This window comes from Populus alba, chromosome 2 (assembly GCF_005239225.2).
Source record: "Populus alba chromosome 2, ASM523922v2, whole genome shotgun sequence".
NCBI lineage: Eukaryota > Viridiplantae > Streptophyta > Magnoliopsida > Malpighiales > Salicaceae > Populus > Populus alba.
The window spans coordinates 10,045,920-10,163,692 of NC_133285.1; the positions used below are offsets into that span (position 1 = coordinate 10,045,920).

General features: G+C 31.2%; 7 protein-coding genes across 9 annotated transcripts in view; 2 read left to right on the plus strand and 5 right to left on the minus strand.

Moving 5' to 3' along the window:
• LOC118063512 (CBL-interacting serine/threonine-protein kinase 9) overlaps positions 1-1,294 on the plus strand; it is a 6,349-nt gene extending 5,055 nt beyond the window's left edge. The window contains exons 10-14 of one of the 2 annotated variants that reach the window (XM_035077570.2): positions 159-269; positions 562-678; positions 805-861; positions 993-1,067; positions 1,220-1,294. In XM_035077570.2, the coding sequence (XP_034933461.1) occupies positions 159-269; positions 562-678; positions 805-861; positions 993-1,067; positions 1,220-1,294 (435 nt within the window). Of the gene's footprint in view, positions 1-158; positions 270-561; positions 679-804; positions 862-992; positions 1,068-1,219 lie in introns of those variants that run through there. The other variant, XR_004689915.2, reaches the window with a different exon arrangement.
• Positions 1,295-18,878: 17,584 nt separating this feature from the next.
• LOC118063451 (3-ketoacyl-CoA synthase 1) lies at positions 18,879-20,842 on the plus strand. The gene has a single exon (XM_035077490.2). It carries the CDS (start codon positions 19,063-19,065, stop codon positions 20,644-20,646), a length of 1,584 nt encoding a protein of 527 aa, XP_034933381.1. The 5' UTR covers positions 18,879-19,062; the 3' UTR covers positions 20,647-20,842.
• A 10,681-nt stretch (positions 20,843-31,523) lies between these two features.
• LOC118063438 (heterogeneous nuclear ribonucleoprotein Q) lies at positions 31,524-38,912 on the minus strand. 2 transcript variants are annotated; one of them, XM_035077469.2, is made up of 9 exons: positions 38,754-38,912; positions 37,264-37,700; positions 37,062-37,178; positions 36,818-36,958; positions 36,547-36,732; positions 35,312-35,513; positions 32,174-32,352; positions 32,009-32,094; positions 31,524-31,919 (listed from the first exon to the last, which is right to left on the minus strand). In XM_035077469.2, the coding sequence occupies exons 2-9, from the start codon at positions 37,663-37,665 to the stop codon at positions 31,787-31,789; spliced, it is 1,446 nt and encodes a 481-aa protein (XP_034933360.1). In that variant the 5' UTR covers positions 37,666-37,700; positions 38,754-38,912; the 3' UTR covers positions 31,524-31,786. The 2 variants fall into 2 exon arrangements, with proteins under 2 accessions (XP_034933360.1, XP_034933357.1); XM_035077466.1 differs by having other exon boundaries at positions 37,264-38,174; positions 38,754-38,910.
• A 2,428-nt stretch (positions 38,913-41,340) lies between these two features.
• LOC118063447 (probable L-gulonolactone oxidase 6) lies at positions 41,341-46,050 on the minus strand. Its single transcript, XM_035077487.2, has 4 exons — positions 45,217-46,050; positions 42,692-42,947; positions 42,458-42,559; positions 41,341-42,374 (listed from the first exon to the last, which is right to left on the minus strand). Exons 1-4 carry the CDS (start codon positions 45,889-45,891, stop codon positions 41,653-41,655), a joined length of 1,755 nt encoding a protein of 584 aa, XP_034933378.1. The 5' UTR covers positions 45,892-46,050; the 3' UTR covers positions 41,341-41,652.
• A 13,766-nt stretch (positions 46,051-59,816) lies between these two features.
• LOC118063448 (probable L-gulonolactone oxidase 6) lies at positions 59,817-68,764 on the minus strand. Its single transcript, XM_035077488.2, has 4 exons — positions 68,028-68,764; positions 61,046-61,301; positions 60,823-60,924; positions 59,817-60,739 (listed from the first exon to the last, which is right to left on the minus strand). Exons 1-4 carry the CDS (start codon positions 68,700-68,702, stop codon positions 60,018-60,020), a joined length of 1,755 nt encoding a protein of 584 aa, XP_034933379.1. The 5' UTR covers positions 68,703-68,764; the 3' UTR covers positions 59,817-60,017.
• Positions 68,765-86,478: 17,714 nt separating this feature from the next.
• On the minus strand, positions 86,479-89,225 carry LOC118063452 (protein IQ-DOMAIN 17). Its single transcript, XM_035077491.2, has 5 exons — positions 88,885-89,225; positions 88,451-88,768; positions 88,061-88,306; positions 87,749-87,886; positions 86,479-87,652 (listed from the first exon to the last, which is right to left on the minus strand). Exons 1-5 carry the CDS (start codon positions 89,005-89,007, stop codon positions 86,807-86,809), a joined length of 1,671 nt encoding a protein of 556 aa, XP_034933382.1. The 5' UTR covers positions 89,008-89,225; the 3' UTR covers positions 86,479-86,806.
• An 18,651-nt stretch (positions 89,226-107,876) lies between these two features.
• Positions 107,877-109,479, minus strand: LOC118063453 (NAC domain-containing protein 43). The gene is made up of 3 exons (XM_035077493.2): positions 109,226-109,479; positions 108,838-109,106; positions 107,877-108,755 (listed from the first exon to the last, which is right to left on the minus strand). Exons 1-3 carry the CDS (start codon positions 109,407-109,409, stop codon positions 108,063-108,065), a joined length of 1,146 nt encoding a protein of 381 aa, XP_034933384.1. The 5' UTR covers positions 109,410-109,479; the 3' UTR covers positions 107,877-108,062.
• Between the last annotated feature and the right edge of the window lie 8,294 nt (positions 109,480-117,773).

The following is a 117,773-nucleotide window of genomic DNA, read 5'->3' on the forward strand; positions in this document are numbered from 1 at the left end:
TTTTATTATTTTATTTTTATTTTTGAAGAAATAAATAAATTTAAGAAATAATTCAAAAATAGGTTATGATAGATGAGATTGCAAATCAACAATGAATTCAACCTGAAATGGCAATACATTACCAGAACGAGTTCTAATTTTAGTTATTTACTTTGCAGGAACATCTTGTGACAGAAACGAAGGTGAAACCAGTGTCAATGAATGCTTTCGAGCTTATTTCTAAAACACAGGGATTTAGCCTTGATAATTTTTCGGGAAGCAGGCAGTACGTATAATTAGATTTCTTTCATCACTTTGGTCATTGCATTTAAAATTTGCAATTCGCTGTGCCACTAATGTGAAAGTGATGTATTATGGCAGCAAAATTTTGTAAAATGGAAAAGCAATGGTTTGCCTTTTGGCCATTAGTTTGAACTGGTCTTGACCCAACCCTTCTCCATTATCATGTTAATAATTACTGTTTAGTCTATTCTGTTCGCCTTGTGATCCTTCTTTGTAACGAAGTCAAAACTCACAATGGCTACCTAAATGCTTCTCTTTGCCTCTCTATGTTTGTTCTAGGGTGTTGTGAAACGAGAAACCCATATTGCTTCTCATAGCTCTGCAAATGAAATCATGTCTAGAATTGAGGAAGCTGCAAAGCCTCTGGGCTTTAATGTCGATAAACGAAACTACAAGGTAATGGTTTCTTCCTTTTGCCATGCCCCCCCGTTTTTAAACCAACACATGTACCTAAACTTCGAGGTTTTATATTTATGATTCTGTTTTTGAAATTGAATGGTTTTATTTCCAAACTAATTCCAGATGAAGTTGAAAGGTGACAAAAGTGGGAGAAAGGGCCAACTCTCCGTAGCTACTGAGGTAACATTGAAGTTTTTCCTTGCTCTGACGTCCCTCTCAGAACCATATAGGGACGCTAATGGTAGTGCATTATTTCAAATACTTGATGCAGCATATGGAAGTAGACAACTTGTTTCTTTTTGGACTTTCAGGTGTTTGAGGTAGCTCCTTCTTTGCACATGGTGGAGCTGCGGAAAATTGGTGGCGATACGCTTGAGTTTCACAAGGTACGTCGGCATTCTAACTTTGATATCTCAAAAAAAGAAAAGAAAAAAATCCTTCTGTTATGGATGCATTCGTTTTGGAAGGATGGAAGAGTTTTAATGCGCTAAGTTTGTGGTTGGCTAATATCGTATGCATTTCTCTCATCATGTGGCAGTTCTACAAGAGCTTCTCGTCAGGTTTAAGGGATGTAGTCTGGAAATCTGATCAAACTATAGAAGGATTAAGGTAAACTCTCTGTGCCTCTACTCTGCACGTATGCTTGAGTCTCTTATGAAGTGCACATAATTAACTCACGATTCTCTTGTGCAGGCCATAGCAGAACTTTTCCTACTGGGTCCATTCCTTTATTCTTGATATTTGTTTTACAAGTTTGAGAGTATATATGTGCAACGTGAAAGCTTTGAACGGTTGGCGTGGTGGTTCCAACTAATATGGAATTAGATTGTGTTTGTTATGTTGGGAGAGAATGCCCTCACTTGTAATCTAAGACACATTTATTTTTATATCTAGATACATTTTAAAAATATATTTGACTTAAAAAACATATCAAATTGCAGAACATCTAAAACAGAAGGCAGAAATATTGTATCCCTTCTCGTATTTTCTATTCATCATTATTGTGTAATAACTTTTTTGTCATTCTCAAGATAAAAGCAGTAATTTTGAGCTTTTGAACCAGCAGTAATTTTGATTTTTCATACGGTGCACTAGTCAATATGAATTATTCTGGGAGTACTTTTATCTATTTAATATATTTATGAACAATAAAAAAAATCAAAATAACCTTGGGATATATATATATATAACTAACACTATAAGATAGGGCTATTGTTGTTTTTTCTTCTTTTTTAGAATACAAAAATATTAAGTATATGACCTTAAGGACAAAAAATTTAAGCCATTGAAGTAGGGGTATTGACATATTTTTTTCCATGGTTTTGTTTTGTAATTATTAGTTTGGTTGAGAGTAGTAATGTAATTTACCATTTAATTTTTTATTTTTAAATGTAAAAGGTTGTTGGCATTTGTCTAGCACACGTTAGCACGTGCGAGATGTTGTGCACTTTGGGCGGTGCATGCAACATCTCCTGATGGTATAAAAAGAGCTTTTGTCGTCTCATTTGATTCTCTTCCGTGTTCTTTTCCTTTATTTTATGGCACATGACATCTAAAGGTAATCGGTTTGTCGCTGGTGACCCTTCCTTTACCCCCTTCATTTCTCTCTCCTACCCTATAAAATCAACATTGGTCCTTATTGTTGTTGATGTTTCAGATTCAGTCCTTTTAGTTTTGATTTTTTTTTTGTTAAAGTTTTATTTGTTTTTGATTTAATCATTTAATTCTAATTTGTAAATGTAATGTTTTTCAATTCGATCCTTCTACTTTTAATTCCATATATTTTTTTCCTTTACTCTTTTATCAAAGTTTTTATGGTTTTTAATTTTATTTCTCATCAGGTTTTTTTTATTTGGTCTTTAGTTTTATCCTTCAAATTGAGTTTATGTTTTTTTTTCAATAATAATAATAATAATAATAATAAATAGTAAATCATTCTAAATTATAATTTAGAATAATAAATTCAAAGAAATTCTAAATTACATTTTTAAATAAATTCTAAATGAATATAAATTTGAATTCTATTCAAGTAAAATGGAATAAAAATCAAATATATAAAAATATTATATAAATTAAATGTATTATATAAATCTAAATATATTAGATGTAGTCTATTAATTAAATATAATAGGATATAGTAGATAGGTCCTTAACTCAAGGCTACAACTTAGCAAAAGGTCCCAAGAATAAGTAAGATATATTTTTCAATTATGATATATGAAATAACGATTATCTTTACTTAACAAAAGACCACAAACTACGAAGTGAAGATTGTCCAAGACTCCACTTATTAAACATCAATAAAAAAATATTTCTTAAGGCTCCGTTTGTTTGCTGGAAAGTAGTTTCCTTTTGGAAAATGAATTCCAGGGAAAGTGAATTCCGGAAAAATAAATTTTGAAAAAGTATTTTTCGATGTTTGGTAGTGTAATGAAAAATGAGTTGGAAAACACTTTCCAGTGTTTGGTTATGTCATGGAAAATGATCTGAAAAAATAACTTATTAATATTTTATTTTTCTCAAATTTATTAAAATAATGAGGAGTAAATCTTACAAATTAAAAAGTTGAATGAGAATGAAATTGAAAAAAAAAATATAATTTCATAAATTATCTCAAATAAAATAAATAATAATCAAAATAATAGAGATCAAATCTAAAATATTAAAAAAAAATGAAAGATGAAGAAATTAAAATAATAATAATCAATATTTTTCTGAAAACAGACACAGCTAAAGGGAAAACACTTTTTTGAAAACCAAGTCAAATTTTTCTTTGACTAAAATTGACTGGAAAGTGTTTTCCGTTGACCGGAAAGTATTTTCTGTTGACTAGAAAGTGTTTTCCGTTAACCAACTTTCCTAATGACAAACAAACACAGGAAAGTTTGGAAAATGGTTTCCCGAAAACTACTTTCCGGAAAACAAACATGGCCTAAATATTTTAAAAGATTCTAATTTGCCTAAGGCCTCTCATTTACCTTAAGCTGGTTCTAGGTAGTAGTAGTAATGGTAATGATACTAATAGTAATGGTAATAATAATAATAATAATAATAATAATGAAGCTAATAAAAAAATAACTAAAAAGGAAGGGGTTTTCTTGTAGCCACATAGACAATTCACTATTCATTACAATAGTCGTCTATTACCTTCCCAAAAATAAAAGACATGCCTTAAAGCCAAGGATATTTATGTATTTTCACACAACTTATTAGTCATTGTAGATTTGGTTGGGGATATTTTTGTCTATTCAATATTTTTTATAACAGTGAAATAAAAAAATACCATCGGGAATAAAAGAATCAATATAATGAGAGCATAGGCATTTTGGTATTTTCATTTTTTTTCATATAAATAGTCAAATTACACATGCGTCCTTGAATCCAATAAATGTAAGTAATTGGGGTCATGGGTATTAGGATCTTTTAGCCTCAATTTTTTATGTTAATTGTAGGTTTGATTGAGAGTGATAATATAATTTAACATTTTTAAATTTAAAAAACTACTAGTGTGTTGGGGCTACTAAGCACTTTGGATGGCACGTGCAGAGGCTCTTAATGGTAAAAAATAGGCTTCCGTTGTATAATTTTATTCCTCGGTGTCTTCTCTTTTATCGAAGAATAAGCAATGCTGTTTTAGCCTTAATATGTTTATATTTAAAAACTATTGGCGCATTGGGGCAATCAAGCACTTTGTATGGCGCGTGTTGTATCTCCTGATGGTAAAAAATAGGCTTGCGTCGTATAATTTTATTCCTCGCTATCTCCTTTTCCATTATGGCTAGTGCATGTTGTCAAAAAAATAATCGATGTTGGTGTTATAACCCAATTCTGACCCATTTGTCTTTTAATCTAATTTTAAGGGGGTTAAGATTTGAAATTAAAAGATCAAGGGCTTGAATGCAAAATTTGAAAACTTCAAGGACCAAATTGAGAATGAGTCATCCTAGGCCAAAATGACACCGTGTCAAACATGCATTATTCTTCGTCTTCTTCTTCAAGTGTTGCAAATCCGCCTGAAAAGAAGGGAAAGAAATTGTGGAATACCGGCATCTCAATCCAACCAACACACAAATTGCAAATCTTATCTTCATGAATATTACTGCCCCGGGGAGATAAGGCTCGAACTTCAGGTATCCAAGTCCCAGCAAAAAAACCAACACCTCCTTCCCAGCCATGCTTATCAAGAAAAGAGCCGTACGCGGAGGGAGAACCAAGGACATTCCTTATAAATACAAAGCTCTCCAGAGGAAAGAGAAGAGCGGGGAAAGCCAGAAAAACCAAACACTCAAAAACAGGAGGAAAATCCAAAAAAACAAAAAATCCCAAAAATAGAGGGGGGGATCAATAATACAAAGGCAAAAAAAGCAAAGAGACATTAGAGGAAAGAAAAAACCAAAAAAAAAAAAACAAGAAACATAGAGAGGAGAGACTGAAAGAAGGGGGAAAAGAAGGACATTCTCCGACTAGTGCTAGGACCATTACCCTATCTTTGTTTTTGTCTTTGCCCGGGTAAGGTTTCTTCCTCCTGCCCACTTAATCTATTTCTAAAGTTTGCAAAACAATGCAAATGTTATTATAATTACCTTCGCACTGTGCAGAGCAAGTGTGACTTTGTTAACGCGTGCCTGCTGTCTAGGTGTGATAGTTATCCAAAAAACAAGATATTAGATATTTGTTTATTTTCTAATGAAGATTATTTTTAACTAGGTCATCGCGATGTCTGGGTGTAACAATTGTCTTATCCTTAATTTACGTTATTATACACTTATTATGACCGATTTTTATTTTATTTTTTACTCCATTTTAATACCTAAACATCATTTTTTATATAAAAAAATAGTTTGGTCATGGGTGAAGCGTGAACACCGAGACTAGTTGAATATAAAGCATTATTCAGAATAGAATAAGTTGTGATATATTTTCATAATTTATACATGGAAAGGATTGATCTTTGTCCGGTCAACAAAGTTCTTTTTTCCAACATCGTGGAACAAGCTTGCGTAATAGGAGGGTCAACATCATTATTTCTCTTTGTTTTATAATATATATTAGTTTATTAATCAACTCATTTATTTATTATTATTTTAATTTGATAGACTAAAATGCGATCAATTTTATTAAAATTAATATTTACACGTAGGGTTTTATATGCAATACTTTTAGTTTAGGGACTAAATTGTTCTTACCATAAAATCAGAGGATCCAAAAAATTCTAATAAGTACTAAACTGTTACAAAATAAAATTAGGGGGCTAAAATAAATTATTGAAAAAAAAATCAAGAATCAAAATGAAATCTTATAAAATCTTCGTGATGTCAGTCGAGTTCATTTTTACTATCCAAGCAAGTCTATTGCCATTTACTGGACACCATTTTTTATTTGTATAATGCAATATCGTGCATTCCAGACATCTGAAACTCTGCCGTCCCCATTGGCAGCTCATCCCCCTTTTCCCTGTTTCTTTCTGCATTAATTTCTCGAACTGAACATGTTTAAGTTTTTCAACTTGATGATGGTTCGTGTAATTGGAGGGACCCTCCACCAAGGGAAGAATTTAATTGCTATATGATACGGGAATCTCCCAAAAGATTAGAATTAGTGTAATTTACGGCAGTCCCTCATTGGATCTCTTTAAAGAGTGATTGCAACAACAATCTAACAACTGCTCTCTGACTCTCCCAATTGAACAATCCGTGTTATCCTTTTTTCTTCTTCTTCTTTTTTAAGTTCTTTCAAGTTTTTTCCTTTTTTCTAAAACTCTGGCTATAGCATTGATTAATCAAGCAATTTTAAAATAATAGTTAAGACAAAACACAATTTTAACCGCACATTGAGAAAGAAACTCCTTTTGATTTCAACACGTTATCGGCATGCACGTAGAGTGTAGCCTTGTATTAAGTCAAATTCAAGCATTCAACTACTTCCACCATAGGATCTCCTCCTGCTTTGAGAAAGAGATCGAAAATTCAAAGCATTTAGTCCATATGGTTGCAACTCAATATATATTTAGCCTATACCTTTCAGCTTTTAAGGTACCCTAGAACTCCCTTCTTTACGAATATAATTCCCATTTATTAGATTCAACTCCTAACAAATGGGTCTTTACTCCGGCAACCTCCCCGTCCCCACCTGCAGTTCATCCCTCTTTTCTCTGGTTCCTTCTGCATTAATTTCTTGAACGTAACAAATTGAGGTTCTCCAACCTTAAGATATGGTTCGCGTAATTGGAGGAGCCATCCATTCGAAAGGGAAGGATTTAATAGCATTGGTGTAATTTTTGGGAGTCTCTCATGGGATCTCTTTAAAGAGTGATGTCAACGCCCAATCTACCAACTGCTTTCTAAATCTCCCCATTGAACAATCCAATTAAATCTTCATAGTAATTTTAATTATATTTGTGGAGACTAATGCTAAGTTTACCCTGTTAAGATCTTGAAAAAATCCTTATGGAATCTCATGTATTAAATCTCATTTCCTCAATGAATCTCTTATATTCAGGGATTTTTATTTTGTTTATAACCAGTAACAATTTGAAGATAGCTGAGAGAAAGCTTTATTTCGTGGGAACATTCAGTTAAAAAATCTTCAATCCGTTGATTCATAAGTATCATTATAATATTAGGGCGAATAACCAGAAACCAGTCGAATAATAAATTATTAATAATGATCAAGCGACCTATCCCGAGCCTAACGATTATCCCCTCTCTCAATTGAATTGACAGATTTCTGTCTGCTCGCCCATAACAAGAAGGTACTCTAAATCTGTGATGTACATCATTAAAAAAAATAAAAATATAAGTCAATATAGTTAGCTCAATTAACCCAGGATCCAAAATATTAAGATAATTTTTATAAAGAAAAGGGAAAAAAATGAAGTTCAAAACTCAATAATCTAATGTTAAGAGATAAAATTAAAAATAAAAAATATTATAAAAAAAAGATCTAAAAAAGGTTCAAAATTAAATCAGGTTAATTTTCAAAATTATAAATTGGGTCATGAGACAAGAATTACCCTATAGAAGACAAACATTTAATTTTTGAAAGGGCTGACATGAAATCCAAGACTAAGAGAGAGAGAAAATAGAGGAAAAGTAAAAACTTAATAATTGCCCAACTACTACTCCATTGTGCATATTCGTCTAGGACGACATGATTCTTCCAACACCGTTGTGGAAGGCTATGTTTGACCATAAAGAGAGGTCGCAGATACCACTCAAAGCCCTTGGGTGCCTCCCATTAGTTGGCATGTGCGAAGTACGCGCCAACCATTCTTTTAATTATATTTATATTTGTTAAAAGATTAAATTGTTCTCATTCAAATTGATTATAACTAAAAAAACTATGATAAAAATAAAAAGAATCCCTTGGATGTTAGTTTTACTTTTTTCTTTTTTAAAAAATGTAGTCATTCCACTATGCAATCAAACATTAAAATGAGAAAAATACCCTAGAATCACTTTTTTTTTCCCTTTAAGTGTATTTAAGTCATTTCACTGTATATTTAAAATTTTAAAGGACTTATATGTCCCTAATCAATATGATAATTAAAAAATGAGCCTAAGAGACACATCAAAGCTCCATTGATAACATCACTGGTACCATAAATGTTTTTGAGAAAATGAATCCAACAACACTAATGAAGATAACAAATGGTAAACAGGGTGGGTCATACCACACCAAAACACTTAAGAAATTCAAGAGTTAAAACTAGGATGAAGAGAAGATGATTGCTTAAACACATTCACCATGATAATTAAAGGAGAATCAAGAGAGAGACGAGAAACTAGAGAGAGAAGTGGCAACAAAATAGGGGAAAAAAAGGAAGAGCAGAAAAATTTTGATTGGTTAGCATTTGAAGTTCACTTTATTGCATGGTAAGGGGTTCCAAACCTACCTCAATAAGCTTAGGTGAAACATAATAGAATTGATGCCAAATTTATGAATTTTATATTAGGGTTCGTAATAGAAATTTTAGGGAAATGCAAATTGATTGTTGTTTTGGCCAATTGGGTTAGATTAAATGTTGATTGTTGAAAAATATTATTAGAAATTGAAGAAAAACTTAGCATCAAAGAGACGATAAGGGGCGATAAAAAATTAGGAGAATTGGCAAAATTGAAATTTTCATGTATGTTTGCTTAGTTGTGTTTGATTAATATATAGGAATGCATTACTATATGGATGATATTTGGGAATAAGTTGTTCATTTTAATGAGTAGCAATTGAACAGTTATATTAGTGTGACTTAGAGGTCTTAAGGAAAATTCTTAAATTAAAGATAAAATTATGGTGTTTGTGTCCAATTGTTTAAAGTAAGGAAGGAATAAAAAAAAAGATGATTTTGGGTTGAGAATAAATGAATGACTTTGAATTGGTGTTTGATGTTTCTTAATATGTATTGATTGTGCTTGCCTGCTAATAAGACAATAACAAATTGAAAATCATGTCGATATAAGAGAAATTGTTGGAGTAAAACAGTGAGCAGGGGGGCAGACATAACTAGATTGCAAGTAGGTGTTTGACACCTTAATCTAAGTTAATTATTGAAAAATTTCTATATGGATAGTTGATTGTGATATTATGACTATTGGATGTGAAAATTAAAAAGAACTAAATTAAAGAATTTCTAGAGTTTTTGGCATCTGTAGTATTCCTGGAGTTATAGGCATCCGTGTGCAATTGCAAAAGTTATTGGCATCTGTGTGGGATTGATGGAGCTATTTGGCACTCATATAGGGTGACTAGATTTATTAGCAATCATGAAGTTTAGTTGGATGATTAGGCGACCGTGAGGTTAGCCAGAGTTCTGACAACCAAGAGAGTAGTCATGATAATATATAATTACCAGATTGATCGAAGTTAGATAAATATTCAAGAGAGTTAAATGAATTAATATACTTGATTAATACATTTATTTTTAATATCCATATATGTAGAATTATCTTTAAAATGTTATTAATTGATTTTAGGATCTTCACAATCCTGATAGGAGTAGTAAAACTAAAGTATTATCTTTGCTATCTTAAACAATGAATGTGTGTAATAATATAATGTTGTATGTATTTTGAGATTTACCTAGACTAAAGATGTAAAACTTGATGTTATGTGATAACATATTCTATTTTGAGATGCTTCCTAATATATATGTTTGACTTAGCTATTTAAGTATTAGTTAAGTTATGTCTTGTTAATTAATTGTTTAGATATGTTATTAAGAATTTAATAAGTAATGGAAGTATTTATCGATGATGAGAATGAATGAGAAATGTCTTGTTGTAGTGGGGTTATGATCTAGGACGATTGAATTGAATTTGTGTTTGATGCAAATGATAGAATTATGGATTGATCTTTTTTTTTTTTTTAAGGGAAAACACTATCAAAAATTTGGTAGGAATTAATATAAATATAAAAATATTTTAGAAATGACTACGACATATGAAATTTGAAAGATATGGATGTCTTATTAAGGATTATAAAAAAATCTAGTAATTTCCTAAACCATGAAAATTTGTACATTCATTGAGTGTGGAAAATTAGAGATATTACAATCTGGTATCAAAGCTAAGGAATTTATGATTGAGGAATGATGATTGTTTTAAGATGCTTCATACATGACATGAAGCTATAACGAACCTATCTCCTATTAGGAAAGAGGGTTTGGATATGGAAATGAGTGAGAATCAGGAAAGAGATCCTCTAACAAACACTGCATCATATATGCCTATGATGTCTATACCATCTGAGAGAGCAAAATTGTAGGACTGAAGGAAGAATCTCCCTCCTGAAGAGCCATAAATGTACGACTAGAAGTAGCAAGCAATGATGAATAGGTAGATATGCATGTATCTATTGTACACAGATTGTTCGAACAGTGATGAAAGGGGTGCCAAGGACAACCGATACATCTTTAAAAACAATGTAGTTACCCTGATATATTGGGTAAAAAATATGAGAGAGATGGGTTGTGAACCCTTTTGTATGAGAGGAAGTTGCCAAAATAGTTGGGTGTAGATTGAGAAAGGTAGAAAAGACTCTAACCAGATTTATGTACTAGAAGATCTTTGAGTAGACTATGCTACCAAGTTACTCTATGATAATGCATACATATTGTGGGAAATGATAGGGGAGAGAAGAATTATTGAAGTGTTGGAGATTATGGAGCAGAGTTTGCAAATAAATATTACTCTCATCAATATTAAAAGAACAAAGAACAAGAGTTTCTAACACTAAAACAAGGAGATATTACAATTTTAGAGTACAAGAGATAATTTTAGAATCTCTCTATGTTTATTTTTGTCTATCTGCCCATTGAAAAACACAAAATAAAGAGATTACGAGATGATTTTAAACAAGACTTAAAGATGGGATTGGTTGCTTTTACGAGATGATTTTAAACAAGACTTAAAGATGATTTTACAATTTAGAACTATAAGGGACCTTGTTGATGCTTCACAATCCTTAGAGATAGTTATGAATGAGGGGCGATAAAAAATTGTTGAACAAGAACTAATAGGGATTAAAAAAAAAAAAAGAACATGTGTTTCCTTTAATAAGATCCCTTTTCAAAAGAAAAGTAAAGGGGTCGGTTTAGATTGTTCAATAAAAAAGGAGGAAATTTAGGTCATGAGGCACATTAAAACAACCTCTGCAAGGTACTAAAAAAGGACAGAGACATCTCAATTTTAAGTTGTTTCTCTCACTTTGTTTCAACCCCAATTACTTTCTTTTGAAAACACCAACATTTGTTTCAAGTCCAATTGTTTTTTTTACAAGGCTTGCATTTTTAAAGCCTATTTCATTTATTTTTTTTAATACATTTATTTTTAAAAGAAAACACCCATTCGACTTTCTTGGACAAAGCCTATGTTTGCTTTGAGCAAATGAGCTATCACTCTGATTTTTAAACAAGCTTGGGTTTTCAGCTATGTTTAGACTTGGGTATTTATTGTAGGTTCATGAATGTCTTATATGGGTTTGAGTTTTGGCATTAGTCAATTGGTTGATTTATCTCATTTATTTGGTTTGATTTTTAACTTGATGGTAGGTTAATTATGGTTTGCATGTCTTTATAAAATGAAATGAATGATATGATATTTGGTTAAATTCCATGACATATTATATTATTATTCCTTTTAAATTATTAATATTAATATGTTTTACTAAATATGCATATTTCGAAATTCAAAGATAGTTTTCATGTATATTTTTGTTAGAATAAAAAAAAATCAATTAATTGATTTTACAATTAGTTTGTAAATATCCATTAAAATTTGGCCGAAATTTAAAAACACAAAAAAAAAAAAACACTAATTTGTTTATTTTTAATATTAAAATGATTTATAAACTTATACATGAGACATATTTGTAGTGTCAAGGGAAACAAAATATATATACTATGGTTTTATAATGTCTAGGTTTTACTCTTAAAACCATGATTTATTTTACTAAGATAAATTTGCTTTAACCAATAAATATATCAATGACTAGAAAAACACTACAAAGCCTTAGTAATAATCAGATACATAAACAATAGAGCTTATCATAGGTAAAGTGTATTAGGATAGTATTGTCTTTCTTATACATAACTAGTTCCCTTATCTAGACTCTTTAGACCAGTTAGGGTTTCTAGTGACCAAAATACTAAGTGAAAACCCCAAACCCTTAAATCATTAAAGAACAAGAATTTCTTGATATTTCCACACCCAAATTTGATCTAGAACAATGATCATTGTGATATCATACATGTACAACAAATCTTATATTATCATTTCATTCACCAATATCAATGACTAACTAGGTTACATGTAACTAAATTTCAAATTCATTAAATGATACAATGACTTCTTTTTATTTATTTATTTAAAAGGCATAAGCACGTCGTGCCACTCATGTCTGCCACGTGTTTAACCTCTCTTTTTTTCTTTGATGTTTTTTCAATTTCATAATTTAACGTTGAGATTTTTCATTGATTTTTTTTTTGTCATATAATTAAATAAAAAAATAGTTTAAAAAAATGTTCAACCAAACCAATTTTATGTATATACATTTCATCCTTCAACTTTGAGTTTTGGTTATTTTTGTTTTTTATTAATTTTTTTCCAATATCATTTTTCAGCATTTAGTTTTATTAAATTGGTATTCATGATATGTTTCGGCTTGGAATCTATAAGATCATCATAGTCTTGGATTTAATTTTATAAGTATATATTTTTATCGTACATATATAGGAGTTTATGAAAAATTTTGTTTGCCTCTCATGATTCAATAATTGTACTATTTAGTATTGATGCATTTAACACAAGTCTAAGCAATTTATTTTTTTTAGAAAAAAAAAACACCAAGAGGAAAGTAGAGGAAAATAATTAAAAAATAATACCCATTTTTGTTGATTTTAAATAAATCAACAAAAACCTCCATATACAAGCCTCGAAAGAGAAGATGGATTTTTACTTTTTGAACGTGGAACAAATGTTATAGCCTTGGAAGAGGAAAGAAACAATTTCTTATTAACGTGGGACAATGTTTGATGGTTGTATTTTGTTTTTTTGTTAACTTTCAAAGGTTATTTTTAGATTAATTTATTGTTCACTCATGATCAGATTTTGCTATAATATTAATGGTGGAAAATATTTTTCAATAAAATTTGAATCCAAAAAATAAATAGATTTTATTTTTAATTATATCTTAAATGTGTCCAATTCCTATGTCTAATAATTTTCAACTGGAAATTTCCGACTCTCCCTTGATGTGGCATTATTACATGATTTTCTATGTTTATTTTTATTACACCAAAATTTATAGTGATAGAATTTAATTCAAACATGATGTATATTATCTCAATCTAATTTGAAAGGATAGGTTTTTCTTTAAATAATTACCGTATCCAATATATAATAGATATGATATAAATATTACTAAACTTAACCGAAGCTTAATTTAAATTATATACACCCAGAACATTTATATTTTTTTTAGATATATATATATATATATCAATATTGATATAATATAAAAACATATATATATATATATATATAATTTTTTTGTTGAATAATAATAATAAAATAATAAATATATAAAACTTGATGAATAAAATATAAATATTTAAATATTTTACCTAACGAGTAATAAATATAATATAAATATAAAGGAACCTCTCCATAAATACGATTGTCATCCTATCAAAATCAGAGATTATCAACTCTCATGCTAAGCTTTTCACATGAATAGCTCTCTCTCTCTCTCTCTCTCTCCCCTCTATTTTTTCCAGCAGTGAGAATAAATAATTGTAAAATCCTCCTTTTCCATTCAAAGAAATTGGAAAGATCGAAAACAATGGGTTCAACATGACTTGGGGTTGGGACCGGTTTTTAATTTGTATGGACACTAACATGTGGCTAAGAAACAGCAGCCGAAAATTAGTGTCCGAATTATTACTATTTACTTCGTTAATCAAATGTTTTACTTTCATGGGAATGTACTGTTGTTACATGTGGCTAAGAAACAGCTGTCGACTGGGGATTTAACAGGTTAGCGGCCAAGTTGTTTGGCACCGCCTCATTTATTGTTCCCGGACGGGGCCAGTCACCTAGACCCACCGATCATTTATTTATACGGGTTTCGATCCCTTCACTGAATAGCTTTTTTTTTTTTTTTTTTTACCTTGAATTCCCTTTATAGCCCCCTTCTTTTTCTTTCTCATTTCTAATTTGGCCTCACTATTTCCGACTAGTATTGTTTTGCATGTATAAAACATTAGTGATTATAATGGATACTCATTTATCATGTTTTTACTGTATTTATATTATTCATCGAATATAAAATTTAAATATATAATTTATTCATGGATGTCAATATTCATGGACCAAGTACTATATACAATAAATGTTATACATGTGTATTGTATCAATTGGAGCTTGTATATATTATATTGGATTCACATACACACTAATGTTTAAATCTTGAAACAGGTTTTGGTTTGGATTTAATATCCATATTAATAAAAAAATTTATAAAACTCAAGTTTTCATTGTAGACAAAGACAAAAAAATATATATGGATTGAAACAATGTTTGGATTTTTTTTCCTTTCTATCACAAATAATTAAGCCTTGCATGAGGGTAGAATGATCTTTTTACTAATGATAAAAAAGTTATTTATGAATTGAGTCTTTGCATATTTTTTAACACAGTAAAATTATTTAATCGCCTTTGAAAATAAAAAATCCTAAGCATAGATCTAAAGGTTTTATTATCTTTTTCTTGTTCTTTTTTAAAAAAAAGTAAAATGACTCATTTAGCTTTAAAAAATATTTTTTCACATTAGTTTGTTTGTTTGTTTTTTTTAACAATTAAGTTGGTTGAGGAGTTGTTTGGTAATTGACTTAATATAGCTATTATTAAAAAAAAAAACATTGGTTGGTACATGCAAGACACGTACTAGAATGTGGGTTGTCTCTGTACCCTTTGGTTGGCGGGTGAGACACTCATGCAGTGGTTAAAAGATGGCTTTAATGGTAGTGTTTGAATCCTCTTATTTTTATCTTCATCCTAGTATGACGTGTGTTCCAAACAATACTCTAATTTAGCACATGCAACTCTTTTTTGTTTTCTACTCTTCATTTCTATGTTCACAATTTAAAAATAGCCTTTTAATTTGTTATTCCTTCACATTTGTTTTATTTTTTTATATATTTGTTTTATTTGAGATGATTTATGAAATTGATTGTTTTTTTAATTATACCCTTTTAATTTTTTTTATCTTTTAAATTTGATAATCATTATTTTAATTGATTTTTTTTTATTTAAGATGTTTTTTTATAAAATTTTTATTTTTAATTTCATTATTTTTAAGTTGTTTTTCCTACCAATTTGATCTTTATTCTTGTGATTGTTATTTGATTATTTTTTTTTATTATTTTTTCTTAGATTTAGTCTCTCGTCATTTGGTTTGAGTTAATTTTTGTATCAAATTTGGTTCTAAATCCTTTAATTGCTATTTATTATTCTTTTTCTAATTGAATTTTATTTTCAATTTCATCTCTTAAAATTTGATTTTAAATTATTTTTATTTCAAATTTGATCCTCAATTCTTTTAATTTCTATTTATTTTATTTTAGATCCCTTTTTATTGTATTGGTTTTCAATTTCACCCCTCAACATTTTATAATCCAGAATTTACCTAAATTATTTTTTAGGGTTTGCCTTCTATAATGTTAGTCCTGAGCTCATGACAAGGGTCACAAGTTTTATATATTAACAAAGGTTGACTTTGGTCTTTCTTAAAGTTTTTTTTTAATTTGATATTTTTTCAATTTCATCCTTCAATGTTTGGTTTTCGCACATTTTCTTCACTTTACTATTTACGGCGTTATCTCAATCATATGTTCATGGTTGTGAGCTTAACAATCTGGATTGACTAAAATCTTTTTTTCATTGTTTTTTTTTTAAATTAATTTTTTCAGTTTTACCCTTTGATATTGGATTATTTGATAAATAAACTTCATTCTTTTATTCAACTTTGTTTCAATGAGGTTACCTAGTATCATGATCGGGTCATAGATTTGATATGCTAATTAGGATGGACTCGGGTCGGTTATTTTTACTTTTTTTTTCATTGCCAATTTTTTTATCAATTATTGTCATTGGGTTTTTTTATGTTATCAAGATTATATGAGCTTATTGAACCCAATCAAGTAAATATGACTTGTATCATTTTTTTTTTAAAGTTTCGCGCCACCTTAGTATCTTTCTCTTACGATAGAAACATTTTGGGCTGGTCAACAATATAATGTGAGTCACCTATCTAGTCTTGGCTATTTTTCATTATATAAGGTAACTATTTAAAAAAAAAAAAAAAAACTCACCTGTTAAAATTAGTATCAACCATATTCAAGTTAAATTGTAATCTCTAATTCAAGAAATTAAGATGTTTTGCATTATAAGTTGATTTGTTGATGTTAACATTTTAAATATTTTTGTTAAATAGATTGATTGATATATTCATCCATTTATTTCTTTAATCTTTAATAATTATAATTAATTAAATTCTAATTGACAGATATTATTTACCACATATTAAAACTAAAATAATATGATTACATAATATTTTTATATTATTTAATCTAAATCAATAATTCAATACCAAATTAATGAATGATGATGATACTTATTTTTTTTCTTGTAAATGAAAATTGATATTTAAAACGTAACTAATCTTATTTGTTTTGAGTATGAAAGGTTTGAGTGTAATTAAATCTAATCTCAAATAAAAATTTGGATATTTAGTTGTTGTGAATTAATTTTAGTTAGAAATTAACTTATAATGAGGTGAGAACTATTTCTATCAAATAAAAAGTGGGAATATAAATTTGAAAACATAAGAAAGTAATGTTTGTTATGGGAAAAACCATCATGTAGAAAAGAATACAAGTCTACGAAGAGAGATTGCAGAAATTTAAAATGTGCTTGAAAAATAAAAAAAAATTATAAATAAAATGAAGAAATAAATAAAAACTCATTCGAAGGTGCAAAATAAATTAATAGTCTTATATTAATACTTAAATCTAATCATATACATATTTATTTACATCATACGAGAAGATTATATGATAAATTCTAATACAAACTGAATTATATTTTATTTTATTGTTAATAACCACATGAATCCTAACTAATTTACAATATTGATCTTAATTCCACTTTGAATAAAATTAAATTTTTTGGTCAATTAAATGAATTTTTATTATTATGATAGATCATTTTTTCTCGGCCAAATACTTTTTTTTTTTATGAATCATTTTTTTTTTGGCAATTGTGATTCTAGGTCAATCATCATTCTTGATCAATTTCATTGGTCATGGATGATTTTAGCCTTTCCTTTCATAAACTATGGTGAACAATAAATGTTCTTATTTGGTTAGCAAATGAATACTTGTTTTTTTTTATATAAAAAATAGCACTCAAATTATTTAATATGTATTTCTAGATGGAGTGAAAGAATATCTCCTTATCATAATTTGTCATAATTAGTACTGAAATTAATCAATTAAAATTTCAAACAAAGTGTTTTCTAGCTTTTCCTCGAACAACTTTCTTGATTGTTTGTACTTAAACAAACAACTAATTTTTTTTATATATTATTTAGAATCAACTATGAAAAAGAATGAAGTTATAAATCAATAATAGCCTAATTACTAGGCTTGAAATACATACATTACAATTCTAAAGTAATCTCACACCAGTGAACTCCAGGTTGATTTGTTAGTTTTCTTAGAATATGGAGAACGGAGAATGTATTGAAAGATCTTGAAACTATTTATGAAGGGAATTTAGATATGCTTGAAAAATAAATAAATAAAAATAAAAATAAGAAAAAAACCAAAAAAAAACCTCTAAGTAAAAACATAAATGAATTACATAAATTAAATATATGTGACTGACTATATTTTCTAGTAACTGATATGATTTATTTATATTGTTATAATGTTAGAGTTTCATATAAATACTTAATTATAATTCTATATAGACTTATTTATGTCATACAAGGTGATTATATGATAAATTATAATATAAATCGAATAATATTTTATTTATCTAACTAATTTAAAAATTAATAAATTTAATGTACTGTGAATTTCCACTCAGAATTGAACTAAACTTGATGATCGTTACGCGAACTCATATTGTCGTTGTCAATCACATTTCCTTGATCAATTTTTACTCTACTTCAGCCTTTCCTTCCTTTTAGGGCAATAAAGAACAATAACTATTCTTATTTTATTTTATTGACATATAAATATTTAATTTCGTTCACGTAAACATTAGCTTAACATTTCGATTAGCACTGTACTCGGATCCAATGGATTTGCCCACATAAGAACAAATGAGAGGCTCGGAGACCTTTAAAAGTTATTACTTGGAAGAAACCTCCCATTCCCATCTCACATGTGCAATTGACAATTAGTCAAATGTCCCCACCTCCGTCAACAAAACAGTAACCAACATCTCCTAATCCAGGTATGGATATCTTGGACCCAATTGGCGGTCCTCTATTTTTATTTACATTTTCACTGGTTTTCTATGTTCCCATCAATGGTGGTTGAGCTGTCCATCCTTTATTGGTAACCACTTCAAGAATATCATTTCAGCTTTCTTGTAGTTAATATACATAGCATCCCTCCCTAGCTAGTTCGTACCACCCAGCCATTCCTAGACGTGTAGCGCTTGCTTTCTTTCAATTTAGATTAGTTTTTAGTTGGAGGGTGATTTAGGTCAGCTTCTTATAGACTTTTGTTTATAAATAAACAATATCTCTCGTCCATTTTTCTTGAAAAACCTAACAAGCAAAACAGAGAAAGAGAGAAGCATTTGTACACACAGAATGGGTAGTATAGAGATGGATAAGGAGAGGCTCACGGCTGAGATGGCCTTTAAGGACTCCTCCTCCGCCGTTATCAAGATTCGTCAGCATTTGCCGGACTTTCTACAGTCCGTTAAGCTCAAATACGTGAGGTTAGGTTATGGCTATTCGTGTAACCCTGCTACCATTCTCATGTTTCTCGTAATTGTACCTTTATTTATAGCCACACTTGTTCAGTTCACTGGTCTAGAACTAGACCGGGTTTATGAATTTTGGAGGACTCAGTCCCTTCATGAATTCGACGTGGCCACAAGACTTGCCGGTTCGGCCATTTTGCTCTTTCTTCTTGCTGTCGTTTGGGCTAAACGGTCCAAGCCAGTCTATCTAGTCGACTTTGCATGTTACAAACCGGAAGACGAGCGTAAAATATCGGTGGATTCATTTTTAAAGATGACTGAAGATCTCGGGGTTTTTGAGGACGAGACTCTTCGGTTCCAGACACGTATATCAACCCGGTCTGGTCTTGGCGATGAAACATATCTTCCGAGAGGAATAACATCTAGACCACCGAATTTGTCCCTGGAAGAAGCCCGGGTCGAGGCTGAATCGGTCATGTTTGGTGCACTAGACGATCTTTTTAGCAAAACCGGAGTTAAACCAAGAGATATTGGTATCCTTATTGTGAATTGCAGCTTATTTAATCCCACACCCTCTCTGTCTTCCATGATAGTGAATCACTACAAGCTTAGAACGGATATCAAGAGTTACAATCTTGGCGGCATGGGTTGCAGCGCCGGGCTTATCTCTATTGACCTCGCAAAAGACCTCCTCAGAGCAAACCCCAATACATATGCAGTTGTGGTAAGCACTGAAAACATCACTCTTAATTGGTATTTCGGTAATGATAGGTCAATGTTATTATGCAACTGCATTTTCCGCATGGGTGGTGCTGCTGTTCTTCTCTCAAACAAAGCACGAGATCGTGTCCGGTCCAAGTATCAGCTGGTCCACACTGTTCGGACCCACAAAGGAGCAGATGATAAAAACTACCGATGTGTTTATCAGAGAGAGGATGATAAAGGAGATGTCGGGGTGTCCTTAGCTCGTGAATTAATGGCAGTAGCTGGTGATGCATTAAAAACGAATATCACCACACTGGGTCCTTTAGTTCTGCCTTTAAGCGAGCAGTTTATGTTTTTTGTCGCCCTTCTTAGAAGAAAGCTGTTGAAAGCCAGAATCAAGCCTTATATACCTGATTTCAAGCTTGCATTCGAACATTTTTGCATCCATGCTGGAGGTAGAGCTGTTTTGGACGAGTTACAAAAGAATCTGCAACTCAGTGACTGGCACATGGAGCCATCAAGAATGAGTTTGTACAGGTTTGGTAACACGTCAAGTAGTTCATTGTGGTATGAACTGGCTTACACTGAGGCAAAGGGTCGGGTTGTAGCCGGGGACCGGGTATGGCAGATTGCATTCGGGTCGGGTTTCAAGTGCAACAGTGCTGTTTGGAAAGCGCTGAGGGAGATTCCAGCGGGTGAGTCAAAGGGTAACCCGTGGAATGACTCGATTGACTGGTACCCGGTCAAGGTTCCCTCGGCCTGATTGCTTATGTGGCATTGTATTAGTGGATGTGACAGTCATTTGGATGTTGATGTGGCATTGGGAGTCTTAGATTTTACTCTCTTGTTTTTTAACCTTTTTTGTCTTCTTTGTATCAGAACAAAGCGACATCGCTGTCATTTGTCGTGTTATATGCAAATAATAGTAATATAATAAACGCCAAGATAATTTGATCGTAGTGTTCGAAAATTATTAGAAACTATAATTAGCCGGAACCTTTTCCAGTACATATAATGATTGTTCTACTTCGGCATGTTTTCATCTGGAATATAGATAATGTATGATTCTAGCTGCTCCCTCCTTAGATTTAAATTAGCTGTGGCAAAAAAAAAAAAAAAACAAAATTAAACTAATTTTTAGTCTTATGAAATTACTTAATTGGTTTCAATGAATTAAATAGTATAGAAGACTATACACACAAAATTTTGTGTATTAAAAATATACTAAAAATAGTACCAAAATTACAATAATAAATTTATAATAAGAAAAGGTGGAAACTATCTTAAAGTGCTCTTCAATTTTCTGATTAACGGTTAGATCTAAATCTTGTTTTGAAAAGATATTCACACAAGTCTGAAAACTTTAACCATTTGAAATCTTAACTTGATTTTATAAAAACAAAAATTATTTATATCAACCTTAAAGCTTTAATCGTGTGAGGTCTTTAACTTGATTTGATTTGATAAAAATAAATAGTATTCACATGAGCTTGAAAACTTTAACCGTATAAGGTCTTTAACTTGATTTGATTTGATGAAAATAAATAGTATTTACATGAGCTTAAAGCTTTAACTATGTGAGGTCTTTTAACTTGACTTGGTTTAATAAAAGAAAAGACTTTGACCTTTGTTTTCTTGATGATTTGATGAAGAAAAAGATTTATTTCCTTGATTTTAAAAAGAAAAGGACTTTGATTCTTTGCTTTCTTTATGGACTTGAATTTCTTTAATCAAACTTCTAAATATTTATGCCTGGTCTTTGGTCTTTGGTCTTTGCTCGTTGTCCTTATATTTGATTTGATGGCTTAGTTGTCTATTTATAAACATGTTAGACGTAATTTATCTCAAATATCTTTTATCTAAACAATATTTTAGAAAAATTGATATGAAAATTATTTAAAATACTCGTAATTAGAAGGGTATTAAAGTAAGGACAATAAAACGTATTTGGATTAGGTTTTTAATTTAGTCATCATTTTTTTGATTGTTGATTATTTTGGTTTGGGTCTTTTTTTATTGATTTTTTATTCAATTTCATCCCTCGTATTATGTTGATTGAGAGTTTGACTTAGTGATTTTTTTCTGGTTTGTCTTCTATGGGGTAATCTCGAACTCATGACTTGGGCCACGAGTTTGAAAGACTAGCTCTAGTTGACTTTGATATTTTTATGTTATTTTTTACTATTTTTTTTAAATTTTATCTTTTAATATTAAGGTTGGCTTAGGATTGAGCTTTCATTGTTTTTCACTTTCCTTCTAATATGATTATTCAATCTCGTGTCTCAAGTCACGTGCTTGATAGGTTGACTTAAGGTTTTTTTTCAATGCTTTTTTTTTCAAATTGAATTTCTTTTTCAATTTTGCCCTTCGATATTGGGTTGGTTTAAGAATTGAGTTTCGTAACTTAATTTATTTTATTTTTTATAAGGTTATCCTTTTTTCTCGACTAAGTTGCAAATTTGATAGGCTAACTCGAGTAGACTTGGGGTATTTTATTTTGTTATTTTCTGGATTTTTTTTTTAAAATCATCCTTCAATATTTGATTTGCTAAGAATTGAGCTTTAGATTTATTTATTTTTTTCTATAAGGTTTTCCAGTTCTCATTTATTTTTTACTTTGTTACCAAATAAGATCATAAAGACCTTTCAAGTATATTGGAAGAATATATTTCTACGATATTGGCAAACACTTCTTTTTTAAAAATTAATCATTATCAATTTTTTTTGTTTAGTTCGGTTTATTTACTGTCACTTGTTTTTTTAAAACATATTATTAAATTAACCGAATTTATTGAACTCAATCAAGTTATTGACTCAAGTCTTGGATTTTTCTTGATTTTTTAAAAATGTCCAGCATCATCCAAGCATCTTTTTTTTTTTTTTTTTTTACGTTAGAAAAAGTTTTGGCCCTACCCCTTCATCGGTTTTTTAGTTTTTTTTTATTAATTTTTTTTTTAATTTTATCGTTCAACATTTGAGTTGCTGATAATTGAACTTTAGATTTTTCTTTTTTATTTTGATTTCTATGGATTTATCATGTTCTCATTTAATTTTATTTATTTATTATTAAATAGAATAATGAAGATCTTTTAAGAATATCAAAAGGATATTTTTCCATTATATTAGCAAGCGTTCATTTTTTACTAGTTAATCATTGTCAAAAAGTTTTATTTGATTTGGTTTATTTATTGTCATTTTCTTTTTTTAATAATATTATTAAATTAACCAAATTTATTGAACTCAATTAAATGAATGACCCAATCCTTGAGTTTATTTTGCTTCTTTAAAAATGGTTGCATCATCTAACCATCGTTTTTTTAAGTTAGTAAATACTTGGCTTGACCCTCATGATCGTTTATTTATCTTGTTTTAAATTGATTTTTTTTTTCAATTATGTCCTTCAATATTTGATTTGCTATGAATTAAACTTTTAATTTTTTTTTTAATTTTTTTTGCTTTATATGAGATTATCATATTCTCATTTAATTTTTATTTTGATATCTAAAAAGAAAATGAAGACCTTTTAAGAATATTGAGAGAATAAACTTTCATAATTTGGCAAGTATTCGATTTCTATAGTTAATCATTGTCAAAAAAATTTGTTTCTTTTGGTTTATTTATTGTCGCTGCTTCTTTTAATCATATTATTAAATTAACCAAACTTATTAAACACAATTAAGTCAGTGGCTCGAAAATCATATTTTTCTTACTTTTTTAAAAAATGCTAGCATTGCTTAAGAATCGTTTTTTTTTTATTTTTATGTTAAGCGACATTTGGCTTGGCCTGCTTTGTTGGTTAATTTGCCCTTTTTTAAATTTAGTTTTTTTCAATTTTGTCCTTCAAAATTTGATTTGATAAGAATTGAACTTTAAATTTTATTTTATTTTTTTATTTTGCTTTCTATGGGTTATCTCGTTCTCATTTAATTTTAAATTTGTTATCAAATAATATCATGATGACCTTCAAGAATATTGGGAAAGAATCCTTTTATAGTATTTGCAAACATTAATATTTTTTTTGTTAATCATTGTCATTTTTCTTTATTTGGTTTGGTTTGTATATTGTTGTTGCCTCTTGTTAATCATATTATTAAATTAATTGAATTTATTGAACCTAATCGAGACAATATACCGAGTCTCAAACTTTTATTACTTCTTAAAAAATGCTAGCATTACTTGAACATCCTTTATTTATGTTAGAAAAAATTTGGCCTAGCCTACTTCATTGATTTTTTTGTCATTTTTTAAAGTTAATTTTCTTTTTTAATTTTATTCCTTAAACATTTGATTTGCTGAAGAATTGAGAATTTGAATTTTTTTTCTTTCTTTCATTGTACTTTCTATGAGGTTATCGCATTCTCATTTAATTGTTGCTTTGATATCAAATAAGTTTATGAAAAACTTTTAAGAATATTGGGATGATAACTTTTCATAATATTTGCAAGCATTTATTTTTTGCAATTAATCATTGTCATTTTTTTGTTTGTTTTAGTATATTTATTGTCTTTATCTTTTTAATTATATTATTAAATTAACCAAGCTTATTGAGCCCAGTTGAATAAATGACCCGAATATCATATTTTCTTACTTCTTTTAAAAATACTAGCGTTGCCTAAGCATTCCTTTTCACTTTAGGAAAAAATTTGTCCTGTTATGTAACACGGGCCACCAATTTAGTTTAATGAACTATATATGATGTATCGTACAATGCAAAGAAATAAGTTAAGGATTCTTGAAATCTAACCTAAAAATTAAGAACCTAAATTATAGATAAAGAAACTAGGGTTTTTCAAGCCCTAAACTGTAAAGAAAACTTTGAAACTAAATATACTTTGAATACTAAGTTTTTTAATCTCTTTTAAAAAAATAAACTAGAGAATCATATTTATACTAATTCCAAACCTAAATCTTAATAGAAAAGAATTTTTTATTGAAAGTTACATGCCTAAATAATCAACTAGCATTGAGATATCTAAACCCAATAAGAAAATAAAACAATTAAGAAAAATAAAGAAAACCTAGAAAACTTGTTGGACTTAATTTGGCATGAAAATAACCATATATGGTTATAGCTAACTAATGTTCTATAGAATTGGGCCAATAAAATATGCTGAAAAAAATTTTCAGCTTGATCGAATAGTAAAATTAAAAGTTATATTCTTTTTTATTTTGGAAAGCTTATTTGATGTGTCTGAACCTCTTCTTGAACTTAGACTTTGATAATTCATGAACTTATTCTCGAATTAACAATTAAAATTGAACTCTTATGTTGCATATGAATAGATACTTTGAATATATCATTGTAATTAACCTATTTATATACAAATATTTTTTTCACTAACACTTCAAACAAATCAATCATTTTAACCTCTTTCTTTTTTTTTTTTTTTTTTTTTTGCACCAGCCTTTCCTAATATTTCAAGAAAAGAAGATTTTTTTTCCTCTTTTGAAATCAACTTCATCCTTCAAAGTAATTTCAACAACTTATTCCAATTCTTTAATGGAAAGAACTTCTGATAGATCAACTAGTTTTATTAATATTGGAAGATCAACTCTCTTTTAATTTTTCATATGACAATCCTTTCAATGATGGTGATAATTTTTTCTCTTCCACTTATTTGGAAAAAGACAGCAACTAATTTAACATTAGCCACGTTAGTCATTAAAGCCAAAACATTAGGTGTATTTGCATAAAAAATGAAATATTTTTCCAATTCATCATCAAATAGAACATCGAAAACAAAAACATCATCAATCATCTTAACCTTGGTTACCTTTTTATCTTTTGTTTCTCCTTTTTGTTTAGCAAATGGGGTTAATTGACTTGCTATTTGAAAAAGTTAAGTAGAATGCAACTAATAATAATTTAATTCCTTATATACTCGAGTATAAAATTTCTTTCTTGGCATCTTATACAAACTCCAAAGTTAATAATTTTGTTGGCCATGATAGAAACACATGCTTGCAAACACAAACTCTATCTTCTAGAACATCATACCATTAATCTTCAACGCCATAATTAAGTTTATGTTTTGTATATCCTACCTTTTGATATTAAGGGATTTTCTTTAATTGAAATTATGTTTCCACCTCTTATAACCATCTAATAATATTTTTTTTTCTTTAAGAAAATCCTCATCAAAGAAAGGAATTTTATAAAAACTAAGAACACATCAACAAAAAGGTTGGTTACAAGTTAAGTCTCCAGTTCTTAACTTGTTTTAAACACCACCCTTTGTATACTCATGGTGCCTATATGGGTTTGTAGGAATAGATCAGGAGTTTGGTTTGCCCCGAGGTAAGTCTAGGTGGTTGACTTAACCGATCAAATTCTTATCATAGAATTTTTTGTGCTAACTCTTCTACCCTCATAATGCTCCATATGACCTTCAGTCCTTCATCACTAGATGAGAAGATGTTGTTAATGTTTTCATCCATCAAACATGATGGGTTTTTTGAAACACATATACACAGTGGAAAAGGTAAAAAAAAAAAAAAAAAAGAGTCCTAAGATCTTTTTAGACAAATCTAGAGTTATTTAGGGTTTATATTAATATTACCTGAAGACTAAAAAAATTTTTTTTTGGCTTTCAATAATTGCTTCATGGCTGACTTGTTGTAACTATAAGTCATCCAAGTGTTCGGTCTCAAATAGTAAATCCCCATGAATGAATAGTGAGAAATCTCCTAAAGCCTTTTAAGAGAGAGAGAGAGAGAGAGAGAGATTATTATGTTTTTGAGTGTTGGTTCTTTTCTTTTATGTTTTATTCAAATGTTCCATATTGTACTACTAATTGTGTATTGTCCATAAAATAAGAGGCATAACATTCAATTTATAGCAAAATCTGAAAACCCTATAAATAACAAAAATATACCCTCTAAATAATATCATATATGTTGTTTAAAGATGATTTTAGAAATTTATTCAATCCAATCCCTACTTGGTTTTTCTAGGTCTAAAACTCTATATAAATTACATTTTAATCCTCAATTTCTAAAACTTATTTACAATCAAGTTACACTTAATTAATCATTCTATTTTAATTTCAGACTAATAGTTTTTACATGTGTAACCCATTAGGTTTTCTAATAAGTTTGTCCAAATATAAATCACAATCCTAAGTAATAGGATTAAATAAATTAATTTATTTTCAATTCAACAATTGATTGATTTATATTTGAAGATCAAGTACAATAACTAGAAACCTATCAAGATCCTATAATTATTAGAAAAGTCATAGGTGATTTGACTTAACCTTTCAGTAACTAATTTCTCAATGTAATTATTATTTATTTTTCAACAATATTCTGATTTAGACATTATAGCATGGGGTGTGTCTACTCTATCAAATTATTTTTGTTCTTAACATCATAGTTATTTATTCTTTGAATAAGATTCAAAACTCTTTTTATAACTCATTCCACCTTGAATAAGGATTTACAATAAATACTATTTGAGAATAGATATAACATTTTTCCTAATTCACCTAAAGTGATGAAGGTATTTATTGATTACTTAAATACCTTTACATATTTCATGTTACACTCAATATCAGCATATTTGTTACCCTTGATTAGAACAATATATAGTAGTATCAAAGTATAACATTCCCTATATAAGATAATTTAGTGATCTCAACTTTAAAGTTCACTTATAAAACTGTCACATGAGCATTTTCAAAGACATGAGTTATCTCTCTATATAGAATTTTTATTTGGGTCAGTTTAGTGTACATATTATATGACAAACATCTATTTATTAGTTTTAAGTATCCATCATATATCAACTTATGAAAATAGCTGCTTCTTTTCATAAAAAAAAAAAAAAAAGAGAATAAAATATGTATCAGTCTTAATGACTATAATTAATGTTTAATTTTAATAGAGCATTCACCAAGAACATTTAGGAATAATACTTTGAAACAATAAAAATCTCATAATTATACAACTTTATAATTTATTTATTTTTGCAAAGCATTTTTATCCCAAGAACTTTATCTTTACTCTAAATTCATTAATCAAATATTTAATGAATATTAAAGATAAATAAAATATTTATTAAAATTAATTATGTTGACATGAACAAGTCAATGCTACATGCAACCAACTGATTAGCTACAAGGCATATATATTAACAAAATAGGCCAACATGCTCTAATATAAATTAACACGACTTATAGCAATATGAAAGAAGTTATTATTCCTCAAGTTCTTAAAATCATAGCTCTAAACTATAGAGAAATAAACAAGAATCTCTCAAACCCTAAAATTACAACTCTAAATTGTAAAGAAAAATTTGAATTAAAAAGTTCTAAAAATAAATTCAAATAATCAATTTGTTTAATCTATTTTGAAAAATAAACTAGACAACCCTATTTATGCTAGTCCTAGGCCTAAATCTTATCATTATTGAAAGTTACATGGCTAATAGAATTCAACTAACATTAACATTTTTAAACTAAATAAGAAAAATAAAATAACCAAGTAAAATAAAAAAAAATATCTTGAACAACAACTTTTGAACCTAATTTGAGAATGAAAATGATCTTAGCTTAGCTGGTTATAGTGAGCTAATCTCTATAGAAATTAACTTGTACAATGCATTGTTAGTATTGATTAAATAGTCAAATTAAAAATTAAGTTTAATTTCATTATAAAACTCGTTTGATATATCCAAATTTTTTCTTGGATTTAGGCTTTTAACACAAATCCAACCTCAATATAAAAAGTTGATAATTTAAAGTATTCTATCAAATGACAAGAAAATATGTAGAATATAAAGAATTGGGAAAAAATACAGTAAATAAGTGAATGATACAATCTTTTAATAGTTATCAACAATATGGTGTTTCGAATTTTTGAAACTACTGCAACCTAATTTCATTGGCAATGTCATATGTAAAAGTAAAATGCATTATATAAATAAATAAGATAGAAAATGTGTATAACTAAGCAATAGTCTTTGACGTTTCTAATTAGAATAGGATGTTCAATCATATATAAAAACATGAAAATATTAAATATTGTGTTGTAAAAAAAAGTAGTAAACTCAAGGCATTAGATGTGAGGGGAAAAAAATTTGTGATACGTAGGAAGAGCGTCTATGAGCTGCGAATTCGCGTGGAAGATTTTGCACTATTTTTTAGATAAGTTAGATTTGTGCACTAATTTTTAGGAAAAAATTGATTTTATGGGATGTGAATTTTCAAAAACACTAATCAGTACATAAATCTGATTATTCCAGGTAGGAGAAAATACAGGACGAACCGAAAATTAATTTTATGTGACTAAGGAAATTTTGTTGTGTTTTGTCTGGAATTTAGGGGGTCATTGATTCCATAGTCCAAAACTTGGATCCGCTTTTTCCCTGCAACACACTTGTAGATCAAGTTCTACATTACCGCTAGTATGCATGTCTCTCGAGATTAATTTTTTCCTGTTTTAAAATGTTTTTTTTAAAAATAATTTTTTAATTTTTTAAAAAATATATTATTTTAATGCATTTTCAAGTAAAAACAATTTGAAAAACAATCACAACCATACTTTTAAATATTCCATAAAACTCTTGTTTATATGCGAACCAGTCAAATGTTAATATTTGAGATTATGGTGTAATTATTTTTTAAATTATTTTTATTTAAAAATTTATCTAAACAATTTCAAATCATAAAAAAATAAAATCAATATTAAAAATATTTTTTAAATGTAAAAAAAAAGAAAAAAAAAGATGCAAGTGTACAACGCCTAAGCTTTTGTGGGCGATGCAGCCAGTTCTGGACTTGTTAGGACCATCATTTCAAGTGGTCCGAAAGATGTCTGAAACTCTAGCCACTAGAAATAGGCCCAGATTTTCGGAAGTTTAAAGACTCGCAAAAACCTATGAACACGTGATCTATCGATAACGCCCAAAAACATCATGTGGTGGGCGACGTCCCCAGTTCAACCAAGACCATTCTTCCCTCTCCTCCCAGGACCCGCCAAATCGGTGAAAACCCTCTCCTTCTCATCCAAAGCTCAGCCTTCCAGCCACCAGCCTTCCCCAACATCGAAACACCAACAACAGCAAGGGGAAGGTAGAAGAGCAAAGCAATTTAGTGGGTTCGATGTGCTTTGGGCTATGCAAAGAGCAACTGCCGAGAAAAACAAAGTGAGCGTTGGTGGTGGTAAAAAGAATAATAAGACGAGAAAGGGTTTTGTCTCTGGGGGAATCCAGAGAGAAGAGAATAGCGTGGAGTATAGTAATGTGAAGCCTTTGTGCATAAAGAATGATTGGGATGTTAGATTGGATGAGTTGGAAAAGCGTCTTCAGGAGCTCTCAGACACAAACTGAAGAAGATTGAGGCTTGCGTTTCTGTGCCTTGTAAATGATTGTTTGTAATTGATCATCCTTTTCTTAACCCTTGCTGTGGATTTTCCTCCCCCTTGATGGTACACAAATATATAAATATTTGGACTTGAATTCACAGACCGTGTCAGAGGTTTAAAAGAAAAAAAAAAGTATTTTTTAATGTTCTTTTTGGTAGCTGAGAAAATTTGTAATTTGTAATTCATAATTCATGTTATAGTTTTCATTTATTATTTACCTCTATGATTAGCATTGCTGTATTTGCTGGAATTACAGGCTTTTGTTGGGATTGTGATGCTGCTTTGTTAATATTGTCATAAACTCACGTTTTAGCATTTGCTAAGATGAGGGAAGAATAGTCGGAGATTTCTGTTTGCTCAATCTAGTGCTTAGGAATGCCGAAGGTTTTCAGTTTTTCTTAAGTTGTTATGTTTTGTTTTAATGTCTCTTTCTTATCTGGCGTTTGTACAGCCAAGATTCTTGTTGGTGCATAATTACTAAAGTTCAAAGCCCTGAGGAGACCATTCTGATTGAGATTATAGTTCCTGTTAAAATATATATTTGTGGGAAAAACTAGGCGTCTCTTTGTGCATTGTGTTTTCTTGTGATATTATCAATTCAGGTTATTTTGCGAACGTATAATGATCAATGTCATGAACTTCTGTGTTCTCCACAAAACGATGAGAATTTTCAACTCCACGAGGAGATGATGGCATGATATTTGAGGATAGGAGAGGATTGGTCCAATTTTGCACCCCAAGGCTCGTTAAGGCTTGTGAACTAGAAATTTGAACTTTTTTCAGGCTCCAGTCCTATTGCCAGTTAAGGATCCCAACATTAAATAAACCAGGTGCAATTTGTTAAATGGAATGCCTGTTATGCCACGCTTCAATGTTGTCCACAGAAACCATCCCCAACAAAACTTCATATTGGCATAAGAGACCGCTGCTCTCATATTATAGCCCTTTGCCGTCACATCAATGCGCCTTGATGGCAATCAGCCATGTGCTTAGGCTCCTGCTTCCTTCAATTTGGGAGTTTGCTTTTGGTAAGCACAGGACAGACAACCAAAAGCCATAGTGAAAAACCCCAGTAAAATCCACATCATCTTTGTGACGTGTCATGATCATTTTGAGCTCATTTATCCTACAGATGCAATAGGCAGAAATGATATGATACAGACTTGACCTAACAGCAATCAGGAATTTCAAGAAACAGAAACACGCAGAAACCAGGCCACTCATCACTTGTGTAGTTCTGAAACAAAACAGATGCTGTTTTTTATGCTTCCTGGGTACCATAAAACGATGCCAATAAATAAAACAGCAATTACTCAACTGTCAACTGTCTCCTACAACATCAAAGTCACAGTACTTCACAGTCCTATTCTAACATCCTTCTACTTCATACTTTAGTTTTTTTTTCTTCTCTTTATTGAGATTCTAGGGAGTTGTGAGGTTGAGGGAATGGGTGATAGCTCTGTTATTTGTTCAGCGAAACAAGTCATCCAACTAAAATGTTTCTCAATTCCCTGAAAAACTACAACACATCTCTACCGCTAATAAGGTCGGTACCTTCTTCCGCGATTGCCATCATCACCACTACTACCAGCTCGCCCAGGCCCACTTGGACTATTGCTCCGATCAACTCTTCGAGGCCGAGGCTGTGGCATCTGTACTCCAGGCTGCTGACTGCAGAGTACCAAAACACCAAACTAGGTTGGAAATCCATCTAAAATCTATATCGCTTGCAATTAAAACAAAAGGAAAAGGAAACTCACAGGACGTAGCCAATTCGACCATCTGGTAAAACCATTGGTACCATATGCATTCCTGCTGGCATTGGACCCCTACCATATATAACTGGCTGTTTGCAATGCAAGTTGTTCATGAGAATAAATTTGATACTACAGGAACTGAACCATATGTCAGAATGACCAAGATACCTGCTGAAAACCGGCAGCAACACCAAATCCAGTGCCCAAAGAGCCATATGGATTCCCTGCAAATCCACTATATGCAGGAAGGGGGACTGGGTTTGGATTAACTCCAGCGTTGTAAGGATAAGATCCATCAGGTTTTTTATCAGCCTGAGGCTTAGCAAGAACAACCTCCAACAACTGACCTGCAGTTAAATTCATTAAACATGTTATTTGTGGAATCACATCCTATTTAACCATAGTATTCATTTTGTGTCACAAGCATGCATCACTAGATTTTAAACACCTAAAATCAGTATCATGCCCATGTAAGATGGATACATAAATAAACCTCTTTTCATCAGAAGAGGTGGGGGGGGGGGGGGGGGCTCTTCTTACTGATTCCATAGACTTGCCAGGGCAACATCTTGCTACACTTATCATGAGATATTAAATTCCAAGTTAAACATTTTCCATTGAAATTACTGACTATCCAAGGTTCCAAGTGTCACCCCCACCCCCTTGTTTTTTCCCTTCACAAAAGATGAACCACAGCCACAATTCACCAGCATGGAAATGGGGGCTCGTTACACCAGTATACAGGTTTTAGATTAAAAAAAAAGGAGCATGAAAATACAGCCCGACTCAAAAGAGTGGAGCCTCAACCGATTAGGCTATATACCTTAGCATCAGAAATTTCCATATCTAGTCTTTTAAGATCAATAACATGAGACAACAATGATTAGAGAAGAGGTGTGTCAACTAAATAGGCTATACCTCTGCTCAAAGTCTCTATCTAAACTTCTAAAATTCACTTATATGAGACATTAATGATCCAAAGAGCGGTGCACCACATGATTACAAACCTCCATGACTTTTTGCTATCCTAGACATCATACACATGTCCTAAATCTTAGCAGGGCCACCCGCATGTTGGCAGCAAAAAGCAATGAATTCAACATATCCATAACTGAACGACATAATAACTGTTTCTAAATCTTCACACTTTATGACACAGCATGCGTTAGACAACAAGGCCTTGAAAGACATCCTAATTTGCAAGCCTTTGGTAGCTTCCTAATTTGCAATAGATCTTGTTAGGCACCATCTGGATCAAGGTCAACTTTGGATGACACCTTTAGTTTCCAAATCTAAATTGCTAGAGAAAATTAAATGTGTTTGGGATTTGGGAAGAGATGAGAAAGAAATGATGTTCAAAAAAAGTCCCCCAAACTCTGCAAGGAACAGTATCTGCTATCAGACCTTGCATAGTATGAACAAGCATAACAGTGATTAACAAATGATCTTCAGTTTCGCTGTCATTACAGTTCTTCAAATAACCCATATTCTAATTGAAATCAAAACCCTTCATGAAAAGAAAACTAGAAATAGGTGAAATGTACACATTGTAGAGACAAGGGTCGTCCCAGAAATGAAGCAGGAATCATTATGAATTTTATATTTAAAGAGAGAAGGGCTGTATAATTAATTTCTGAGGGCCCAAAAAATACTGTTCAACAGGTCAACAGGTATTGCAACATTTCCATCTCAACCACCTGACAAAAGCCTGTACTCAAGGATACATACTTGTGCCATATAGAATCTGATTTTCATGAAATTGTTGTCAACACCTCCTCACCGGAATTATTTTGAATCAAGTGAAGAAATCCCAAAACCCCATATGTTTTGTCATTGCAACATATCTCCTTTCAGTCAAAAGGAAATTTTGACATCAGTGTTACCAATCCAAATGCAAAAAGAAAAAGAATAAGGATTTAAAGAGAGATGAAAACTGCCAGGAAATGCTAGACAAGCATGAATGAAGAACAGCCTTCTTTCCAGAGGGAGGGAGAGAAGGCACAATCCTGTTCATCAAACCAATTAGGATCTTGGACAGATAGGACTTCCATCAAGAGGAACTATAAAATATTTCAAATGCCAATCCAAATGACACATGCCCAATTCTAAGTAAATCTCTAAGCAACACTATTAATCCTATTAATCTACAGCGTAGGCACCTTTACAAATTATGCAGTAAGGATAAGATGCCAGAACCTTACCTATCCCATCATCACCCAAGAAAAGAATTGTATCATCTATAAGCATCCTCGGACCCCAAACACAATGTTCTCAATCAACTTTTTTGTAACAATATATTAATCATCCTGCTGTGGACATCTACCACTATTGTAAAGACAAGGGGCAACGAGATATAATGATTACCCATCAAATACAAAAAAGAACCACAAGAATCCCATCCACAATTACCGGGTGGGGCGGGAAGGGGGGATGCCAAGGAAAGAAAATCTTATTCTCATGCACTTCCTCCATTGGACTCCAAGACCTTTCAAGGAAAGTCTAATTCACCTGATTCTGACCTGTTTAAAGCCAATTTAAACCCCACCCTCTTCCACGTCTCCTAAATCCTTCACCACATGACCAATAGCAACACAAAATCTGCTAACCACCAACAAATGTGGAATGGGACTACAAGATTGTGCTCCCTGACACTATGAGGAACCTCTAAACAAAAGTCTTATGCAAAATCTTACACATGCTAATCAGCAAGCTGAGAAAAGGCAAATGGTGCTCTTTTTCTTGTGATCAGACCACATTTTACCATACCAACTTATGGTTTAGAAACTGACTTTGAATCCCCTGCAAAGTTGATTTATGTAATCACTTTTACTTCGAACCCAAACAGCCAGAAAGAATTTATTATGCTATTTTCTGGCAGGTCTAAACATTTCTTTGAGAAAATCTGTCCATGTAATGTGAATAAAAAAGACGAGAAAACAAATCAATGGACCAGGTGCCGTGATGCAAGATGTGAGGTGGCCTAACCCAGGGGTAAGTTATGATTTCCATTGAAAAGAATCTACCCTAATTCTTCATTTTTTATGGTAAAAAAAAATAAAGAAAAGAAAAAACATGAAAGCTGTGCTTTATTGCGAACTAAGATGAAAATTGTAATGCTCATAAAAGGCCAAGGGCATAAACCTCTGCAAAGATAATTGGCATATGACTTCAAGTTATATAACCTGCTAATCAATGTATGTATCAGACACATGACACTCAATGAACTGTTTTAGCAGAATCTTAATTAATTAACCGGGGATTGACCCCTCATCCATACATGTTCAAATAGATTGGCATAAAAATTACCATTGATTTCATATTTCTCTGTATCTCTGACTGCCTTCAATGCACTTGACCTTTCAGCATAGTGAATGAACCCAAAATTTCGTTTTCCAGCTTTTCCAGGTGGCGTAACAACTTTAGTCACATCCCCATGGCGCTGGAATAGTTCCTTCAGTTTCTCAGTGGAGGTGTTCTCAGGTATGTTTTTCACATACAGAGCCTTAACCTGGGAATTCAAAACAGATACACATTGTAACAGTAACAGGTCAAATTATTGTATACACAGGAAAGCCAAAAAAAGAGAAACAAAAAGGAAAATCCTCTTTCTTCCAGAGATAAAGATTAAGACTTATTTACTCCAGCTAAACAGCAACAAACAACTTTATATATCTCTTAGTTCTTCCAATTTAAAGTGGTTCTATTTCAGCAAAAAACAAAATCATTGAACAAGGACTCTTACAAACGAGTAGAGTTTCAGCATGGAAAAATCCACTTTTTTGGAACACTAGCATTACAGAGCATTGTTAAGTATGCAACATCATGGTAGCAAAAATGAATTTCAAAAACCAAAGCATTATGTTAATAGTTTACGCAAATCAACACCCGCAGAATTGACCACATGCAAAATTCCATTCCTAGGTCACATGCTGAAATATCCAAAGTAGAAACTCTCCAACTAGTTGCCACATTTCAGGCAAGCTACTCAGAAACACAGACTGATCACCAAGACCATCCATTGATTCATGCCTCGTTATTGTAATCCACGCAGATTCAAATATAAAACCCAAATAGAATAAGATCAACTGTTATTATTGACAATAAATGTTAGCATATCTAACTTCTCTTTAACTTTTTTCACTCAACTATTGATTAATCTCATAGATCCAATGTCAATAATTTTCATAGAGTTAGCAAAGAGATTCCTTACCTTCCTCAGCAAGTTCGACATAAAAAGATCTAGTTTACAAAAGAAGAAAAAATTTTGAGGATAAAAAAAGACAGATAATGCAGGACAGGAGTATAAAGAATCCTCCAAATGTAAAAAGCAAGGTAAACATGAGTGGACTCTTGCATACAAGTTTTACGAGTTCCTATTATCCTCATTTGTATTGCACTTTTGAGAGATAGATGCATAAATTATTTAGCAAGACAGGACAAGGACTCCAATAAATTACTTAGTGATTGCCATTTTAGTAAACAAAAGACAAAATTTTGAACATCTAAGGACTCAGCTTCTTCCAACTACTTCTGGCATTTACCTGGCCAACAGCAGCAGGAGAATGATCAGGAGGCATGCCCTTTGGATCAGCCCAGCTAACAGTGGGGGTATGACCATCAAGCTTAAAATTAGCATTTAACATTTTCTGCCTTGAATAATCAGCACAAGCATTATTGTAATACAATATAAAAGCAAAACCACGGTTGCGTGTTGGAGTTTGAGGATCCTGAAATTAAGAGGAAAATAGCATTAGCAAGGCAAGCAGTCATATCTACTTGAGAGATGAGAGAAATGTTCAGCTCCAATTCCACCTTTATGAGCTCAAGAACTTCCATCCCGGGACCAACCTCTTCAATGATTTTTCTAAACTCATCCTCTGTCAAGTTCTTTGGAACATTACCAATAAACAATCTATTTTTTGTTTCAGATATTGAACACCTTAAGGTTTTTCCCTGCAGGCAAGGCTACAAATTTAGTTTAAAATTAAAAAAAAAAAATTGAAAACAAAGATTAAGGACATCATGCAAGCGAATTACTGCACCGAATTATGACTACCTTGTAGTCTTTACTACGAAGCTCTTCAGTGGCTTTTCGAGCAACATCCTTTGATTTGAATGCTACAAAAGCAAAACCCTTGCTTTCACCAGTGTCTTTATCTTTCATTAGCCTTATCTGAAACATGTTAAGATAAATCCACATTAAAAATGCCAAAACAAAAACACCAATATATCTTGTGTACAAATCAAAAAATTATGACCTCAAAAATTTCGCCTATCGTCTCACAAAGATCCCTCAATTCATCTTCGATTACATCCTTTGGAAGTCCACCAATGAAAACTTCAGAACCGTGAGGAGGAAGAGAAAGTAGTTGAGCATGCTTATCCTTTTCCTCTTTTTTAACTGAAGCAGTGGGCTTTTGTTCATCCTCCACAGGTTCAGCGTTGGGAAGGCTTCTATCTGCTTCTGGAGATTGATCTTTCTGACGGACCTCAGGCTTTGAGTCCTCATACTCCTCTTCAACATTTTCTTCATCATGTGCATCTCCAGCATCATCTTCTCCATCCTCATCTAGTTGATCTTGAACATCATCGTCTATCTCTTCCATATAATTGTCTTCTTCAAGATCCACTCGTTCCTCAATTTCTGAGCCCTCTGCCATGACTTTTTCACACACCAGGTCTTATAATCTAACAACTGCAGTTAAATTGCCCCTAAATTAACTGCAAGTTTAAGTAATCATCATGGAAAACGTGTGGAACCTGCAAGAATGTGCATAATGCACAAAAATTGATATGGGCTGGTTCCAAATGGGAATGTGAGAGTGACATGCAGTGTTGGAAAAACCCTCCATGTCCAGAATAGAGCTGGGAAGCTACAGAAATGTAGGGCCAAACGACTAGCAATAAAAAAAATTTGTTATAGTATTTGTGGTCGCTAGAGCATGTTTTAACATTTGTGGAGTGGTTATAGCATTTTTGGAGGTGGTTATAGCACCCATGGAGTAGTTAAGTATTTGCAGAGCATGTTATATTGTTTGTGGAGTGTGTATAGTGTTTGTGGAGTGTGATGGACAGCACAACTATAGTTGTCTTGCTCCAAGTTCAACTAGGAACCAAAGAAGAAAGGGAAAATGAAATAAAAAAACCCAATTGTCCTTTGCAATCGATCCTGACAAAGACAAAAACAGGAACAGAAAAACCACTCAGATTCCATAGGTAGCATTGCCATTTCTTGGCTGAATTTAAGTTAAAATCTGCACTTTTCTTTTATTAGGAACTGTACAAGATTTTGAATCCAAACACAAACTAAATAAGCAAACTTTTAAATCAGTAAGCAGATAAACTAAGTCTTATTCCATGTCAACTTGGTCAACATTTCAAGGGTGGTTCAAAAAATTTCACACACCAAAACATATACCCAGTTCAAAAATCTTACTCTGGTGACGAAAACAATCCCCAAAACAGCCAGAAATCAAAGAGAAATAGCAAGACTTTAGAACGACAATGAGGATAGCAATTAAACCCTAAACCCCACTGAGTGCAAATCTAAAAATTGACTTGTACTAAATCAGCCAAACCCTAAATTGAAATTAAAGATAAAACCTGGCAGATTCCAAATCAATGAGAAAAAAACCCTTAAAAAAAAACGTCGAATTCGAGCAAAGCGTTGAACAAAAGAAACAATATTTGCGGCAGAGAGAGAGAGAGAGAGAGAATTAGACAAAAGGAATAAACATTAGCAACGTACCAGTGACTGTTTTTTTCCCTCTCTGTTTCTCCCTGTTTATTTCCTTCTTCGCGGTAGTTATCCGAGGAAATCAATGAGAGTGGGTGACACTCTCTCTCGCCACCGTAATTTGGAAACAGCTTTTTATCTACTGTGACGGAGTACTGTAATAACAGTAAAGATGCGTCCCACTTCATGACACGCCATCTGGCTTCGCGGTATTTCTCTCATGAGAAGACTATAATACCCTCCAAGCATTATTGCACGTGACTGGGTCTGGGATGCGGCTAATCTTTTTTTCGGTATAATCAAGGGTATTCTGAGCTGCAGATAAAGAGAGGGATCGAACTCCAAACCTTATAAGCAACGAGACTACACCTAACCATTTCTCTAAAGACCCATGGGTGGGATGCGGCTAATCTAAATGCTCATAAAAATTGTTTTGTTTTTTTAATTACAGTAGAATGTATTTCGCTTGAACCACAATCCCACGGTAATTATGTTATTAAGATAAGTCAAGCAGTTTGAATTAAGAGGGTGACTCCTTTATTCGGCCTTCTTTATTGGTTTGGATTTTAAAATAATATGTATAAAATTAAGTTAATTAGTTTAACATTTAATCTAAATTATGACTTGAAGGGGTTTAATGATTTTTTAAAATTTTATTTTTTATTTAATTAAATTATTATAACAATAAACATTTGTAAACAGAAAACAACAAAATCAAACCATTAAAGAAAAATGCATTTCTTGAACCTAAACTTTATTTCATGATCAATGCATTTTTTAATTGTGTAAACAAAAGCATATTTATTGATTATAAGCATCATTTTTTAAATCAAATTCTATCATGTTATCAAAAATATTAAAACAGTGTCTTAATATCTTGTAATAGCTACTGTATCCTATGAACTTACTAAAATTAAAATTAATCCAGTCAGGATAACATTTTGTGCAATTGTAGGAGATTTGGATGCTAATTATAAATTATTTCTCTAAGTTTTTATCAAAAACAGTCACAAGGAGCGTTATAATTATAAAAATAAAGAGGTGTTTTATTGTCCCCACACCCATATGCACTGTGTATGTGTATAATAATGTAGGGAATAGTGCTTGGAAAAGTAAATAACTTTGGTGATTAAGTTTTTTTTTCAATTTGATCCCTTGAAGTTTTATGGTTTTTTATTTTAGCTCTCAAACTTATTTTTTTATTGTGTTTCATCCCTTGAAGTTATGATAGATAAGAGATAAAGTTGCTATAAATGGAGAAGAGAGAGAAAGAATTATACTAATCACATTTCAATCATTAAAAAAAATTCAATCCTGGTGCTAGTGTTGTTTTTTTCTTGAAGTAGAGAGTTCAATGGTGATTGTTTTTCTCATCAACCATGTTAGAAAAAAAATAAATTGGTGTTTGTAAAGATTTTTTGAATTTAATTTAATTTTCAGTTCTTAGAATAATTTTAAAATATTTTGGAGTTAGAAATGAAATAATTTAGGCTACTAAGATGTTTTAGGAGTGTTTTTTAGTCAAAATATGTTAAAAATTAAGTTTTGAGGGAAATTATTATAACAAACAACACATCATTTCCTTTGATTTTTTTATATATATATATATATGGAGTGGATGACACATCTTCCATTAAATATAAATAAATGTGCCAAGAATGCAGGTTTGGTTTAGGCCCACACATGTTCGAGATTTTCTCTTTTGAGGCCTAGTGAGCCAATTAATTTTTTTTTTATTTCAAATAAATTCTTATTGAAATTGTAATTAAAGTGCTAGTTTTTTTAATATCCTATTATATTATATTTTTAAAAATGAGATTAGAGTTTTTATTTTTTTTTATTTCAAATAAATTCTTATTGAAATTGTAATTAAAGTGCTAGTTTTTTTTTTAAATATTCTATTATATTATATTTTTAAAAATAAGATTAGATTTTTTTATGGTTATATATGTAATAAGTTTTTAATAATTATATATGGTATTAATATGGAATAAATCATATAAGAGAATTAATTATTATTGTTGTTGTTGTTGTTATCTTTTATATGGTTTTCATGAATTAATTATTCTTTGATTTTTTTTTCATATAGTAACATAAAAATATTGAAGACATTATCTTTATTATTTTTGTTTGAAACTTCATTTAGATTATAGTAAGTTTTTTATTTGAAAAGGCATGCTACTAATAAAAAAATTATGTTTTCATCCGAAGATAAATTTAATAAGAAAATAAGAGTTTTGCCTCTACAAATTTTCTTCTAAGCTTAATTTAAATTATAGAGATTCTTATAAACTTTAAGAAATCCTGGATCTTCTCACATCAAGGCTAGTCCGAGTCCAAACAATGAGAGCGGGTTCTAACAGGCTCAACCTAAACCGAAACCAATCATTAAAATATTTTGGGTTGGGTCTCTCAAGCTCATACCCCCATCAACAGCATGGCTGCAAAAGGAATCTATATATATATATATATATATATATATATATACACACACACACACACACACACACACACACACACGATATAAATTTGTATTAAGTGGATTCGAGTTTAAATAATATATTAGCGCTCAATTTAATAAAAAAAAATTAACTAAATTTTTTAATTTTTACCCGTTCATAGAAAATATTTAAATCGCATAAGTTCATAACAAATTTGTTTGATTGAATTTCTTATATTAAATTTACATATAATATAATTTTAAACTTGTATGCAACATAAACTGTGGTCGTATAAAAATTAAACTATACCATTTTATTGCAATCAATCCCAACACTGGTGGTGCATGTTCACGGTAAAGTAGCAGTCAAACGTAAGGCTGTGACGGTGTACCGGTGTTCAGTAGCTCTTGATTTTGAGTTTAGAGAACCATCAATCCATCCGCCGGCGACAGACCCATAGCCTCTCATCGTTACTGCTCCGGAGTGCTAACATGCGCACAAACCCTTGCTTCTTGATAAATTTTCCCTGGTCTACAGAGATAGCCCTTGCTTGGTGCGCAATGAGTGTCCTGTGAGCATATACACAATCCTTCCAGTGCACAGCCATCTTTTATTATGTTCACATCTCCTTTCAGTCCAAGGACTTGGTCTGTCCACTCGTTGGAAAAGAGCCCCAGTGGATCATACATCTCCTTTACCCTCAGAAATGCTCCAGCATTTTTGTATTTCTTGAGTGCACCGTTGAACACTAGGTTTCTGTTCTTTCCCCAATGTGGCAAACCTCCGTACTTAAACACTGCGAGCTGCTCAATCTCTTCAAGTATGTCTTCATAAAGTCTAGGTTTCGCGGGGTCTTTGTTTCGATAGAATGTAATATCAAAATCCAAGGCATCATCTTCCTTGCCCAAGTAGGCACTTGAGGCCTTCACATAGCGCATGAGGATACCATTGTATTGTTCGAGGCCACATAATGCTCTAGGCTCCAGTTTGACGAGGTTTTGCACATCTTGGATGAAGCTCTTCACAACTGACAGGCTGATACTGAACGTGGCTTGGAAAAAATACTCGCCCTTAATTCTTGAATCCCATGGACATGCCGTGATCAATGCATCTTCAGGGCTATCAAGACAAGTTCCTGACGACTGTAGGCGATTGTGGTACCCAATTATAGGATAGCCCGTGAAAAGTATTCCTGAAAATCAATCGAAGTCTACAATCACAACAATTTAGTCGCAGAAATATGAACATAAATTACTTAGCTGGAAACTAAAGTACCATTGTTGGTTAGTCCGTAAGCCAAGTTCTTGAGGGTGGATGTAATTAGTTTTGCGCTGGCGCACTTCCCATCAGGGTCTTTCAAGGATTCTTGAGCGTCCTCTAATAACGAAATCAAAAGGAAAAAACATTACTCATATGGCAATGCAGCTGCTCGACACAGAAAAAGTTTGAGGGATCGATTTGTGTATAGGGAACACATATTTTCTTTATATTTACAGTATAGTAGCAAACCTGTAGCTCTAACGGCGGCCAATCCGAGAGAAAGAGTAGAGCGGAAGGGGATGTAGTCGTAGAGGCCATTGCCGGAGGTATTAGAAGAAATCCGGTCATCAATTCGATAGACTGCCTTGCCTTGACTAGGATACCACGTTATGTCTGCAAACTCATGTTGTCTCCCAAAGCTAGCCACTTGATCTCCCAGGTCAGCATCTTCCTTCACCACGTAGGAAATGGATCTTTTAAAGAGGGGTTGCAGTTGCAGAGTAACCTGACATAGCCGAACCAAAGTTTAATTTAAGATATCTTTGAGATTAATAGTTGGGATGTTTATGCCATGTCATTAAAGGATTAATAATAAGACTTGGAATTAATTATCATCTTGGGATGAATAAATATACATTTCCATCTTCAATTAATTTAATAATCTACAAGGAGGTAATTCTATCATCACTCAATCAGTCTTCTCTACTCAATTCAGAATGTGATTATTTTTGTAATAAAATTGTATTTTTTAACAAAAATTAATATTTTTTAAAAGTTATCTTTTTTTATGGATGTTTTTAGATTTTTTTAATAGGAAGATATCAAAAATTAAAATTAAAAAAAATATTATTTTAATACATTTTCAAATAAAAAATAAATTAAAAAACAATCATTATCACAATCACAACCATTAGCTTTATATAATTGTCCACTCCAATGAACATGGTACAATAATTTAGTATAAACAAAAAAAATATGTTTCTACACATCAAAGCATGTGGGATTATATATTAAAGGTATTGAAAAGCATTAGTGGTTGTGCGCCAAGCATACAAGTAATTAATCCATTAATTATTTCATGCTCTTTCTATATATATTTTTCTATAGATTAAGAGGCCGGCAAATCGTTTTTTATTTTTCTGGTTACAGAGTCGGCAAATTGTTGGTCGAGCTTTATTATAAAATTATAAAATTTGTTTGGTAAATAAACTAATGGTTTAGCATCACTTCCAATATTTCATTATTTAATTACTTACACTAAGCCATATCACATGGCAGTGTACTTATATAGTATGTAAAAAAAACCAATTCTTTCTTTATTGTAAAGCGTGATCAAGCATAATTTAAAAAAAAAAAGAAAAAAAAGAAGAAGAAGCATTGATCGTCACGGTGAAATACTCGTAAATTAGCATTTTTCTTAGAATTATTTCACTCCCTCATTAAGTGACAAAACTCTCATCAATTATTGCCCAGCTGCTTTTGGCTTGAACTCTTTTATTACAGCATTTCATTACATTTTAATATGACATCAGAATATTCTATAGTCCTTGTTTAATTTTTTTAATTAAAATTAAATTCAAATAAAATAATGTAAGTTTATATAAATTTCAAAATATTTGTATTTAGGACATTATCTAAACACCTTATATTTTTTATATTGAAATTGTTTTGTTGACAGTAATAGAGGTCCCTATCAATTTTAGCCTTATAGAATCCCATTATCGTATTAAATGAAATTCACTTTTCAAAATCAAATCATTTTCCAAAGAGAAAAAAAAATACCATATTTAATTTGTTATATTCCTGAGAACTCTATTCAATGACCTTAAACCACTTGCTGGATAGAAGGCAAGAGTTACCAATATTGTCCTAATAACATCAAGTAAACAATTCTATTTTCTATTTTAAAAAAATAAAAATAAAAAATCAAGTAACATACTTAATAATTAAGTTTTTATATGATGGAATAACAATTTTATTTTCTATTCCCACCAAACAAAAAAAAAAAGGTTAAAAACATGCTTAATAATTAAGTTTTTATACGATGGAATAACCATTATTTTTTCTCTTCCCACCAAACAAAGGAGTGTCCTTTCTCTATGGTCGATTTCCACCGAGAAAAACAGAAGACCTCTGCGCCTCTTCCTCTACGCTATGTGTGTTGATGATGTACGGTTCTCTGTGTGTTCCTTAGAATTAAATTCCATTTGTGTCCTTTTCTTAGGGAGCCGAATTAATTCACTTGAGATGCAATCCGACAACGAAAAGAAGGAAACCAATTATAATAACTTGGAAGTAATTAAACTTGAAATGCAAACCAACGGTGGAAAGAATGGGACGTTGTAATTATCATATTTTACATGCGTGCTTATGTTGAGTTACTCTTTTAATCTCATTTCGATTTCATTCTTTTATTATTATTATCAAGTAATCTCATTGATTTTCTTGACGCTAAAAGCTAAATATTGTTTAACTCTTGTCCTAATCGCAGTATCGTAATCTTTGCATATCTTCTTTTTATTATTAGTTTTGATATTTAGACAATTTTATTGGAATTACACAGATTAATTAATTTATTAGATAACTAGTATAATTTTAGGATATTATCATTAAAATGTATATAAGGTAGTAGTTAAATTATGCTGAATAGTTTTTGCATTACAACTATCCAAAGGGACACTAATGTAACTCCACTGTAGTGAAGCCAGCCTTCGAACCGAAAAAAGGACAGGAGGAAAGGGAAAAAAGAGAGGAGATAACGACAGCATACGTACCTTCGAAATAACTCCGAGAACTCCAAGCGAGACCTTGGCAGCATCAAGTTCAGAACTATTACTCTCGTTGAGCCTCCGGACCTTAGCGTAGCCATCTTCCGGTCTTCCTGGACTAACAACTGTTAGTGCCACCACATAATCATGAACTGCACTCCCTTTTCCCCACAACGTGCTTCCATGCGCACCCGTGCTCAAGAGGCCACCAATGGTCAAGCCCCACCAATATGGCGAGTAAGGCAATGCAAGGCCGGCCTTGGCAGCCTCGTTGATAAGCTGTCTCAGAGTGACTCCACTTTCTACGGTCATTGTCATCGATTGAACGTCAATTTCCAGTGTCCGATTGAGGTAATCGGTGCTTATAAGCAATCCATTTTGGCCATCTGTGCAGACTAGTTTGGGGATGCTATGAGAATAACGAGTTGCCACCTTCACCTTTCTTTCGGCCCTGGTCGCTGCCGCTACTATTGAAATCAGCTCCTCTTCTGTGGCGGGGTATGCCACGTTTGCTGCTCGACATATGCTGCGATCAGGGAAAGTGCCATACGAGTTTGTGATAGTGCAGTTTGTGTTTGTCGATGAGCATTTGATGTGGTTCTCCGGGGGGTTGCAACCCACCATAAAGACCGCCAATAGGAGACAGCTGGCTGATAGGAGGACTCGCTGGAATATTTCCATTTTCTTGAGTATTGACAATGGCTTGGTTGAGAAGAGTTTTTTTTTTTATAATTTTACTTTCACAAAATATAGAGCTGCTTGCTTTTGATGATGATCTGTGGACACCTATATATAGAGCGTATAGGGTTTGTGCCAAAGAAAAGAAAGATGCTAGTCAGGATGCTTTCAAGTTAAGAGAACTAATTTAATTTAATTTTAACCCGCTTGATTTTAACACACACACACACACACACACACATGTATATTGCGCGTGAGAAAATGGAAATGGGATCCTTATTTTTTGTTGGGATAGAAGACAGACAAGATCTGTTCTATATTATCATTGAAGGAAAGACAAGAAAGTAAAATTGGAAAGCACGACTATGTCAATCTGTGATAAGTGAATGCACCCTCGTGACAAGGGGGTCGGATTGATTGTCTTAACAGGAAATCCTAAAGTGTATACGGGGTTTCGAACTAACTTCACTCGAATCATTTGATCTCCACCTGTCACACACCTCGAAGGAGAGGTGTTCCATCTCTCCTCTCTTGGAGGCTGCAGCCTTTGAAGTAGGTTTTCTTTTTTCCTGAGGTGCTGCACTATAGCTAGTGCTTACCATGTGTGAAGCCAACTCGTTTTCACACGCACCATTTCCCCACTGCCTTAAAAAATCAAAGCTCAATTGCGTTTAATAATCGCCAAGTCTCAAACCAGAATTTTCTTTCGTGCAGGGCTTGATCTTCATTTTCAATGCTCCTTTTCTTTTTCTGCTATGAGTTTCTCGTTTATCATGATTATCCTAACCCATTAGCTTCAAAGACCTAGTTCGTGCCCACCGTCTTCGTGGTTGTGCGCTCGATTATTCTCATCTGTTCACAAGAGCTTGAGTTCTGACAAAGTTGGAAAAACTTCAAATTAAAATATGAGGTTTTTCATAACTGGTATGATGGGTTTGAATTAAATTTTTTTTAGCTGCCCTCCTGCCTCACGCAAAACAAGTTTTTTATCGTAATAAAAAAAAACCATATAGTATTTAAGTTAATAAAGATAAAATAAAAAAATGTAGGATAGTGAATATTGTAACTGTTATGTGAGGAATTGTAACATGGCTTGTTATATATTATTAACTAATAGTTTAAGATATTTATATATATTGGTCACGTGAAATTGCGTAATAAAAAATGAAATTCACATATTATTAATTGGTTAAATAGAATAGCGCCGCACTAGCAGTTGTTGAGACAAGTGCCGGACAGCTATGTAATGTAGAATTTATGTATACGCCATGGAATGCCAGGAGGTAGTTGCGCGGCGTCGTATTGGCATGGCATGTGCGGTGTGCCCGTAATTATTGCTATGAAAAACTAGATGCGTGCCGCGTATCATTGGCATGTGGTCGTGCGGCTGCGTGCTAATAAGGTGTGCAACTAGAACTTCAGTAACGAAGAATTAGATTTGAGCTAGGAGTTTGCGTAGCGACAACATTTGTGTCACAATGTTCTTTTTCTTTCCAATCCCTTCTCTCCCGTGGATGTTGTCCGGTCGGTAAAAACTAGTGTCTTTTGTGAAGGATAGAAGAAGAACTGTCTTATTAAACTGAAATAATGAGTTGGTTATATATAACCTTACAAGAAACTTGAAATACAAATATTGCAGCCAACATCCATTACAGTGATAGCCAGAGAATATGTCAAACTAAACAAAGTCCCCTAAACAGTAGGGATTATTATAAAAAAGAATATCAAAATAGTAGTTTACTGTTAACAACTCTAACATCCTCCCGAAAACTAATTGTTACTTAGCAATTGGTTTACATGTGACTTTGAAGAAACTCCCAACAATTTACACAACTTCAAAAACACATCCAGCTTTAATGGCTTAATCATAACATCTACTACTTGATCTTCAGTACCACAATGGACTCGAGTCATAGTGCTTGTCTTTGTGAGTTCACGAAGAAAATGAAAGCGAACATCTATATGTTTACTCCATCCATGCATTACAGGATTTTTTGAAAGCTTAATTGCTGAATTATTATCACACTAAATAATAATAGACTCACTTTGAATATGACTGAGCTTCTCCAAAATTTATCTTAGCCACACTGCTTGATAAGCACAAGAGGTTGTTGCAATGAATTCAGCTTTAATTGTTGATAAAGTCACTATTGGTTGCTTCTTTAAAGACCATGAGACTGCTCCTGTACTCATTTTAAAGACATATCCGGAGATGATCTTCCTGTCTTCTAAATCCACAACATAGTTATTGTCTGTGTAGGCTGTTAGTCCTTTATCCTCACCTTTTTTTTTGTAAAACACACCATAATCTAGTGTACCATTTAGATACCTTAAAACTCTTTTAACAGCTTGTAAATGAAGTTAAGTTGGACTTGTCATGTACCTACTGATGAGGCTCGTTGCAAACATCACATTTGGTCGAGTAGCTGTTAAATACAGTAAACTCCCTACAACTTGTTTATAAAGAGTGTTGTCAACTGTCACTCCACCCTTATTTTTTGAGAGTTTGTAACTAGGGACAATGAGATTATGGACTGGTTTATTTTGATCCATTTCAAACTTCTTCAATATCTCTTGTGCATACTTCTTTTGGTTAATAAATATTCCATCGGCCCTTTGCAGCACCTTAATACTAAGAAAAAAATCTCATCTTTCCAAGATCAAACATATCAAATTCACACATCATTGAGCTTTTAAATTTAGCAAACATAGTCTTATCATTCCTTGTAAATATAAGATCATCAACATAAAGACATATGATCATAATTTTACCTCTTACTATGTTTTTTTTTAATAAGGTATGTTTATAGTGACATTTTTCAAAACTCTTCTCCATAAAATAAGACTTTATACGGCTATACCAAGCTCGTGGAGCTTGCTTGAGTTCGCATATTGCCCTTTTCAGCTTGTATACCATTTGTTCTTGACCTTTTTCAACATATCCACAAGGCTATTTCACAAAGACTTCCTTACTCAGTTCACCGTGTAAGAATGCTTATTTTACATCTAGATGGTAAATGATCCAGTTCTTTTGAGTTGTAAGAGCAATTACCAAGCGAATTGTGTCTAACTATGCCACAAGTGCAAAAACCTCAGTGTAGTCTATTCCATGCTTCTGTGAATACCCTTTTGCTACCAATCATGCCTTGTGTTTATTTATTTCTCCATTCTCATTGAACTTCATTTTATATACCCATTTTACTCCAATTGCTTTTCCTCTAGCAGGTAACGTCATTAACTCCCACGTGTTCTTTTTTTTTTTTTAATTATTATTGATTCCATTTCGGCATCCATAGCTTTTCACCATTTTTCATCTTTTACAGCATCGGTATAACATATTGGATCATTAGCTAAAAGGGAGACAAATTTTGCTATTATTTGTTCATCCGCAGAAAGACCTTCCCCACTCATACAGTCTCTCATCCAAATTGGTGATGCTTAACGTCTTCTTTTATTTGAGTTGGACAAGTTTTTGTCGATCAATGCAACAGAACCTGGTGATGCCTTGCATCTTCCTGCAAGATTAGCACCATTTGCTCCTTCATTTTCTTCGATCATTACAATAGAAACTAGTGATGCCTTGCATTGTTATGCAAGATCAACACAATTTGCTCCTTCATTACTGTCAGCTATAGTTTCTTTACCTTCACTATCACCCCATTCCAAGTCAACAATAATTGCCTCTTCATGACTCTAGTCCCAATCCCAGCATTTGTCTTCCTCAAACACAACATCTTTGCTCATTATAATCTTTTGAGAAATTAGATCATATAACCTGTATGCCTTTGATTCTTCATTAACTCTAAGTAAGATACAACTCATGCTTTTATAATCTAGCTTAGTTTTTTTTTATTTGTTAGAAACATGAATATGAAAAATGCAACTAAAGACTTTAAAATACTCAACTAAAAGTTTGACACCACTCCATATTTCTTTTGGAGTTTTATCCTTCACTATAAGCGTAGGACTCCGATTTAAGATATGCACAAGCCAATTTACTGCTTATGACCAGAACATCTTTGGCATGTGTTTTGTTGAGAGCATGCTATGAGCCATACTCATAATGGTTATGTTCTTTCTTTCTACAACATCGTTTTGTTGTGAGTGTATACAGCTGTCAACTATTGACGTATGCCATTTTCACTATAAAAATTAGTGAACTATGTTGATGTAAACTCCCATCCACGATTAGTGCGTAAACCTTTGATGTTGGAACTTGTTGCTTTCTCAACTAAGCTTTTAAAAAACTTGAACTTAACAAAAACTTCTGACTTTTCATTCAAAAAATAGACCTAAACTTTACGATTGAGATCATCAATAAAGGTAATCATATACCTTTTATTGTTGTTTGAAGTGGGTGTGATTGGTTCACAAATATAAGAAAGCACCAATTAAAGAATATGCGAGACTCTCTATGCACTCTTTTGTGGAAAAGAATCTCTATATTGTTTGCCCACTAAACAATCTTTGCACAACTTTATAGGAGTTTTTAAGTTTGGCAAACCGTGTATCATCTCTTTATGTTTGAGAGTTTTCAAACATGTGAATCCTAAATGGTCATATCGATAGTGCCAAAGTTGAGTTGAATCTTCTGTGATTGTGTTGAAATAGGTAGACTCATACGTTTGAGTTGCAACAATCATAAACATTCTATTTGAGGACATTATGGTTTCCATGATTAACCCACATTCAGGATGATAAATCTTCAGCTTCCCACGTTCAATGAGAAGTGCGAGCCCTTTTTATGTCCAATGCTCAGCAGATTATTCTTCAATTCTGGAATATAGAATACCTCTGTGATAATCTGAGTAATTCCATTTATGTTAAGCCTCATGTTACCTTTTCCCATCACTGCTATACTTGAATCGTTTCCTAACTTCACAGATTTTCTGAAAGTTGCATCACAATCTAAAAAAATATCTCTTTTTTTCCACACATGTGGTTACTGCATCCTGAATCAAGAAACCACATTATCTTTTTGCTAGTATTCTAACCAATTTATATAAGCCATGAGCAACATCTCCTCATCAGCTGCCACATAGTTGACTTCCTTTTTTTGCTCAGGACATTCATATTAAAAATATCCTAGTTTATGACAATGATAAAACTCCACTTGGCCTTGTTAAAAACTTGCTTGCCTTGTCCTCCTACTCGTCCTCCTGAACTTTTATAACTTCGACCCTTTCCTCCATATTGACTTCCATGAATAACTTGCAGAGCTTGTTCTTCTTCACCATGAGAGCTCATGCGTTGTTCATGCACAAGTAGGCTGCTTTGCAACTTATCAATGGTTAAGGTGCCTATATCTTTAGACTCCTCAATAAAGTATACAAATATAATTGAACTTTGCAGTTATGGATCTTAAAATTTTTTCAACTACAGCAACATCTACCTTGTCCTCACCATTTGCCTTCATATTGTTGGCTATAGCAAGAGTTCGAGCAAAATATTCATTCACAGATTCTCCTGTTTTCATGTGAAGAATTTCAAACTCTTTCTGGAGAGCTTGTAAGTGAGCACGTTTTACTCTTGTTGTACCTTGATACTTTTGCTTCAACGAATCTCATATGTTCTTTGTGGAATCCTTGTTGAGGATTGTTTTTAGGACTGAACGATCTATTGCTTGAAATATATAGTTCTTTGCTTTTAAATCTTTCAACGTCCGTTCTTCAATGCTCTTTCTCTAAGCATCTGTGAGACCTTCTGCTACTGCAAGAACCCCATTCTCCACTAAGCCCTAATACTCCTTAAAATGCAAGAAATTTTCCATGAGCATCGCCCAATGATCATAATGTCGATCAAATTTCAAAACTATTGGATGCACAAAAGAACTTTTTGCCACAGTATTTTAATTACCACACACTTAGAAGATTGCTACTTCTAATTTAACTAGGCCCCGTGATGAGCTCTGATACCAAATATAAAAACAAGTGTTTTTTGTGAAGGATAAACAAGATAGAAGAAGTATTGTCTTATTAAATTGAAACAATGTTGGCTATATATAGCCTTACAAGAAACTTGAAATACAAATAGTTTAGCCCACGTCCATAACAAATAATAAGGATGTGGTGGCTAGAGAATAGGTCAAACTAAACAAACTTCTCTAAACAATAGGGATTATTATCAAAAACAGTATCAAAACAGTAGTTTATTGTTACCAACTCTAACACGGGATTGAATAGGAGATTTCTTGAAGAACCAGGGATTGATTTGGATAAGTCTGTTAATTACATATAAAAAAAAAAGTACAGCTTTTTGTTGAGTCTGTTACATTTAGTCAGTATAATATTGCTGCATTATAAAAATAATTGTTGCAATTAAGAAAATTAGTTAAAGTCAAGAACAACAAAGCTGGAGAATTGATGCAGAAACTGCTAAATTACAAAAAAATAATACACAAAGGCGCGGCAGGGCCCCATTGTCTAGTTTGTTAATTTTTAATTTGTTTTACTTGTTGTTTGATATCGCGTTGTCGTTTTAAAACCTGCTTACTTTTAATAGATCTCCTCTGCTAGCATACGTGGGCCACTTTGGCACGAGATTTCAACTCTTTGACTTTCATATCAAACACATATTTTCACTTGTAATCCAATTTCTTTCCTTGCCTACAGTGCTATATGTTTTTTATTTTTTAAAAAATATTAAAATAATATTTATATCAAAACAATTTAGAAATATAAAAAACTAATTTTAAATAATTTTTAAATTTTTTTAACAAATAATATTTGTCTCGTGTCTCCAAACACTACTTAAATACATTTAATTTTCTTTTTTATATTTTTTATTTATATTTTTATTAGTTAAGTTTCAATTAATATGATCGGTTTCCCTATCACAAAGAGCTTGGTCTAATTGACTGGGTTCAGATGAAATGAAGTTTTTAAGCATTTAAGATATATTTATGAATATGTATTATTATTTTTGTGTTTCAAAAATATATTTGAAAAAATTTAAATTTTTTATTAATACATTTTATATTTAAATTAAAAACTTTTTTTTTTTTATAATTTTTTATATTAATATTAAAAATAATTTTTTAAAATAAAAAAATATTATTTTAATAAAATTTTAAATAATTTTTTTTTAATAACCACGGTAAACATCCCCTTATACCTGCAAGGCTATAGTTGCTCAGTTTATCAATGCAAGCTCATCCAACCGGTTATTAATCTTGACAAGACTGCTTTGACATAAGTGGCCTTTGGACTATATAGATTATTTCGTCGCGGACAATAACCAGGGCTACCTGGTAATTCGCTTATAAATTTTATAGTCCCTCACGCATCACCGACATGACCCTCTCTCTCTCTCTCTCTCTCTCTCTCTATATATATATATATATATATATATATATATATATATATATATATATATATATATATATATTCCGAACCATACATTTGAGAGAGCTAATAATCACATTGTGAATCACACATCTGATAATGATACAATATTAGAACATGTTTGGATCTTGGAGTGGAAAATGTGAAAAAGAAGAGCACCAAAAGTTTTGCTTTTCTTTTCTCTCAACAGTGTATGAAAATTGAAAGAAAAATAAAAATAAAAATTGATGCATTCTAATGAGTAGATGTACCCAAATTATAAGATCATTTACTATCAATGTTATGACAAGTAATGTTAGGTACCCCAACAATACTTGAGAAGGTGGGTGAACGAAAAAATAACTTTTCAAATATAATTATGGTTACTTTTTTAAAATGATTTTTATTTTAAAATATATTGAAAATAATTTTTTTATTTTTTTAAATTATTCTTTTTATACTAGCACATTAAAATGATATAAAAAATAAAAAAATATTAATTTTAAAAAAAATAAAAAATCTTAATTTTTTTAAAAAGTGCTTTTGAAACGCAAAAATAAAAACATTCTACATGTTCTTAAGCAATGCATAGATCTTGATGTTTTTTTTTTCTAACTATTGCTAAGATATATAGCTTATGATTTGGTTTGATCAACTGTGAACTTGCTTTCTCTATCCATGTATTGCTTCCAACATATATATTCTAAGCTTATAATCTCTTTGAATTTTGTACTCATGTGTTTGATAAACATAACTTTTGTTTCATGTTTTATATAAATCATCTCACTATATAATGCTACCACTTGAAACATATAAAATATAGGCATTAAGATTATACCATTCAAAAAATCATCATGTGACCCATAGCGCAGCACGAATAAATTACAAATAGATATGTAGGCCTAGAAACACTAATACCCCTTACCTAAGGGATTATACACTTTTTTTTATATATTTATGAGTCATAACAACTTGCTCATTATTATGTCTTTACCTTCAAGCAAGTTGTTATGACTCATAAATATATAAAAAAGTGTAGGATCCCTTAATTAGGCAAGGGGTACTCGTGTTTCTAGGCTTCTTCTTTTTCAATATTCCATTGCTGCACCAGTATACATATAGCTTATTTTAGCTCCTTTTAATTTGAAACGATCAAAGTTCCCTATAACCCTTCAAAGAATTATTATTATTATTATTATTTGCTAGTTCTTAACCATTACAATCACTCCACAACTTCTATTATTAGTCACCAACATGAAAGATTATGTCTTAGAAGGTTTCTAACCTCATCAATAATAACATATGCAAGAATAAGTCTACGATAATAATTAATTATTCTCATGCCCTTCAATTCTAGAGTTGAATATAATAAATGGGAATTCTATCAGTACAAAAATGGAATTCTATGGTACCTAAATATCTAAAAGGTAGGCTTGTTCATGTCAGGAACTTTTTATCTACGCAAGAATGTTCTCCCTTTTAATATATAAAATGTTCTTTTATATATATATATATATAACTAAAATAATGCGTTTTTGTTTTTATAAAAGATATAAAAAAAATCTACACGTGAATATTCCTAATACGCCACCTATTTCGCATGTAACCATGTGTTCCATGTTTTAATGTTTTTATATATATATATATGGTTTAAATCAAGCCTATCTCCCATTTAAATTTTCAAGTTATTCCATTAATTTTTTTGTTTTACATACCATCAATTCATATCCATTTTAAATTTGCTGTCAATTTACCCTAATCTCAACCTTTCCAATGTGTGCGTGTGTATAAACACAAAGCTTTTTAATTTTAAATTCCGAAAATACTACAGTTAAGAAATTCATTCCCAATATCTTCATCTCAAATAACACTTGCAAAATAAAATCACAATTTATAGGAATTACCATTAACCATACATTAAATACATAAAGTAAATAAGTATTCAAATCAATTAAATCTAATTTTCCTTTTTCTTCTTATTTGGCCGACCTTCAACCCCACATAACACTAAGTTTCCTTCCACATTTATTTAAGATTTTAATTTAAAATAATGCCGTCTTTTTAGTAAAAGATACAAAATCTACACATGAATATTCCTAATATTCCAACTATTTCTCACGTAACCACGTGTTCCGTGTTGGTGTTTGATAACACAATGAAATCAAGTCTTGAAATGCCATAAACTCTGCCCACCGACAGAAATATTGACTGTGCAGATCTATTGATTTTTACACTCCCAAATTACCCCCATCCTCTCCTGCTACCTTTCTTTCTTGATTGTGCATTTCTCTCCTCGTCATTCTCTCAAGTTCCTACCTGGAGCTTCCACCATTTTTCTCTTCCTTTTATGGCTATAAGTTTATTTACAAATCTACCATCTGCTCCTTTCTGTCTAAACTGTTGCATTTTACTCTAAAGAAGCGTTTGTGTGTGTAGTTATGATTATGGGTGAGGCAGCCAGAAATATGTCAATTAAGTTGAGAGAGTTTCAGTCGTTGGGCTCATTAAGGGTCTCTTTAATTATAATTATTAATAATTTATTATTCGACTGGTTTCTGGTTAGCCGCTCAAATAATCACTTGCTGCAGTGAGCCTTTAGCTAGATCATGGAGAAAAGCATTAAACAGCGCGTCATCTCTCAATTTGTAACCAAGCTTCTATACAAATTAAGATATGGTTCATCAACAGTACAATATCTCAGGCTTCACAGTTACGCTGATGCCACCAGTTCCCGGAAACTATTTTGAAAGCAGCAGATAATACAATCATGACTAGTGAGGCATCGAGGGTACATGAAAGAGAACTCTTAACAGACACAAAATAAAAATAATAATAATAATAATAAATAAATAAAAAAAACAGGAAAACGCTCCAAACATATTGAATTACACGAATGTGAGTTTGACAATATGTTAAACTCGGTTATATGTTGAGCTTAATTAAATGTGGATCTAACAAGCTACCTTAATTAATATATTTGCATTTCGTCATGTATTGAGCTCAAAACAACACAAATCTATCAAGTATCAGATTAGTATATTTGAAATCCAATATGTTTGGCTCATCCAATTTAGTTTAGCTTAGTAAATGGGAGTTGACGTGCTCACGGGTAGTAAATAAACTGGACTAGAATTTATTTTTATAACAGTTTAGTCCTTTTTAGAATTTTTTGGACCCTCCAATTTTATGGTATGAACAATTTAGTCCCTAAACTAAAAACAGTGCAAATAAACCCCTACATGTAAATATTCATTTTAATAAAATTGGTCAAGTTTTAGTCTATCAACTTTTTTTTTAAAATAATTGATTAATAAATAATACATATTACAAAAAATCGAGGGATCCAAAGAAAACAGGGGGTACGTAGAAACCATTACCTTGTAGTTTCGTCTATCAATGTTAAAGCCTAGAGGCCTTGTAGCTTCCTCAATTCTAGACATAATTTCATTTGCAGGGCTATGAGAAGCAATACGGATTTCTAGTTTCAATACACTTTAGAACAAACATAGAGAGGCAAAGAGAAGCATTTAGGTAGCCCTTGTGAGTTTTAATTGTTGTCTTTCCCAAATAATGTATACGTAACAGGAAAATATTTTTTTTTTTTTTTTTTTTATAGAATTTTAAGGATATTGTTAGACAAATCCAAAGTTCTTTAAAGTTTATATAAAATTTATCTGAAGATTAGCTATTTTTTTTGCTTTAAATAATTACTTCAATACTAATGTCTCATGTATGTGACATCACGACGATTATTCTCTTGAATCAAGATATTTGGTGTGGGTGTAAAGAATAAAAAATTCTTGTTCTTTATAAGTTAAAAAGGTTTTGAGTTGTCAACTAGATGTGAAACGGTGATAGCTAGTCCGCCAATTAGCTCGTTGCGTGGACCGATACAAATTGAGGTGGCGGCCCAAGCCCGAGCCTTTAAAATGCCCGTAAAGATGCCATTGTTAAAACCATGCATTGATTGTAGCGCGCACCATCACGGCGTGCCTCGGCACATGCACACTCTAGGTATTGTCCTGAAGGCTTTCTATTTGTCCCATCTTGAAACATGAATCAAAGAATCTGAAATGTGTGTGAGTCAACAAACAAGTAAACTCGTAAGGCACAATGAAGCTGACTAGCATGATCCCCTTAAGGGTTGCACTATTAACCGACCTTGATCTTATGAGAAAGGTTCAAGTGAGAGCATGCCTATTGGGACTTGAAAGATGGTGAATTATGCCTAAGTAGGGTGAAACCAGAGGAAACTCTAGCAGAGGCTCGCATGGATACTGACATGCAAATTGTTTGTCTGACTTGGGTATAGGGGCGAAAGACTAATCAAATCATGTAGCAGTTAGTTTTATTCAAAGTTGTTTCCTAGTATAGCTGAAGCTTAGTATAGGTTTTATCGAGTAAAGTCAATGGTTAGTTTTAGGACCCAAAGTACAAGTGTTTTACATATAATGTTGTAGACATGACTCTCATTATCTAAGAGTATAACTCTTTATTAAGTTGTCCAAAATCAGATATGGAGTACTTCTACACTCTAAGAAAGCAAGCTTTATACAATCATGCCTATATGACTCATATAGACCGCAAGATGGTAAGAACACATATGAACAAGTGAGATACTAATAAGGGGTGGTTTTGGAGCCTTTTAGATTCCATGTTAAAAAATAGACTGCATAATAAGGAAAGTGTGGTTTGTTTAAGAATTCTAGCTATAAAGATCTATGGTTTATTTCTATTCCCATCAGCAGAATGGATAGTTAATTTCCAGATTGTTAATGTGTTGAAGAGTGAGATCACTCTAACAATCAATCCAACAATAATGGTGTTAGCAGAAACCCTTGCCTTATTAAATTATTACATAAAAGTAGGAAAGAGCCATTTAAGATATTGCTTGTAGATGTTGTTGGAATAAATAGTGATCCATAAATCATATAAACTTGCATGGTGTGAAGGGTGGTGATTGGAATAAATTGTGGGTTCATGCAGTTATTCAAAACCTATCATTAAAATAGTATAGGTTTGGGTTCCTAAAATTAGTGTGTGTTTGATATTATAATGTAAAATATCATTTAAAAGTGTTTGTCGCTTGAAAATACATTAAAAAAAAAATTGAAATTTTTTTTTTTAACATCAACACATCAAAATTATTGAAAAAAATTAATTTAATATTTTTTTCAAGTTAAACACAAATTTAAAACACATTTGACCACAATTTGAAATACAAAAATAAACCTCTTAAACCGAAAGATCATGACTACAAGAAGCATCTAGATATGTTTTTACTTGTGTTCACGTAAGTTATGTAACTGAAGATAACTTGAAAAAAGTTAAGATGATGATACTAGAAAAAAACTAAAATTGATGCACCTTATTGTTATTGTCTATAAAATTCAGATGCAATCATGTAATTAACCCTTTAATGAAGAAAGTTGGACCTTTCATGGGCCCAAAGCCTTTTAAGATCGGGTCTTCCCACAAGGCCTAAAACTTAAAAGAGAAAACATGGTACCTGAAAAGAAAAAAGAGGCGAGTAAAAAAATTGATATATTAGTTAAACAGAGAAAAAAAAATTAACTAAAAAATGATTTTAAAAAAAATTAAATCGATTAGAATATTTTAAAAAATATTCAATTCAAATTTTGTTTCATAAGTTAGAAATAAAAAAAAACTTCAACTGAACCGAACTGGTTTAGTTAAAAATAAATTGAACCGAATTAAAAAATCAAACCGAACTGAAATCATAAAAAAATCCAAAAAAATCTCAAAAAAAAAAAAAGCTTTTGGTTTTCAATATAAAATAACTGAAATTAAACCAAACCGAATCAAACCACATCGAATAGAACCAAAACTAGTCTGTTGGGTCTTAGTTTTTGATATAAAATAACCGAACCGAACCGAATCGAAATTGATCTGTTGGAACTGATTTTAATTTTATTTTTTATATTTTATAAAATTTTAATTTAATTATTTTTATAAATAGAAATTAAACCAAACTGAAAATGATAAGGAAATACTTAGCAGCGCTTCAGGTCAGGATCGGAACGTGCGAAGGATGTATTTGCTGGCGTGCTGCCTCACCCATCTTCTAGTCACAGAGTTTCAAAGGCATGATCTATGCTGATATTCTCTTGTTTATTCCTTTTTATATCTGATTCGATATTTTGTCTTGTATCAATTTATTAATAAAAGAAAAATTAAATTCGGCAATGGTTTGAAAATATTCTATCCTGAGCGTTAAATAAATACTGAAAAAAGAATTGGTCCATAAATTGATTGCATTAGCCTAATTCCTATGTATCACCACTGTCGAGACAGACGAAGCAATAAACATGCCCTCAATCGGTTAGATAATTACCATGAACATGTCCCTTATTTTTATATATTATAGTTTTACCTTTCAAAAAAATAATAAAAGAGAAATTTCATTAAATTTATTCTTAAATTAAGTTGTTCAATAACAAGTTGGGTATCTTTAATATATTCTACTTGGATCTAGCTCCAGTTATTGTCCTTGCTTAGCAGAACAAGCAACAAGCAACAAGCAACAACGAATTTATACTATGAAATTAAATAGGAATAAACATGTATGCAACATATATTGTGCGCTTATATAAAAATTAAACTAGACAATTTTATTGCAATTAATCCCACCACTGCTAGCGCATGTTTAACGGTAAAGTAGCAGCAGCTAAACGGAAGGCGGTGACGGTACTGTACTAGTGTATGTATAGTAGTTCTTATTTTAGTGTTTAGAGAGCCATGATCCATCAATCCATCCGCCGGTGACAGACCCATAGCCTGTCATCGTTACCGCTCAGAAGTGCTAACAAGGGCACAAACCCTTGCATCTTGATAAATTTTCCCTGGTCTACAGAGATAGCCATCTCTTGGTGCGCAATGAGTGTCTTGTGAGCATACACACAATCCTTCCAGTGCACAGCCCTCTTTTAATATGTTCACCTCTCCTCTCAGTCCAAGGACTTGGTCCATCCACTCGTTGGAAAAGAGCCCCAGTGGATCATACATCTCCTTTACCCTCAGAAATGCTCCAGCATTTTTGTATTTCCTGAGTGCACCGTTGAACACTAGGTTTCTATTCTTTCCCCAATGTGGCAAACCTCCGTACTTGAACACTGCGAGTTGCTCAATTTCTTCATATATGTCTTCATAAAGTCTAGGTTTCGTCGGGTCTTTGTTTCGGTAGAATGTCATATCAAAATCCAAAGCATCATCTTCCTTGCCCAGGTAGGCACTTGATGCCTTCACGTAGCGCATGAGGATACCATTGTATACTTCTAGGCCACATAATGCTCTAGGCTCCAGTTTGACGAGGTTTTGCACATCTTGAATGAAGCTCTTCACAACTGACAGGCTGATACTGAATGTGACTTGGAAAAAATACTCGCCCTTAATTCTTGAATCCCATGGACATGCCGTGATCAATGCATCTTCAGGGCTATCAAGACAAGTTCCTGACGACTGTAGGCGATTGTGGTACCCAATTATAGGATAGCCCGTGAAAACTATTCCTGAAAATCAATCGAAGTCTACAATCACAACAATTTAGTAGCAGAAGTATGAATATAAATTACTTAGGTGGAAAGAAAAGTACCATTGTTAGTTAGTCCGTAAGCCAAGTTCACGAGGGTGGATGTAATTAGTTTTGCGCTGGCGCACTTCCCATCAGGGTCTTTCAAGGATTCTTGAGCGTCCTCTAATAACGAAATCAAAAGGGGAAAATATTACTCATATGGCAATGCAGCTGCTCGACATAAAAAATGCTTAAGGGATCGATTTGTGTATGGGTAACACATATATACAGTATAGTAGCAAACCTGTAGCTCTAATGGCGGCCAATCCGAGAGAAGGAGTAGAGCGGAAGGAGATGTAGTCGTATAGGCCATTGCCGGAGGTATTAGAAGAAATCCGGTCATCAATTCGATAGACTGCCTTGCCTTGACTAGGATACCACGTTATGTCTGCAAACTCATGTTGTCTCCCAAAGCTAGCCGCTTGATCTCCCAGGTCAGTATCTTTCTTCACCACATAGGAAATGGATCTTTTAAAGAGGGGTTGCAGTTGCAGAGTAACCTGACAAAACCGATACTTGTTTTTTTAATATTTTTACGAATCCTAGATTCTTCACAATCTGTGATGAGATTTGCATTCAAGCTTTCCCTGAAATTCCAAATTTAAAATGCATATTGAAGTATGTATGCTATTGAATTTCATATTTCATTAATTCATAGAGTCACGTGCAGGTCGAAATATTATAAGTAAATCTAAAATGATGAGAAAAATGTTGTTTACTGATACACAATGTTTTTCTCATTGTATTCATCTCAAAACCATTTAATTAAATAGTTTTTACAGTGTTCCTGATATTTCAAAATGGTTTATTTATCATTACCATATATATATATATATATATATATATATATATATATATATATATAAGGGATACACAACTAGAAAATTAATAAATATAAATAGAAATATCAAGGGAATATTTTCGTTGGTAAATTTCCAACGGATTTTACCAACAGATACATTCTCTTTGTATATACCAGGGAATTACAGTGATAAAAAAATTAAAACAAAGAAAAAAAATGATGATATGTTATTTTTAATAGAGGGAATTCCGTTGGTAAAATTGTTGGTAAACTGTGAACACTATTCATCATGTCAATTATAAAGAGAATCACCAATGGAAAATTCCGTCGGTATTATTCACTTGTCAATTGCATTGTTAATTACTCTTCTTTACAGACAAAATCCCCGATGGATTGAAAAAAAATCGGTGTTATTTGGTGATTTTCTGAAAAATTTAGATTCAATTAAAATTTTAAATTAAATATTACAAACGGAATCACCGACAGATTGAAAAATCATCGGTGATATTTGGCGGTTTCTAAAATTTTTTTGATTAAATTCAAATTTTAAATTAAGTATTATAGACGGAATCACCGATAAAATAATTAAAAATATTAATATTTAATTATCCATTGGTAAAACCATAAGTAAAACGCCCCAATAAAAAGCCTAGAATCTCTAATTTCACAACAGGATCGTCTCCTTTCTTCTTCTTCTTACTTTTCCCCATATGTAAAAAACATTAATATCCTCTCTCTTTTTTTTTTGCTTCTCTTCTTGCCTCAACTTTTTCTCTTTTTCTCCATGCTCAGGTATGTCTTTTTCTCCTTTCTTCTTTTTTCTTCTCAATTTTTTTTTTTAATTAGTATACTTTACCAATTTGTTTTTTTTTTCTCTTCTTAGCTTCACTTGCAACTACATTAAGGTAAGATTTTTTTTTTAGTCTTTTTTTCACTATATTTGTTTTTTTTATTTTATTTTTAATTGTTTATGTTCTTAATAATTGTATGAATGTTGGTGTAGGATTTTTTTTTTTCATATGAGATCAATTTTTAGTTGATTTATTTATAGGATTTTTAATTTTTTTTTTCATATGAATTGTTTTAGATGAATTTATTTTTTCATGTTATTTATTTGTTGCAAATTTGTTTGAGTTGAGTTTTTTTTTCAAGCATTTTGAGTAATATAGAGTATTGATTTATATTAATTTAATTATTTTATAGTTTTGTAAAATATATTTTAAAAAAATATTTTTAAACAATTACCGACATAATTACATACGGTATTTTGCCAAGGGAAATACTGACGGAATGAAACTGACACTTTTTTTTTTGCTCGCTTTTTCCATCAGTAAATCTATCGGTAATAATATTTTTTATTACCAATGAACTTACTGACGGATAAAAAATTACCGACGAAAGATTCACCAACGGAGTATGTCTGTCAGTAATTTTGTTGGTAAATTAATTACCAACGGAATGATAGAACAAACATCGACAGAAAATTCCGTCGAAAAATCTAAAGAATGTGATAGTGATAAATATGTTTTTTTTTTCATGTATGTTATATGGTATATTTTCCAGACTCTAAGTGCTCGGATCTGACAAAGTAACCACACCTCAGGTGCTTGGGTCAGGCATGACTGACAGACCCTAGTGTCTTGGGTTTGGTAGGGGCACCAAACCCATGATATTTGGGTTAGGCAAGGGAAGCTATACCCAAAGAATTTGGGCCTGGCACCAACAGATCTAAGTCACTTGGGTGTGGTTGTGCACCAGATTCAAATAACTTGGGTCTGGCAGGGACCCTAGACCCAAGTTCCTTAGATCTGTTACTAGGGTCTAGTAGGGAACTTAGACCTAAGGAACGTGAGTTTTATTATTGTTGTTGTTGTTGTTGTTGTTGTTGTTCTTATTATTATTATTATTAAATTTGAAAAAAAAATTATTACTATTAAAGAAAAACTATAAATTTGATTTGAAGGGTAGAATTAAAAACTATAAGAACTTGGGTTACACATGTTTAATATTATTAATAAATTTGAAAAAAAATTATTACTGTTGAAAAAAAACCATTGACTTGATTTTAGTGGTAAAATTAGAAATTATTAATATTATTAATATTATTATTATAATTAGACTCATGGCAGTTGCGCCTGACATGGTTGGAAGACCCAAGGTTGCTTGGGTTTGGCTTGATGTTCACAAATCTAACTTCCATCTGTCACTATCATAACGATTTATATTGTTTGTAAATTGGCCTGTAGTAACATGCAAGCCATTTATCTTACAAAATATTGTTTTTTCACTATCATTCATTGATATTTTTTATGAATACCCACAATGTAGTGCGAGCAATCTAACTAGTGTATACTATTGAATTTTATGTTTCATCAACTCATAGAGTCATGGGAAGGTCAAAATATTATAAGTAAATTTAAAAGGGATGAGAAAAACATTGTTTACAGTACACATTGTTTTTCCCATTTTATTCATCTCAAAACCATCTAATTAAATAGTTTTTACAGGTATTTTTGTTATTTCACTGGTGTTTATTTATCATTACCATATACATTAGGGATAAATATGTTTTTGTTTCCACGTATGTTATACACGGTAAAATGACTTCATTACCATTGCAACCAAAATTTTTAAAGTTGATGCCAAGAGGTGTTTTCTTCTGTTCGATTATATACAAAGTAAAATGTTTAAATCATCCCTAAGAAGTTATGTCTTATTCATTAATAGCCAGGGGTATTTTGGTATTTTTATATATTTTTGTAATAAAAGGTTGGTAGAGGGGATTTATAGAAATTTCATTTTTTTAATGCACAATAAAATTACTTAATTGCCCTAGGGATAAAAAAAAAAATTAAAGTTTCCTTGCAGGGGCTTTTTTCATCTTCTAATTTTTTTTTTTATTCTTAAAAGGGCTAAGAAGGCACTTTGATCTTTTGGTAAATATAAAATATTAATAAAATAAAAGGGTTGCTTAGGTATTTGTAGCACACGCTAGCGAGTGAACACTTGTGACAGTATCCTGTGGTCAGATGTTGCCTTAAAAGGTGGTGTTTGAAGCACACTAACATCCTCTATGCTATGGTGAGATATGTGTGTGCGATGGAGCTACGGTTGCGCCTCAATGAATCTTTTTCTTTTCCTTCCTCTTTTCTCTTTTTTCTCCTTGCCAAAATATAGTTGTGTCCTATAATTTATTGTTTTTTATATCCAATGTAATTCTCATTTTTTTTTTATTAATATATGTTTTGTTTTGTTTTTATCTTATTTTCATTAATTTCTTTCTTAAATTTCATCTCTGTAATTTCATTTAATTTGATTTTCATGTCAAATTTGGTCTTCATTCTTTGAATATTTTTTTACCTCTTTACTAATTAAATTTTGTTTTTGATTTTATCCCTAAGAATTTCATTTTAATTTATGTTTATGTCTAATTTGTTCCTCATTCTTTTTATTTTTTATTGTTTTGTTTTAAATTCTTTTTTATTGCATTTTTTTTCCAATTTAATCTGTTGATTTTTTTTTTCTTGAGAATTTATCTTCATTGTTTTTTTCCTCTTGTACAAGGTTAGTCCCAATCTTATGGCCAGAGTTACAAGCTTCAAAGGTTAATGTAGATTGACTTTAGTTTTTTATTTTTATTTTTGTATTTCAGCATTGATATTTTTTAATTGGTCTCCATGCTTCTTCTTCTTCTTTTTTTCGCTTTCTTTATGTGAGGTTATGCAATCTTGGGTTGACTTGAATTTTTTCTTTTAATGTTTTTTTTTTTTAAAATTAACTTTTTTTACTATCTTCATATTTGTTCTTAATAATTTTTAAAAGTTAAGAAAAAAATAAGCTCACTTACGCTACGGATCAAATCGTTTTTTTTTTCCCTCATATAAAAAAAAATTATGGTACGAAGTCTGAAATTTGATTCATAATGTACAAAAACTTTTTAAATAATGAAATTAAAACATATTGAATGACATAATTAAGACAAAGACATATTTAATTGACCTGGACCAACTATGATTAATTTGTAAAACCTCAAAGGTTAATTTCATCTTCCATGATTTCTTTTTGTGCTTTATATAAATTTACTTTATTTTGAGGGATAAAAAAACTATTTTGTGGTAAAGGATAAGCTTTGCGACAAAGCAAAATACACTTGTGCATTAGATGAAAATTTTGGCTTTGGATATCAAGCTTATCTATATTTTATTTTTATTTTTATAATTTTATCAGTGTGAGCACTTGCCCGTAGAAAAGTAGGTCGAATTAAAAATCCAATATTTGTTTTCTGCAATGATTCTTAGTTGATTTAATTAGATGCATGCATGAGCTTCTTTATTTATAATTATGATTTTTTTTTTTCAAAAAACAATGTTAGAAAAATATTTGCTCTCATTTTTCTAATAGAAATATTATGACCCATAATGAGACACATATTAACAATTTATTTAGTTAGATATGTACATGGTTTTTAAATTTATTTATTTTTCTAAAAAAAAATTAATAAAATGTCCATTTTAATTTTTCTGTTAAAAAAAAACTTTGTTCCTCGCTGCAGAGGAAAGGTTACTCGACTAGTTCTATATTCTACTCCCAGCAAACAAAATGTGTCCATTGCAACTCTTCCTTTGCTCCATGTGTCATTGAGGTAAGTGGTGGAGCCAAAGTTTTTTTTTTTTATGAGGGGATAAATTACTAATAAATACTATATGAATTTTAAATATAATTTTTCTTTGAACTTAATTAAGTCACATAACTTAAACTTTAAATGATTATTCATCATCAAGGGTTTACGCTTGAAATACTTGTATAATGACATGTTAATTTAATTCATGAATCTGCTGAGTTTTTTTTTTATTATTATCATTAGTGTCTACATAATAATTAACACAACTACATAATAATAAAGTTAGTTGAGTTACACAATAATTCTAAATTTTTCATATGAAATTCATGGAAAAATACACATTAGTTCATCAAAACTCATTTCAATTCATATCTGTATATATATAATAAATATGTTGATTAAACTATACTTAATCATTTCTAGACATTTAAATTATTTCTAGACACACAAAAAAGTTGTATGAGCTCACTAAGTAAAATATGTGAAACAAGTTTTAATACTATACTCTAGTTTGAAATAAGAGAAAATACCAAGAGAGAAAAGATGTAACTTATAGGATTTAAACGCATGCCCTCTCCTAACTCCAAGCATTTCATTAACAATTAATTATAAAGAAATTTGTGATAAAAAATGACAACCAATATATGTACATTGTAAAATAAAAGACGTCAATTAAATAATTAATCCATAATTATAGTGAATTATGATATCTTAGTTAAATAATTTCAATAATCTACTCTGTCAATACAAGAGATGTCAAAAATAATATTTTTGACTAAACATTAATTAATTTATTTATAAAAAGAAAAGAAATATTTAGTATATATATATATATATACACACACACGCAATAACTTTTCACTTTATGTGTATCAAACCCTCACCAAACTACTATATTAAAATCCTAATATAAAAAATATTTTTTAAAAAGAATTAAGGAAACAATTGCCCTTTTTTGTATTTACGTGACTTCACCATTGATTGAGGTACACTTATAAGATATATATATATATATATATATATATATATATATAAAGAATTTTATTTTTTAAATTGTTATTTTTTTATAAAAAATATTATTTTAATATATTACTAAATTAAAAATACTTTAAAAAATAACTATTTGAACACTCTCATTAATCTCCAAATTATATGACTTCAAGTCATTCACTTGAAATGCAATCCAACAATGAAAAGAAGGAAACCAATTATATTAATTGAGGTGATTAAACTTGAAATGCAACCCAGCGGTGGAAAGTATGGGTCGTTGTAATTATCATATTTTACATGCGTGCTTACATGGGCCTGCCCTGTCATAATAAATTCTCTACCCAGGGAAGAAAAGACTCCAAAAATCTAATGATATAGGTTGTTCTTTAATTTGAGTTGCTAAATACATTTTAAATTGGAAAGCATCTCCTACCATATCATTAAACACACACCTAATTTAATTAGTCTTTTGTGTGGTATATATCTAATTTCTTTCTTTCTTTTATTATCAAGTAAACTCATTGATTTCTTTTACGCTAAGAAATAAATATTGGATAATTCTTGTTTTAATCACCGTATCACAAAGTTTACATATGTTTTTTTTATTAATTTTGATATTTAGACAATTTTATTGGAACTATTCAAATTAATTTATTGGATAATTATTTAAGAAGTATATAAAGTAGTAGTTAACTAGACTGAATAGTTTCCGTTCTGTGGCCGACAACTTTCCAAAGGGACACTCATGTAACGCCTCGGTAGATTATGAACAGGATGAAGGTAAAAAAGAGAGATAATTAACACCTCACGTACCTTCGAAATAACTCCAAGAACTCCAAGCGAGACCTTGGCAGCATTGAGCTCAGTACTATTACTCTCGTCGAGGCTCCGGACCTTAGCATAACCATCTTCCGGTCCTCCAGGGCTAATAATTGTTAGTGCCACCACATAATCATGAAGTGCACTCCCTTTTCCCCACAATGTGCTGCCGTGCGCACCCGTGCTCAATAGGCCACCAATGGTCAAGCCCCACCAATATGGCGAGTACGGCAATGCAAGGCCAGCCTCGGCAGCCTCGTTGATAAGCTGTCTCAGAGTGACTCCACTTTCTACGGTCATTGTCATCGATTGAACGTCAATTTCCAGTGTCCGATTGAGGTAATCGGTGCTTATAAGCAATCCATTTTGGCCATCAGGGCAAGCTAGTTTGGGGATGCTATGAGAATAACGAGTTGCTACTTTCACCTTTCTTTCGGCCACCGTCGCTCCTGCTACTATTGAAATCAGCTCCTCTTCTGTGGTGGGGTATGCCACGTTTGCTGCTCGACATATGCTGCGATCAGGGAAAGTGCCATAAGAGTTTGTGATGGTGCAGTCTGTGTTTGTTGATGAACATTTGATATGGCTCTCCGGGGGGCTGCAATCCACCATAAAGACCGCCAATAGGAGGCAGCTGGTTGATAGGAGGATTCGCTGGAATATTTCCATTTTCTTGAGTATGGACAGTAGATAGGTTGAGAAGATGATGATCCGTGGACACCTATATATACACAAACACACACACATATGTATATGTGTGTGTATATGTGTATGTATATATATATATATATATATATATATGCAACGGTGGAGCCAGGAATAACTAAAAAAAATATATAAATTGTTTTTTTCAATATTAATTATTAACTCATGTACATGAATTTGTAAAGTTAATAGTAAAGTCTTAATTTAAATACATTACCTAAAATATTAAAAAATAAATTTAAAAGTACATAAAATTAAAGTGAAAGTAAAAATAAATCAACTATTAAAGTTACATCCTTCGATGTTTTGTAAAATATAATTCACCTATAATCAAATCTAAATCAATATTGTAACAATCCCTCAACCGGGATAAAATAACAATCCCATGTCAACTGGAAAACAAAGTAATTAATTTTTTCCCTCTCTCAATTCCTCCTTCCTTCACTTGATTCTTCCTTAGATTAATGTTTTATAAGTTGGACTTTATAAGTTTACAAAGTTATTCTCTCACTTCTCTTATTTTTTTTTCCATGGATTTTTTTTTTATATTTTCCCCTTACTTTTCTCTCTTTCTCTCTCGCTTTTTCTTTTTCTTTTTTCTTTTTCTATTCTGCTTCTGCCCAGTCAGCAATGTATAAAAGAAAGGAAGAGCTGATTTGTTTTATTTTTTAATGGCAAATAACCATTTTACCCTTAATGAGTCTTTTTGCTTCTATTTGACGATCATTTTTTTTTTTTGTTAGCACTTATAAGCTTTGTTTATCCTAAAATTTTAACCAGATTTTATTCAATATATTTTAAGATTCCTCATAAAATTTCAGCTCAATCTGATTATCAGATTGAAAATTACGTCCGATAACATAAAATTGTTCAAATTGTGATTTTTCATCAAATTTTAGAATTTCTCAAAAAATTCTAAAATTTTAACTTAAGCTAATGCATCATATTAAAAGGCTACACACAAATTTTTAGAATTTTTGACAACTCGATTGAGAATTATGAATTTTTGTTTTACATAAAACTAGTCAATTTATGATTTTTTACCCAGATGGTTTACAAATATCTTCAGCAAGCTCTTTTTCAATGTAAATCATCATAAAATATGCTAAGAGCTCCCCTTTCATTTTAATTCATCAATATATGACATGATCATCTATTGCACCTAAGTCTTCATCAATATTTTAATCTGATAATTCAATGATTTAATATGTGAACGTGCATAGCATCAAGGGTTTGTACAAAAGAAAAAAGAATTGAGATGCTTTAAGTTACAAGAACAAGTTTAATTTTCTAGACCACTTGATTTTACTACTTGCTGAATAGCTATAAATCATTGAATTTTTGTTTGGAAAATTAAAAAAGAATAGAAATGCTTTAAGTTACAAGAACAAGAAAATTACTCTTTTTAGGTCGCACCCTCGCGGCGGAGCGTAGGGAAGCGGGACCCTCAATTGATTTCGGGGTTTTTGTTTATTTTTATGTAAAGGAGTCCTAATTGGTCACTAGGAACCCTAATTGGTCTTTCAGAGATTCTAAGGCAAGGGACTGGTTGCGTAAAGGGAAGGTATTAACACTCCTAGTACGCCTTACCTAAGGTAAACTGCTTGGTGTTTGGTTTGCTTTATAATTGCTATGGTGTTGGTATTTTCTAATCCCATCAGTTTTCCTAGGTTAAGTTTGCTATGATGAACAAACTTGGACTCAAAATCTAAAAAGAGAGAACCTTTGATCAATGTGGATCACACCCTTAGATATGTCTAAAAAGTACCAAGGAGAACCAATGCAGATTTTTTAAAATCTGTGTTTGATTCAAACTAAATTTATTGAGATAGAAATCCAAGGAGATTCCATGTGCTTTAAAAGCTCATTTTTCTCTTAGTATTTCAAGAGTTTGCGACTCGTAAATCGTAAGGAGGAAGGACAAAAATTTAGAAAGCTAAGGAAATTCAAAACACTTTAAAAGCCTCGTTTTGCCTTGGTGTTTCAAACATTCACGACTCATAAACCATGGAGTCAAAAGTTGAAATGTCCTCAATTATAATTGAGGCTTTTTTCAAGGATGTGTGATGACTTATTATTCCTTGAAAATTATTTTAGATATTTACCACTTATGGTTTCTTTATCCAAATATTAACAGTCAATAATAACAAATTATTCCCAATAATATTTTGGATATTTATTCCTTAGGGATTTCTTTATCCAAACATTAGTGGTGAATAATAAATAAATTCCCCTAAAATAAAATTTTTATATTTTTGAAATATTGGTCAACACCCTTTGGAGTTTTACAAGCATGTTGTAAAATCCAGAATGCAAGAAAATAATTTTTGTGTTTACGAAATCCATACTAAAACATATGTTTCTTTTAAACTTCGAATATTTTTTTTTTTAAAAGAGAAAATTCAAAATATGTTAAGGTATTGGCCATAGACAACACACAAGAAAACATTTTTTTACAAAAAACGCTCCAGTGATTAAGCATAAATGATAAACCATTGCATGCTTTTTTAAAACAAACACTCCGACAGTACAAATGATAAACCATTATACATGGATGATGCATTTACACGCCAAAACACTATTCAAGAGGGAAATTGCATTTAAAGAAGACCCGGCTAATGTTCAAGTGAATTATATTTCACTTGAACAATACAAAAACAAAGGAAAGTGCATGAAAAGAGGTGAAGAGAACAGCCTGGAGGAACATAAAGGAGCTGCAATGCTGTTGAAGGCTTACTGGCTAGTCGATCAGTGTTGCCGTTTGTTCCAGCTCTTCCCCCCTATTCTCTATTCTTCTCCTTAGTTTTAACCTCTACAATCTTCATCCCTCTCTCTCTAATGGTTATCTACACTTTTCTTCTCCCCTGTTCTGAAGGAAGACGAAGGAGCTATAACGCTGTTGAAGGCTTACTAGCTAGTCAATCAGTGTTGCCGTCTGTTCCAGCTCTTTCCCCCTATTCTCTGTTTGTCTCATGAGTTTTAACCTTTACAATCTTCATCCCTCTCTCTCTCTCTACTAGTTATTTAAACTTTCTTCTCCCCTGTTCTACAGATTTTATTTTCAGAAAAGGGAGCAACCCGAAAGGCATTCCCAGCTTCTTTTCTTGTTTCTCTTCTCTTTTTTCATATTTGTTTTCTCTTGTTTTCTCTGTTTTCTCCTCTTTTCTGTACTGCTTCCATTCTCTCTCTTTTTTTTTTTGTCCCCCCACTTCTCCTAGCAGAGGAGGCTTATAACCTAAAACGCAACTCTATTTAGGAAAAAAATATTACATTAACTCTAGGGTGTAATCTCGGGTAAGCAGAAATAGGAAACCAAAATATTTTAATTCTGATTTTGTGATCATATCTGATTTCTTTCCAGTATTTTAGAGAATGGTGTGGCTCCTTTCTTTCCTTCTGACCATGAGACACCAGTTGTTTCCTTTGAGCTGAGGTAATAAAAACGTGGTCTGTAACTCCAAAAAATCAAGCATGATGATAAAGGAAAACAACATGAATTTGTAGAGAAAAAGGAAAGAACTTAGCCGAGGGGAGGGGTTGTTCTCAAAATAACAAAGGACAGTGTTATGTTAATTATATCTTCATGAAGGGGCTGTGCAATTTGTGTTAAAACAAAAGTTAGTACGGCATCTTAAAAATGAGAGCAAAACGTGATCAGCTCCCTTATTTTCCTTTTCTGATCGAATTCCTGTTCTTTAATTCTTCATCTGGAAAAATTTCTCTCTAATTTTATCTTCAATCAACTTCCTTATTTTAGCTCCTTTCCCATTTTGTCCTTGGTCCAAAAAAAAAAAGCTACAAATTGGCCTGCAAAAGGTCTTCAAACTTTAAGCATCTTGCAATTGTGCCCTTGCAAACTCGGGCACAAATCTTTCTTGCGGCAGGAATCTCTTCTTTCACACTAGATATTTATACGGGAATATCTTGAGCTTCTGATATCGAAATCAAGCAATTCAAAAGCTCAAATTTATCTACATGTCCAGGACTACAACTTTGATAAAGGATTTAAAGTGAGATAAATTCATTTTGAATAACAGAATTGCAACCAAACTCGGTTGGAAACCTTCTCACAACAAGATTCTATGTTTTCATGCTAGATTTCAAATAGGAATATCTTGAGCTTCTGATATCGAAATCAAGCAATTCAAAAGCCTAAATTTATCTACTTATCCCGAAATACAACTTTGATGAAGGATTCAAGGTGAGATAAAATCGTTTTAGATACCAGAATCTAGCAAAGATCTAGTTGGTTAAAAAGGTTTTCTTGATCTGACAGATATTGACAATGCCGAGCATCCTGATATGACTAAGAGTATGACCTATGAACAAATCAACAAAATTTGTGATAGAAATAGAGTCTTTAGTGCAAAACTCAGGCCAGGATCCTTCTCACGGTAAAATTCTCTACTTCCACATTAGATATTCAAACAGGAATATTATGAGGTTTTGACATCGAAATCAAGCGATTCAAGAGTCCCAAATTCATCTGCACTTATAGAGATATAACTTTCATGAAAGATAAAAGAATGAGATAAATTCATTTTGAATAACAGAATTGCAACCAAACTCGGCTGGAAACCTTCTCACGGCAAGATTCTATGTTTTCACGCTAGATTTCAAACAGGAATATCTTAAACTTCTGATATTGAAATCAAGCAATTCAAAAACCCAAATTCATCTATGTGTCCCAGACTACAACTTTGATGAAGGATTCAAAGTGAGATAAAATATTTTTAGATAACAGAATCTAGTAGGAATCTAGTTGGTCAAAAAGGTTCTTGATCTGACAATGTCTAGCATCCAAATCTGATTGGGAGTCTGCCCTAAGAACAGTGATCCTTAAGACCCAATAAAGGTGTAGATCAATTTTACAACATGTCATGAGTGACAAAATATAGCTAGGATGGTCAGATATTGTACGAAACCAAGTCAGAATCAGAGCCTAAGTTGGAACAAAAAATTGTGACAACACTAGAATTATTATTTTTTAAAAAAAATACAAATTCTGAGATATTTATCCAACCTTAAAAACAAGATAAAAAGGAACGAATTTAGCATTATGAAGAATTATAGTTAGTCTAAGAAACCTGACGATTTTAACAACAAATGAGAAGGATAAAGAGGGCAGAAAACAGCTCAAACAGTGTTAAAAAAAAACATTGCTTTCTTCTCCGCTTTTGTCGATTTTCTAGCAACATGAGCTACACTCCTGCATATGGTTCAAAAAAGATACACACCATTTTCAGTACGTGAGGTCCAAAAATGAGTAATAATATCTTGTAATTTAGTTTGTTTTTCACTTGTTATAGTTTGAGAAATTAACAATTAGAACATGAACTTTATACATGCATTAACATTTAATATCCTTACCCAAGATAATAATAAAAAATATTCATTTACAATATTGTTATTATTTTGTATTTAATTGCTAAAGAGTCGTTATAATACTAATATTATAATTTTGCTATCAATCTATAATTACTAATTTTTCATCAAACTAATATTATAATCTTATCTGGAGCTAAAATTTTTATTAAGGCATTTCATCAAACACCTTGTTTGCATCCAAGTTTCATGAGATCCATTTGAATCAAAACTACAAAAAAAAAAAAAAAAAAAAAAACCTCTTAATCCAACCACAATGTTAAAATATCCAAAAAGAAAATCTATTGGAAGAAAACAAAAAAGAGTCTCAGAAAATAGGGATGTTTTTGTCTCCACTGCAGACCTAGAAAAAATTGAAACAGCCAATTCTAGAAACGCCGTTGATAAAATCTGAAACAACCATCCCTAGCAACCCCAACGGTAAATTTTATATGGAAGTGGAGTCGAAAATGGAATTCTATTTCAGGTGTGTCGTCTCAATTTCAAAACCAAACGTGACCTAGTGATTTTGGTCAGTACCTATTGATGGCATCCAGGGGTATCCCTGTCAACCTGGAAAACACCTTTTTCTAATCTACAACACGTCTCCCCTCTCTTTTTCTGGTCAGTCTAATGATTAAATAAGTATCATTCTGATGATTAAATAAATATTTGACTTTGTTTCATCAACTAACAAGCATTTTAAAAAATTAATAGGATAGAATATGTGTCTTTATATATATATATATCACATGCCAGGACAAAAGGGGGGGGGGGATCACTACTCTCTTATCAATGATTGTCTCTTATGAACACTTTCAAGTAGAAAGAGGATGGTGGTAAAAAGAGGGAGAATTTGAGATTGTTTCCACTAGGAGACTGTCAAACTCAGAAGATGCATTTGCAGACGATAATGTAAGAGATAGCAGCTTCACTGTTAATGGAGTTTGAGAAGTAAGTTTTTCAAGCAAAATCTTCAGGAATTATACTCAAAAGGCCTTTGAATTCGCAAACTAGCTAATTTAAATTTAGAGGAGGTTTTTTTTAGGTGTCCTAATGATTTTGAATCTGGAGATTTTGTGCTGAAAGTTTTAGCTTGGTGGATATAGAAAAAGATAGGGCTCTACCTAAGCTTCAACTCTGAGTATTTTGTACTGAAAGTTTTAGCTTGGTGGATAAAAAAAAGATAGGGCTCTACCTAAGCTTCAACTGCATATAGAAAGAGTTTTTAAATTCATTGTCATGAATATTCGATGAAAATAAGAGTTACATAATTTTCTCAAATTCGTTTTTATTTTTTCGTTAATTGCATATAGATTATTGAGACATGATTTCCAATGTATTCTTCATCGAAACTTGTTATTCATGTTATGGCAAGTTTTTTTTTTAAAAATAGTATTTATTTTTTCAGTCATCAAAATTTGTGTTCCAATTTTTTCCATATATACAGTAAATTAGGTTTGATGATTTTTTTTTTTATAAGGTTATCACGGTATAAAAAAAATATACAGATATTTAGTATATGCTCGTTTTTTAAGGAAAAAAAATTGTTTTAGTGCTCAAGAAAGAAATTAAAATTTGGAGACAAAAAAATAAATTTAAGACAAAAAATGAGTCTGTTTTACATGGATTATATATGGAGAGCCTTTTTAGTCCCTATCGTTTTAAAACCTTTTTTTTTTTTATTGGTTCAAAATTTATTTTGTTCATTTCTTAGTTCCTACATTTAAAAAAGGAGAGAGAAATTCCTCAAAAAATCACAAAAAAAGAGAAAGTTGTTAGTTGATCATATTTAAAAAACAAAAACAAAAAGCCATTGTTTTGTGTCAATGGATTCTCTATAATAAAAGGTTCAATTTAGATGTTTTTTTTACCTATTATCTTGTAAAAAAAAAAATAGATTGAGGTAGAATAAGATTTTTTTTATTATTTTGTGCTTTTTGGCCAATTTTGTAGTGTTTTAAGTTGATAAATTAGTTTATTGATATTATAAAGGTGTTTGTTAAATGTTTTTAAGTGAAAATATATTAAAAAATAGTTTTTGAATAAAAAAACTCGAACCTAATTTTCAAACACCTCTCTAATAATCAAAAATTAAACATGAAAATAATGTCATCTATCATTTGCAAGCCAATGCATGTGGCCTTTTTGTATGGGCCAGATGCATTCGCCCACCTAAATAGATATGTCTGATGTCTTTTCACTATTTTTTTCTTCAACTTAAAATTAAATTTATTAAAATAAATTAATTAGAAATATATGAGGAGTATTATTATATTCAATATTGTTTAGTTTTGAATTTGTTTTTCCTAATAAGATTATAGCATTTTTTTTTATAATATTAGCAAGCACTTATTTTGAACTATTATTATTGATTGTTTTTATAAAAAATTATTTAGTTTCTTTGTGGATGTTTGTTTTAGTTTTGTATAATTAAATAAAAATATATATTTAAAAAGAAAATCAATTGAATCAAGTACATGACTCGGTTTCAACTTTTGTGAGTTAATCTAGGTTTAACTAGAATGATAAAACCATCATCCTCTTATTGCTTTTAAAAAGGTAAAATGATGTTACCATTTTACTTCAATTTAAATTGAGATTTATTAAAATAAATTAAATCAATATATGTTTTGGGTTTTTTAACTTAACTCCTCCAATTACTTCATTATTATATGTTTCACAAGTGTTATATTGTTTTATTTTTTAATTCGTTCGCTTAAGAATTATCACAACATTATTTTATTGTTCAAATAAGTTATTATTTGCAAACAATTATTTTGACAAAGAAATGTCCAAATAAATGAACTCATTAATAAGGTGAAGGAATTTTAATTAAAGCGATACAATTTTTTTATCCTTGTTTGTTCAAATATGTTTTGTTTATTTTTATTGCTTTTTGTTTTTATTGAATAAACAACATGGCTTCCCAAGCTAATATCTTTTTTGAAAATATATCATTAAAAAAGAAGGAATTCTAAGAAAATAAATACATTTTGTTTTAATTGAATTTAAATTAGTACTCTTCTTACAAAAAAAGAATGATAATCTATTATCTTATAATAGTAAAAAAAAAAGTGAAGAGCTCTTTATGACACAAGATCAAATATCTTAATTTGTTTATTTTTCTCAACTTTCCGACTCAATCTTTTATTAGTGTTAACAGTTCTTTAAAATTAATTAGCACATATACTTCTCGATTCATTTCATTAAATGTATGGAAAAATGTTTGATAGCAAAAAAGTTGCTCCCAAAATTGAGTAACAACTTTATGTAAAAATATTTGTTTCAGATTGCAGCATTACAATAGGAATCAAACAAAAAAATTACAAAGCCAATTCTCAATCATTCCAAGTTAACCCGCTAAATTCACGATCTTATTCATTGACTCCATTAGGTTTAATAACATTTATTTAACTATTTTTTTTAGCTATACAATAAAAAAAAAGTTTGCAAGATAAAGAACTAACCCAATATTAAGATATTTATTTAGTATCGCGATAACAATATAGAAAGAAAATCCAAACAAATTATGAGACTCAATTTCCTATCAACCCAAGTTAACTTTTCAAAATTACAATCTGGATCATGGAATTTACTGGGTTTAATAATTTTATTTTTTAAAAAATATATTTTTTATTTAACTATAAAAAAAGTCACTTACAAAATTAATCATCAGCCAAATGTTAAAATGTTTATTTGAGACAACAATAAACCTTCAAAAACCAAACCAAAACAAATAATGAAATCTAATTCAAAATCAATCAAATATTAGAGATTGCAATTGGAAGAAAAAAATAAGTTAGTAAAAAAAAATTAATAAAATCATAATGTTGAAGGATGAAATAAAAAAATATTAAAAAAAAGCTAAGTACACAAGTCGATTGGCCTAACACACTTATGCTTTAAAAAAGCACAGGCATGCGGGCCTAGGCCAGCCCATATGCTTGGGCCTTCTTTTGTTTATTTTTTTTTCTTTTTTTAAAAGGATGGATGACATGTCATCTATCTTAAAAAAAAAAAAAAAAAAAGGCAATGTGTTGGCTGTTGTTCTAAATGTCATGGCCAGAAAATCATGCAGCCAACCCCCAAGGGTAAAACTCATTTTCTCTTATTTTGTTCAGCCAAAAACACCTAAGAAATACCATGATGAGAACATTAAAAACCCATTTTGATATTAAATTAACATTTAATCAGTTAAAAAATAAACTGAAATATCTAATTATTAACTAAATTAAATATAAAATTAATAAACTAAATAATAAATCTCACAATAACCATTTTTGTTAAATTTAGTTGCAGAGAAAATTTGTTTCTATAATTTTTATGGAAAGGTTGAGATGGCTAGTGAAATTGAATTATTGTACGTCTTGGTTAAAAAACACTGCACTAATTATATATCACATTTCTAAATCGTGATATTAGTTAAATGTAATGGTTCTAACCACGACATCTAAAAATTATATATTACTTCATCAAAAACTCTTTGTTTCTTTTAGCATTATAAGAAAGGAGTAGAGTCATCATAAATACCAAACCCCATCTAAAATTCTGTATGAATAAACTGAGGTATAGCTGATGTCATTTTCCATGGATATAGAATAGTAAAAGAAATGAGTAGAATCATCATTAATACCAAACGAGAGCAAAAAAGAATGATTTGTTTCCCTATATGGTTAATTAATATATATATTATAGTTTTGCATCATTTAAAATTTTTATACCGCGGCAGGAAAAGCTAGCTACCATGGTGTAAAAACCACACATAATGAAGTTAAGTAATTAAAGAAGTAAAGCAATGGTGTTACCAGATTTTTTTGCATTTGAACTTGAAGGTCACCTTTTATCTTTCCCATCACCTCATACTTTTCTTTTCTTCACACTCTTTTAGATGAAGATTGGGAACCAAAGCATCCCAAGTAGATTCTGTAGCTTAGCTTTTCACTAACATGTAATCCAGGAGGATGGCTTGTTAGTACAATGCATGTGTGACGCTAGTGGCCACTCCCGCTACCTCAATACACTCTACACGCCCTTGCTTGGAAATAAGATTTGTAAAGAAGAAAAGCCGCAAACTTTCTCCAATAGTCAACTTGCCCTAGACTACGGTGATTCAATATTTTGCCACCCCTTCTTCTTTAACCCTAGCTCACTAATGACCTAATGGTGGCCCCTGAAAGTCGAATGAAGGGAATCTAATGATCATCGGCATGAAAAGGAATTTTAGCTAGGAAAGCATCCTCGAATATTTTATTTTAAAATATTTTTAATTTAAAAATATATCTAGAGCCTGATCAATAAATGATTTCTCAGCCGAAACACGATTTCTATATCTGGATTTGTTCATGCCATTATCGTACATTGATTGGTCCATAATTAATATTCATTTTAATGGCTCTAATATGCGGTAAAATGCCATGAACTTTTTTTTTATATATGAAGTACAGAAAGAAAACCAAAGGTAGAAGCCAAAAGTTATGTAGGCAGTCCAAGCCCTTGTGGGTTCCTGCTTTCTTTGTTTCTCTTGGTTTCTTTGAACATTATAAGCGGGTAGCTCTTACGGATTTCAAGGCAGAGGGCACACTGCCACACTCACTAACTTGATTTTCTTTCACTAAAAAAAAAAGGGTCACTAATTTCATAATCATTAATTCTTTATGGATTTCAGTGTGGAAAAGACTTGAATAGATATCATTGCAGTAGCGGAAAAAAAAAGGTAAAAATCAGAGCACATGGTTTGGTTTCAGCTTGATGTGTTTTCTGCAAGACTGGCCCCTTTTATATACATGGGGAAAGGCAAAAAGGCTGCTTTTGTATGTCAGAAAAGGGGTAGAGGAACCCGTGAAAACTGGGTTGCAGAGATGCAGAAGAAAATGGGCAGAGGAAGATACCTCAAAGATCATGGTTGCTTCACGCTTGGGTCCATTGTATTTCTCTTGTCTCTTGCCTACCAAACATTGGCAGTCTGGCATAAATAATATATAACAAGAAGAAACTAGCATATTCTTAATTTCTTATATTCTATTATGATTATAAATATTAACTAAAACTAATTCCCTTTGAACAAACATTATTCATACATACTTCAAGCTATTGCTCAGTGTAACGATATACAACAAATTTGTTCTTTCCACCAAAATAAACAAATTATCTATCATGATAAGATCATCTTGTCGGAATTGATGTATGGTGGTGTTGGAGTTGGTGTATAGTGGTTTTAGAGTGGTGGTATGATGTGGTAACTTTTTTTTTCTTCTTTTCCCCTTTTTCTCTTTTCTTCTTTTAAAAATCATGATGATCATGCAAAGTTTCAGAATTGTATTTTTTCTTTATTAAGATTTTAATTTTAACCTTTATTTTTTTTTTATTATTCTTGATACTTTTGTAAATTTTAATTTGTTTTCAATTTTATTTTTCAATCATAATATGTGATATGTTATGTTTTTCAATTTGGTTTTTATTCTTTTGGTTGTTGTTTTTTAGTTATTTTTGTCAAATTATTTTGTTTTTTTCAATTTCACTTTTCAAACAAAAATTTGATTTTTTTTTTTGTGATATGTTGTGTTTTCCAATTTAATCCTTATTATTTTGATTGTTTTAAATTAATTTTTCTTTTCGATCTCACCCTTCAATAAAAATTTAGTAGTTGTCCTCTCATTTATTTTCTTATTTCAATTTTGATTATTATTCTTTTAATTAATATTTTTTGTTTTGGATCATTTTATGAAATTGAATTTTATTTCCAATGTCATTCGTGTTTTTTTTTTTTTTCAAATTGGTGCTTCTGGTCTAATGATTCGGGTCACAAGTTTGAAAAATTAATGCAAATTGACATTTTTTTTTTTACTTTTCAATAAATATAGTCAATTTTAATATTTCATTATTTTTCATCACATTGTTTTTATATTTTTCAAGTTAAGTTATAAATAATTAAAAAGAAAAGGAAAAGGAAGAAAAAAAAAAAAAAAAAGTAAAAGTAATAAAAAAGAGGGAAAATATAGTTAAAAAAATAGGATAAATAATTGATTTTAACAAGCTAAGGATTAAGTTGAAGAAGGGGGGAAAATCATGAATAATTTGGGATGCAATTGAGGATATAATTTTTAAAAAGGGGTTTGGTTTGGATAAAATCAAATGAATTGAGGGACCAAGGATGAATTTGTAATAAATTGTCAAACTCTAGGGTTCAAGTAATTCAATCAGGGATGAAATTGAAAAAAAAAGAGATGAAATTGAAAAAAAAATAGAATTTATGAAAAAATTAACAAAAAATAAATAGTTTTAGAAACCAAAGATTAAATTGGAAAAAGTGGAAAAATTAAAGGGTTCAATTAAACCATTTAGAGTGAAACTGAAAAGAAAAATCAAAGATTAAAACCTAAATTGAATGAAAATTAAAAAATCAAAAGGTTAAGGACTACAATAATATAACAATGTTGTTTTTATAAAATAAAATAAAATTAAAAATAAGAAGTAAAAATATCACCCCTTTTTTTTATTTCTTTCCCAGATGAAATCCCAGAATTTTAGCCTTAAAAATCCAACAATAATTGATTTATTATCAAAAATCAATCCTATAATTTAATCACTGGATTTTGGCCCAAAAAATCTAGCAATCTTTGATTGATTCTCAGAATTATATCCCATGATTCTAGCCATTCTCACACCTATAAATAGCATAGATTAGGAGACAAGAAAAGAAAAAAGAAAAAGGAAAGGAGAAAGGAGCGAGCATAAAGTTTTCTGTAGGTATACGAGAAGCTTTCATTACCAAAGAAACCAACAGTCTCTAGTGATCTCTAAAAAAGGTATGTTCCTTTGATTTTATCACTTACATGAATGCCTTTTCTTTTATTTGATTCCTATAGTTATATATAGAGTTGTATTAAATCTTACTTCTAGTGGCAGATTTATTATCTAAATTATAAGTCTCTTAGGGTTCCAAGTCGTGTGCAATGATTTGTATATATAAAATGCATGCATGAATTATTAAGGAGATGAGAGTTCAAACCTTTAAAATTGTGTTTGCAATAAATAAATTCAAGGTTTTTTTATTTAGAAATATAAAAATTAGAACTTAAAAGATTTTTTTTAATGAGATGAATTTCAAAATCAACAAGTCTTTTACTTCTAGGGATCGATATTAAATTTTTCCCTAAAAATGATTAAAAAAAATTGTAAATAAGATTTGAAAATAATTAGAATATTTCATGGCAATTAAAAAGATATATAAATTTATATATATAAAAAAACATATAATGAAAGTAACCTTTCATTTAAAAGGATGCAATAAGGATAGCATTATTCTTTTTTTAAGTATAGCTAATTATTTACCTGAATCTTTATAATCGATGTTAATTTTTAGGATTTCTAATTTTCTCTAATTACCAAGTGTGACTCCAATTTTTTTTTTTATATATTTTCCTATTATATTTCAAAGAGTCACATTTATGTTCAAGTATGCCAACCATAGTTATTAAACCCGGTTGGGAGATTGACCCGGTCAAAGGACAGGGTCTCGGGTTTTATGGGTCCACCCGGGTCAACCCATAAACTCGGATTATTTTCTGGAAACCATGATGGGAGAGAGATGAACATGACGTTGTGGTTGTTTTGTGCAAAGAGAGAGCACGGACTTCTACTCTCATCACCCTCACCTCACAAAATTCATCTACCCCCTCTGCTCCTTGACTCCCCCATGCTTTAAACCTTCAAAACATCACACAAATCCTCTCTCTTTTACATCTTTCCCCTGCAAATTCCCGTGGTTCATCTACCCTCTCTTTTACATCTTTCCCCTCACAAAGTTAAAGACTTGTTAATGGTAATAAAGCTTGTGATGTTGTTGCTGGTACTGCTACAGTGCTACATGTTGCCTCTCTCTCTCAGTGTTAATAAAGTCTGCTAAATGTTAAACATGAATTCCAAAAAGTGAAGCCGACTTAGGATCCAAAAACGCTCAAATCCAGTTCCAATCTGGATAAAAGAAATAAAAGGATGAGAATAACGGCAAAGGGCTACCACCACTAGGAAGAAGAAAGCCTTTAGTACCTGATTTCCCGCTCTTAGTCATCGCTTTGTGAAGGAGTGGGTGAATAAACATCCAGCAAAGGCTCGTCGATCCACCATAAAGGGACATTTTCGACCATGTTTTGAAGCAAAGCAAGGAAAGGCCTCAAGATCTCCAAATCCAGATCGAGTTGCAAATCACAATCATCTCAAGCAAATCTAACTTCAAAACGCAGGGTCTCGTCCGGGTTTGTCCGAGTCACCCGGGTCATGGGTCGACCTGCTGGGTCGACCGGGTTTTGCCGGGTCGTTGCACTGGCTGGTCTTTTAACAAATCCGAACTGGTCCAGCCACTGGGTCAGCCGGGTCCCGGGCCAACCCGCCGGGCCAGTCCGGGTTTAATAACATTAGTGCCAACATGGCATGACAAATTTTTATAAGGGTGCTTTAAAGTGAAAATAGGTTAAAAATGAGTTTTTGATTCTAAATAAATTCATTTTTATTTTCCAATTACCTTTCTAGTAGTTGAAAAATTAAAAAGTAGAGAGTGCATCATTTACTTTGTTTTTATATAAAAGATAGATGAGATGTCGTCTGTTATTTAAAAAAAGAAGTCCAAGCATTAAAGCCTAGATCTTCAGCCCAATTACTATGTCCATTTCTATTTTTTTTAGGTTTTCATTGAAATGCATTATGAATAAAAAAAGAAATAAATACCTTAAAACGATATTAATAGCACTTTTCAATTATGCCTTGGTTCTTAAATTTATAGGGTGCTGACAATTTGTTTTTCAATTGTTGTGTACCTAATATGTAAAAATAAGAGATAAAAGATTGTTTAATTGAAAAAAAGTTACTTTTCTTTAACGTTTTTTTGATATATTTGTTTACATTATTTTATCACATTTTTTTTTTCCTTCAAAAACATGTTGGATATTGAGACATTGCCTTAATTTTATTTTTAAACTTGCTTTAGATAGTAACCGGTTTTTTAATTAAATAAATTTTTTTTGTACAAATAATTCAATAAAAAATAAATTTTAGATTAAAAAAAATACATTTCTTATCGATGATTTTATTCATTATTATTCCTATGAATTTTTTTTTATATAATTAATAGGTTAAATAAAATAAATAAATTTCAAGAAACAAGGTTACCAAACTTGATGATTATTATAGTCTAAATCACAAGTTAAGCAAAGTAACTTTATTTATTCTGGATTAATTTAATATATTATTATTTTAATATTTATTTATAAAAAAAGATTTGAATTGAGATTATTTTAATTTTTTTTTTTAAAAAAATCAAACAAGATTTTAATTGTATAAGCTAAGTTGCGATATTGATTGCACTATGTTACGTCGATTCTTACACAATTTGCTCTCAAACCGGGCCTTATACGATGAGGAGTCATTATGTTGACTTAAAACTTCACTTGGATTTAAAAAAAAAAAAAAAAAAAAAACCCTCTGCGGCGGCAGGCGAGATGAACTGACTGGTTTTATTGAAAACCGGAGCTCTTTAACCCAAAAGTACAATTGGGAATTCAATACAATTACTAAAGTAGACATAAAGTCTAATAAGACTGATAGAAGGTCCAAGAAAAAGCGCGAGGCAGGCCTAGTTCATTCAAGAAGATACGCTCGAGGTCCAAGTATCACAGAACAGGGCACGTGGTTTAGTGTGGGTTTGTTTTTGTAAAAATACTTTTTAATTCAAAATATATTTTAAAAAAAAATAATTTTTGACAATATCATATAAAAAATATTTTTAAATATAATAATTTAATATTTTTAAATAAAAAATAATTTAAAAACAAGTTAAAATAAATCATCAAGTGAAATGGTGTTTGGGTGGAACACTATTTGGCATTCCGGTTACGAATGAGGTTGAATGTTTGTTATAGTTATTGATATTTGGTTAAGTTAAAAAAAATGGAGTTTTGTTTGGGTGAAACTCATCATATTTGTGGCTATGTCTCAGGTTTAACAAAAACAAAAAATTGTTATTTTATTGCTTGTGTTTCACACCGTTTCTGTGCAGAGTGAATATAATTTATTATGTAGCCGAACTGTTCACTTTGCACAGTTTGGCTGAATCCATTGTTAATGGTCGAATTAGGTTTAGTATGGACCTAAATATATTGGACCGGGTCTGATCCAGTAAAAAAAATTATTTTTTTTAATTTTTAATTGTGTTTTATTTGAAAAACTAGTATTTAACATTATTCAATGTCACTGTATAAATTAGAAGGAGATCACATGATGACGTAGTATTTACAGAATTTAATCGTAATCCCAATTTTGTTCCTGATGATATTTTACTTGATTTTGTTGCACGCTTAAAAAACCATGTAAACTATATTTCTTGTCGAATGAATTTATGTAAAGTATTATTTATTTCATGATATAATAGCAGTAGTTAAATCTATAATATTTAAATTAAAAACCATCAATATTAATATATATCCTTTTTAGTTATTTTATAAATTCAATTTGAAAAATATTCGTAACCAAACACATTTAACTACTTTTTGTTCAACTTTAATTTCAACTATATTTTTAACCAAACATATATAGATACCAAACTAATCTCAACCAAAAATACTTTTTATAAAATAATTTTTTTCAAACTATAACCATGCTACCAAATATAATTTTTTATACATTTTAAAAACGGAAGTGTTTAATAAAGTCTTTTCTTTTTCTTTTTCTTTTTTTTAAAAAAACAAAGGTGGCATGACATCTCAGAAAAACAGGTAAAAATTAAAAAAAGAAAAAAGAAAAAAAAAGTGTTCGATTTAGAAGGTTGGGCAACCTTAACTAGCACGAATCCAAAATAAATCAACATGACGCCTCCTCTTGGGATTTCTCTCGAATGTCATGGCCGTCCTGATATAATGATTTCACTTAAGTCGGAGCTCCACAGACAATTAAAGTAGAGATAATTGAAACTTGAAAAATTGCCACTTCAACTCTCTCAAATATCTCCCACGACTTCTATTAAAATACATTAAAATAATAATTATTTTTTAATATTAGCATATTAAAATATCTAAAAATATCAAAAAATTAAATTAAAATAAAAAAATAAAAAAAATTTCAATTTTTTTAAAATACTTTTAAAATACAGAAAGAAATAAACAGATATAAGAAAACCACTTTATAGAAGATAAGGAAAAAACAAAACTTCAGGTTTTTCTTCCTGTAATCTTAGTCTCTCGTATATGGATTGCTTCAATTAAGGTATGACTTCTGTGCACTAGATAGATACTTTTTTTTTTTTTAACTGTGATTTTAAAAAGAATTAACATTTTATTTTATTTTTTTATTTCAAATTAATTATTTTAATATATTTATAATTAAATAAAAAACAACAATTAATCAATTCCAAACAAATATATACAGGCATATGAAAATCAGTTTACAACGGGGAATGAGTGACTAAAATGGTCAAGAATTATCTTGAGCTAGGAGGCCTCGACAAATCACCTCAAACAAATAATAATAATAAAAAAAAAAAAGGAGAGAGAGAAGACACACAACACAATGAATATCCAAGTCCCAACCACCTATCCAAAACTAAACTTATCTTTACTCTTCTGGTCAGTCACTCCATTATATCCCAACCACTTGTGATCACAAAAGACTTGAACATGCTCACAGTAAGCTAGCCCACCAACTGCATTATTAAATCATCTCAACCACCTCCTAAGATCGTTAGTTGAAGAAGGGGAAAGCTCACCACCAAAGCTATCCGTACAGCAAGAAGAATAGTTAGACTGTTGCTCGAGTCCACCCAAACGTGAACCGCTAACGCTCTTAAAGCTTGGACTCCTTAAACCATGGCCGTAACCAGCACCGCCATAAACTATACCGACATCACAAGGGTCGGGGGCTGGATACGAAAGCCGTTTTCTTGCAGACCCTATCCGGTCTCGTTCTGGTGTTGATGATCTTTGCCTTGGTGCACTCTGTGATCTCAATCTAGCCTTGGCAGACTCGGTTGCAGCCATGTAATTTGGCAATGTAGCATTACCATTACTACTAACGCCAGCACCACCCCTGATTCCATGTTGATTCAAATTTCCATTGTAAAAATAATTGGACCTTAAACTTGGTGTTTGAGAGGAATTACAACTTCTATCTTCTCTTGCACATCGTGGACTAGCTGAACGAACGTGAAGAGGCCTAGTTTTTGATGGGGAGGGTGTGATAGGAGAGTGGTGGAGTGGAGCAGTTTGATGAGCTCTATGGAGTGGAGAAGGAGCAGAGTGTGTCGCACCATTGTTTGATGAATTGGGTCTCTGGTGTTGGTGATGTTGGTTTTGGTTTGTTCTTCTAAAATTAGGAACTAAATATGAATAAGGTTGCGAGGTGTCAATTTCTACAGTTTTGATGGGGTCTCTTTGATCAGTTGAAGCTCTTGCTCTGCTGCTATTGTCCCATGGCTTTGCAGGCATCCATTGATCAAGCCACTGTGGTCTTTCTTTGAGCTCATCTTCATTGCCATTTGATGGGCTCCTGCCATTTCTCCATATCTTGGACATGGGTTTGAAAAAATTGAACCAATTAGCCATGAGCTATACTCCTAACAATTCAGAAAACAGGGGCAGAGAAAAGTGCAAGCAATGAACCTGCTGAGAGAAAGCTTGAGATAACGTCTTTTCACGCTTGAACGCAGCTTCTTTCCTGCGTTGCAACATGGCCTTGACTTCCTCAATGGAGTGTGGCCGATCATCCCAATCATCTGCAATGCTACTGCTTTCTCTTGACTGTCAAAATTTGATCCAACGCTGAACTACATTAGACTCTTATAGCTTTAAAGTACAAAATCATAAGGTCATTAATCTGTAGAAAAACCGTTGTTATTGCTTTGAATTAAGTTGAAGCAGAGTATGACCAGATTGAAATGCTAACCAATGCTTAGAAAGAACAGAACAAATTACCATGGATTTTCTATCTGAAATGTCTTGAAGATATCGCGATTCAAGCACGCTATTGGTGTCACTAAATGCAGATTTCCTGCTGCCTTCATGTGAGAGTCTCACGCGTTGATCAAGCACTCGAGCCTGCACTCGAGCCAGAGCTTGCATGCATCGCAGGGTCATCTTGGCCTGTTTTCTCACATTGTGTCCCCTTACTAAAGCTTGCAACTTCACTAGCCCTTTAAGTGCACGAAGAGCCCGCCTTGCCTACACACACCACAAATTAACACACCTTCTCTTCTAATCACTACAAATATTGATAATTCATGAATGCTTTTTCACTATTTGCAATGCAAGAGAGGAAAAAAAAATAGCATCTTTTTTTATGTATGTACAATATTCGTTTTTTACCAGGTATCCTCTAAAAGCTGTTTGAATGACAATGGCAGCATAATGTTCTCTAGGATGATATGAAGGCCTAGTGAGCCGAGCCACCTCCGCCGCCGCCTGGGCAGTGGCTCCAGCAGCTTCAGCTGCAGCTGCAGTAGCAACTGCTACTGGAATTGCATGCCTTTGCTCAGCTGCTGCAGCTGCCGACACATGGTCTGTTGGAGCACCTCCACCACCACCTGGGGATGCCTTAACATTTCCTGCCTTTGACAGGTTCTGATGTGTCGCTGTTTCTTGATTCGTAGGTTTCCTAAATAACCATCTTCTCTTCCCTCTCTTCTGCAAGAAGAAAAGCCCACAAAAGGGTCAGCCATTACAACTCAAAAACAGATCGAGAAACAACGAGAAATTAGTTTTCAATAGATAAAATTAAAAGAGAGGCGAAAAGAAAGGACCTTTTCTTCATCTTCTTCTTGGTCATGGCCAGCCCCAGTAGCCCTCTTGTCACTTTCTTTAGTTGGAGATCTAAACGCCCTTTTCACAGCAGTCAACCATGAGCTACCTCCCTTCTTCCCCATCAGATTAAAGATAAGTAGGTTAAGTTATACCAAGCTGCTGCATTTACACCAACCCCTTCTAGAAAAACATTATATCATAAGGAGCCAGAAAATTGAGGTAAGGATGATGGGGTCTTGCTTGCCTGATGCTAGCTAGCATGTGTGTCGTCTTTCTGAGGGAAGTTGCTGGGCTGTGAGAATAATAAAGTAACATCGATATAGAATGTAACGTGTGTACGTATTTATTAATTTGAACGTTTATATATATTTTTTTTTCTTTTCTTTTTTTCATGTGAGGTTAAAATTAAGTTGGTGTATTTTTTTGGTATGAAAATGGAGGAGACAGTAATGGTAGTGTCAGTGAGTCCGTCAACGTTAAATTGATCCATCTATGGACTGATTCAGACACAAACACAAATATAATTAAGTATCTAAGAGAACGTGGTGATCAGGAACAGAGTGTTATCGAGAAGAACGTTGAAAGTACAGTGAGGGAGGGAGTGCAAGTTGAGGTGAGAGGGAGGGTGAATTGCATAGGGCACCAAAAACAGCTTTAATGGGGAGGGGGGGGGGTACAAAGGTTCTTTCTTTTTCAATTTAAGCTTTTTGGAGTTTCACACACTTTCTATTTAAAAAAGAAAGGATAAAGTGACCTCGCATGGCATCACGTGAAAGCAGCAGCTGGTGAAAGATTATCTGATAGTCGATGGACCACAGTTCGGGCAATAGGCAGGTGTGTTTTGATTAGCTCACGGTTTGGACAACCTATCACTAAAATCAATGGTGATGACGCCCTCCCTGGAGGTTATTCTGCTGCTGCTTCGTTTTTTTCCTCTTTTAATTTCGTTGTTTGCAATTGTTCTTGGTGTTACGAGAAAGCATTTCTTTTCTTTTTCACAACTCTATGAATTGGGACGTAAGAATGGCTTTCGATCATATCATGACTGGTCAAGACTAGATTTGATTCCTCGGCCTCCAAATTATTGTCAGAGCTCAAGATTTTTATGTCCTTGCTGTTGGATGAATCAATTACAAGCAGTGAATTACCCCCACTTATTGCTCAACATTAAAATACATTATATTGTCATTTCCAAAAATCTTTGGTGCTCGGGTTACCTAAACCTAAAATCTTCACCAATCCTGCTCAGTGCCTTATAGCTCAGAAGCTTTTTGATCAGTGGTTGGAAATGCGCCCCTTCCCATGTTATTTCCATTTGATTTCCATTTTACTTTTGGAGGAGGACAGGGAAAGATCAACGTGTTCACAATTTATCCATAAAGTTATTGCAAGGGCCAGGCTTATGCGCTAGCCACAAAAAAGGAGGGGCTGGATCCCATTCCCAGTTCCTTGTTTTATTGGGCTCGAGGACTGAGCCAATGCCATATCACCTTGACCTCCAAAAAAGCTTCGAACGCCTCCCGTTCTTGAGAAGATGTAATTCGACAGGGCCTCGTGCAAGCACAATGACACAACGCGAATTTAGGCACCTTTTATTCTTACAAAAAAAAAAATTAAAACCATTTTTCTCACTTTTCATGTTTAATAATCCAAAAGAAAGTTGAAAATGGAAAATTACTTGACGGTGAAAGAAAAAATTAGTTAAATGTGTTTTTCATTTTTAAAAAGAAAAACCTTTAATCATAAATTTATAAAAAGTAAAATGACTAAATATTTTTTTATTGTTATTTGTTTTACTGAGATAATTATAATATTATATATATTATTTTAATTTTATCTTTCTCCAACTTTTTATTTATTATATTTCATCTATATTTTTTTTAATGATTATTTGTGTTATTTGAAATAATTGTTTTTTTCAATTATATCCACTTTCAATTTTTTTAACTGTTAAATTTGATTTTTATTTTTATTTTTTTAATTTTTAATAATTTATAAATTTAATTTTTTTTTTAATTTTATTGTCTTTTAATTTTTTTCACTTATCAAATTTAATTTTTATTTTTATAGTATACTTGAAAAAATATTTAATAAGTTAGTTTTTATATTATTTTTTACGACAAATAATACAAATTATTTTTTAATTTATTTTTTATAAATATCATCAAACATTAAAAAAAAATTCTATTTTCTAAAATTATATTTTTTATAAAATCATTTAAAAAAAATATTTTTGATTAAACAAAGCCAAACGGAACGTTATACCCACGTCTTTGTTTCTCTGGGCTCATAGAAAATTCATATCCGCTGTTCCGAATAAGCCTCTCACTAGAAAATGCGGGGGTGCAAACAGGCTACAGGAAGCACAAAAAACAAGAGGAGTTTGGATGCCACAACCCAGTTTCCTTGGATCCAACAAACGAAGCTTCGAAGGAAAAATATAGGATTTTTAATCTGCCCGATACCACAAAATCAACTCTCATGTCATGGTTACCGAGGACAAAGTGCCCCCCTCCGAAGTATGAATTTTACTCATTTTGTCAACTTATAAATATTTTGCAATTTCCATAAAAAAAAAAAAATTCATTTTCTACTTTGAATGCTTGGAGAAAACCGACCATCAAAATGAGATCTCTTTTGCTACTGAATGCCACTAACAAATAAGTGCATCTTCATCCTTGAGGAAAACAGTTGAATCATAGGAAAAGTACCAGAAAACTATGAGTTCGAGGTGCAAGTGATGAAGCAAATTCCATGATATTTTATTGATTCGTAGAAGCCACCCAGCTTCCTGGATTGAGCTCGGAGAAAACACTCCTGATATCCTCAAATACCTCTTCATCTGATCTCGGGCATTAATCCAAGGAAATAGATAGACTCTGCAGATTATCCTTCAGAACATCGAAGACGAAATCAAGTTATAAGGAAATAAGTTTCAACAATCATCCGATTCTTGTTGATATTTCTGACTCGACAGATAAGTGACTTTGAACATTCAACAACCTCATCTTGCAACATAGATATAACTAGTTAGCTGTCGCAGGCAACTTTTCTGATTCGGCTCGGCAGGCCAGCATGGTGGCCAGTTAACTTGGCTTTTAGCTCATGTTCGGTTTCAAATTAAACCTGATGGAGTTGACCCGGTTCATCTAGCTAATGAATCAAGAACTTGGTTGAACCTATTAGAACTCCGTTTGATTTTAAAACAAATCCCCAATAGATGTTGATTTAACATTTTTTGTATTCAAAAACACTAAACCGACAATGTTTTTAAATGGCACAGGTTTACTAGTCTAACTCATAACATAAGTTATGAGTTTAATAACTTTATTTTATAAAATCTATTTTTTATTTAATTATATAATAATAAAAATAATTAAAAATATGAGAGACTAGAAATAAAATTAGGAAGGAGAAAAAATATTTTTTGAAAAATTATATCGAGCCTTCTATAATTTTATCATTTTTCCATTTTAACTATAGAAAACTTGATGTTTTTTCATGAAAAAAAAAATATCTCTATTATAATTCTTGTATTTTTTATTTTATTTTTAGCTCAAAACAATATGACCAGCATAGACCATTAAATAAAAACAAAAGCAATAAGAAAAAAAAAATCAACTGGAGAGGTGACAAGTCTTCTGGTTTGGTATTTGTCTATAGAGATAAATGACAAGCTTTTTGGTTTAGTTTCTGTCCACTATATGATCGGAAAGTTGAGTTGGGTTTTTTAATCTTAAAAATCAATTTTTTTTTTTACCTAATAAACAGAATGAGAAGCTTAATACATCAATCTTTAACTCTAAAACACCTTTAATCCGGTCTAAAAACTCAAAATTAAACAAAAAAAAAATCTTAATCATTATTTATTTTTTATATATATAAGAAGCTCAAAAACATCTTAATAATTCTTTTCTTATAAAAAAGAATTCATAAACATGAAAATAAATGTATTTTTGTGTTTAGAATATAGCTAACCTCTTGATCCAGAAGATTAAATTTAATATTACAAAATCAAGTATCAATTCAGGGTGAAGCATTTTTCAACACGAAGAGCACGATGATTCAGTAAAAGGAAAATTAGCAGGCTTTAACTCATCCAGACATAACAGTAAAAGGCGAAATGGTTAATATTAATAGGGAAATCATATTTGATTAAGCAGATAATTGCACCAACATGAATTTATTTTAAGCAGATAATTCAACTGTGAGTCGACGTCGTAAGATTCTAATCTTACACGGTTCTCAAATGTAGCAAGATTTTCTTCAATACGCGGGAACCCATTAATGACAAATTTCTTCGTCAATCATATATGTGGATGTAGAAATAATTTTCCAAATTAAACATCACTGGATTACCAGTTCTTTGTTGCTTCATTCTCTCTTCATGTCTTCTTCCGTATGATATGAACAAGGCTACCACTGTGACAACATATTCATTACTGGTTCATAGGCGTCAAGAGTCTCGAAAGTTTAAAAATCGAATAATGCAGGGATCCGAATTAATCCCTCTACTGTCCACATTCATGCTTCATAGCGTTAAAGCAACTCCAAAGCAAATCATGAAGGAACTCTTAACTTTCTAATCATTCTGGCATCAGAAAGGGTACGAGAACAACCATCATATCCTCTTGCTTTAATTCCAAACTCTTTAACCATGGTTAGAATTCACCATCTCTAATTAACGAAGATGTTTAGAGATTTCTTTTCCCACCAATTTACTACTAAAATCATGTTTTCATCGTACAAGTTGAAAAGGAGATCTGACCTGTAAACACAGGAATCTATTGTCATTAAGCAGAATCCAGGATATCTCGTTAGTTCATTGAACCCGCCCTGGTTACTGGTTTGAGCTTGGAAAAAACACTCTTCACATCCTCAATCACCTTATCAGTTGATCTTTGATCATCAACCTAAGACAGCAGATACAAACATTAATAACCATCTTGATATCGATAGAAATGGAATCAAATCAGGTATGGAGACGATCCTTAACGTGTAAAATATCCGAAGTACTGGAAGGAAAACAAATTTCAGGACTATCTAGTTATGCTTTCGTAATAACCATATCCAAGACAGAAGGGATTTTGAATCACCATAATTTGACTCATAACATCACATTGAAAAAATGTATTTGATGTGCGTGTTTTTTTTTTTTATTAATATATGTGTTCGGGTTAGTTTTCGTGTACCTCGATTAATTTTACAGATTCTAAAATTAACGACCATGTAAATCTTCAATAACCTTGAGATTTATAAGATTCAAATTGATAACTTCTATTGAGCAAATTTATGATCTAACTAGTTGATTTATACCTCTCATGAATGATATGCGTATTTAATATAATGAAATGGTTTTTTAAAAAAATAATTTTTATTTAAAAATATATTAAAATATTTTTACATTTTTTTTTAATTTTTTATGTTAGCACAATTTAATGTTCTTGAGCAACCTGACAAACAAAGCAGTGATTAATTACGGGCAAGATTGTTTCAAAATAGACTGTAAGTCGCTTTCTTAAGATATATATCAATGTTATCATCCACCCTTCCCTTCGAAAATAAGAAAGTAATTTAGGGCTATTGAAAAATTTTAAGAAAATAAAATTAGTCGATATATATATATTAATAAAAAAATTCATGAAAAGACGCGCACAGTAAGTGATTCATCAACAAGAATGTGCAACAAACTAACCTGGTTTCTGTTCAGAGTACATTTTGTCAACTCTCTTCAGGACAATCGAAAAATAGTACAAATCCGGGTTCGATTTTCATCTTCCGCATGATTACAGAAACGAAAAAATTGCAAGATTTCCTACCAAAAAAAGGTATAGGAAGCTAGAAGGAGCCACAGAATCATTACATTTGCAGGAAGGAAGGAATCTTAAAATTAGGAAGCGATGGAAGCAGCAGCAGCAGATAATAGAGACAAACCAATTGATATCATTTCAAGGCCACCTCTGGTGTCACATGCGTGGGAACCCATCAATGATAAACCTCTTGTTGTAACTGTGCTGCCTTGCCTGTTGTAGAAGCTTCACAGTTACCTCAGAAGGGACAATTTTTACTTCTTTCGTGAAGCTTTGAATCATTTTTTATGGAAACAATGAGTACAGCGAAAGAATCTTATGAACATGCAAACTTTCTGGTATAGATGAAGAACAATCTGTGAAGAACGCAGCTGACAATTTATGCCCAGCAAAACAATATAACAACAGCGATGCAAATAGCAAGAAACAGGTATGCCCTGCTCGGTTCTACTTGGAGAAAAAATTATGCAAATCGTAAGAATAAAGATCGATTTCTGCTTCAAGAGGATCACATTACTAAGATTACATTAGCAAATTGCCATAGAGGCAAGACACTGGCCTGTGATGATAGAGTGGTCGCGTTTTTCGCCGTAAAAAATTACATCATTATCGTAAGGAAAATGAGGATTATTCTCTTCCGCAGCATGACAAGAACAGCAATCATTTCAATCATGAGAAGGTTGGTGAAGAAGACAAGTAATATTAGCCACCAACCCCTCCCATGAACAATTTTCTTCCTAGTCCAAACTTTTGAGTTTAGTATTTTTAAATTATTTTGACTTGCTGCTATTGAAAATAATATTTTAAAAATAAAAAATAAATTATTAAAATAATATTACGAGATAGAAACAAAGAAATTCAATTATAGATACTCATGGTATTTATTAAATTTTCCAGCTTTGAGATTCTCCCCTTTCCCGGTTATGGAGTATGGTGAGGAGTGACGACAGGTAAATGTTTTGGGTTGCTATATGTGATGGAGGAAGCCCTGCTCCTGCTATCCAATTAAATTTATACCATGGGCCACGTTTCTTGTGGGCTTTTGGCCTTGTACAATTGGGCTGGTATCTTGTTCTAATTTGAGCCCGCTTTCTGAGAAATATATCCCTTTGCGCGCTTAGAAATCATGCTGGCATACTATTCCCCGTGTTATTCCCGAGTAATTTTTTATTGTACTTGTTTTTCTCATGTATTATTCCACCATTTTATATGTTTTTTTTTTCAATTATAACATATTTTTGAATTATTTATACTGATTTTTAATTTTAATACAAGGACATTAGAGACATGAAATTGAATTTGTTTTTTTATTATTATTATTCTTAATTTTAATAGTTAGCAACTAGTATATGTGCTGATAAGAGCTCTAAGAAATAATAAATTGTCAGAGAATTGCAATAATATGAGATTCTCACATTTTATTTCTTCCATAAGAACCATATCACTGGCCAAAATAACTGTGTATATAAATAAAACTCATGTATATTATATGAAGAAATAAAATGCATATATTATGTGGATCAAAAAATTATTTAGATCCCTTTAAAATTTTAGTATGACAATAATAGTGCTAGCATTGTATCCTTGCGATTTTTTTATGTTAATGAGTTTCTTTTTTCACCATGTGTAACATGAATCAAAACTAACAACAAAGAAATGAAAAAAAAATATTTAGAAAATCATTTAGCAAGTAGTCTAGTAGTAAAAACTTGAAATCAAGGGATTTATTCTCTATATAATTGATAATATAATGATTGTTGGAAGTTTATATGATCGCTAACTTTAAATTTCGTGAAATTAATCGAGATATGTACAAACTTAATCTAGATACTCAAGTTAATAATAATAATAAAAAAAAAGTTTTTAGAGCTATTTTTAATTTTTAATATAATAGTAGTAGCATTAACATTGTATCTTTACGGTCTTCTTTTTTAATTTTAATGAGCTCCTTTTCGTCATATTTAACATGAATTGAAATTAAGAACATGGAAAAAAAATAAAATTTTTTTTTTTTGTGAAATACTTTTTTTTCCAGTATTAATGGAGAAAATCAAATGAAACAACGTGAATTTCATGAATACTTTCGTCCCACATAATAAGATGGTGCATTGATTTACAAGCGGGACAAAGGAATAAAATTAGTAGAAAAGGAATAATAAGAACAGAGAGAGAGAGAGAGAGAGGGATGGATTAGAGACAAATCAAGAAAAGTCAAAAGGCACGTTAGTTAGCATGTAGCGCCCCAAGTCCATGTCGGCCCTTATTGTGCTAATTGGAATCCCAGCAGGTACCAACAACTTAGGTGTGGTTGTCTTGACATCATAAAACAATAATGAATATTTTTTCTGGGATTTTGCATGATGATTTTTAAAATATATTTTTACTAGAGAATATATTAAATTATTTTTTTTAAATTCTTTATATTAGTATATTAAAATCATTTTAAAAAATAAAAATATTAATTTAATATTTTTTAAGTTCAAAACACTTTAAAATATATAAAAAGGCTCTAATCAACTGATATTAACGTAGCTGCTTTATTTCTTGTCCACAATAAATTGAGCCAATATTTTGCTAGGATCCGTATTTGCTGATTTTGTACCCATTCATATGTTCAAGTGTGAACAAGAGAAAAAGATCCAACAAATTATTTAGATATATATTATATATATATATATATATATATATTTTTTTAAAATTAAATTTTTTTATTTATATATATTAATATGAAGAATAATTTTAAAATAAACCTCTGCTGCGTTCCTAATAAAACTTGTCTTCTTTCAACGTAAACGTACGTCGCTAACAAATAAGATGTGCTTCTATGGCGGTAGATACAAAATTATACGATCAACCCCAACAGTATCTCGAAGATTGGTGAATTTACAGCCTTTAGGAAACTAGTAGCTAGCTGCAGAACATTTGCAGGGCTGTTTTTTGTCACTTTTACATCAAAGAGGAGTTTCTTTCAAGCATTAAGATTCTTAGACTTTACAGTACGATCTGTATACTTATCCCAGAGAAGAATACGTGATCATTTGCATGCCCATCTCTTCTAAGAATTCGAAGCTTGATCTCGACGGTCAAATGGTAAATTTAAATGATTATATTTTCATTTGGAAAATACATATCATGTATTATTATTATTATAAACATCGTGTTTGATCTGTATTAGTGATGAGCTAATAGGTTTTCAAAATAATTAATCGCTCTCGCTAATCACGAGGAGATTTTCGAAAGGCTCGTGCTCTCTTGTCGCGTGGAGGGCTGGACACTAGCGAAAAGAGCACTAGTGTCCTATTGATAAAGAGAGAACCCGTAAAAATAAAATTTCCTAACAAAGGGACTAGTCTTTCCTCGCTTTTAATCACATCAAATATCCTTCGAGATTCGATTCTCTGGCCTTGGTTTTCAAAAAGTAGATGAGCTTCCGATGCAAATCTTTCAATTCATCTACAAATTAGAATTATTGCATGTGTCCCAATTTCGAAGATGTAACGCCTTGCCCATATGGTCCGACCCCACCCACCTAACTTCATTAATCGGCCACTAATCTCTGTAAATTTAACAATTACTTAGGCCCAATCTGTGTTAACATGATCCGATCCACCTGTATCTCTGGAAAAGCAATGGCTTATAATGGAAATGGAAGATCTAGAAAGTCGTAGCTAACAACCAATATTTTGCTTGGAGAACATCATGGGATTCCGACCGGCCAAGCCATTTGTAGTTAGCATTTGTCGGCATATCCTAATCGGAATTTGGTTCCACATTAGTGTTGACGTTGCAAGTCATGTTTCCCATGGCGTGGATTTAGATCGATCCATGATCGCATGACCTCAATAATTCATTTAAAAAGGTGTTCATTTTGGTTCTTTTCTTCTCTAGTGGACAGATTCAAAAACAAGTACTATTATAATTTGGGGTTGACCTTGTAGAGAATAAACAAGTCGACACGATGATTTATTATTATTATTGAAAATAATACGAGGTTGATCTCGGTTATTAGTGGGTGAGTTCATTTGAATTATTATTTTTTTAAAATAATATTATTTTAATTTTTTTAAAAAAATCAAACATAATTTTTATCATATTATAAATTAACATATGAAGTTGAATTTAGTCAAGCTATATCAATTCTAAATGGAATGTTTATGACATACAGTCGAGTAGAGGTTAGGAGAAGAGTTGACTAAATACTAGATGTGCTTGGTTTAATAACAATATGCTTTGTAGCACATTATCCTCTCTCTCTTTTCTTCTTCTTCTTCTTGTTTTTTTAATCTTTCTTGTTGGCACATGGCCACGTGGATATCTCCTACACATAGAACCTATATATTAAATTGGAGTATGTAATAGAATACACACACACACACTAATGTAATCCATTTGCTCATCTATTTAATATATTTCCAGTGAGATAATATTTCGGATATCAATAAGACTATTTTATATATATAATACACTAAATTAGAAAAAATAATAAATGATGCATGAATTTACTTTTCACTAAAATAGTCTTCTCGATATTGAAAACTATTATATTACTGAAAATGTATTAAATTGATGAGCAAATGGATTACATTAATGTGTGTGTGTTTGTTTATATATATAATGATTTCAAATGTACATTAAGCTATACAAGAAAACCAATAATTTGAAACAAAAACCTTTGTTCCTAAATTTACAACCCAATGTTTTACACATTTATGGATATTATATTCTTTTCATTTCTCTTTTAGATTTGCAATCAAACCAACAAATTACTTTCACAAAATAAATGAATTTATAAGTATTTATAATAGGAAAGTAATAGATCAAAACTAGTTTGGTTGTAAAAATCCAATACACCTAATACCTTATAGCACATTATGGCTCGCAAGAGCATTCATTATCATGCTAAGAAAACCAAGTCCAATCATATTTTTATAGGAAATATCTTGTATTCCAATGGATAAAGGATTTTTTATAGTTATAATCTTACCAGGATTCTTTTCCTAGACAAATAATCTTAAGCTTATAAAATTTTTATTGCTAAATGTAAAGTTCTTATATAATAAGGATTTGAATTCATGTCCATATTTCAACAAATATCCACACTGCCTTGAATTTCTTTAACTATCAAAACTCTCTATCTTTGTTATCAAGTTCTGTAGAGTTAAGTCATAAATGTTGTTGGTTATAAAGATCAAGTCTAAGTGATGCTTGGACTTGGACAATAAAAATGATTTTATCATCATATCAACTAGATTATATGTGTTATTAATCTTCTTTATAACAATATCATCTAAACTATAATATCACGAATGAAATGGTGTTTAACTTTGATGTGCTTTTTCATTTCGTAGAACATATGATCCCTAGCTAGATGTATGACTTCTTGACTATCACATTGTGCAATAGTCACATCCTTATTGCAATCTAGTTCACCAAATAAACATGTGTTTTGATTACAAGATGAAAAAATTTCATCAATGCATTTGTGTTTCATACTGAAAAATATGAGAATGGTTGAAAGACATATAATAGTAGGGTTTATATTTGAGATCAACTAACTTCTAATAAGCTTGAAGTTGACTATTATGAGAAGTTATATAGAAAAAGTAATTGAATTGCAATATCATAATGAACAAAATATATATATATATATATATATATATATATATATATATATATAATTCAAATGTTATTGGTATGACACTACTGATAGAGAAATCAAAATAGATCCCCATCATGGTTTGATCAAATTAATTCAAAGGTTAGATTTCACAACATCGACAATGTATTTATTTTCACCAAGAAATGCCAACAAGTTTATTACACATACACTCCTTTTAGAAAGAATTGTTCAAGAGTTGATTAGTTATCAGTAGTGAAAACCAAAACTAGAGGTCGTGTTGAGGTTGTTCAGAATGAGAATGACAAATTAACTATGGAAAATGATGTTTTTCAACTTGGTGAGTTAGTTGATCCATATTGAGTTACTCATTCAAATGACTTGGTAGAAAATTCAATTTTTCGTATCACTAATAATATTTTTATTGATTTGAGCTCTAGCGGACATACACAAATAGATAAAAATGATGATAATGACAAAATCAATATAGAAGATTGCAATGAAGAAGAAGACAATTCTGATTAATTTGCACAACAAGAATTTGTAATTCCATAAAACATAATGTAATATTTATGGACGAAATTCATTTCAATGTAATGACAATGATGCTTATATATTATTGAATGATAAAAAAGTATTTATTTTATTATTGTGATATGAACATGTGTTATTGTGTTGTGCATAAAATTGTGAATCTAAGTATTTGCAGGATGAATAAATAGAGAATATATATACAATCTGGCATCGGACATTGTTTTACACTGATGAAAATACTGGTAGAATATGTTTGTCGGTATACTGTAAAGGCGAAGGGAATTGTTTCCATTCTCAATGGCATTGTTCTTCGTGTTAATTACATAGAGATATATTGACATAATGTGTCTATCGGTATATTTCAAAGGCAGAGATAAATGTTCATTTTCTTCCTAACACTATTCATCGTGTTAGTTACACACGAATATACCAATAGAATGTGTTTATCAGTATATTCCAGAGATGAAGTGAACTGTTTCTCTTCTCTGTAGTACTATTCATAGTGTTAATTACACATAGATATACCGGTGGAATATTTCCGTTAGTATATTTTAGTGGCGATCAGAAATATTCACTTTTTAAAGCGCTGTAAACTTCTTAAGACAATGATAATTAATGTTTTTTTTTATTGACGGAATGAGAGTTCCAACACATTAAAAATTAATGCTTTATTTGACCATGTATATGTTCCCTAACAGAATTGTATACAATTTTCCATTAGTTATATGACAAACATCTCATGGGAAATACCAACGTAATGAAGCGAGTAAATGTTTTTGGCACGCTCTGTTTGTATGTAAATTTATAGGTAAATTTATTACTGTTGGACTCACCAACAAACCAACAATTACTTACGAGATTTTTTTCAATGGATTGTTTCTGTCCATAAGCCCATCTATAAAATACTTACCGATAAAATATGTGTAAATACTGATGTAAATTTTAATCGGTAAAACTGTTAAATCTGGTAGTTAAACGTGTCTTAGTCCTAATGAGTAGAGGATCATTTATAGTCCTCATTCTATAAAGAATTTTTTGTAGACAAAACAATCTTAAGTCTATAATATTATCATTGTTCAATGTGAAGTCTTTATATAATTAGGATTTGAATACATGGCACATCTCAATAAAACTCAAGGGATCTTAGGGTGTAAAATTAAAAACAAAATGCTTATATATCCTTCCATTACATTATAATAATGGAAATTAAGTCAACTAGGACTGAAACTATGCTTTAATTTATAAAATTACACCAGTCACAAACTTTTAGATCAAATTTGCATCATTTTAGTGTCCAAGAACAACCTTTGATTTGGTTAAAAAAAATTAACTTAATTAAATTCAATGTATAAATATTAATCTTAAAGTACTAGTTATTAATTCTATTATAAAAGAAAAAAAAAAACAAAAAATATAAGGATGTATTTCCATAATTTCTAAAATATTAGAAGGACACATTAAGTCTTTGAAATCTTAGGCATGCTAAACTTTAAGCTTCTTAAGTTCTAAAATATACTTAAGTTACTAAGAGGTATATGTCCCAACAAAAAAATATATAAATCCTTACGGATCAAAAATTAGATTTAAAAGATCAAAGACTAAGTTCTAACCACATGAAACCCCATGGATTAAAATATAGTTTTGCCATATAAATATTTGAATAAAAAACAAAAATAAGTAAAACCAAATGTATCTGTAGAAATAATACTGTATGTTTAAGTTATAAAAGATAAAATAAAAAAAATTAAACAACTTGCAACAAAATCTATTCCAATTAAAAAAAAAAAAAAAACAATTGAGTGCAAATATAAAAACAAATAGCACAACTAAGATTAGCCAATTTAAAATTAATATTCAAATCAAGTTGATCATTATGTAACCATATTGAAAAAGAACAAGACATGTTTTATGTATGTATAGTTGTGTGCAAAGTTATGTTACTAACAATTTTAATTTCGCTACCATTTCACAATTATTATGAAATTACTTCTGGAATATATTATTCAATGTATCAAGAATTATATTCCTCTCTTTGATTCTCTTGCACTTGTCAGTTCATGTGAGAAAGGGAAATATAACTTATGATATACCTAATAATTGCATTAAAACTCTAATATTATTTTTAAAAATCATCTCATGGCCTGAATCAATGAAAATCCTACTAAGTGCACATCCCATTATGGTGTAATGGCCTTTTTATATTGTTGTGGCTTGTTTGAGATTTTGTGTTACTATTTTATTGTTATGTTTTCAAAGATTGGAAAAATGTTTTGAATCCCAAGTATTACCTACCTCTTATATATACAATGCTTCGCGTAGGCAACCTCCCTTTCCAAACAATACAAATTGCAAGAAAAAAAAATAAAATAAATAAATTAATTAATTAACAGTACAAATAATATCTAAAACGACATTGTCAAGAGTACATCGAAGAGAATCTTGAAGAAGCATCCCCTTTCTTTAATCAACAATTATTTTTTCTATTTTTTAATGATGATATAATTGAAGAAGAGAAGTAGATGGTCTCAAATAAGGTTTTTTAAGGAAGATTTAAACAATGTAGTTTTAAATTAAAAAGCCTAGTCTTATAGTTTTTGTACTTAGATGGTCCGATCCGATTCGTCGGTTCATAAAAACTAGGTACTCATTCAATTCTTTCAAATTCAAAATTCAAATGGATGAATTGCCGGTTTTTTTTGTTAGAATCAAGCAGGTCCAATCCTTATATCTTGCCATCTTCTAACATGTATAACAAGGAAATTAAAGAAATACTATAGACATGTTTTCTTTTCTCCCAAGGAAAATGGTGGCGAGATGCATAATGAGGGTAGAAATTATTGATCAACAAAAAAAGAAACACGAGCTTGTGTATACGAATATTGTTGTTGTCGAATTCCAAGGGGGAAAAAAGTAACCAGGCAGTCGTTGCGTGCCTAAGAAAGAGGACGTACGCATCGGTGGTTGGTGGCATGATGGCACGGCCTGGAATCTTGCTGCCTGTTGTCTCTCTTGTTCTTATCGGGGTACTTTTTTGAACAATTCAATTTTTATATAGGCACCTAGCAGCTGCTTTCATTTGTGTATGTAATTACTACCTTCTGTAGATATCCTGTAGTTGACTCGATGTCATGCCTTTATTTATGTGTCACGATTTTATTCAAATATATGTCACGATTTTATACAATATTCAAGAAATAGTTATTAAAGTTGGTTTGGAAAAAAATGAAAAATCAGGTTTTAGGTTTTATGAGTTGATCTGACTTAATTCATAAAAAAAAAATTATATTTAAAATTTTAATGAAAAATTTAAAAATAATATTTATGGATATATGTTATAAAAAATAATATGAAATACAACTGTATAACTATCTTACATTAAAAAATTAAAAAAAAAAATTCATGTTGATGTATGTTATAAAAAGAAAAAGTATGATGTACTTATTCCACATAAAAAACTTAAGAAACTATATAAATATAAGCTATATATAATTATCTCACATAAAAAAAATTAAAGAAAGTATAGCTATTTCATATAAAAAAATTAAAATATTTGTGATTTGGATTGAATAGGTTAATTACAAAGTTGAGTTTTTATGATTTAAAGCCCGATTAAAATTTTAAATCATCCAAATCAACTTATTAGACCAGACCGACCAAGTTTCATTGCAATAATAAAAAGCTGTGGTAAATTAACTCAAAATATTTGTTTTATGTCAGTGGTTAACCCGTTACAAACCATGAACCAAACAAAAGTTCAATTTTTCTTTGAATACTTTTATCCTTTAAGTATTGAGTTATACTAATAATAATGTCATACATGATTCATGTTTTATAGCAACTTATTTAACAATATTAAGTATTAATAAATAAATTTATAATTTGAAGGAAATAATCGCTTTAGGACTTGTATATTGCAATGTCGTTAAGTAGTATTGATTTCTCTATCATTTATATTTAATTTTTTCTTCAACTTTTCTGCAATCATATTAATTTTTACTTTTGAGATTTTGGTTTTTCTTATTTTTTTCAAAAATAATAATGCATGATAAGTTGACAAGCATAATGAGTCCATATGTCCAGATAATTGTCTAACTTTTTTTTTATAAAAAAAATAAGTAATCTTGTTCAAAATTTTAATTTATTTGAATTCTAAAATTATAAAAATGTTAATCTTCTTATGTTAAGAATCATAAATAAAACTCAAATAAATAATTAGTCTTTTCTAATTTATCAGTACTAGAACTTTATGATACGTTTTAATTAGATATGGCTATGATCATTTTGACTTAATTATTATTTGTTATATTTTACCTTATGAATATGTCACTGATTATTCAATAGGCATTTTTAATGTTACACTCAAGTAAAATTATTAATACTGTTTATCTACACATAAAATTATCAATGATCATATTATTTTTATAATAAAAATGTGTGAAATCAGTTTTGTTTATGTTAAAGAATAATATAAATGATATCCAAAGATCTGATCTAACAGCTTAAGCTATTAGTTTGAAATAATTTTTTGACATGGTATCATAGTTTTGATGACCAACCAGTTACGAGTTCGAATCTCACAACCCCCATTTATTTCATAAAAAAATCAAGCACAAAGTAATGTGGGTCTATGCAAGTTTCAAGCCCAAAGAACTTTCACTTGAGGGGGTGTGTTAGAGAATAATATAAATCATTTCTTGAGACCTCACTTAATAACTTAAGCTATTGGGTTAAAATAGTTCTTTGACATGATATTAAAGTTTTGATGACTAAGCGGTTACGAGTTCGAATATCATCATATCCATTTATTTGATAAAAATCAAGCACGAGGTAACGTGGATCTATGTAAATTTCAAATTTAAAAGGCTTTCACTTGAGAGGGTGTATTAGAGAATAATATAAATCATATCTTAAGATCTTAACTAACCGTTTAGACTATTGTGTTGAGTTGTTTTTTGAAAGTTTGTAAGTAAAATCTTATTTTTAATTTTTTTAAAAATAAAAAAATCCAATAACTTTTTTAAATAAGAAATATTAGTAATGATTCTGCTTCTTGTTGAACCTAAAAAGAATAAAAGAGACAAACTTCAACGCTATCATTTTGCTTGATAACAAAGTACTATTCTAGAACACTTAAAATAATATTGCTTTCTTTTGTTTGTGGTGGTGATTTAGGCCTTGTTTGTTTCCCGGAAAGTAGTTTCCGGGAAACCATTTTCCAAACTTTCCTGTGTTTGTTTGTCATTAGGAAAGTTGGTCAACGGAAAACAATTTCCGGTCAGCGGAAAACACTTTCCAGTCAACGAAAAACACTTTCTGGTCAACGGAAAACACTTGTCAATTTTAGTCAAAAAAAAAAATTGACTTGGTTTTCAGGAAAGTGTTTTCCTTTTAGCTGTTTGTTTTCCGGAAAGTGGTTTCCGGGAAAGTACTTTCCAAACTTTCTTGTGTTTGTTTGCCAGTAGGAAAGTTGGTCAATGGAAAACACTTTCCAGTAAAAGGAAAATTTGGCTTGGTTTTCAGGAAAGTGTTTTCCTGAAAATTTTGAGGGGAAAACACTTTCCGGAAGGTGTGAAAAATTTAGAAATGTCATTATTTGCTGATTATATCAAATTTGATCCTCAAACTTTTGATTGCTATATATATTTTGTTTTGAATATTTATTTTTCAATTTCATCTCTTAAAATTTTATTTTTATATTAACTTTGGTTCTTATTTTTATAATTTTTATTTGCTTTTTTCTTATCATTTTTTTATTAAAAATTTTTATTTATCAAATTTGATCCTCATTCTTTTGATTGTTACTTATTTTAATTTCTTCATTTTTCATTTTTTTTTTAATTTTTTAGATTTGATCCTATTATTTTGATTATTATTTATTTTATTTGAGATAATTTATGAAATTATTTTTTTTTCAATTTCATTCTCATTCAACTTTTTAATTTGTAAGATTTGTTCCTCATTATTTTAATAAACTTGAGAAAAATAAAATATTAATAAGTTATTTTCCAGCTCATTTTCCATGACATAACCAAACACTGGAAAGTGTTTTCCAGTTCATTTTCCATAACACCACCAAACATCGGAAAATACTTTCCCGGAATTCACTTTCCAGGAATTCACTTTCCCCGGAATTCACTTTCCAAAAGGAATTCACTTTCCTGCAAACAAACGGAGCCTTAAAAACATCCCTCTGAGCATGGGAGCTTGAACTTGTTCAGACATGCCGGCGTCGGCGCGGACGGAAAAATTTATTATGTGGAGTTTATTGAAGAGGGAAAAAAAAAAAAAAAGGAAAGAAAAGAGACAATGAAGAAACATTTCTCCAAAAAAGAGAAGCTTCCTCATAAATTTGATGGAGGTACGCATGCATGACTGACTGTCGTGGATCGTCTTTCACTGCGGAACAGCTTTTCTTGGTTTTTATTGGTGCTGTTTCTTTTGTGGACAAATAATGTCTTGGAACAAGTCAACTTAATTAATCCCTGTCAAAACTACTAATACTTCCATTCTCTCTCTCCTAGCTAGGAGACATTTGTTTTTGCGTTTTTTAAATTAATTTTTTAGGTTTTTTTATAGATAATTTTGAGATGTTAATATCAAAATTAAATTTAAAAAAATATTATTAGCACAACATTACTAAATATTAGCCAGAAGACGTTCATCTCTGCCTGCTCGATGCCTTTCAAAGCAGCGATTTGCAAGAATCTCTCTCGAATTCTTAATTCTTTAGCAAAAATGGTCTGGTCCTACAACTTTCTCTTTTTTTTTTTTTTATGATATTACATGGATCCCAAATAAGCCCTTAAGCTCAGCATCTCAACAACTCGACAAACCATGTGACTCAACTCAAAAATAATTACACACATGACCATCTTGATAATGCCTTTTGTTTTTTTTCTTTTTTTTCTCTTTTGAAACAATCTGAATCAGGTTAGAGAAGAATAAAGGGATAGAATTATTACTGCGCAGTTAGAAAGGTATAATCATATATACCACAGCCACAGTCAGCTAGGTTTCTAGAAAAACAAAATTCAAAAATGGCAGACATCTTGATTAAGCAAATATAATGGATGACAATGCCATCCCATCTAAGAACTCTTGTACTATATATTACTTGCATTATTATCACACACACATATATAATTAACTACTGCCGTCATCATGATACTCTTCTGTCTTTTGGAACTATGGAATGTTTATTTGTAGGGTAATTCTGCTATACTCTTGTGTTTGACAAGTGCCATTGTGGGTCGGACGATGATCTACTGGAAAAATTCCAGAGGTCGATTTCACTGTTATAATCTTGAGTTTCATGGTAAGATCTGTTTGATGGAAACGAAAATGATGATCGTAGGGTTGGGAATTGGAGATCATGATGAAGATCAGTAGGGGTACAATAAGTCATGGTGGGGTCATTGGGGAAGCACGCTGGTTCCCTAGAGGTTTCGGCCTGGCCATTGATTTGAGAAGCCACTAGACTATCAAGGGCAACCCAGTTGTTAAGGCCAGAGTCTAAGGGGTAACTCACCTGGTTAGTTATTGAACCTTCATTTTCTGTGATCATGGATTGGTAAAAGTTTAGGCTACTGGTAGAGTTTGGACTCTCTAAGCTTGGAAGTTCCATGAATCTATTATCATGGTGGACATGGTTGATTGCAGTGTCAATAGGCCAAAGATATCTAGCACTGTTATCTCCTCCATTTTCTTCTTTGCAAGTACTTCCCATGTAATGAAGCATTTGATCTAGAGAGCCATCATTGCAAGAACTTAACGTCTGGTTCCTGGTATCTTCAGTGACGGGCGATGAACTCATAGCTCTGTCTAGGGTTTTGTTGAGATTTTTCTTCTTGAAGATACGGCAAACCACCCAGCCATCTTCCTGTGCTGCCTCTCCCATAACATTGAAGACCTTGACACAAATAAAACATTTTACTTATATGAACATGTATAATGCAAACATGACCAGTGACCCATGGTTGAAAGAGGCTTACAGTGGCATCAGTGGGATTATCGTCCAGCCTATATTCATGCATAATCCAATCGGATTTTTGTCCATGTGGTGCTCGGCCTTTGTAGAACACAAGCGTCTTCCTCATTCCAACCCGCTTGCCGGTGCCGTATATCACCTTGTCACGGCCAGTAGCCTTCCAAAATCCGGCAGCGGTGGCTCGATTGGTGCGCGTACCGGCAGGATATTTCTTGTCCTTGTGGCTAAAGAAGTACCAATCGTTTTGGGGGGCGGTTCCTATTTTGCATCTCTCTGCAGAAAACCGAATCGTCGTTAACACCACTTAATTGGGCACACATGTAATACAATCATTTACGAATTGAATAAATAAGAAAGAAATCACGAGGGAGATATAGAAAACGTGTAAGCACCCTGTATATCCCATGGTTCGAGCTTATTAAGATCAACATCTCGGATCACTTCTAAGTCAATCTTCTCATACGAGACCTTCTTCCTCAAGTAGTAATCCAAGAGCTCTTCTTCTGTGGGGTGAAATCGAAAGCCAGGAGGGACCTGAGATTGCCCATTCACAGATATGCTCATGTTTTCTGTCATTAATGAGGGCGTGGGGAAGAGAGGTTAGGACAAAATATATGAATGGAGAAAGTCTTAGAGTAACTGAAATATTGGTGGTGTACCAAAATGAGTATGTACATATATATATATGTGCGGTAGGACATAAACGGCCAAAAATACATGAGAAAAAGGTCTGATATCATGGTGACTGTAGTGATGGTCTTCAAGTGGGGTCCCATTCTACTGTGCGTCTGATAAGAGCGACCGACCTACATTGATGGCGACAGGGAATTTTTTTTGGAAATTCAAAGTGGGTCCATGTGTAGGGTATCAGTTTAGGGCCCACATGGACGTTGGTGGCAGCTAGACTACAGAGGGAACGCCCCCATCGCAGCTCTGACACACGACCTTAACATCTCCATGGACAAGCACCTCTCTCAAACAACCACAGACCTCTCTCCTCCTCTCTCTCTCTACATGTACAACCAACACGACGAGAAAAAGATGATGGGTGGGTCTCTCTCTCTCTCTCCCCTTTGTTTTGTTTGTGCAACCACCACAACGAGAAAGAAATGATGGGTTCGTCAATGTGTTTTCGTGGCCCCAATGAAGTTCAAAAAAAACAAAACAAAATACTATTTATTATAGGAGGAGTGGACACTGGACAGTAGCGTCCTACGCAATACATATTAATGGAAAACCCCACGATTATTTTTGTCATGGCCAGAAGGCAACTTTAGCTGGGTTCGAAAACATGAATCATCCTTCAATAATATCATATATACACCCAACTTCCCGTTATATTAAACGCTTGACTAAGGGATTTGTAAGAATTAAAAATAGTATTTACAATTATATTCATTGGAAAAATAATAAAGAAAAAACATATAAAATATCTAATAAATATGTGAAAGAACCATCTCAATTCAAGAGTTTAGGTTATTGGGTTAAAATAATTCTTTGATATGGTATCAGAGCCTTGATGATTAAGTGGTTAAGAGTTCAAATCTCACCACCCCTATTTATTTGATAAAAATCAAGCATAAGATAATGTGGATCTATGTAAGTTTTAAGCGTAAAAGATTTTCACTTGAAGGAGTGTGTTATAGGATAATATAAATTATATCTTCAGACCTCACATAACAGCTTAAAATATTGAATTGAGATGATTATTTGACAAGACATTCTCAAAAAATACAATTCTGACTCTTGACAATTTAATTAAAAAGTATACTAATTTATTAGCTAGACAAATTTCTAGAGGAAAGAAAATATATTTCCCCTTACACAATTAATGTTATAACTGCGAGTAGAAAGTTAGGTTTTAGAAAGATTAATGCCGTGTGTGTGAGCAGTACAAGTATTAGTATCCTTTTGGATTAAAAAATATATATCCTTACAATATTAATTTTCAATTAACTAAGTTAATTATACGAGTGATAGTTATAGAAGGATATTCAAGATTCTTGAATATCCTCAATCATTTTTGTGTGTTACTATCTCTCTAGTTTAGTATATCTAAATTGTTTGCGTAGATTTTATCATATTATTATATTATTTTGGACCTAGATCTCATTTATTAAAAAGAAATAATGAATCTAGGATGTATGTGCTAGCTTAAAGACTTGGCCATTTTTTATGCATATATAGAAAAACTCGAGTGATTTAAACTTGTTAACTAGTCTCATTACATACAACTCAATTTAAATGAACACTAGTTGATCGATGGATAGTTTGCTTTACTAATTTTATATGTTGTACTAATATGACACCATGACCAACCATTTACGACTGCTGATCAATCGATGGATCATGGATAATTTATTTATTTATTTTGTATTAATTGTATTACAACATTTTCACATATAGATCCCATATTAATGCAATTTTTATTATTATTAGTGGACTTTATTAAACATATCAATCGGAATTAATCTTTTAACATAATAATAATGTAAAGGATAAAATGATGATTCACTCGAGCACAAACACAAAGAAAAGTTTCTGGAAATCCTCTATTGTTAAACAAATTACAATAAGAGAAGTAACTTTTTCTAGTAAATGTCTTTTATGGAACTTCAACTACATGTGGAAAATATAGTTACGGAAATTCAAGTGGTCTAGAAGCTTAATCATTTTATCCATCATCTGAATTCCATGCCGATAATCATTGTTTTTGTCTGATAAACGACGTAGCAACCACTCTTAACTTCAGTTTTCTTTTTTTTTAATTTACTAGCCAGCATTCGGCGTCATGCCCCTTATCTTTTGTCATTTTAAATTTTATTTTGCAACACATGGCCATTGGGTTTTCTATTTACTTCCTCGAGCACACTACCAGAAAATCAATAAATACAAACAGAAATACCGAGGGAATATTTCCGTCAGTAAATTTTCAAGGAATTTTACCGACAAAAATATTTTCGAGGAATTGTACCGACGGAAAGATTCCCTCGGTATATACCGAGGGAATTACCGTGGGAAAAAAAAATTTTAAAACAAAGCAAAAAAAAAAAAAGATGATGTGTCATTTTTTACCAACGGAATTACCGACGGAATTTTTCCGTCGGTAAATCCGTTGGTAAACTGTTCATCATGTCAATTACAAAGGAAATTACCGACGAAAAAATTCCGTCGGTATTTTTATAGAGAGCTCCAGAACTGTTCATCTTTCAATTGCACTGTTAATTGTTTTACTTTACGGACAAAATCACCGACGGATTGAAAATACGTCGGCGTGTTTTGGTGGTTTTCTGAAAAAATTCAATTGATTTAAAATTTTCATTTAAATATTACAGACGGAATCACCGACGGATTGAAAAATCATCGGTAATTTTTGGCGGTTTCTGAAAACTTTTTACGAAATTAAAAATTTAAATTAAATATTACCGACGAAATTACAGACGGAATAATTAAAAAATATTAATATTCAATTATCCGTCGGTAACGCGCCCCAATAAAAAACCTGAATCTGCTTATTTCACAAGAGACAGACTCATTATTTCTTTTTCTTCTTCTACTACTTCTTCTTTCTTATTCTTCTTCTACTTCTACTTCTACTTCTACGTCTACTTTTTCTTCTTCTTCTTCTTCACTATATGTAAAAAACATCAATATCTATTTCTTTCTCTTATTTTCTCTCCTCATCTCCTTCTCTTTTCCTCCATGCTCGGGTATGTCTTCTTCTTCTTTCTTCTTTTATCCTCATTTTTTTTTTAATTAATATGCTTCACGAATTTTTTTTTCCTTAGCTTCACTTGCAAGTATATTAAGGTAAGATCTTTCTTTTTCTTTTTTTTTTCATGATTTTTCCCTATATTTGTTTTTTATTTAATTTTAATTGATTTTGTTCTTAATAATTGTATAAATATTGTTGTGAGATTTTTTATTTTTTTTTCATATGAGAATCAATTTTTAGTTGATTTATTTATAGGATTTTTAAATTTTTAGCAATTGCAACTTCATTTTTTTCATATGAATTTTTTTAGTTGAATTAATTTTTTTGTTTTATTTATTTGTTGCAAATTTGTTTGAGTTGATTTTCTTATTCTTTTTTCCAAGCATTTTGAGTATATATTATACAATGTTGATTTATGTTAATTTATTTATTTTATAATTTTATAAAATGAATTTTTTTAAAATGTTTTTAAATAATTACCGATGGATTTACCGACGGAAATTTCCATCGGTAAATCCTTCGGTAATAAAAAAAATTTACCAACGCGTCTGTTCCGCCAGTAAATCCGTCGGTAATATTATTACCGATGGAATTACCGAAAAAAAAATTACCGAAGAAAGATTCACCGACGGAAATTATCCATCGGTGATTTCGTCGGTAAATTAATTACCGATGAAATATGTGTCTTGCGCTGACGAAAAAATTCCGTTGGTAAAACTGTTAAATCTTGTAGTGGCATTTGTTATCACATGTGCTTGTTGTTAGAGAGTCTAACCCCTCGTAGTTGTTTTAAAACACAAACAACCTAGCTAATGTTTTGATGTTAAGGTATAATTTGAGCCCAGTTTTAATCAAAATAAAAGAAAAATTTATCTAATATGAATTATTATGTGATTAGTTCAATTAGCAATTAAAACTCAATCAAGATCTGTTAATTTTTTTTTCCTCAAAATGATGTCAATTTTATTTTTAATTAAATAAAAAAAATTAAGTTAATCTGGGTTGGCTCAAGTCATGAACTCACTTTACTTGTAATCTGAAACTTATCTTAAATTAACTCCTCAATCAGGTTTAAAAACCATACCTCTCATATACAAATAAAATAGAACTTATCAAAAAATAACCCAATATAAAAAAAATATTGATGTTGCTTGGTTTGTCTTTTTTTTTTCTGACTTTTTTATTTTTTATAGATATAGCAAAGAACTTTTATAGTGTTTATCAAGTAATTAGTGACATTCTATTAATTACTTCATAGATCCCCTTTAAAAAAGAGATAAATATAAAGTGAAGAGAGAAAATAAAATTCATGACCCATAAAAAATAATAAAAATATATTCACTTAGGATTTCTCCCTACTTTTCTTTAAAGTGGGATAACTAATAAGAAATTACTAATAAAATTTCCCCTATATATAACCACTAAACATGCTTAAAAAAGTTGAAAACAATTTCATCCATAATATATGCTTGAGGATTCAAGCTACTGCTATTATATTAACAATAAAAACCTTGAGGTTATTTTTTCCAACTTTTCAAATCCCTAAATTCAAGGGAAGCAAAGGGATTGAATAGAAAATAATAATTAATTATTTGAAACAAATCTGATTTTTCTAATCAAATCCAATCAATTGAATCTGAAGTTCAATGACTCCTTAAAAAAAAAAAAAAGTAATTTATGAGATTTAAACTCAAAATTAAAATCATTTGAATTTCAAACTTACTAATATAAATTAATAACAAGAATGAGAGTCACATGATTCAAACTCTGAATCATATAGTTAATAAAAATTTCATACCATATTAAATAATCATTTTAATTTAAAATTTAAAAATATTATATAATATTCCAAAAATGATTTCATATTATTTTTTAATATTTTGATATAAAATTATTTTCATATGCTTAAATTTATTTATTTATTTTGTCCCTGTTTGTTTAATATGATTATAACATACTCCTTAGTATTTAAAAACCTAAAAACTTAATTCGTTTAACTCTTTTTGATTGTTACCTTGTTGTGACGTTTTTGCTGGATGATTGTCGTGAATGTAAAGACTCTACGCGGTAACAATTAAAACATGGTGTGTAAGATGCAAGGTCACTTTTCACTTCATTGCCAAAATTATAGTCTTTGAAAAATTTAAAGTGTACCAGCAATGATTGATTGCTCCTTCAATCAAGAAAATGGAAACAGCTCCTTTTGTTAGGGTAGAGAGAGAGAGAGAGAGAGAGAGAGAGAGCTAGACTCATCCTCGTAGTTATAAAGAAATTTCTTGAATATTTTTTAGACAAAGCAATTGATAGTTATGTGTATAATTAAAGAACTAATTTAATTCAAGAATAAAAATGCTACTGGACAAAGCTCTTAAAATGTTTTTTATATTAACTCTATAACATTTTAACTAAAAGTTCTACTGGCTTTTAAAATCTACACACATCCACCACTACAAAAAAAGAAAAAAAAATGATCTTAACCATTTCTTCAAAGCATCCTTAATACCATAGTAAAAATGATTCCAAATCAGAACTTAAACCTCATTAATTATAATATTCTCTATTATTATTTACAAAATTAATAACCTGCAGTGCAGACAGGGGATGTTCAGGACGATGCATATGTTTTCTACGTCACAGATGCAAGATGAATGGCCTCTAGAAACTTGCTGAAGTTTGCTCTAGCATTAATCAATCTCAATTAATGTGATAGCGTGGTTATCATTTTTCTCCCCAGCAACCCTTACAAAAACGTTGTTAGCATGTTTGTAGCATTGCATAACGTTAAATGACCTTTTTGTCAAACAGTTTTCGAGTTTGCACTAACGCGAACTTAGCTGACTCCCGACGCGCATGTGATTTGATTCTGTCACCATTTTTCTCTCCTAACTTTTGGTCTCTTCTGGGAAACACGGACGATGCGATTTTGTGGAAGAACTCAAAGAAAAAGGGTTAGTTTACTGTTTAAGTACCACTAGCTAACATAAACCTTCTTGTTTGTGTTTATATTTTTTCACTTTCTAGTGATCTCAACCCATCTATGAATTATTTCAGGAAGCTTTATAAGTATCAGCATAAACACTGATGCCTCGAGGCTATACCCCTGGGTACAGCTTATATCCCAGTGCAAACTCAAAGCCATAATAGACCGCAAAGCTCACTCGGGGTCACTGATTTGGGTCAATGAGAGTCTAGATGGCTCAACAAGTCCATGAATCTTAAAGAGTGTTGTCTATTGTTTATTTTGACGAAGTCACTTTGTTTATGTTATATTGAGGTTATTTGGAATTCAAATAAGTATCTTCATTAATTTTTGTTTTTATTTTATTTCGCGTCTTTGTTTCGTTCACAATTCGTAGGAATTTGTATTGTTACTCGTGAAATTATAATCATAGCTGTATTTTACTTGTTTTTAGTATATTTATTGATTATGGGGTCTATATTCATAATTAGATTGTGTTGTAAAAGCATCCGACCTTGATTGGTTACGTTGAATTGAGTATTTTGGTATATAAAAAAAAGTGTTGTATATTCAGCAATGGAGAGGGGATGAAGGAGGGTTCCAGATTAAGAATGGAAAAAACTAAAACATGTATGGTTTAAGGGTTTTAGAATGTGAAACAGATAAGTGTAGAATATTATTTTATAACCTCCATACTTCAATGGAAAGTGAGGAACAACGCTGGAAGCATGGAAAATAAAATAGAGTAGCCTTGGTTATTATTCAAAAATACATGTGTAAGTGGTTAGTGAGGCGTTCTTATTTGAAATCTTTATCAGTCACTATGTCCCTACTAGTAGCGAGATTTTGATTCCTTCATGGGCGAAGGCAACCGCTCCAGTTGTTGGAGATAAGTGTTAGTAAGAAGGGAATTCTAAGGGCTTAAACAACATGCTGTCTACGAAACAACCATTATTCCTATTAAAGATTCGACGACGAATCTTCTTGAAGAGAGAGAGAGAGAATTATATGGAGGCCTTTGATTTCATGCTTGGGTTTGATGAGGAGGCCATTCGACCAATATTGCGCTTTTCCTTGGAATCTAGCTTGTGTTTTATTCGGCCATGATGGGTTTCTGATATGAGATAGTTATAGCCAACCTTGGTTTGTGCATAATAATAGGTTCGGTCCAATCTTTTTTATGGTTCATTCAGTCAAATCAAGTCAACCCATGTATGGGTCTGATTGGGGTAGCAAGGTAGGCTTGTTCGGAGCTTGTATCAAGTCTGATTCATGTTATATTAATAAGTATGAGTTTGAGCCATATGGGGTTCAAATTTGGCCTAGGATAATTACGATGTTGATATCCTTTTCTTACAAGGATCAACAAAATATTCTCCTAAAATTGAAAAGAAAATTTGTTTATTATTGTCCATGTTATTTAAAAGAATATTTAGCAACAAAGAATAAGTTTTCTAGTCATGTAAGGAAACTAAAGGGGCTGTTAGATTTAAATCCTAGACTTGAAAGAATTATTTAATGTTAAATATTTGATTCTACTTGTCAAGGAAGGAAAGTGATGGGCTTAATTTCTAAGATTATTTTCCATGTTCTAAAGGGAAATCCTGGTCCTACAAGGAAATAAAATTTCAATAATTAAATTCATATTCATATCAGGTTTCCTAGCATTTAAAAGACTTTAAAAAATGGCTTGGTAATCCTATAGTATCTAGGAAGGTGGATCTCGGCTAAGAGTTATTTAAACTAAGGAATTGAAATATTTTATCTTGTTTTTCTTTATATTATATGTGACATCAACAAGTGATTATCTAGACTTGTTGTTTTCATTATTATTTCTATGTTTGAGCTTAATTAATACTTTAAATTTCAACTGCAATCCAAGACTTGTTTGGATCAAATTTTGAGCTCACTAGTAAAGGTTTTAAGTCAGTTTTTGTAAGTGGGTCAATTCAGCTCACAAGGGTAGAACCATTAGGGTCAATTTATCATAACTAGTTAAACACATGTTAAGCCTAAATTTTAGCACATTTAATGAATAACACTTCTTAACTTTTTAGTTTAACATGTGAGAGAGATCTTTGCATTATATGGTTCTTGAATGAACTAAATATAACTTATTAAAGATTAACTAGCTTGGTGACATCATTCGATTTCATTTCAATAGTATTAGTGTCTTGGGACATGCTTTTATTGTATCAAACTTATATCATACCTCTATTGGCTTTTCGGAATTAGATCTCAATCTTAATTATAAGTTACGTGACCA

Bases quoted from the DNA above. Each gene is read 5' to 3' on its own strand.
- LOC118063448 (XM_035077488.2), bottom strand. From the start codon at position 68,702: ATGGAAATATTCCAGCGAATCCTCCTATCAACCAGCTGCCTCCTATTG. The intron at 61,302-68,027 runs GTACGTGAGGTG...CGGTTTTGTCAG, and splicing joins TTCTTGGAGTTATTTCGAAG to GTTACTCTGCAACTGCAACC. The intron at 60,925-61,045 runs GTTTGCTACTAT...TTTCGTTATTAG, and splicing joins GGCCGCCATTAGAGCTACAG to AGGACGCTCAAGAATCCTTG.
- LOC118063452 (XM_035077491.2), bottom strand. From the start codon at position 89,007: ATGGGGAAGAAGGGAGGTAGCTCATGGTTGACTGCTGTGAAAAGGGCG. The intron at 88,769-88,884 runs GTCCTTTCTTTT...TTCTTCTTGCAG, and splicing joins AAGAAGAAGATGAAGAAAAG to AAGAGAGGGAAGAGAAGATG. The intron at 87,653-87,748 runs GTTCATTGCTTG...CCCATGTCCAAG, and splicing joins CTCAAGCTTTCTCTCAGCAG to ATATGGAGAAATGGCAGGAG.
- LOC118063438 (XM_035077469.2), bottom strand. From the start codon at position 37,665: ATGGCAGAGGGCTCAGAAATTGAGGAACGAGTGGATCTTGAAGAAGAC. The intron at 37,179-37,263 runs GTCATAATTTTT...AACATGTTTCAG, and splicing joins CGATAGGCGAAATTTTTGAG to ATAAGGCTAATGAAAGATAA. The intron at 35,514-36,546 runs GTAAATGCCAGA...TTGAATTCCCAG, and splicing joins CTCCTGCTGCTGTTGGCCAG to GTTAAGGCTCTGTATGTGAA.
- LOC118063451 (XM_035077490.2), top strand. From the start codon at position 19,063: ATGGGTAGTATAGAGATGGATAAGGAGAGGCTCACGGCTGAGATGGCC.
- LOC118063447 (XM_035077487.2), bottom strand. From the start codon at position 45,891: ATGGAAATATTCCAGCGAGTCCTCCTATCAGCCAGCTGTCTCCTATTG. The intron at 42,948-45,216 runs GTACGTATGCTG...CGGCTATGTCAG, and splicing joins TTCTCGGAGTTATTTCGAAG to GTTACTCTGCAACTGCAACC. The intron at 42,560-42,691 runs GTTTGCTACTAT...TTTCGTTATTAG, and splicing joins GGCCGCCGTTAGAGCTACAG to AGGACGCTCAAGAATCCTTG.
- LOC118063453 (XM_035077493.2), bottom strand. From the start codon at position 109,409: ATGACAGAAAACATGAGCATATCTGTGAATGGGCAATCTCAGGTCCCT. The intron at 109,107-109,225 runs GTGCTTACACGT...GGTTTTCTGCAG, and splicing joins CGAACCATGGGATATACAGG to AGAGATGCAAAATAGGAACC. The intron at 108,756-108,837 runs GTAAGCCTCTTT...ATTTGTGTCAAG, and splicing joins ATAATCCCACTGATGCCACT to GTCTTCAATGTTATGGGAGA.